This window comes from Monodelphis domestica, chromosome 5 (genome assembly GCF_027887165.1).
Source record: "Monodelphis domestica isolate mMonDom1 chromosome 5, mMonDom1.pri, whole genome shotgun sequence".
Taxonomy (NCBI): domain Eukaryota; kingdom Metazoa; phylum Chordata; class Mammalia; order Didelphimorphia; family Didelphidae; genus Monodelphis; species Monodelphis domestica.
In genome coordinates, this window is record NC_077231.1 from 312,830,833 (window position 1) to 312,945,764 (window position 114,932).

The 114,932-nt window shown below is 41.3% G+C and overlaps 2 protein-coding genes across 6 annotated transcripts; both read right to left on the bottom strand.

The window, feature by feature from the left end:
• Window positions 1-13,037: 13,037 nt before the first annotated feature.
• STK31 (serine/threonine kinase 31) lies at window positions 13,038-85,742 on the bottom strand. Of its 4 annotated transcripts, none has more exons than XM_007505355.3 (24): window positions 85,537-85,742; window positions 78,035-78,081; window positions 77,900-77,952; window positions 75,189-75,287; window positions 73,101-73,175; window positions 69,970-70,128; window positions 64,550-64,896; window positions 63,477-63,651; window positions 62,231-62,346; window positions 60,880-61,039; window positions 56,158-56,280; window positions 47,571-47,750; window positions 44,906-45,022; window positions 43,003-43,122; window positions 40,798-40,929; window positions 37,539-37,640; window positions 36,940-37,020; window positions 34,819-34,944; window positions 32,966-33,091; window positions 32,673-32,759; window positions 31,054-31,203; window positions 27,202-27,327; window positions 17,332-17,400; window positions 13,038-13,430 (listed from the first exon to the last, which is right to left on the bottom strand). In XM_007505355.3, the coding sequence occupies exons 1-24, from the start codon at window positions 85,617-85,619 to the stop codon at window positions 13,209-13,211; spliced, it is 3,075 nt and encodes a 1,024-aa protein (XP_007505417.1). In that variant the 5' UTR covers window positions 85,620-85,742; the 3' UTR covers window positions 13,038-13,208. The 4 variants fall into 4 exon arrangements, with proteins under 4 accessions (XP_007505417.1, XP_016281994.1, XP_007505418.1 ...); XM_016426508.2 differs by lacking the exon at window positions 85,537-85,742 and adding an exon at window positions 81,208-81,358; XM_007505356.3 differs by lacking the exon at window positions 85,537-85,742 and adding an exon at window positions 80,907-81,117.
• Window positions 85,743-86,922: 1,180 nt separating this feature from the next.
• On the bottom strand, window positions 86,923-108,126 carry FAM221A (family with sequence similarity 221 member A). 2 transcript variants are annotated; one of them, XM_007505360.3, is made up of 7 exons: window positions 107,828-108,126; window positions 104,148-104,321; window positions 98,759-98,949; window positions 96,776-96,982; window positions 94,683-94,775; window positions 93,996-94,075; window positions 86,923-88,803 (listed from the first exon to the last, which is right to left on the bottom strand). In XM_007505360.3, exons 1-7 carry the CDS (start codon window positions 107,890-107,892, stop codon window positions 88,723-88,725), a joined length of 891 nt encoding a protein of 296 aa, XP_007505422.1. In that variant the 5' UTR covers window positions 107,893-108,126; the 3' UTR covers window positions 86,923-88,722. The 2 variants fall into 2 exon arrangements, with proteins under 2 accessions (XP_007505422.1, XP_007505423.1); XM_007505361.3 differs by lacking the exon at window positions 96,776-96,982.
• Between the last annotated feature and the right edge of the window lie 6,806 nt (window positions 108,127-114,932).

Consider the following 114,932-nt stretch of genomic DNA (forward strand, 5'->3'; position numbering starts at 1 on the left):
TTGTGAGGATGAAATGAGATCATAATTGTAAGCTGCTTAGCATGGTGCCTGGCAAATATAATAAGTTCTATATAAAAATTATTATAATTTTCGAGTCTCTTCTTGTCCGATCCTGGCTATAATGACAATTATTATTATATAGCTTCAGTAATCCTAAAAGGCATTTTGGTCCCACATTGCACAGCCCAATAGATCAAGGATCCTTAAGACTGGATTAGGTTCAGTCCAATACTGGGACCCCTGGTGCTGAGATGTTGCTCCAAGTTCCAGTGTTCTTGATGCTCACATTCTCATTACCCAAACCTGATAGTTCCTTCCTACCTGGACTTTGTCTTCCTGCTTCTTCCTCTTCTCTTGCACCTGGCTACTGAGACCTCAGTTTTCTGAGTCTACTTTGAGCTCCTGAATGTTTTCTAACTTCTGGTGGCTGCAGGGACTTATCCCTGGTTGGCCAAACAGGGAACTGGATATCTGGTTCCATTCTTTCCTAGTCCCAGCTCCCAGTCCACCTAACCTGACCTTGTTAATTGTTTGACTGTTTGCCAGAATGACATTAAACATTAGCCATAACTAATCATATTTTCCTTCATTTCATGAGCTAAAACATACAGTTTCATCCAGAAATTAAACTGATGAAAACGGGTTGCTACAACAAGGAGACTGAAAGAGCCCAGGAAATACCATAGTAATTAAATATCTAAGAGAGGGTGGCCAAAGGCAATACCAAAAGGCAATACCAACTTAAGCTGTAAGAATATCTATACAATTTTTGAAAGGGGGGAGATGGATAATTAAGTATTTTATCCTACAGCAAAGAGAAGCAGTGAAGAGGAAAATCGGCATAAAGAAAATGTGGCACAATATCCAACTAAACAAAACTATCTCCTCTCAAGCACATTCAAGCATGTAAACAGAAAAGGACTATAAACAGGAAAAAGTAGAAAATATCGACAAAAATCATTTCAACAAGATGTTTTCTGTATCAAGTACAATTACTGTGAAAGTATTATGCTTGGAATCCTCTCTGACTGCCCAGGTTCAGAACTTAAGAGCAAGCTAACATTCAGCATCTGAGATACTGCCTAGGCAAATAGTAGTATAAGCCAACCCATACCCCTTAACATTTCAAACTTGTGTAGAATTCCAGAATCCCAGCCCAAGGCAGTCTGGGCTAAAGTGGGCTGATCTGTGTGGGCCCAGAGCAAAGTCAGGATTTCCATTCTGGGCTTGGAATAAGGATATAGTAAACAGTTTAGAGTGACTGATAGAACTAAGTACTAAGTACTGATCTTTCTGCCTAAAACTCAGGGTGGAGCTCCAAGACAGGGGATTCAAGGGTGTGCCTGATTGGATCAAATATACAGCAAGACCAAAAACTTGAGTCTAAGCCTGGGACTAGAATTTTATCAGCCCCTGACCTGATCAAGTGAGATCAAAAGCTTATACCCAAGCCTGAGGTAAGTCCTTAAGCCATCAGCATCTCAAGAATTAATTAAATCAGCAAGGGGAGAAGGGATGACAGAGCTCTCAGCCCTCAGATCCATAAAATAAGCTGAGAATAAGCAAAGACTGAAGTTTAAGAGGGTAATCCAACTTCCCAGAAAACAGAGCCTACCTATAATTCGATTGGGAAAATGAACAAACAATCAAAAAGTGCCTAACTCTAAAGAATTTTTATGGAGACAAAGAGCAAGGTATAAACACAGAAAGGGACAGTGAAAGCAAAGGAAACACATGCAAAGTTCAAAAGAAAAATATAGATTTGACACAAAGTCTCGAAGAGCTCAAAAAAAGACTTCAAAAACCAATTAAGAGAGTCAGAGGGAAAGTGGGAAAGAGAAAGGAAAGTGATGCAAGAAGAAAAAAAATGATATAGAAGAAATGGGCCAATTGAAAAAAGGAGAACCAAAATAACAGAGGAAGATCAGGTCTTAAAAATCAGAATCGGCCATCTAGAAACTAATGATTTCATGAGAAATCAAGAAACAATAAAGCAGAATCAAAGGAATGAACAAAACAGAGGAAAACATAAAATTTCTTGTTGAAAAAAAAATGGCCTAGAAAATAAGTCAAGAAGAGATAATTTGAGAATTAGTGGACTACCTGAAAGCCAGGATCAAGAAAAAAACCTGGGACATCATATTAAAAGAAAGTATCAAAGATAACTGCCCAGAGAACCTCAAACAAGAAAGTAAAATTGAAATTGAAAAAATTCACAGATCACCTCCAGAAAGAAATCCTCAAATGACAACTTCAAGGAATATAATAGCTAAATTCAAGAGCCACCAAGTTAAGGAGAAAATTCTTCAAGTAGCCAAAAAGAAACCATTCAAATACTATGGAGCTACAATCAGGATCATACAGGACCTAGCAGCTTCTACATTAAAGGATTGAAAGGCATGGGATATGATATTCAGGAAGGCAAAAGATTTGGGTTTACAGCCCAGGGTCACCTATCCAGCAATTATGGGGGGGGGGGGTGTGGGGGTATTCAATAAGATAGATTTCTAAGCATTCCTGAGGAATAAGCTAGACCCAAGCAAAAAAATTGAAATCCATGTGACACAACAGGAGCCCAAAAAGGTAAATAAGAAATAGAAATTTTAAGGGACTCATTAAGGTCAAAATGTTTATATATCTATATGGAAAGAGGATTTATGTAATTTTAAAAAATTACTCTTAGTAGATAATATAGAAGAAATTTACTCAGAAAGATGGTGAAGTAAGCTGATTATGATGTATATGATGATACATACATGATGATATGATGTGTATGTAGATGTTGTAAATATGGTGTGATGTATACATGCATGCATATGAATGATATGTTAAAAATATGATAATATGGAGCAATATGTATATGTGTATGCATATAAATGATATGTAAAAAATCAATCAAGGGCTGAAAGAGAAGGTTGCAATGAGAGAAAAGGGAGGGGAGAGATAGAATGGGATAAATTATATAACATAAAGAGGCATAAAAAATCATTAGAGAGAGAGGAGGATAAGGGTGGTGACAGGCAATGCTTAAACTGTACTCTCATCTTAACTGGTTCAGAAAAGGAAAAACAAGTATACTCAGTGGGATATAGAATTCTATCTTACCCTACCCTATAGAGAAGTAGAAGGGGAATAAGACAAGGAATGAGGATATGATTGGGGTATTGGCGTTAAAAGATCACTCTACTGCAAATATGAATAATATGGAAATCAGTTTTGAACAATAATGCATGTATAACCCAGTGGAATAGCTTGTTAGTGCTGGGAGTGAAGAGGGAAGAAAGGTGGGAAAAATCATGAATCATGTAAGCATGGAAAAATATTCTAAATAAATATTTTTTTTAAGTACTGTGCTTGAATTCTAACATTCCATAGTACTTGAGGCACTTGCAAAGGAGGTAGAAATGTCCCCCACTACCACCCAAAAAGAGAATAATGATATGGGAAAAAACTTATTCAGATCAATTATATAAGGAAGAGGTCTGTGATAAATAAAAATTGTGAAGACACTGATGAACCAATACATAAGGTCTCTAAAGGACAGAAAGACACCAGTGGTGTGGGGAAAATGTCAAATCTAATTAATACCAAAAAAGGGAAAAAAGTGACTGAGAGAACATCAACCTATTGGTCTTCTTTTCCATCTACACAATAGCTTGATGAGAGTCATTGATCTTGAAGTAAGGACATTTTCAAAAAAGGTCATTATGAAACATTAAGCAGGGCTTTTGCAAGAGATAAACAAAAAATGAATCTTATCTTTATTATCTCACATTTGACTGAAAATGTAAAGGATGTAAATTCCTACTGTGTTTATCATTTATCAATTATGAAAAAGCATTTGATTTTGTAGAACAAAATACCAACTTCAAGACTTTTTTATAAGGTATCTTCCAATGCAAATATCAGGTGATCCAGGATTCCTTGAAAGGTACAACAATGGAACTCCCTCTGTTCAGTGACCCTCTGCTCATAAACATCTGACAAAGCAGAGAACCAGGAGATGTACTCTCCCTGTAAGTATTCTCCACCGTGATGAAGGGCATCCAGCACAGAGTCCAGGAGGAGAACAGATTCCCCAGGGGCAAGGTACTTCAGATATTCCTGTTTTCAAATGACATTGTGATAACTACATGAAGCTCCAAGACACTAAAGAACCTGCTGGAAAAGATCTATAATCACTCAAAGGAATTTGCCCTGCCTATCTACACAGGAGAGACCAAGTAGATGGAAGAAAAATCTATCACCCAGATTTCCTCATGCATTTTGAGTGACACCCTATAGTTTGTCCACATACAACCCAAAAGTTTGTCCATAAGAACACATATCTGGACCAGACAGTACAGAGAAACAATGAAAATTAAACAGGATGGGGCAGAAAGGATGCTGGATTGCTTTGGGGAAATGGCAAAGCTCTTTTGCTGACTTCAATCTTCCTATGCAAGCATCTTTTCAACACTAACATTTTACAGATGTTATGGGGCAAAGAGACATAAGCATTACTGGTTCTGAAGAACCAACAATGAGTAGCACACATAGATCAATGGAGAGGTTCACGGTGGGCAATAGTAGGCTATACCAACATAACTATCAAACTCTGAAGAACAGGCAGGAGTGAAGGAAACGTAGGCTAGGAAAAGATGGACTGGTCACATGGAATTATTAAGGTGTGGCAAGTGGACAATTAGAGACAGGGAGGGGGCCTATTGCATAGGTGCTGAAGTCAGGGGTAGACTCCAGAACCCACAGTGCTAGGTTTAGAGTCAGGGAAACCTGAGTTCAGATTGACAGACCCTAGTTTCTTCAACTATAAAACTAGGATAATAATAGCACCTGCCTCCCAGGATTGTTATGAGAATTCCATTAGATAATTTTGGGAAATGTTATTAGCATATTGTAGGTGCTTAATAAAGGTTTCCTTCCTTCTTTGAAGGCTCTACTGGTACCCTCACAATATCAAAAAAAGCAAGGAAGGCCACAAAGTACCTTGGGTGGACATCCTGCAGTGAACTTAGAGAAGGATAAGACATGGGCCAGAGTGGCCCAGGCTGGGCAGGCAGTGACAGGCTGCACAATGGGAAATACTAGATGGAAATTCTGGAATGAGATTATAGATCAAGTTGAGTAGAATATTTTCAAGAAACTGCTGTGGAAAACCTCAAGTACACTGTGAAGGTTCTAATTCCCAACCTTCCCTTTTGTGATGAAGAATGAACTGGTTTGCAAAAAACTGAGAGGTGCAGATGTCAGAGTGGGTGATTGACAGGAGTATGTGACTAAGAGTCACATGGGAGCCTAAGGCTGGAGATCTGGGATAAGATTCTATGCCCCAATGGTCAGACATCTTCTCTCCTGAAGGACCATGGAAAAACAGGTATTCCACTTCTCCTAACACCAGCTAAAGAAGGAAATCTTTGAATCTAGGTGCTGACAGCTTGAGGAAAAGAAGAATGAAGACATACATCACCTCTGAAGATCCTGGCCTTTTGATTGGATCCTTGTGTGAGATTTGGCTATTGGGGGAGATTACTGCTTAGCTTAGAAAAATAGTTTTAAATAGTTTATAGACATTGGATTTTAAGATAACTAATATAATTTTCTCCTAAACCCGTTCCTTCCTCCCCTTCCCAACCAATAAATCTGAATTATTTATATGTTCCCTCTTGTTCTTTCCTCACCAAAATTCCCAACTTTATATACCCTGAATCTGAGTTTATTAATCAACCTGCCTCCACCCTGAATCTGTTCTCAACCTTCAGCAGGCATTCTCAGCTCATTCCTCTTTGAACACAATGACCTTTTATCTCAGGCATAAGGGATGTACTTATTCGCTCTGCCCAAACCGTCCTTGACCTTTTCTCCCTCTCTGCCCTTTAAGCACCTTTATCTGTCCCTGCACGTCTCTGTAGAAAAGGAGACAGAGAAACAGCCCTCCAAGCACTAAAGAAGCATCTTTTTGATGTCAGGCACTCTGATAGGGGCCACGGATACAAAGACAAAAAGTACAGTGCCTGCCCATAAAGACAGAGACCAGGTTCTTTGAAACTCTCTGTTTTAATCAAAATCCTTGAAAGGGAAGCCCTCACTATGGTCCAGCCTAACAAGCCTTGTTGCTATTCCTCACACATGGGGCCATCTCCAGTCACTGTGCCTCTGCAGGATTCCTCCTCCCTTCAGCCTCTGGTTTCATTCAAATCTCAATTCTAATTCTGCCTTCCACCTGAGGCTCTCTCAGACTTTCCCAGCGGCTGGTATCTTCAATTCCCACCCCACCCACCTTCCAAATAAAGTAAAAGAAAACAACCTCTTGTGTATTTTGCATCTATCTGTAAAAAAAACTTTGGAATCAATCTTCCTGAGAAAGCCTACGGGAATATGCCTAAAGGGAGGTGTTGAGAATAATTTGCTTAAGACACTTTGTTGAGGATTGGTGCCTCAGTTACAAGTAACCAAGTGGTATCAATCAGCAGTTACAAAGACACAATAAGGGGGGAAAGGTTACAAACATTCCTCCCAACAGCTGGGGGGGAGCCTCCCCTGTACCTCCTGGTTCCTGAGAAGAGCGGGCTCACACCAAACACAATTTCCACATCCCTCTTGAATGCAGCATGGCTAGTGGGGAAAGGAACACCCATCTCAGCAGTCGCTCATCAGCAGGCTTCCTGCAAATCTCAGCATGGATTCCACCTCCCAGGCTCACTCTACTGTCACTCCTTCTCCGAAAAGAAGAAGGAATAGACATAGCCAAAACCAAAGCAAAGCAGAGTCTTGTGCCAGCTCTAGGTGAGAATGGATCCAAGACCACCCATACCTGGAGGTCTATAGCAATTCATCTGTAAGCAATGCCAGCCAGTCTGGAAAGTATTAGATGCAAGAAACTCACCCAGGCTTTGGGTCTTTTTTTTTTTTTAATCCTTATCTTCTGTCTTAGAATCAGCACTGTGTATTAGGTCTAAGGCAGAAGAGCAGCAAGGACTAGGCAATGGGGGTTAAATGATTTGCCCAGGGTCACACAGCTAGGAAGTGTCTGAGATCATATTTAAACCCAGAACCTCTGTCTCCCTATCAGCTGAGTCACCTAGCTGCCCCCTGCTTTGGGGCTTTTGAATACAACTTAGTTTGGCTATACAATCTACACTCTAACTCCTCATCATTTGGTCCTCAAGACTAGAACCAGGGAGTGAGATACTTCCACCCCCAGTCCAAAAGTCTGTGGGGCTGGGGTAGTCTTCTCATCCTCTTCCCCTCTAAGGAGATTGATGAGTCCATCAGTCCCCTATTACCCTCCTCTATGCCCATACTGCCTCCCCAAGAAGAACATACCTCCTTTCAGAGAGTAAAGACCTTGTTTTGGTCCAGCATCAAGAAAATGCCTTTCCTAGGATACTTGCTGATCTTGGGTCATGATAGAATCTTTTTTTTAAGCGCCTGAAAATACTTGTGGCTTATTTACATCTTATTTACGGAGGGAAGAAGAGATAAAGAAATTCTTTTATAAACTCCAAGTTAAAGCCACATGTATTCCTGAAGCCCAGAAACTTCTCTGCAAAGATAGGTCCATGCAGGAATGGAGGGAATATATTAGAAAAGATATGTCGAGTAGGGAATCAGTGAAAGGCCAAAGATTTGCTGACCACCCAGAAGCCTTTGTGCCTCTACATTGTAAATGCTCCATTTGAAGAAAAAATTGGGAAGCAGTGACTACAAAGTAGGGATCGGAATTAACAGACAGGAAATAACTCACCATTGACAGGGGAGCCATTCTCAAATTGTCTATCTGTATAGACACACTACCAACTTGTTCAAGGGTCTGGTTTCTATTGGCAGAAACCAATGATGTGATGATTATATCCATGTCTACAACATAGCCCAAGCTCCTAAATGAGATAAAAAGAATTTAATGTAACAAATCACCTAAGAAAAACAAAATGGAGGCAGAATGCCTATTGTCCAAGGCTACCACAGGCAGGTAGATGGTCAAGCAATATGGTAATAATAATAACAAAGAGCTATTCTATCATTTACATAGCCCTTTAAGATTTACAAAGGGAGGGGCAGCTGGGTAGCTCTGTGGATTGAGAGCCAGGCCTAGAGATGGGAGGTCCTAGGTTCAAATCTGGCCTTAGACACTTCCCAGCTGTGTGACCCAGGGCAAGTCACTTAAACCTCATTGCTTAGCCCTTACTGCTCTTCTGCCTTGGAACCAATACACAGTATTGACTCCAAGACGGAAGGTAAGGGTTAAAAAAAAAAAGATTTACAAAACTCATTGGATGCTTACAACCACTCTGTGAAGTAGGTGCTATTATTACTAACATTTTACAGTTGAGGAATTCTGGGGGAAAAAAAAGTTAGGTGACTTGTCCACAGTCACACAACTGGTCTCTGAGGCAGGATTTTAGCTCAGGTCATCCTGACTCCAAGTTGTGTGTGTGTCTGTATGGCAATTTAAATGGTATAGTGGATAAAGCACAAGGGATGGATGGATGGATGGATGGATGGATGAATAGATAGATAGATAGATAGATAGATAGATAGATAGATAGATAGATAGATAGGATGGACAGACAGACAGACAGACAGACAGACAGACAGACAGACAGACAGACAGACAGACAGACAGACAGACAGACAGATAGATAGATAGATAGATAGATAGATAGATAGATAGATAGATAGATAGATAGATAGATAGATATAGATAGATAGATAGACATACAAATAATCTCCAAAAGACAGCAAAACATAGACAATGAACTGGATCCAGAATTGAGTAAATGATTCCCTTTCAGAAATTGCCTATTTCTTTTTTTTTTAACGTCCTTGAGCTTCTCCCTAAAACAATAGCCCAGACTTTTTTTTTTTTACATTTTTAAATCTATTTTAATTCTACATGGGCATTTCCATGAAGAGGAGGACAGGAAAAGATCATACCTAAAACTGCAGATGGTTTGCTTGCCTTTTAAAATATACAATAAACATGTAGTTTTCAAAGTTGTCCTGTTTGTTACTTTCTAGCCTTCCTTCTGCTCTCTTGTTTATGTTTTTTTAAATACTCCAATGATCCTCTTTTAATTTTTTGGCTGCTTCTCCATCCTCTACTCTACCACCACCTCCACCACTGGGAGGGAGGAATGGGAAGGAAAGAGTAGCACAAGCTATAAAATCCCACATTGACCATGTTCCAAATCTGTGTTTCATTCAGCATTTTGGGTCCACAATTGGACAGGAGGTGGACACCAAGCTCTGGCATCTGGAATCCTGGTTGGCCATTCCATTGATCAGAGGTCTCAGGTCTTTTGAATTGTTTCTTCATAATGTTGTGGCTGTCGTACAAATGATTCTCCTGGTTCTGCTCACTCCGTTGTGCATCGGTTTATAAAAGTCTTACTAGGTCTCACCTCTGGTTTAAGGGCTTGGTTCTCAGACTGGAACAATGAGTGGCACCCTTCCATTTCAGTCCAAAAATTCATCGGGGGATTTTTAATGTCCACCTGACAACCAGCTCTCACCTACAGCTGCAAAAAACTGTAGCCTGGGCAGTGGCTGCACCCTGGTAAAATGATTCTGGTAGATGGGCTACATCAGGCTGAGGGTAACAGACAGACCTCAAATCCATCAGTGACTTAGGAGGATGTCATCCCCAAGCATGTGAAGACTGCCCCCCCCCCAATGGGAGGATGAGAAAGAACAATTTGTTCCAACAGCCATGACGACAACTGAAGAAAACCCTATGGAATGCTTAGAGCTTGACAATAAAGAATCCAACGTCATCCACTGCAGCCTGAGCCATCACCAGTCATCTTGACTTTGTTTTGCCATTAGACTTCAATGACTAGAAGAGCGAGTGAGGCTGATGACTGGGCACAATTCTGTCTCACTTGAATCAAATTCCTGAACAAGACATCACCCATTGTCTGCTATTTTGTTATTTTACTTGACCTGCCTTAAAGTCCTGTGGCCGTGGCTGAGTGAGGAAGCAGCAGGTACAGTTGGACTGGGACCGGTCCCAAGCCCACACACATTAGGGCATAGAGTTGTCTTCTCAGTGATTATGTATTTGGTTAGTGTAACGAATAATTGTTCTTAGCTGAACTGCATGTCTAGGTACCTCACAGGTTAATGAGAAAGTGACCTCTAGTTAAGCATACCCTGTGACAAGTACACATATATCTTTTTTAAAGCTTTGTGTTTGTTGTTAGAATCTATGGAAATCAAAGAATATAGGATAATTATAAAACGTCAAACGATTTGTTAAAAGCAATGTATGAGCTATTCCATTACCTGTAAGGAAGCATATATGTTGAAAATGAAACTGTGTGCCAACTATATGTGTAATCATTGAGGGTATAAAAATAAAATCAGCCTGAGCCAAAGCAGAGCAGTTTCTATGATGCCAGACTACAGGTGAAACTTTAACTGTCTCTTATCTTCTTCTTTACACCAATGCTGCCATCCTACCAAGGACCCAACCCTGTGAGGGCTGGTTCCCCCACAGCACGTGAGCCTTTCTCAGAATAATATTCTGAAATGTATGAAATATGATTTATTTTTTTAAAAATTGAAATAGTTATTGAAGTATTTTTTTCAGGTGCAGCTGGGTAGCTCAGTGGGTTGAGAGTCAGGCCTGGAAATGGAGAGTTCTGGGTTCAAATCTAACCACATATACTTCCTAATCTGAATGACCCTGGACAAGTCACTTAACCCCCACTGCCTAACCTCTCCCACTCTTCTACCTTGGAACCAATACATATTAATGATTCTAAGATGGAAGATAAGATTTTCAAACACTTTTTTTTCCTCACAGTTCACTGACCCCAGATTAAGAATGCCCATTCTAAATCAGAGAAATAGGGTTAGGATGAATACAAGTTTACGATTCCCCCAAAGGACCCTTACCCATCTCCCTCACTCTGGCTTCCTTCAAATCCCAGAAAAATTCTTACATTTTGCAAGAAGCCTTTCCTGATTCCCCTTAACTCGAGTGGCTGCCTTCTGCTGCTTATCTATTCACCCTGTTTGCCTCAGTTCCTCCATCTAAAAAAGAACTGGAGAAGGAAATAGCCAACCATTCCATGACCTCGTCCAAGAAAACCCCAAATGAAGTCACAGAGTCAGACACAACTGGAAGATATTCTATCTGGTTGTTTGCATGTCGTCTCCCCCCTTAGACTGTGAGCAACTTGAGGACAGGGACTGTCATCTGGCATTCTGGGTATCCCCAGTACTTGGCACAGAGCTTATTGACCTGCCAGGGATTACAAATAGACAGTGTGTTGGGCCCAGAACTTGCCTAAAAAGAATGAGAAGCAAGATGCCCAAATTCCTTTGCATGGTCACTCAATCAATCACTAAGACAAATGCTGTCCATGACTGAGGCAAGATTATCATCTCCTGAATTACATTTGCATCCTCCCCAGCTAGTGCAATTTGCATTTCCTAATTGGCAGCTGTGATGAAGCTATTAACAGATAAAAATGAATCATGGCATTTAAGGGAAAGCAGATAAATGTCGAAAGAGTGATGCACACCATACCTCTGAGCAGTTATGGAGACTCCATAGGAATGAGCTCATTTTCTTAGCTGGCCTGAAGTTTTCCAAAGGTTTGATTCTTTCGGAATAGATTAAGCTCAACAATGTGGATCTACTAGTAACAAATCCCATTTTCTTTCCAATGGAGGACTGCAAGTGGTGGCAGTGACAAAGTATGGTAGATCAGACATTCTTTACAGCCCACAAGATTTAGAGGGAAGACACAGAGACAGAGAGATAGACAGAGTCAGAGAGACCATGGGGAGAAGGAAAGAAGGGGGGGAGGGAAGTAAGAAAGTCAAAGAATGGCCTTCCCATGTGCCAATCCACCCACTTCCTCTGCATAGACCGGCTACCTCCCATGCTTGGAATCTTCTCCTTCTCACCTGAACCTCAGAATCTCTGACTTTCCTGAAGTTCAAGACCAAATGTCACCTGCTAAAGAACATATTTCTCACAGTGAAAGAAAAAATATTTATCTAAGTATATACAGTTAAGTAAAAAAAGAATAAAAATAAATCTGAGGTAACCATAAGCAAGTAGTTAAGGAAAATTCACCTTCCTGAGTTCAAGTTCAGCCTCAGACACTTCCTAGCTATGTGACCCTAGGCAAGTCACTTCACCCTGTTTGCCTTAGTTTCTCCATCTAAAAAAGAACTGGAGAAGGAAATAGCCAACCATTCCATGACCTCGTCCAAGAAAACCCCAAATGAAGTCACAGAGTCAGACATAACTGGAAGGACACTGTTCTCCCAAATGCTAGTTCCTCCTCACCTCCCAAAATTACCTTGCATGCAGTTTGCATTAACTTACATGTGCACAGAATTGCTTTCTCATTAGAACATAAACTCCCTGAGGGCAGGGATTATTTAACTTCTGTCCTCCATGCCTTGCACAATAACTGGCACATTGGAGTCATTTGAGAGAGACTTGTAGAATAATGGACCATTCCTTCTTTTTGGATTCTCTCTCCTGATCTGTGGTGGTTCTCTTTCTCCCTAACTCTCCTCAGTCTACTTTGCAAGAAGATCATCTGTTTCTCAACCTCTTTGTTTGGGTGTCCTCCAGGGCTCTCACCTAAGCCCTTTTCTTATCTTTCTCCACACATGTTCTCATGGTAATATCTGGTCCAGTGGATTCAACTATCATCTCTATATGCAAGTGATTCCCAGGACTGTAAATCTAGCCCTTGTTTCTTTCCTGAGCCTTAATCTTCCATCTCCAACTGCCTGCTGGTCATCTCCCCTTGCCTAACCTTTGTGGTAATGCTCCAAAACTGGATGAGGAAAGCACTATAGAATGTATCATTAGTCATTACCCAAAGAAAAAGTATAATACCTTGGAGAAATTTTAAAACTTGGTCAGGATGTTTTCTCTGAAAATCCAACCCCTTTTCAATGGCTGCAAGTTCCTATTTTGATGGCTCAATTCTCAAAAGCAATAATGTAGTTTTAAATGTCTCAATTCCAAATGGAAGAAAATATCCAAATCATACAAAACAGTATTCTATTTATCCAAACATCTTTTATTTTTATATTCAAATACATGGAAAATAAGAAAACTTGTTCTACACCCTTCCAGAATGTATGTATAATAATGAACTTTTTTTAGTTCCTTTAATTCAAACTAAACAAATGAAAAAAGTAAACTCTGAGAAGCAAAAGGAAAAACTGTTTTACTGGTCAAAATTGTCTTCACTATTTCTTGACTTTTCATCATATATGTCCAAGTTCCCTTCCTCAAACACTCCCTTCTCTTCACATTCAGAATTTTTTTCTGGGTATGCAATTAATGTTATCTTGGGTAGTAAGAAGCACTCAGCATTCAAGACCTGCTCAGCAGTCATTGAATTTCTACAGTAGATTAAACTGGACAGCAGAGTCTTGACATCATCATCCTGAAAACAAGAGAGAGTAGTAAATAAGGGGAGCACCAACTAGAAGAGCCATGAAACCACACTTATCAGTGACCCACTTTTCCCCTAAATATTTTTGTAAAGCTCACAGAACTCTAGATATATTATTTACACTTATGCCACAGACACATCCATCAAGTACATTCATGATCCAAAATAAAAACAGACTTTTTAAAAGAGGTAAAAATTTGCTACTGAACAACTTGAGTCAAACAAAATTTCACATCAATTACTCCTCTCACCCTCCTCCCACCATCCCTTAAACTCCCCATATACCTTTTTCCCCTCTCCTTTAAACAAACAACAAACAAATCCTTCAAGGTGACAGATAATCTGGCATTCAAATGTTTCTATATTGATGTCTCATTTCATTTACCACTTTCCTCATCCTACTTTGGGAGTTTCTCAAAATAATCTCATGAACAGGGCAGCTGGATAGAACAGTGGGTAGAGCACCAGGGCTGGAGTCAGGGGAACCTGGGTCACACACTTTCTAGTTATGTGATTGGGCAAGTCACTAACCCCCAAGGCCCTACCTAGCCTTTGCCAGTCTTCTGCCTTGGAACCAACACACAGTATTAGATTCTATGATGGAAGATGAGGATTTTTTAAATCAAACAGTAGAATATTGTGTTCCTTGTACCTCTTAATCAACTGCAAGTCAATGAAGCCAGATTCTGCAGTATAAAATTCCCCAAACTGCTGATGGTACCTTCCTCATGCTTTCATCAAGCCCATCTCAAGTGCAGAGGGATAATCCTCCACAATTTTAAAGAAATGAAGGCATGAGCATACTCTTCATTAGTTACTGAACTCCCTAAACTGCTTTTCACTGGCAAAAATCTATGTGTTTCCTTCCAAATCATTCAGTATCTAAAAGAAGGAAAGTTACTTTGAAAATTAATCCCACAATTTCCTCAAAATTCTGTCTCCTCTAAGACATTTCGTTTGTGTTTGCCCATTCAGGCTTAGCTGTTCCTTCCATCATTTCATATGCTCTGGTTACTTCTTCATACAGTACATTGGGGACTGAGGTGTCAAGAGTCCAAACTTAATGGCTCTACTGCCAGAGACGAGGAAAAAAGTTGGTCCTAGACATAAATGTTAACGGACTTCTACTTTTCACCTTTGCTTTATTCTTTCCAGGCCCTTTGCATTTCTGCAATCCCCGGGTCTGACATAATCACTTGCATAATTGGTGAAGTGAATAAAAGAAAAAAGAATCAGCTCTAACTGCAACTGGACACTAGATTTCATCCAATTAACTCTGAATACTTTAAGCACTATGGACAAGGCACTGTCCTGGGGACCCAAATTCCTTTGCTCTCAAGAACTTACAAGTCTAGTGGGGGGAGGGGGGCAGTGATCAAGACATATAGAGACATAATTATATGAGTTAAAATACAATAAATATGTGAGGTCGTAGAGGCAAGAGAGTTTTGGAGGGTGGAGAAGGAAGGGAAGGGTACTTTCTAACTTGGAAAGAATCAGAGAGCTCCTAATTCTCCCCTCTCCAGAATCGATCTACTAGTCTCTGCCTTTCTGCTGATCCATTTCATTAACCATTTCAGAAGCCCTTATTCTATTATGAAAAAACTTCCTTCCTTGCTCAATATTCTCTCAAGTAATACCCCTGCCACACTTCCTGATGACTCTGATTATGCTACTTCTGGAGATTTCTTTTACCATCATCATTCCATCACCTCTTCCTTGGGAAGGCATGTCATCAAATGCACATCACTTTTCCCCAAACTCTTCAGAATTAACATGTTTTCCAGGACATTGCCCTACCTTCTTCAAAGATCTCCTTTCTCAACCCCATCTCCCAATGCATATATAATGTGATGGCTGGACATGGGAGATCAGGCAAGCCTCATGCAAAAGATGGCACTCAAGTGAGCCTCAAAAGCAATGAGGGGTTCTTGCAGCAGGATGAAACAAAGAAAGGATAAAGGAGTTTGGGGGGCAGTTAGGTGGCTCAGTAGGTAGAGAGCCAGGCCTGGAAATGGTTGGTCCTGAGATCCAATATGGCCTCAGACACTTCCTAGCCGTGTGACCCTGGGCAAGTTACTTAACCTCAATTGCCCAGCCCTTGCCTTTCTATCTTAAGAGTTGTTGCTAGGACAGAAAGTAAGAGGTTAAAAAAGAGGAAGGGATTTGGAGTTAGAATGCTGGTAAAATGGGTGATGATATGGATCAGTGTTGAGATGATGGCAATAAGAACAACAAAGAGTATTAGTGCCATAGCAAACAACAAACTAAGAGAATACTTTAAGAAACCAGACTCTCTATAATTCCCAATTCTCTGTCACCACAAAAAGAGCAGCTATATTTTTTTTCAGTGGTGGTATTGAGGATCAAAGGATACACAGTTTTATAGCCCTTTCAGTAAAGTTCCAGATTACCCTCCAGAGTGGTTGCATCAGTTCACAACTCCACCAACAATGCATTAATGTATCAATTTTGCCACATTCCCTCCAACATTTACCATTTTGCTTTACTGCCATATTGGCCAATCCAATAGGTATGAGGTGGTACCTCAGAGTTGTTTTAATTTGCATTTCTTTAATCAAGAGGGATTTAGAACATTTTTTCATATGATTATTGATGGCTTTGATTTCTTCTTCTGAAAATTGCTTGTTCATATCCTTTAACCATTTGTCAGTTGAGGATTGGCTTATAGTCTTATAAATTTGACTTAGTTCTTTATAGAGTTGAGAAATTAGACCTATATCAGAGATGCTTGTTATAAAAATTTTTTCCCTATTTATTGTTTCCCTTCTAATCTTGGTTAGCTCTATATAATTCTCAAAGAGTTTATCTTTATATCACCAAACTGCCAGCAGCCTCATTGCCAGTTTGGTGAGTGTAACGTAAAAGATCAGAGAGATTTTCACTCAAATTCCCCTTATTAAGGTTTTAAAGCATTTCTTCCTATGGCTGTTCAATAGCTGCAATTCTCTTGAGAACTGTTTTGTTCACATTTTTTGATCACTTATTTATTGGGAAATGGCTTTTGGTCTTATATTTTAAGAAAAATACCAAACTCTCACCTGAGAGATGGTGGGCAAATCGCCTACAGAAATATAATAAATAATTACAAGCAACTATAGTGTCAATTTACACACTGGTGAGAAAATGAAAAGTTTATGTAACCATATACACCACAATAAAGGTAGTCACTGCTTTGCAAAAGTCTCTAACACAAAGCCTTTCAGAAACTTTACTGGGGGCAGCTGGGTAGCTCAGTGGATTGAGAGCCAGGCCTAGAGACGGGAGGTCCTAGGTTCAAATCCGGCCTCAGCCACTTCCTAGCTGTGTGACCCTGGGCAAGTCACTTGACCCCCATTGCCTACCCTTACCACTCTTCTGCCTTGGAGCCAATACACAGTATTGACTCCAAGACAGAAGGTAAGGGTTTAAAAAAAAAAAAAAGAAACTTTACTGCCTATGAACTCACCAATAATATTTGATTACAGATCAATATTCTGAAAATATAACTTCTACCTATGAATAAAAAAATGCAGAAGTGACAATGGCCAATATAAACACACAAAAATTAGTAATAGAGTGTTTTCTTCAGGTATTAATTGCATAACCAAAGGGAAAAGTAAAATATGCAATATAATTCTTTAATGAGTGGTAAAAGAAAGCTCATGACAGCATTGTCTTCCCCTTCTCAAAGTGCTATCTGCCATCTCAGAAAGATGTTCCATTCCAGGTGACTAAATTGAGGCATACAGTCTGACAGATAAGTGAAGATGCTATTGCCCTTTCCAAACTCGAGGAAGCATTTAAAGGCATTAACAGCCTTCGGACATGAGCATTAGTATAAAATTAATCTCTGAATTCCCAGGCAGCCAAACACAAAAAGTTTACATACCAGATGGAGTCTATCTACTTCTGGAATTCCCTCCTCATTGATCTCAAATTCTTGATTTTGAACACAAAGCTGTAAATAAACAAAAATTTGTTATAACTTTAGTAAGTAAAAAAGTTTTATAGCAAAAACAAGCTTCAAGCACCTTTGCTTCCAAAGCTGTCAAGAGAACAAAGAGATTGCTCAGAGGAACCCAGGGGCTCTGGGCTTCAGCTATACCCTAAGTTCACCACGAAAGAGAACGATTCTTTTAAATGTATTCATCTTCCAACCAGATTCGTGCTAAAAATGATTAGCCTGTACCAAGCCAATTTCACCAATTGGCTTATAAACATTTAACCCCTTTATTTCTACAAAACTGTTAACAACACTGGGTAATTCCCACTTCATTCTCTCAGCATGACTTCCTTCCCTGTCCATCACCTTCCCAGACTTTTCATCCAATATATCCATGGACTATAAATATTTTTAGTTCAATAAAATGCAGAGATGAATATATTGTCTCCTCAAAAATCACATATTCCAAAGTTATGTGAGACTTTATAAAATATTTTCTTCTTTCCCAAAAAAATCTCTGCAGCAAGTTTCTCTAATAAAAGCCTAATATCCAACTTATATAAGGAACTAAAGCAAATATTTATGAGCAAGAGTCCATTTCTCAAATAATAAATCAAAGGACATGAAGAAATAATTCTCAAAGGAAAAAATCCATGCTATTGACAACCCTACAAAAGGTGCTACAAATTATTATAATTTGAGAAAAACAAATTAAAGCAACCCTGAAATCCCATCTCCTATTCCTCAGACTGGGAAAGGACAATAAAGGAAAAAAGACAAACAGTGACAGGCAGAAGGAGGTTGAGAGGAGGCAGCATATTAACCACCATTATTAGGGGGACTGTGAATCCAACCGGCCATCCTGGAAAGCTTTCTGCATCTCTGCCCCAAAAGTTACTCAACCAACCACACCCAGTGACCTGGCAATACCACCACTGAGCCCACAGCCCAGAGAGATCCAAGAAAGAAAAAGGATCCACATACCCACCCAACTGTACTCCTAGAAGCCCCTTTCATTTAGCAGAGGACCAGACCCTAATGGGGCACTCATCAACATGGGAATGTCTAAACAAATCATGGCATGTACATATAATGGGAAAGTTTGTGCTCTTAAGAAATTTCAAAAAGGTTGATTTGAGAGAAACTTGTACACAGCTTTATGAACTGTTGCAGAATACAATGAGCCAAACTTAAGGAATAATGTATGTGATAATAGCACAAAGGAAAACCCAATTCTGAAAGACCCTGGCCCAGATCTGCTCAGGGTCCATCGGACTGCGGACACCTTGCAAGCTGGGACTCTTGCTTCTCTGGGAGGGAGGGAGGAGGGAAAAGAACTTTGGGGTCCCATGGTAAAAAACAAAACAGAAAACATCAAGACAAACTTTCTCAAAGGGAAAAGAAGCCAATGGAAAGGTGCCTGAGGAGGCTTGATAGATAGCAAGTAGGAACCCTAGAAGACCTGGGACAAAGGCTGTCATCAGAGAACTATGGGAACTAAAGGGTAGATGAGCTGCTCCTGTGGCAAGAGCAAGGGAAGCCCCATGGGGCAGCCTCCTCTGAGCTCCCGACAAGCTCGAGCCACAGAAGGAAAATGGGCCACAAAGGAATGAGGAATGTCTGGCATCTTTCATGGTCTCCCAGGCTGCCATGGCTGAAGAATGAACCGCAGAGATGCTGGGCAGCAGAGTCAGAGCTTCTCCACTATGGTTGGACCTGTCACTCCACAGCTAAAGCTGCCAGGAGAGGTGGGGAATGAGTGTTCTGTGCCAATCAGTGGGCAGTTCTCTCTACCTACATACAAGCCAAGAGGAAAGGACACTGCTATAACACATCAATGAAGTCACGCCATGCACAAGAACAAAATCTAGCATCATGTCATGGGCTTATGTGGAAGAATCCCAACGACATCCACACATATTTTAGCAATAACCTCTTGAAAGGACAGGTCTTGTGTCCAACTTGGAAGCCTGCTGCCTCTCCTTAACCTTTCATTCCTCCCTTTTGTTTCAGAGGTGTTACTAGGTATTGATTCCAAGGCAGAAGAACGGTAAGGGCTATGCAATGGGAGTTAAAGGACTTGCCCAGGGTCACACAACTAGGTGGTGTCAGAGGCCCCATTTGATAAGGCCTGGCTCTCAGTCCAGCTAGTTGCCCCACTCTCCTTAACTTTTAATGACCTCCTTTTAAAGATTCGTATTCCTGCCTCATCTTATGCCCTGCGGGTGGCCTTGGGCTAAGTCCACCATTTAAGACTTAGCTCAGACAGGATTCATGAAACCAAGAAAGGCTTTTTTTGATAACAGGCTGCATCAGGGCTGCATGTAGACTGTGTCTGACACTCAAGACCGATCCTATGTCTGGAAAGGCTCATCCCTGAGTTCCCCTGCAGGATGACCACAGCAGCTCTGAAACAGTCTTTACTCAGTCATTAGATACCATCCTTACCTGCATAGGGAGGACATATACTGATAAAAATCACAGATTCTTGAAGTTAAATATTTCTTTCAAAACTGTTAGCAGGGAATCCTGTACTTAAAATTGAATAACGGCTCACATTTATTTCCTCCCTTCTCTAAAGACAGAACAACTGTGGCAGAAAAAGAAAATACCAGAACTCCCTATTTGAAAAACATTTGAAAAACATTGAAAAACAAAGCAACAAATAGCCTACGAGAACTCGGCTTGGGCTTATTTCTAGGGCTTGGGAAATTATCTCTATCCAGATGTGGCGCTTTCTAGACAAATGGGCAAAAGCAGCCTCTTACGCAGAGCTCACACTAGCATACGTGCATTATCTGCAGGGAATGGGAGCTGGGGTTTGGCTTAGCATGTTTTAGGTTACTTTCTTTTTAAAGGAATGCTGTCTCTATTCATTTAAGAGTATCATAAGGAAAAGGAGCAAGTTCCTAACAAAGTGGCTGTCACTCCCACAGGTGCCAAGTGCTTTCGAATCTCTGCTTCTGGAAGCACTGGTCCAATGAACCTCCAAACACAGGGAATGCCAACTAAGGATGGCCTCTCTGGGACATTCCTATTATGCTTCATCAAACTGCAGAAGCCAATTCCTCCTTCTGGGGGAAAAGAAGCAAATAAGCCAAAGGGCAGAAGCCAAGAGAAAAAGAACTAAATTGATAAGCAAGTACCGCCATCACCTCTCAGACTCAGACACTGATTAGAACATGGGCCCAAAGGGAAACTGTGATGTGCACATTAATCAGACCAAGGGGCCCAAAAGAGGAATGCTGAATCAGCTCTCAGATGAGTGGCTCTAACAAGCACTTTTTAAATGAAGGGCCGCCTCCCCCTGAAGAATGGCTTCACTCTGGGGAATAGCTGTCCTCTGAGGAGGGCACACACAAGGTGACATACAGATGTCCCACCCCCAGACTGACCGCACCAAGCCTATGCACCCTCAGAGGGCCCAGGCCCAGGACTAGAACGTCCCTTTGTCTCCTCTCTCTCAAGACAATTTGCTGACCAGGTGGCAGTCCATAGGAGGCCTCTCCTGGAGCGTCCATGGTTCAAGGCAGTCTCCTTAGGGACCCCCTGCTGTCAATCACAGAGCTCTTTCTCACACTGGCTCACTGGAGAAGGGGATCCCCCATCACTCCATGATACATTCTAACACTTGCCTCCTCCTGATCTGGGCAGCAACTGCAACTTGTGAGGAAGAAATAAGGAAAATTATTCCAATATAGTTATTCCTGCAGGAGCAGGAAGGAAACCATAAAAACAAACCTGGTAAGCTCAATTGGAACGGGGATTCCAAGAAGCCCTGGCAGATGGGCAGCATCCATGGCTCCATGCGAAATGAGGGAATGGGCTTCAATTCTGATCAGGGGTCAAATACAACCAGAGTAACTACATTATGTGTAGAAAGCTTCAACAGAGAAAAATAAATAGGGATAAAAAGGAATACACCTTCTTCTCAGCACCACATGGTACATTCACAAAGATTGACCATACATTAGGTCACAGAAACATGGCACAGAAATGCAGAAAAGCAGAAATAATAAATCAGATCACAAGGCAATAAAAATAATGATCAGTAAAGGTACATGGAAAACCAAATCAAAAACTAATTGGAAACTAAGCAATATGATACTCCAAAATCGTTTAGTTAGAGAAGAAATCATAGAAACAATTAATAATTTCATCGAGGAAAATGACAATGGCGAGACATCCTTTCAAACCTTTTGGGATGCAGCCAAAGCGGTAATCGGAGGTAAATTCATATCCCTGAATGCTTATATTAACAAACTAGGGAGAGCAGAGATCAATCAATTGGAAATGCAAATAAAAAAAACTCGAAAGTGACCAAATTAAAAACCCCCAGCAGAAAACCAAACTAGAAATCCTAAAAATTAAGGGAGAAATTAATAAAATCGAAAGTGATAGAACTATTGATTTAATAAATAAGACAAGAAGCTGGTACTTTGAAAAAACAAACAAAATAGACAAAGTACTGGTCAATCTAATTTAAAAAAGGAAGGAAGAAAAGCAAATGAACAGCATCAAAGATGAAAAGGGGGACATCACCTCTGATGAAGAGGAAATTAAGGTAATCATTAAAAATTACTTTGCCCAATTATATGGCAATAAATATACCAATTTAAGTGATATGGATGAATATATACAAAAATACAAACTGCCTAGACTAACAGAAGAAGAAATAGAATTCTTAAATAATCCCATATCAGAAAATGAAATCCAACAGGCCATCAAAGAACTTCCTAAGAAAAAATCCCCAGGGCCTGATGGATTCACCAGTGAATTCTATCAAACATTCAGAGAACAGTTAATCCCAATACTATACAAACTTTTTGACATAATAAGCAAAGAGGGAGTTCCTTTTATGACACAAACATGGTACTGATTCCAAAACCAGGCAGGTCAAAAACAGAGAAAAAAAACTATAGACCAATCTCCCTAATGAATATAGATGCAAAAATCTTAAATAGGATACTAGCAAAAAGACTCCAGCAAATGATCAGAAGGGTCATTCACCATGATCAAGTAGGATTCATACCAGGGATGCAGGGCTGGTTCAACATTAGGAAAACCATCCACATAATTGACCACATCAACAAGCAAACCAGCAAGAACCACATGATTATCTCAATAGATGCAGAAAAAGCCTTTGATAAAATACAACACCCATTCCTACTAAAAACACTAGAAAGCATAGGAATAGAAGGGTCATTCCTAAAAATAATAAACAGTATCTATCTAAAACCATCAGCAAACATCATCTGCAATGGGGATAAACTAGACGCATTCCCAATAAGATCAGGAGTGAAACAAGGATGCCCATTATCACCTCTGCTATTTGACATTGTACTAGAAACACTATCAGTAGCAATTAGAGAAGAAAAAGGAATTGAAGGCATCAAAATAGGCAAGGAGGAGACCAAGTTATCACTCTTTGCGGATGACATGATGCTCTACTTAAAGAATCCTAGAGATTCAACCAAAAAGCTAATTGAAATAATCAACAACTTTAGCAAAGTTGCAGGATACAAAATAAACCCACATAAATCATCAGCTTTTCTATATATCTCCAACACAGCTCATCAGCAAAAACTAGAAAGAGAAATCCCATTCAAAATCACCTTAGGCAAAATAAAATACCTAGGAATCTACCTCCCTAGACAAACACAGGAACTATATGAACACAACTACAAAACACTCGCCACACAACTAAAACTAGACTTGAACAAATGGAAAAACATTAACTGCTCATGGATAGGACGAGCCAATATAATAAAAATGACCATCCTACCCAAACTTATTTATCTATTTAGTGCCATACCCATTGAACTACCAAAATACTTCTTCACTGATTTAGAAAAAACCATAACAAAGTTCATTTGGAAGAACAAAAGATCAAGGATATCCAGGGAAATAATGAAAAAAAACACATATGATGGGGGCCTTGCAGTCCCTGACCTAAAACTATATTACAAAGCAGCAGTCATCAAAACAATTTGGTACTGGCTAAGAAATAGAAAGGAAGATCAGTGGAATAGACTGGGGGAAAGCGACCTCAGCAAGACAGTATACGATAAACCCAAAGATCCCAGCTTTTGGGACAAAAATCCACTATTCGATAAAAACTGCTGGGAAAATTGGAAGACAGTGTGGGAGAGACTAGGAATTGATCAACACCTCACACCCTACACCAAGATGAATTCAAAATGGGTGAGTGACTTAAACATAAAGAAGGAAACCATAAGTAAATTGGGTAAACACAGAATAGTATACATGTCAGATCTTTGGGAGGGGAAAGGCTTTAAAACCAAGCAAGACATAGAAAGAATCACAAAATGTAAAATAAATAATTTCAACTACATCAAATTAAAAGGCTTTTGTACAAACAAAACCAACATAACTAAAATCAGAAGGAAAACAACAAATTGGGGAAAAATATTCATAAAAACCTCTGACAAAGGTTTAATTACTCAAATTTCTAAAGAGCTAAATCAATTGTACAAAAAATCAAGCCATTCTCCAATTGATAAATGGGCAAGGGACATGGATAGGCAGTTCTCAGATAAAGAAATCAAAACTATTAACAAGCACATGAAGAAGTGCTCTAAATCTCTTATAATCAGAGAGATGCAAATAAAAACAACTCTGAGGTATCACCTCACACCTAGTAGATTGGCCAACATAACAGCAAAGGAAAGTAATGAATGCTGGAGGGGATGTGGCCAAGTAGGGACATTAATTCATTGCTGGTGGAGTTGTGAACTGATCCAACCATTCTGGAGGGCAATTTGGAACTATGCCCAAAGGGCGACAAAAGAATATCTACCCTTTGATCCAGCCATAGCACTGCTGGGTCTGTACACCAAAGAGATAATGGACACAAAGACTTGTACAAAAATATTCATAGCTGCGCTCTTTGTGGTGGCCCAAAACTGGAAAACGAGGGGATGCCCATCAATTGGGGAATGGCTGAACAAACTGTGGTATATGTTGGTGATGGAATACTATTGTGCTAAAAGGAATAATAAAGTGGAGAAGTTCCATGGAGACTGGAACAACCTCCAGGAAGTGATGCAGAGCGAGAGGAGCAGAACTAGGAGAACATTGTACACAGAGACTAATACACTGTGGTATAATCGAACGTAATGGACTTCTCCATTAGTGGCGGTGTAATGTCCCTGAACAACTTGCAGGGATCCAGGAGAAAAAAACACCATTCATAAGCAAAGGATAAACTATGGGAGTGGAAACACCGAGAAAAAGCAACTGCCTGAATACAGAGGTTGAGGGGACATGACAGAGGATAGACTCTAAATGAACACTCTAATGCAAATACTATCAACAAAGCAATGGGTTCAAATCAAGAAAACATCTAATGCCCAGTGGACTTACACGTCGGCTATGGGGGGTGGGGGGGGGGGGGAGGAAAAGAAAATGATCTATGTCTTTAACGAATAATGCTTGGAAATGATCAAATAAAATATATTTAAAAAAAAAAAAAAGAATTGGACAAGAAAAAAAAACACTAGAAAGCATAGGAATAGAAGGGTCATTCCTAAAAATAATAAACAGTATCTATCTAAAACCATCAGCTAATATCATCTGCAATGGGGATAAACTAGAAGCCTTCCCAATAAGATCAGGAGTGAAACAAGGATGCCCATTATCACCTCTACTATTTGACATTGTACTAGAAACACTAGCAGTAGCAATTAGAGAAGAAAAAGGAATTGAAGGCATCAAAATAGGCAAGGAGGAGACCAAGTTATCACTCTTTGCAGATGACATGATGCTCTACTTAAAGAATCCTAGAGATTCAACCAAAAAGCTAATTGAAATAATCAACAACTTTAGCAAAGTTGCAGGATACAAAATAAACTCACATAAGTCATCAGCTTTTCTATATATCTCCAACACAGCTCATCAGCAAAAACTAGAAAGAGAAATCCCATTCAAAATCACCTTAGGCAAAATAAAATACCTAGGAATCTACCTCCCTAGACAAACACAGGAACTATATGAACACAACTACAAAACACTCACCACACAACTAAAACTAGACTTGAGCAATTGGAAAAACATTAACTGCTCATGGGTAGGATGATCCAATATAATAAAAATGACCATCCTACCCAAACTTATTTATCTATTTAGTGCCATACCCATGGAACTCCCAAAAAATTTCTTTACTGATTTGGAAAAAACCATAACAAAGTTCATTTGGAATAACAAAAGATCAAGGATATCCAGGGAAATAATGAAAAAAAAAACACAAATGAGGGGGGCCTTGCAGTCCCAGACCTCAAACTATATTACAAAGCAGCAGTCATCAAAACAATTTGGTACTAAGAGACAGAAAGGAGGATCAGTGGAATAGACTGGGGGCAAGCGACCTCAGCCAGACAGTATACGATAAACCCAAAGATCCCAGGTTTTGGGACAAAAATCCACTATTTGATAAAAAGTGCTGGGAAAATTGGAAGACAGTGTGGGAGAGATTAGGAATTGATCAACACCTCACACCCTACACCAAGATAAATTCCAAATGAATCAAGCCATTCCCCAATTGATAAATGGGCAAGGGACATGGATAGGCAGTTCTCAGATAAAGAAATCAAAACTATTAATAAGCACATGAAGAAGTGCTCTAAATCTCTTTTAATCAGAGAGATGCAAATAAAAACAACTCTGAGGTATCACCTCACACCTAGTAGATTGGCCAACATAACAGCAAAGGAAAGTAATGAATGCTGGAGGGGATGTGGCCAAGTAGGGACATTAATTCATTGCTGGTGGAGTTGTGAACTGATCCAGCCATTCTGGAGGGCAATTTGGAACTATGCACAAAGGGCAATAAAAGAATATCTACCCTTTGATCCAGCCATAGCACTGCTGTACTTGTACCCCAAAGAGATAATGGACACAAAGACTTGTACAAGACTATTCATAGCTGTGCTCTTTGTGGTGGCCAAAAATTGGAAAACGAGGGGATGCCCATCAATTGGGGAATGGCTGAGCAAATTTTGGTATATGTTGGTGATGGAATACTATTGTGCTGAAAGGAATAATAAAGTGGAGGAATTCCATGGAGACTGGAACAACCTCCAGGAAGTGATGCAGAGCGAGAGGAGCAGAACCAGGAGAACATTGTACACAGAGACAAACACACTGTGGTATAATTGAACGTAATGGACTTCTCTATTAGTGGCGGTGTAATGTCCCTGAACAATCTGCAGGGATCTAGGAGAAAAAACACTATCCATAAGCAGTGGACAAACTGTGGGAGTAGAAACATGGAGGAAAAGCAACTGCCTGACTACAGCAGTTGAGGGGACATGACAGAGGAGAGACTCTAAACGAACACTCTAATGCAAATATTAACAACATGGCAATGGGTTCGAATCAAGAACACATGTGATACCCAGTGGAATCATGCGTCGGCAGCTACAGGGGGTGGGGGGGAGGAAAAGAAAATGATCTTTGTCTTTAATGAATAATGCATGGAAATGATCAAATAAAATACTATAAAATTTAAAAAAAAAGAAAGAAAGCTTCAACAGACTTTTCTGGGAAGGAAATATGTCCCAGGATGAGGAAGACAACAGGAAGAGAGGGAATGAGGCAAGGGACAAAGAAACACTTCTAAAAAAAAAGAAAGAAAGGCTTCATTTTCTAATAGAAACTCCAATGTTTTATACCTAGAGGAAAAAAGTTTACAGCAGAACCAGCTTGGAAGAAAAACTGGTTTTTAAAAGAAAGCCCATTCTTGGTCACTGCTAAACCTTCACATTTGGAAAACCATGTCAGTAAGAAACAACATACCCACAGCAAAAGACAGCCATAAGCATACAAGTCTGAAGATGGAGAAGCTGGCTGACCCACTTTCAATTCTGGAGACATCAGGTTCAAGCCACCAATTGACATGGAATTCATAGCGGTTCGCTGGCTCTGCACAGAAGAGAAGGCACACATTCTTTAAGTGGTATAAAGTTTAGTCACTTTTTATTCCATGCTTTTCACTCCTCTAAGATGTATTTTACAAGCTCCTTGCAGACTTCTTTACATTCCTTCTTCCTGAACTCAAAAATGATAAGATTTAATTTTATGCCCTGAAAAATCCCTTTTCCTTAGTTCATCTTTAAATCATTCCCACAAAATTTAAAATACTCACCACTGACTCCAAGTTTAAACAAAGTTTCAGTTACATAGTTACTATTAACATTACTTGTTGACTCACTTCATCATTTAATTTGACATTTTATTTTCTAGTAGACTTCTGGGAGACATTATGCATTAATGGATAGAATGACCTTTGGAGTTATAAATCGAGTTATGCCACTTTCCTACACCTGTTACCACAACCCTAGCCAAATGACTCCCCTTCCAAGGATGAAATGACAACGACCCACCAAAATCAAGCAAACCAACAGACCCTCAAAGGTCTAAGAGGGGTTCTGAGTTCTAAAGAAAGTCACTTTTCACAGGAATCTCTAAAATCCCTCAGTCAATAGTGGTTGTACATGTGAGCTCTTCTTCTAGAGGCAACAATGCATTACTTTATGATTCCTATTGGGGCCAAACCTTGAAATCAGAGAGCCAAGATTACAGGACACCATCATTGGGCACTTAATGGTAAATGCTGACGCCATCCAAGCTCCACTTCCACTAAATGGATCTATTATTTTTCACTGAAATTATTGACTAATTTTAAATTTTCTCCTAATTTGAACACAATGTAGATCAAAGTTTTTTTGCTGTGATCTAAGGAGTTGATAAGGAAATCTAAATGGAAACAGTATCATAGAAGGAATATTTGACAGGATCTCAAGCTATTTTTTAATCTATTTAGAGCAGCCAAATTTCATGCAATTGCTACCACTACTAATAGCTGCCATTATTTGGTACTGTAAGATTTTAAGTGTGTTGCTTTGTTTGATTAATGAATTAAGGACAGAATCTATTAGTTTACCACCATGTGTGCTTGGAAAATGAAATGTCATCTTTGCAAAATAACAGACATAATGCAGATTCCTGGTGCCACTGATTCTGCCTGGCCTGACACTGGTCATTATTTCGTGACTACTATATCGATATACTGCTCTCATGCTAGGGGCCCTTCCTCCAATCTTCCACTCCCCAGAGTACATTCTATCAACAATATTGAAAGCACTTCTAGACTCCTAGTCTTCAGTGAGATGCAAGAGCAGAAAAAGTCATTTTTCTTTCAAATATCTGAGGTTTTCAATGAGAACCAAAATGAAGGTAGAATATCTCTTCCATCAAGTTAACTTCAATTAGCTAAAAAGTCAGTTACTTTTAAAAGTTATTTCCCGAATGTTTACTATGTATGCAGCACTGAAAACAGAAGTAAAAATTTCCCCCCTGGCAAGGCAGATAATGGAGTGAAAAGAGCCAGATTCCAGAAGAGCAGCAAGTTCTAAGGTCCCTGGATGTTAACCCACTCTGCCAGGCCTCATTTCAAGGGCTGTATTACACTCTAGGCTGTCTGAGAAGGAGCCACCCTTCCTGAGAAAGTGTTAAGCAGGCTCTAGGTGACCACCTGTCCCAGGTGTTAGAGAGATTCTTTTGGGTGTGAGTTGCTACAGTCCCTTCCAACTCTACATTTCTATAATTCTGGGAAATGGGGCAGCAAAGTAGCACAGTGGAGAGAGTTCCAAGTCTGGAATCAAGAAGACCTAAGTTCACATCTGGCCTCAGACATGAGCTGTGTGACCCTGGGCAAGTCACTTAACCCTGTCTGTCTCAGTTTCCTCATTCATAAAATGTGCTTGAAAAGGAAAAAGACAACCCATCCAAGATCTTTGTTAAGAAAACTCCCAATGGGATCATGAAGTTGGACTCAAATAATCAACTAGATAACAATAATTCTGGCTCAAACTGATTGGTTGGATGACCATCCTGGATTCCATAAGTAAAATGTAGTCAGCAGCACCCATATATACTGCCTACCTTGCAAACCCTTGAGTACTCTCCAAGGGAAGTGTCATAAAAGTAACCCGATTATTGGAAAAGATCAGAAATGTGGATGATGTCAGTCATTATAGAGACACAGATGATCCCCCTCCTCTGCCACCCAAATCCCTCCCCCTTCTCCTACAGCTCTACGGCCAAAACGACCTTCACTCCCTGCCTGGTCTGATCAACAGAGGGAAATGGCTCTAAGTAGAGAATATGAAAAATTTCAGGCATCTCTGTGAAAGGGTCCATAAGAAGCAGCCTTTGGGGTCTATCATTAATTTAGGCTTTTTTTCCCAAGCATTTAACATAGCAATGTTAGGACCATCCTCCCAACAGCAAGCCAACCTCGAGTGGCCTCTTGGCATCTTCTTCCCATTCTACTGTTCTGCCCTGGGGGGCCAGTTTTGGAACAAGGCTCAAAACCCCTCCATATAAGATCCCTTTAAATACTTGGACAGAGCTATCATGAGTTGAGCCTGCATCTTTTTTTCTCTCCAGGCTACACATGTCTAATTGTCTTTATCTGATCCTAAGATGCATTTTTATTTCAAATTCATGACTCCACTTGAGAGTAACCTTGGATTTCTGTCAGACTGGCTTTTGATCAGAAAACCGGACAACGACTTTCATTTGTCTGTTCGTTGGGGGGAACACAGTAAAAATCATCCCAGCTTTGCACAGATGGTATCACTTTATGATCCGAAGGTGACCACGTGAAAGTCAGCCACCATTCCATCCAGAATGGACAAATGGAAATACTTTCCTTCGGCTTCTTGTAAATGAGCCCTTTTACAAAACCCTGGCAGTGCTCGGGAAGCCCCGCAGCCAAAATGCTATCAGCTGGATCTCTACAGAGGCAAGCCAAGCCATCACTTTCTCCTACTGGAAAGCCACCCTCCTTAACTCAGGATCTATTGTGATGGAGTCACTTCAGGAAAGCCCAAGGCAGCTCCTGCCAGTCAAACAATGCCAATCTGTGCCCCAGCCTGGCGTGTAGAGCACCTCCATGAGGCCCTCTCCGAAGCCCCCCAGGAGGCTGACACTCTGTGGCCCTCCTTAAAATCGGCAGCGCCTTCGGCTGGCTTTTGCTCTCCCCTTCTTCACTCCCTACATGGGATCTGACTTGGATATGTGTTATCACAGCCCTGAAAGAGGCCGAGGGCTTCTGGAGGGAAGGAGCCACCTCATTTCTCGCCTGGTATTCCGCAGTGGAGCAGAGTGCTTTGTACGAGCATCGTCTGAAAAATGGATTGTGCATTCTGTCCCGAGCTTCCAAGGGGCTGGTCCAGCCCAGCTCTGCAGGTGATTAGACTTTCCAAGAAAATGCCTTGATTGTGGCAAGACTCCACAAACACACTTGAATAGGAGCTCTTGGAGAACAGGGAGTTTCATTCTCTGTGTTTGTACCCTGAGCCTAGGACAGTGTCTGACACGTAGCAGGCTCTGAATGTTTGCTAGCTGAACGACATCAAAAGTGCCCAAGCATTCTCACTAGCTCTACACTTAAGGCTCCACTTGGACCACTCCTAACTCAGAAGCAGGAAGCCCCTAAGAGCGAGACAGAGAAGTGAGTGAGGCTGGACATATCCATCCCTGAGCCTCTGCTCTAAGTGCACAGCCAACTTCAAGGCTCCCTGAGAAGAGTCTCCCATTTACAGTAATTCAGAGAAATAAACCCCGACACTAGACTTTTACCACAGATTTGGTGAAGTCAAAATCTCCCACAATTCCTCGTTCTCGGTTCAAGACAAAGATGTTGTTATGATGCAGAGAGCCGTGGATGATGTTAGCTTTATGCAGTGTGTGAAGTCCGTGTGCCACACCCTTCATGACCTTCAGAGCTTCCTAGAGTTTAACAAAGAAAAATTTTTTTTAAGTCAACTTGTCTACTCTCTGCCCTCTAATCCTATCAGGGGCTCTGAATTCCATAAAGAAGCCCTCCTCAAAAAAACCAGGGTGAATTCTCAAATAGGAACTATTCAGAGGTAAAGAAAAGTAGCTCAACCAGGGCCAGATGAAGCTCTAGGTTTAAAATTGAAGAGACAGGAACATTTTTCCATTTTTCCAAGACAGCAACACATCCAAATCCCATTTAGTCATTATTTTAATGAGGATTATTTAAGAAAAGAAGATCAAGTTTACACTGATATAATGAGAAAAGAGAAATGGAAAATACTAAATAAGACTCAAGCCAGACTTCATACTATATGTTAAAATCCAATTGCATTAATTAACTTGATGTTTTAAAGTCAGGAAAAGGTAGAAAGAAAGGAAGACTTTCTCTGTGATCGATAAAAATATTGTAAAATAGAAGGAATTATGAGGGGGGGAAGATTGCTATAACAACCAAAAAAAAAAGGATTTTCTAGGCTGAAAAGTAATGTTTAAAAAAAAAGAACAAGTCAGGGAAAAAATTGGGATAAATCCTGTGAGATAAACATCTGGCATCCAGAATCAAAAGGAAATGGATACAAATCCCTAAGAATAATGACCATTCCCCAGTGGGGAAATAGTTAAAAATAGACAAAGCAGGTGATTTTCAAAGGAAAACACACGAATTATGAACAAGTAAAAAAATGTTTAAATTCTAACCGACTGAAAAATGCATATTAAAAACTTTAAGGCACCAACAAGCACCTAGCAAATTGGTGATGAAAACAATTACATTCAATATGTACAGAAGCCAAGAGGGAAAAGGCATTCCATTACTTTGTTGGTGAGATTATAAATTAGGGTCAGATTTTGAGAGCAAGATGGTAATACAGTTAGCTACAATAACTGCTAGTACCTTTGACTCATATTTCACTACCAGAACTACATACAGCTCAAAGATATTATTAAAAATGAATAAATAGGCTTATATGTAAAAGACAGAAATATTTGCCACTGCCTTGTTTTGGAGTGGTAGAAAGTACCCATATCCTGAACAATTCAAATAAGTGATAGTCTACTAAGGCAGTCAAATTCTATTGCATAACCAAAAAAATGCACTCTGAAAAGCCAAACAAAGTGAGGCAAAGGAAGATACCAGAATCAGAATATATTAATTGCCTGAAACGATGGAAAACAACACAACACTTTCTCAGAAAACAGAGACTGGAAATGGATAGAGTGTAATTATGCTCCATTCCCCAGTATTAATTGTGTGTGTGTGTGTGTGTGTATGCATATCACACACACACACACACACACACACACACACACTTGAGGTACTTGAAAATTGAGAAGTTTTGAGAAATAGAGCATTTGTTAGGAAAGCAAGGTTTGGTAAGCTCTGGGGTTAACACATCAGGGCCCGCTGTTCCACTACTTACTTCTGTAGACAAAGGTGTGCTGGCCTGGACAGTCCCCAGACTTGCCCTAGGGTAATAGGGGACCATCAGATAAGCCAAAGGATCAGACTAAGAGCAAAAAGAAGAGACTGTGTGAGTCATGAGCAACAATGGAACCAACAAATTTTTAAAGTAAAGAATTGATGTCTAGCATGTTACAAGGAGTAACTTTTTCTCATGGAACCCGTAACAGTCATTTATATAAATGAAAATCTTTCCCAGGTCTCAGAAAGTAAAAACATTCCCGAAGTCAACTTGAAAAGTCTGTCTTTTACCTTACACAAAAAGAGGAACATCAAGGGCAACAATCCTGACTCTTCTTTGGTCTCTCTCCAAGCCTTGTGGTAACGGGCTGCTCTCTGGATCACTGTGGCCTCTGTGTCCGTATCGACAGAATAGCCCTAGAGCCAAGAGATGAGGCTAACTGGTACAGCAAGAAGAACAATGGCCAAGGAGCCCCAAAACTGACATCTGCACCCCTCTGCTACTTACTACATAGAAGGGCTCACAGTGCAGGGCAGTGGGGGACCCATGGCCAGGTCATTCCAACACCCAAGTTGCCAATTACTTAGCAATAAAATCTGTATACCAGTATTAGCATTACAAATGGGTTTCTGTAGGTGTGGCATCCAAGATATCTAAGTGTTTAACAAAAATATCTAAGACCAAAAGCCATTCATTCCCCAAAGAACATGCATAATTCGGGGGGGGGGGGGGGGGGGGGGGGCAAGGGGGAGTTAAACTATTGTGGACCATCAGAAAGAATTTTCCAAATCACTAATGAGAAGAGAGGCTGGAGTCCCAACAACCCTGAGGCTTCACCTCAAGTTCTGAAAATTAGACAAGATGCCAAAGATGGGAATGGCCAATGCTGGAGGGGCTACAGGAAGGCAGGTCTGCTAGGGCAATTGGTAGAGCTGTGAAGTGGTACAATCATTCTGGAAAGCAATTTGGAATCATACAAATAAAGGAACTAAAATGTTCATACCCTGTGATCCAAAGATGCCATTACTAGGCTAATTCCCCAAGTAAGCCAATAATGAAAAGAAAGCCTACACACACAACCAAATATTTGTAGCAGCACTTTTTGTGAGAGCAAAGAACTGGAAGTCAAACAGATGGCCATCAACTAGAGAATCCTAGCTAAACATACTGCACTGCAGTCCATGAATGTAATGAAATGTGACCAGGATGTAAGAAATGGTGTGTGTGATGAAGACTGAGAAACAGAAAGATCCACATAAACTGATGCAAAATGAATTCAGCAGAGCCAAGAAAACAACAGGCACAAATGACCATAATAATGAAATGGAAAGAAAAATAAAAGTCAAAAGTGAATGTTGCAAAATTATACAGAATCAGCACAGCTCAAAAGAATATATGAGATGGCATTCCCAGCCCACCCTCCACAGGGATGAGAGGTCCACATTGCACAATTGCCACATTTTTTCTTTTTTCTTTTTTTTCAAAAAAATACTATTTATTGTATGGGATGGCTTTCTGGGAGGGGAAGAAAAAAAGAAAATCAATAATAACCATTTTTTAAGAAATTAACTAGCACTACTAACCTCATGGGAATTGTTATGAGGATGACATAGCAAAGCATAGAATCAATGCTTAATAAATGCTCACTGACTGACACATAAACCGTTTAATAACTAGTATCATACTAAAATGCAATATGGAATATCACACTAAAGACTGTAGGCTCCCATTTTAGTGATATTGCAAAGCCCTCTTTTCAAATGTTCAACTATTTCACTACAATTTCTTTAAAACCTTTCATTTTATCTGATCATCAGGTCAACAGCTTCCTGTACAATGTACTTCCAGGAACAGAAGGGCAAGTACATCTCTGCAATGTGTTAACCAAAGATCTCAGCTTATCCTCACCGTAAGAAAAGCAGGAACTTTGATTCTAAAGAGCTACCAAGAGTTCAACATCCCCCAAAATTTGATTGCCTAAGTGAAAAAAATCACATCAGTGGCTGTCCCTTGAGAGAATGTAGAAGGAAAGGAGAGATATTTGGACTGTAAACGTACTCTTGCATGGAGAACCCTCCTTACTTTGGGGTTTTCTAAAAGGTATTCCCCTCCACCTCCATCAGCCACAAGAACCAGGACTGACCTTCAGAAGAACCTTCTGCCCATCCACCTCCGAGCACACCAGTGGGCGTTTGCTGCTAAGCTCTTTCATGGGCTCAGCATCCAAAAGGTCCCGTTCCAGGCTAACAGTCAAAATTCCTCCAGAGTTCTGAGAAACACACATGGTTTTGTTATCATAAACCAAGGGCAAATATGCAAAGCACCACACAGAGCAAAGCTTTCCTACACCATAAAGTATTTGGGTTGGATTCTAGTCATTGCTGGGACAGTGTTGTTCTATAGCCCACAGCCCTGCTGCAGGGGTTGGTAAGAAGACCATGTTCTCCAGAACTCTGCTGGGCCCAGAACCCTGCATAAATGGAGATTTTGAGCCTTTGGACTTCATCCCCCAGAAGTCCCTTAATATTTCCCAAAATTCCATTTTCCTATGTCCCCTCATTTGCATGATTGCATTTAAATGGCTATAACTCCTCCCTCTTTCTCTCTTGGATCTGCGACCGGGTTGAAGTCAGACATTTCTTTTGTTTTGGTTATTATTAATAAAACTTTATAAAATATAGTATTTAGTTATTGACTATTAATTTTGAAACCCACAACCCCCTGTGCATACAGAAGGTGCCTCCCTTCTCCCAGAGCTCCCAAAGTGCCTTTCCTCGAATACAAGACTGACCATTGTAAGGACAGCTAGAGGCCTTCCATTGGAGCAAAGCTCTGGAAAAGCCTAAACTCCATCCAGCCCAGCTGTGGAGAGAGTAGCCCCCCATCATGAGAGTGGACCCCAATAAAATCAAAGCCAGAGTCTAGCTAGACTCAGGCACGTAGCCCCATGATCTCACCTGAATTTTCAAACCCCTCCCTGTTGTACCTTGCTGTACTTTGTAGAAACTGGATGTTCTTACAAAACCCACTGAGGTAAACCATTTTCTCTGGAAACATGGGCTACATGGTCACCCAGTGACACTGATTTATTAGCCTGCAGAAAACTCTGTCTAGATTCTATGAGGTAAACCAAGTCTTTGTAAGAGGATGATAAATCATTGACATTCATTGGGTGTATGTATGGCACTTTCTCAACAAAACTGTGATCAGTAAACCTCACCCCTGACTGTTTCCAGCTTCAGTGCCCTTCTGACCCCCCAAAGTGTCTGCATCATTCTCCTTTCGGCCTTTTGGGGACCCTCAATGATTTTGTCAAGCTGGCCCAGGCTAGACTTGACAGACCACGTTCCTCCTCTACCCCTGAAACTTCTGGGACAACTCACTGCTTCTAGGATTAACCACACACTACTCCCCTCCAGTCTGAGTACACATCGCTGCCCCTCGAGCCTTCTACTATCCAGTCAAAATAACCTGGCTCTTCTTCCAACATGAATGTCCGTCTCTAGACCTTTGCCCAAGCTGTGCTCCACTCCTGCAATGTTCTTCCTATGCATTTCTACCCTGAAGAATTCTAATCTTCCTTCAAAGTTCAGGTCAACATTGCTTCCTGCAGGAGACCTTCCTGGACAGACAGCTTTCTTGGTTTAAAGTGGCTTCTTCCTAACCGATAAAATGTTAAGTTTCTTTATCAAAGGAATGGCTTTGTCTTGCGATCCTCTAACATCTAACAGCCCCTCTGCACATAGTGGGTGTCTGGCTAGTGCTTGATGAAAGAATGAACAATGAAAATCAAACATGCCTACTATGACTATGATCACTACCCAGATACCCCAAGTAGAAGAGTGAGGCCAAGCTAGAAAGCCCCATAGCTATTGGCACCCAACAGTGCCAGCCTCCACTTCCCTCAAAGATACAATAGTGCCTCCCTCCATGGCTATGTCAAAGATAGCAGATCTCCCCTAGGCCTCCCCAGCCCTCTGCAGGGGGAATCCAGGCTGCTGCTGGTCCTGGCCCCTTCCAATAAGCCCAGCAACACGGCCAATCCTGACAAATACCTCTCAGGCCTCAATCCCTGTGAGTCAGTCAGGGAACAAGGGCAGGAGAATAGCCATCACACTGTTACTTCATTCAAGAAGCTTAAGTAGAAACACAACCCAACAACTGCTGCCTGAGACTTTTCTTTTTTTGCAGTGAAAAATCAAGACACTGAAAAACTTCATTTTTCTAAACATTTTCCTCAGATTTCTCAGTCACCAAAACTTACCATGTATTTAAGTATTCCTGCTTCTGGATGAAGAAGAGGTAGCTCAGGGAACCACTTCTGCACCAAACTAGTTAGCTTCTCCTGAAAGTGAAACAACTCATCATTATTTGAAAAAATATACATATTTAATTTATTCATTATTTTTCTTCAAAAATACCAATTGTACTGTTTGCCTTCATTTAAAAAGTTTTAGAGCATGATTCTAATCATGTATGTGTGTGTATATATATATATATATGTATATATATATATATCTCCATTAAAGATTTTCAATAATTCACATCACACTTTTATTTAAAGAAAGATCAGAACAGGATCTAAAAATAAATAGCCCTTCCCTGTCTAAACTTAACAAGTAGAAAACATTTCCTCTGCTTTTTGGGGGGCAGACTCTATGTAACATATCATAGCATCAGAGTGGCACAAGAAAAGGGATGGCCACTCTCACTCTAAGTGGGAGCCATTCCAGGTGCCAGTGGGGCGACTGAGGGCTGGGACTCAGGCCTCTGAGCCTCCTTGTGACACAAGGCACTGCCCAGCAATCTGGGATCCAGTTCTTGGAAGCAAAACTCTTAACACAGGCCTTGCCCAGAACTTACATATTCCTCCTGCTCATGGTAAATTTTCTCAAAAACACGATGACGCAACTGAGTAATTTCTTCTTTTATTTTTTCGATTTCAGATTCATCACAGTCATCAGCCTTTAATCAGGAAAAAAATCAAAGCTATTCTACATGTTTTTTTAGAGAAAACTGAGCTAATTTTCTGGGATGCTAACACAAAACCAGCATATTTATTGTCAGTCAATTCATTTTGGCACAACTTCCCAGAAGATTTTTCCCAAGAAAGGGTAGCGATCTTTTTCATCTTAAAGATTAAAGATTTTCTTCAGCAGAAACAAAACTAATTGCTGTCATCAACAATAAGTAAGAATGAGATTTTTAAATGGTTCATTTTCTAGTTGCATTCTTATGTGATTAGATTAAAAACTCAACCCAAAGAGTAAGTACTCAGCATTGTGGCAATAGAAAAGATTCTCTAATCAGTTACTGAGATCCCTCAATGATTCCTTCTTGTCTCCTCCAAGAATCCCTTGAGAAGCAAGAATAGTATAATGGATAGAGTGCTGGACCCAAAGTCAAGCAAACTTGAGTTTGAATCCCACATCAAACCTGGATTTGCCAATTGACCCTGGGGCTGTTAAAGCAAGGGCTTGAGCCAGATCACTGGCCACTAGCCCAAGCTCATCTGGCCCTCCATTGAAGATCCTTCCTCTCCATTCCCAATGACTTAATTCAAAACTAATCTCTTCCATCTTATGGATCTGCTGATTTCACTGACTTTTTTTGGTCTGTAGACCCTCTTGGCTGGTTCTCCTTCATTCCCATTTCTCTCCTCTAATAGCTCTGCGAGGCTAATATTCCTAAATCATCACTTCCAAAGGCATTACTTACTCTCCTGCTTAAAAATCTTGAATGACTTGTCTCTCCCAGGCATTCACAACCTGTTTTCAAGCAATTTTTGCAATCTTACCTTCATTTGCTCCCCAAAGGTCAATAATTGTTGGCTCCACTTAAGGAGACCCCATTCACATCATGCCTAGCTCATCACTGTCTCCCTTATGCAAGACTTCCCTGATTCCTCTGCAGCACCCTAAATTCCACCTAACTACTAATGACAACCACAAGTTCCAGACCTTCCCTAAAACATCTCTGTCCAGATCTCTCCCTGGCACTTGGGCTCCCTTGCCCTATCAGTGAACATTTCCTGAGTATGTGTCTCATTTCCTCCACTAGATAGTAAGCTTCACGATACCTATTGCTTTGCTAAACAGCTTTTGAAGAAGTAATTCCACCTCAGTCTAGGTAGGGAAACATTATTAACACAGTAGACATGTTAACATGGAGATAGTAGGAACTGAGGAAGGGAAGGGATGCTTGTCATTTGGCTTATCAGTTAAGTTCTTCCATCATTACAAAGACAACTCTTTTCTTCTACACCCCTTTCACTGATATAGCAATCCAGTCTCTCCGTATAAATAATACAACGGAATTATAACTTTTAAAATCATCCAGTATTAACCCAATTATTAACTCATGTGATAGATATGTACATTATTCCTTAAAATTTTTAAAGATAAAATAATTTGCCTTAAAAGAAGTATTAAAAATCAATGATCAAAATCCACAATTTACTGGCCACCTGTTACACAGGACGACACCATGAGAAATCTCGCCCCAGAGCCAGGCTGATTGGCATTGCCCAGTAAGAACAAGGCATTCTTTTAGTCTTCAAAGTTCTCCCCTAGCCCTGCACTGTTTTGCCATGAACAAATAAGAACCAAACAACTCTTCCCTCAAGATTCCACAACTTCCAAGCACACGTTAGTCCCTGAACTGGTGTCAGCAACATTCAACCTGACATTTGTGGCATGATACGATTTCCAACCAAGCCTTCCCAAGAAGGCTCTCACAGGTTAATGGCCTTAGATCAATGTGTAACTACTAGTATCTTCACTTCTAAAGCAATAGCATAATGCTCATTTCTTTTCCCTCTGAATTTCCCATACATTTAAATGGATCTCGAATATTTACAAAGCAGTAGAGTCTCTCTCCCAAAGCTCAACCAATAAACCCTTTTCCTACAGACAGGCTTGGCCTAGGGAAGAACTGGGAGGCCCAAACTGGATGTGGGCAGATGAGTTCTTAAATCTTCCGTAAGAGTCCAAGTGCTGCAGGAAAAAAAAAAAGTAAGTTCGAGTGAGGCCTGGACCCCTCCAGATCTTCCTAACCACCCCCAGTCCAAATCTTCAGGAGAAGGGCGGGACGGAAGGGGAAATACCATCCTCCAAAGGAGAGGCCTAATCCCAGCATCCCAATCAGGGTGCTTTTAAGTGCTATTGTTCCATAGAGAGGGTAATAAAGTAGCATGCTTAAAGGCAAAAAAGTAGTGCCCCAGTCCACAGAACATGGGCACTGGCTTTGGGAGGACCCGAATTCAGGTCCAGCCTCGGACGTTTACTGTGTATAACTGCCACTTAGCCTCTGTCTTCCTCAGGTCCTCACTTGAGTATAACAACAGTCCCTACCTCAAGAGGTTGTGTGGATCCAATGAGATCCTATTTGTAAAGCACCCAGCACAGAAGAGACATTGGTTCATCCTATTCTAGCCGTCACCTGCACCTAGTCTTTCTGGCAGTAAAAAAATAAATTTCTGGTTTAAGACTTCCCGTTTCCACAAACTGACAAGATAAACTAAGCACTGGGCAGCAAACAAAGGAAAGAGAAGGAAATGAACTTGCAGAACCAAGACTTGGAAAATGAGCATCAAATGATGAATGAGCAGTTCCCAGGAAGAACTTTTCAATAAAAGATGACTAGAGAGATACTTTGGTGATATAAAACCACATTTTTTCTTTCTTTAGGCTTTCTGGAGAAACTTGATTTTTCAAAACTACTTATAGCCTTTTAGCAACATGGTCCATATTATTTATGATCAAACATCATAAAAATGAATGAAAATGTCTTTGAAAGCACAAGCCATAAGAAAACCTTCCCCCAGTTTTCAAATTGATAAAGACATTCTGGGAAACTAAAAAGTTGTTTGGGGTATGAAAACCCCAAAACCAAACTTTTAAACATAGCAATTTTAACTCCACTTTTTTTGTAAACCAAATAAATGAAAATTGTGAGGTGAAAAACCATTTTCAGCAGTGATTATCAACTGCATTATAAAAGACTCATCCTTAGATTTCTTTAAAAAGCAAGCTGTCCTAATGGAAGCCAATTTGCCCACAACCACTATGAGAATATTTGCTGGATAACCACAGATTCCAAATGCAGGCAAGGGTTTCCATACCTCCTCCAAGTTGTTTTTTTCAACTAGTTTCCATCTCAGTTGAGCTTTTAAGCCTTTGAGAGTCTTCTTAATAGAAAGCAAATCATCCACATTGGGGCTTTTATTTAACCATTCCATAATCTGCTTCTTAAACTATGAATAAAAAAGAAAACAGTTACAACACTGTTCAATAATTCAATCCATCAACAATACTGGTTAAGAACAGTATTAGGCACTGTGTTACATTTAATTTTTGAAAGGCACCTAGATGCTACCTTTGTGAACAATGATCACTAGATTTTATTGGGCACAAAAATTGAGTAAATAAAATTTTGAAACTATCATATATGTGCAAAACAGTGTGAAAATAAGAACTATCTCAAATCATTGTCAACACAAAAGTTTAAAAACTTGTTTTTTCCTATAGTAAAAGATATTAAAGGAGAACTGTTTGAGTTTTTGTTGTTGTTTTTCCCCCCCAACAGACACCCCCTACTAGTAGTTAATCTGGTTATTAAGAAGAACCTGGTTTGGTAAAGTTTTCTTTTAAACAAAGTTACTTAGTTACTAGATTTGTGAGTTACAAGGTCTTATCTAGTTCAACCAGTTTCTCCAATTAGCTGATTCTAAATTTCAAATGAATTAAGAAAATCTAAGTTTTTTAGTTTATTAATCTAAAAGATATTTAGTATCTTTTTTTAAAAGAGTAGAATTTCAGTTGAAGGTCATTTCTATAGAAGATTTATCTCAAAACTCAGTAGAGCAAACAATTGTTAGCAAGTAGTATTTTTTATTTTTATTATTTTATTTGCTTGTTGGTACATTAAAATTCCCAGGTATTTCATCCCCTCCTGTAGTCCCTGTACCACAAAAGGCATCAACTAACCAAAAATATCTATGTACAAATTATGTCTTTCATGTTTCTAAATCAGTTCTTTTTCTGGAGTTGGACACTCACAAATCATTCTTCAAATATTAAATCTGTAGCTGTATATATAATGTTCTCTTGGTGCTACTCATTTTCCTCTTCATAATTTCATTGAGTTCTTTCCAAGTTCTTTTAAAATTAATCTGCTCATGGGGGCAGGTGGGTAGCTCAGTGGATTGAGAACCAGATCTAGAGACAGGAGGTCCTAGGTTCAAATTTGGCCTCAGCCACTTCCTAGCTGTGTGACTCTGAGCAAGTCACTTGACCCCCATTGCCTAGCCCTTACCATTCTTCTGCCTTGGAGCCAATACATAGTATTGACTCCAAGACGGAAGGTAAGGTTTAAAAAACATTAATCTGCTCATCATTTCTTATGGCACAACAATATTCCATCACAATCATATACCACATATAGCCATTCCACAATTGATGAACAGCCCCTTGATTTCACAGTTCTTTGCCACCACAAAGAGAACTTCTACAAATATTTTGGAACATATAGATTATTTTCCCTTTTTTCCCTGATGTCCTCGAGAAACAGACCCAATTATGGCATTGCTTGGACTAAATGCATACATAATTTTATAACTCTCTGGGTATCATTCCAAACTGCTCTTCAAAATGGTTGGATCAGTTCACAGTTCCACCAACAGTGTGTTAGTGTCCCCACTTTTCCATATCCCCTCCAACATTTGTCCTTGTAGCCAATCTGAAAGATATGAGATATCTCATAATTGTTTTTATTTGCATTTCTCTAACCAGCAGTGATTTAGAGCATTTTTCATATGCCTACATATGGCTTTGATTTCTTCAACCAAAAATTGTTCATATCTTTTAACCATTTATCAATTGTAGAATGGTTCATATTCTTATAAAGTTGTCTACATATTTTAACTGTTGAGACTATCCACCTGAAAAACTGTCCATATTTTCCCCATTTTCTACGTTCCTTCCAATTTTAGCTATATCCATTTTATTTGTACAAAACCTTTTAAATTTGAAGTAATCAAAATTATCCATTTTACATCTCACAATGCTCTCTTCCCCCCTCCATCCATAAATCTGATAGCTAGCATGTTCTCTGTTCTTCTAATTTGCCCATGGTCTCCTTTTATGTCTAGATCATGTATTCATTTTGATCTTATCTTAGTGAATGGTGTAAGATACTGGTCTATACCCAGTTTCTGCCAAACCGCTTCCCTAAAAAAGACATAAAATATTCTTATGAGAAAAAGAAACCTGAGAAAATTAAATACTGGAAAGTGTTATCCAAATATTCCAAGTCTAAGTAAACTAACCTCAATACTGGCCTTGTATTTTGCTTGTACTATAGTAATGAGTCTTTCCTCTGACCGAATCTTCTGTAGAACTTCATTATATGTATTTAAGATGATCTCCTTGTCAGTATCACCTTGCTCCTAAGTACACAAAAATACCAAAAGTCTTGAGTTAAAATAGAAGAAGTCAGTGGTAATACCACAGGTTCATAATTGCAGAGCTGGAGAGGTGAAGGGGTCCAACTTCCCATTTTAGAGAGAGAGGAAAAGAAACTCCCCAAAGACCACACAGCCAGAAAGTATTTCACATAGTCAGGTCTGCTGACTCCATGTTCTAGACCTTATCTACTATACCCCAAGAAGTCACTAAGGTAATAAGTTTATTCCTATTAAAAAAAAAAGGTTTTTAAAAATACCCTTTAATTTCTACTTAAAATAGAACACTAACTCTTAATCTAAAAAAGTGTTTTTCAAATCTTATATATTTCACTACTATCATTTAGTGATCCAGAGCTAAGAGAAGGAAGAAATAAAAGCAAAAGAAATGAATTGATGAAAATGCAAATTAAGACGGCAAAAATAATCTGAGGGTACAAAACAACTTGAATGGGTAGTTCTTCATAAGCTTGTCTACAAACCAGTCTGTTGGTTTCTTATATACATATGTATATATAATGACTAGCATACTATCTGTATACAGTCAGCACCTGATAATGAATACCCCTTAGGAGCAGCTATGTAACACAGTGGATAGTGCACCAGGCCTAGAGTTGAGAAGACACGAATTCAAATTTGTCCTTAGACATTTCCTAGCTACATGATCTTGGACAAGACACTCAGCCCCAAATGCCTAGTCCTTAGCATGCTCTCTCTTGGAACCCATATGTAGTATCAATTCTAAGATAGAAGGTAAGAGTTCAAAATGCAAAAATTTTTTAAATAATGCATGCTGGTTATCTAAGATAATACCTAAGTAGACTCATCAGGAATAGGTGTCAAAAGGAAAAAGTTTTCCTGATCTGATGTAAACTGGTTCCGACAAAACAGAGAAAACATGTCAGGCAAGGTGTTCTAATTCTATGAGAATGGATGGTGTCCCAAAGAGGTGATCTTTATGACTGGAGAAAGTTAAACCAAGAAATGCTCCAAGTATTTGAACATAGAAATGCCAAGAATGAAAAAGCTGCTTGGACTTAAAACCAATAAGTGCACAACCACCAATGACTATGAAAGACTTTGGAAAACCATCTATTGACACCCAGAAAATCACTCCAACTCTGAGGATGAGATTATAAAGAGTCTAACAAATGACACTTAATTCTAAAAGAGGAGAACAATGGGGCAGGGATGGAGACAGCAGAGCACAATGACTGCATGGCCATGGAGTCCCACATGGCAACTGAGTTCCAACACCACCTCTGAGATTCCCTCCCTCTTTGGCTCTAGTGTCCTCTTCTGTAAAATGATGGGTTTTGGCTAGATGACCTCTGAGATCCTTACCTGCTCTAAATGTATTATTCTATGACATTTCCAAAGGAGGGATAGTGAAAAGGACACTACTAAACCCTCTCCATTTCAGTTCTCTCCCAGATGTCATTTCCATGTCAGGTTTCCAAGTAATCCATAAGGAATTCCATCAAACCAAAAGGTTGACTGGACTGAGTCATTTATTGGTATAGAAATTTTACCCATTTAAAACGATTAGCATTAGTATTCTTCTATTTAAAAAGAAACCTCAAAATTCCAGCTTAGAAATTAACAGACCTTGCAAGGTACCTGAAACCTCTCCATCATCAGACATTGAATAAAATTATTTTTAAACTCATAAGTCACTTTACTTCCTTTCAGCTGTTTATGTGTCATCTGACATTCTATATATATGTATATATATATATATATGTATACTTTAATGACAGTAACTCACAACAAGAGAGATCTCCAGTTCTTTGCAAACATCAGACTCAATCTTCTCCAATATTTCATCAACGTTGCCAATTACTTCTTCCGAACTCAGAGATTCTTCATCATTTAGATCAAAAAACTTAGTTGAAAAAATTGAAAGAATAATTATGCATAAAGTCAATATTAATTTGTTGGGTTTCTTTATATTTTAAATCCTTCTAAATTCAACTAATAGTTGAGAGAATTAACAAGTAAAAAACTCAAGATAAGTAGGAAGTGAGTAAAAATACACTCAAGTCATTCAGGCAAGACAAACTATACATTAGGGCAAGGTGAAAAACTCTCAAATGTGATGACTAAGCAACTATAATCTTTTAAAGCTAACAAAGAATGAGAAAGGAGCTAAAGGACCAGAAACAAATATGGTCCAGATTTACAATGAAGGGAAGAGAATTAAATCTGCAAACTAAAGGCCAGTGAGTTTCAACTCAGTCTTTGCAAAAGTTATAAAACATTATTTTAAAAGATTGTGAATGTCTAGAAAATGGAGAAGTAACCATAATGACACATCCCTCCCTCCATTCATTGCAAAGATGGGGGGAATGATGAGTTTCAAACACTAAGATTCAACTGAAGTATCACTTAGTTTTGCTATTTATTTTTCTTTCCTTTTTATTTTTTGTAAACAAAAGATTGTTCTCTTGGGTGTATGAGGGAGAAGAGATATTTGGAGATGAAAGCAAAAGAACTACATGAAAACACTGTAAATCCCTAATAAAAAGATAAATGCAAATTCAGAATTGAACTCTCACTCCCACAATGCAAAGTAGCACAAATTGCAAAAGAGGAGATTATTGTTCACTCCAGGAAGAGAGATTGCCATGCTGCTGGTTTTTCTGGGAAATGGTTCAACCATTTAGGATTTCAGAACTTGGAATGTACAAGAAAAGTAACTAAAACATACTCATCATTTAGCCTAATCCCCCTTCTATCAGGGTGTGCCCCAAGAAGGTCAAAAAAAGAGAACAAAGATACAATGTGTATGGAGAATATTTCTGACCACCCACTCTGTGTAGCTAAGAACTGGAAACAAAGTGGATGAAACATATTGGAAACAAAGGCTATATGAATGTACCAGTACAAAAGTCATTGAATATGAACACTCTTGGGAACCTCCACAGGTCCCAAGGAGTTTATCTATCGTCTCTATGTAGAACACTCACATATGTATACAGATAGTTTGATAGATGAAAGGAAGAGACACATGCAGAAAGAGACAGAGATGGAGACAGAAAGATGGTCACTAAAAGCAAGTCAAAATCTGAATAAATGGAAAACCAAAGATGGCGCCAAAAAACAGGCAATGAAACAGAGCTCCCTCTTCAAAGGGGAATTTTGTCTCCTCCAAGGACAAGCTATTAACTACAGTGCTAGATGTTCTCTCTTTCTTGATCAGATGTTTGGCTTAAATGTTTTCCTTTATCACAGAGGATGGCTCAGTCTCAAAAGGGAATGTGAAATGACTATTAAATAGAGACAAAAGCCATCAATTTAATGCTTTTAAAGTTTAAAAGCAAACAAGTCATGGAAAATTATTTTTTTTTCTTTCAACTGGATTACAAGACAGATGGTAAATTGGATAGATCTGTAGTTTACCTAGATTTTTACAAACTTTTGCCAGAAACTCTCATGCTATCCTGTCTGTGAACAAGAAATGAAGAGATATGGGCTAGACAGCAGTATACCTAGTCAAATTTAAAACCAGTTGAATGTTTAGATCTCAAGACTAGCCATTAATGAACTGATGTGAGTTTGGAGCAAAATCTCCAATAGAATGCTCTAGAAATCAGTTCTTGGCCTGTTATTGTTTAATTTTTTTTATTTTTCTTTATATCTTTTAACATCATCTTTTTAAGAAATCCATCATCCTTTTTCTGTCCATGGGGCCTTTCCTTGGGAAAAGATTAAGGAGAAAAAGTTCAGTAAATCCAAGCTAATACATCAACTTTTCAATATTTTCATCCGTTACTTTTATGATGGTATATTTATGAAAGATGCAAGTGATAAAAAAGAGCTTGTTATTATTAAAGAAAAATACCTTCCACATAATTAATGCATAATTATTGTATGTTACTTTAAGTAACACGATTTAATCATTAAAACACATTAAGTCATGCTGAAAAATACAGAAATGAAAAGAAAAACCTAAAGCCATAAAGTACCCATATATACATTTGTACTTAAATGAGGAAAATCCCAAATGCTGAGAGCCTCATTCTGCCCAAAGGGTTATTCAATTGTATGGTCCCTGTGACCCAACAATCCCACCTCTAGGTCTATACCTTAAGGGGATCAAAGAAAGGAGAAGGACCCACATGTACAAGACTTTGTGGATGCTCTTTTTGTGGTGGCAAAAACTGGAAAGTGAGAGGAGGCAACCAAAACTTGAGAAATAGCTAAGCATCCCACTGGTAAAGCATACAGTGCAGGGCTGAGTACACAATAGGTGCCACATGGATGCTTTCTTTTCCCTTCTCCCCTCACAAGATTGTGCTAGAAACCCTCAAGAGCCAAGAAAATGATGAACCCACATATATGGAGTCAAATTGTTTAAACGTTTGAAAAAGAGGACAAGACAGAAAGGGCAGGAATCCTCTATGGTCCCCTGAGGGAAAGAGCTACTTTACCTTTATAGTGGAATTAAACCACTCAGCAAGAAGCTGCAGGGAAGCATCTGTCTCTGTTCGGACTCGGTTGAATTCCTCTCGTTTGCCCTGTTTCCACTCATAAAACTTCTGCAGAATTTCTTCAGCATTTGTCACTTCCCTGGTTTGCCCATACACCGCTTCTAAGGAGGCAGACAATTCCTAGGAAGGTATCAAAAACAAATTTTCAACAAGAATTTAACGGATATCCACAATACTATAAATCAAAATATGGTTAAGGATTATTGTTTATTTTATATATATTGTTCATTGCACTTGCAGTTGTCCTACATATTTAAAGTTATATTTTTAAAATATATTACAGTTATCCCTCACTATATTGTAGTTCACTTATCAAGGCTTCATTGTATCACAGGTTTGTTTGCTTTTTTAAACCCTTACCCCTTCCATCCTGGAATCAATACTGTTTATTGTTTCTAAGGCAGAAGAGTGGTAAGGGCTAGGCAATCCACGGTCAAGTGACTTGCCCAGGGTCACACAGCTAGGAAATGTATGAGGCCACATTTGAACCCAGGACCTCCCATCTATGGACCTGGCTCTCAATCCACTGAGCCACCCAGCTACCCCTGGTGTATCACAGGTTTTTAAAATATATATATATATATATATATATATATATATATATATATATATATATAATTCTGTATCATGGAGTTTTCGCTATATCATAGGATTTTGCGGTTGAATACCATACTGTACACAAAGGAAATGCAGCATGTATGCCACTACTATTTGTATAAGTTCACCAACATGAGATTGTACATGGCACGCTACTGAGTGATGGAAAGAAAAGTAACCAATCACAGCCCAGTGTTCTGTATCCTGGGCACTGATTGGCTCAGTGATTGCTAATGGAAGAAATGAATTGACACAACCTTTACATTTTTTATATAAATTGTTTTTTAAAAACCATAAGATATATAGAAGCCATTATAAATAAAATAAGTACATACATAAATAAAATAAGTACAAATAAGTATAAATAAAATAAAATAAGTACAACAGATAGCTCACAATAGTTAGACATTTCTATTTGATAAAAATTTCTGGGAAAAGGTTCTCCTTGGATCCAGTTGTGGAATAATACTTCACTGGTGAGTACCCATTTTGAATTTTATATGTTGTTAAAAGTATGTAGGTTTAAGTGTGTAGAGAGTGTTTAAGAGGGCCGTCTGAGAATGGTTGAACAAATTGAGGTATCTGATGGTGATGGAATGCTATTGGGCTGTAAGGAATGATAAACTGGAGGAATTCCTCATAAACAGGAATGACCTCCAGGAAGTGATGCAGAGTAAAAGGAGCAGAACCAGGAGAACATTGTACACAGAGACTGATACACTATGGCACAACTGAATGTAATGAACTTTTCTTCTAGCAGCAATGCAATGACCCAGGACAATACAGAAGAACTTAGGAGAAAGAACACTCTCCACATCCAGAGAAAGAACAGAAAAAAAAGCATAGGATCAATTACGTGGTTCAATGGGGATATGATTGGGGTTTGAGCATTAAAAGATCACTCTATTGAAAATATGAATAACATGGAAATAGGTTTTGAACAATGATACATGTATAACCCAGTGGAATTGCTCATCAGCCATGGAAAAATACTCTTAATTTTTTAAAAAGATGATGAACAAAGAAATATTAATATTTGATACATGGTTCTCTGTGAGCATAGTGTCATTAAAATGACTTTACACTTTCAAAAAAAAGCATATGAAGTGTTTATAAGTATGGAAAAGATTTCTGGAAAGTGAGAAGGGTTTATAAAGCCTTAATATAATAAAATAAATATAACGCCACTACTTTGTGGATTTTCACCTAGCACAGGGGTCTCTGGAACATAACTCTAGGTGAGGGATCACTGTTTTCTGAAAAAGGTTCCAGAGGCTCACAAGACTGCCAAAGGGGTCCATGACACAGAAAAGGTTAAGAACCTCTGCAATAAACAGATCTTAAAAATATATCACTTGTTGCCTCTGCAAAAACAGAACTCTCCAAATTAGAGTAGTTATGTTTTAAAATTGGAAATCACCATTCTTCTCACTCTAACTCTGCATCTTCACAAAAATATAGTACATTCCCAAAGGCATGATCAGAAGGTCCTGCTGTGTATGAGAATGAGTTTGCCCAGTAACTCAGTGTGTGCCAAAGGGCATTCATTCCTGGACTTGTAAAAGCTGATTTTGGCCTCTCCCTGGCCAATATTAAAAGGCTCTCTTAAAAAAGTTACTTCCACATATAATTCAGCCCAAATTCTACTAGTTCCCCTCTTTGCTCTTTCCCTTCCCATTTCCAGCTGTAGGATAACCTACAGGAGCACCTACTACTTACCATGGCTGGGCCCAACACTATTCTCAAGTTTCCTGTTACTCATTTTCTTTCACTCTATGTAAATCCAAATGACTCCTCCCTACAGAAAAGATGCCACCCCTTTCTGCGAACACTGCTAATTGCTTTCTCTCTTGATTCTCCCAAGATCTAGATGTTTCTTCTGTGCTCTCCTGAGCTTCCAGTACAGTCCAAGAAATGGATCATATAAGCCAGCAGCTGGCACAGTAATTTGGTGGATGTTCAATAAATGTTGGCTGAATTGGATTGAGCAGCCCAGCTACTTATCCTCATCAGCATTCGATGACAAACAAAGCATTTTTTAGTTAATTGACTACATCACCAACAGAACAGGGTGGCTCACATGTAGAAAGCCACAGAACCTCTAATGATCCCCAAGCTGCTCCCTGACACAAAAACCCATTTTCCTAAATGACAATTCTTAGCTTGGAGTCACAGAACTGCTCAGCTGAGAAGAATCAAAACTGCAGATGAAATACAATGCGTCTCTATCTAGCATTCTATATTCTAATCCGCCACCCTCATAACCCTGGCAAAAAAAAAAAGGAAAGGAAAGGAAACAGACCTGACATGTTGGACCCTGTACACTTAGAACTCAGCATAGATGTGGATTCTCTCTCGTGATATCATTGTGAACAAGCTGGAGAGCTATGGGGCGGGGCACGTTCAGAAGATTCATAACCGGTTCAATGATCAGAAGCAAAAAAGTAATCCCTAACGGACCCCTCGTCCCCTGGATGAAAGGTACCTGATGATTAGCCCCAGTGATTGGCTTGAGGTGTTCAGAATTCTTCATCAATGTCTTGGAATAAAGGCATAGGCAGGATGCTCAATGAATTTGCAGGAAAGAAATAGCAAGCAGGAGCAGTTTGAGATCATGACCATACCCAATACAATCTTCACAAACCAGAACAAGAGGGTGAATATAGGAGCTGATGATCAATAGGGACAAATAGAAGCTCTTATAGCCCAAGTTTAAAAAGTCAGCTTTCGTACTTACTTCATGAAAGGAAGAGACATGGCTGGACAGCAATCCATGTGTAGAAGATCTAGGGACATCTCTCTCCCTCCTTTTTTTAAATGTCAATACAATTTTTAATTACTCCATTTCGGGCATTTTGTGATTCATGTTCTCTCCCTCCCATCCCTTGCACCTTCCAAAACATCAGGTAATATGACATAGGTTATTCACATGTTATCATACAATATATTTTTCCACATTCATCATATTGTGAAAGAAAGCATATATTGCACCACCCTCCCTTTTTGGCAAAGGTGGAGCTGAATGTTGCATACCCTTTCAAGCTTGGTTCATTGTTCCATGATTTTGCTAAACTTCTCTTTTTTCCCCTTTCTTTTTTATTCTTAGCAATAAGAGATGGCTCTCTCAATGAGGAACAAGAAGCAACATAATGGAAAATTAAAGTGATATGAAAACAAAAGATAGCAATCAAAAAGTATGATGTGGAAGGCAAGTGTTCAAAAGATACATTTTTTAAAAATGTAAACTCTTACGCATTACATGAAAGATGGCTCCACAGCGCCAGAACACTGTATATGTTGGCAATGATAGATCATGAAAGACTTGGCTATTCTGTTCAATTCAGGGTGCCAAGACAATTCTAAAGGCCTCATGACAAAAATGCTCCCACCTCCAGAGAGGAGCAACGGGCTCCGAGTGCCTGCTGAAGCAGACCTTTTTCACGTTCTTTGTGTCTTCCAGCTCGGCCAATGTGGAAATCTATTTTGCACAACTCTGTAGATATAATTGCTATCGCTTTGCTTGCCTTCTCAAGGGCGCAAGAGGGAAGGTAAGAACTTGGGTTTTTTTAGAGTATGTTAAAAATGAATAAATTGAAGCAATAATTCCAAAAGGAAAAGGTTACTCCACATCAACAATAAGAGAAATGAAAATTAAAACTGAGCTTCAGTAAACCGACAAAGACAACAAAATGTGGAAACGGTTATTATGTTCGACACCCTGCAAGAAGGCGGGATGCTTGTAACAGCCGCCAGGTGGATCTGTAGACTGAATCCCAGAAAGTGATTTGTAGCTGTGGGAAGAGTTAGCTGAATGATCCCTCCCTTGGCACACCCTGAAAGAGTCAAACACAGGAAGAGCCCATCAAGGCCAAGTATTCCTATTTGTGAGGACAAAAAGGCAGAAAAACTGGGTGGCCATTGCCTGGGGAATGAAGTGTAACCCATGAATGTAACAAGAAATGATAAATACAAAGGATTCCGATAACTAGAGGAGGGTGTGCTGAGGGAGGTACAGAGGGAGAGACAAGAATACGAAGTGTGACTACAAAGTAGAAGTTAAAAGAGCATTAATACCGAGGCGCACGCGTAACTAATACCTCAGGCAGTCCCAGATAAGACAAAACACCCTCCCACCCTCTCTCAGTAGGGAAGGAAGCAATGAGGACAGAATCTTGCCTGCACAGTCGGATGCACTACCAGCTGGTTTCAATTAATTGTTTTTCTTTATTGTAACGGAAAGCTCATGGGGTGGATGGTCAGAGTGGGAGGAAGAATTTAGTTTGAGAAAAGTGACACAAGCGAGTAACACATGAAAAAATGCTCAAAAGCATCCTAGCTCGAGAAATGCAAATTAAAGCAGCTTTCAGGTTCCACTTCATCCCTATGAGAGATGGCCAAAAAAGAAGAATGCCCAGTGGTGGAGGGATTGTGAAAACAGCCACTGACCCAGCCATTCTGGAGAGCCATTTGGGATGCTGCCCTAAAAGCAACTAACAGGTGCATGTCCTTTAGCTCAGCTAGACCCCTCCACGGCCTCTACGCCAAAGACCTCAGAGACAAAGAAGGATCATCGTGCACCCCAAATTCCAAAGCAGCTCTTCACAGTAGCCAAAAGCTGGCAACAAAGTAGATATGTGCCCATCAATCGCAGGAGGGCTATTGGAAATTACTGTGCCCTGAGAAATGACAAAAAAGACAGTTCCAGAGAAAACCAAAGAGATTTCTATCTCTGAAGTGATTCAGAGAGAGCAGGACCAGAGAACAATTTATACAGTGAAGACATGATAGAGGAAAATAAAACTTTGAACAACCTGACAGCTCCAATCAGTACAGTGATTAACCCTAAAAAAGGTGCAACGAATGAAAAGGAAGCTGAGTTCATCTTCCGGCAGTGGTGACAGGTTTCAAGCGAGCAAAGGGATAATTGTTCAGACACAGCCCGGGCAGGAGGCCCATAGAGCAGGGGCCAAATTGCTGGGGGTTCTGAGAAGGGCTTCTTGGCTCAGTGGAGTGGAGGAGATGGTCAGAGGGATGGGAGAGGCGATCCCAGGGCAAACTGTTAAGCTGTTATGAAATACAATTGTGACTGACAGGTAAAAATGGCATCCACAGCACTGCTTTAGTGCAACAGGTGCGTGACAATACTCCACACAAGACTAACCCAACCTCAGGCTGGGAAACAGGTGGTAATGGGCCTGCTGCACCACATTCGCCATGGTCAGCCATTCTTGGGACTCTGCACAGTGCTGGGAGCTCTGTGCCGCCTTGAGGCCAAAGGCTCAACTCTCTGAGCAGCCTCCCAGGGGTCTCTCAGCCACATGTCTCTGCCCACCTTCCCAGCCCCCAAACACCAGGGCTCTCCATCAGCTCCCTCCAGGCTCAGACCTTGCCCCCATCCCCTCGGGCTGCTATTTTTGCCCAGACACACACCCCTCAATCAAATGACACCAGCTTCCTGGCTGTTCCAGGAGCAAGATGCTCCTTCTCTTAGCTCAGGGCATTCTCCCTGGCTGTCTCCCAAGCCTGGAACATTCTCCCTCTTCAGCTCTGCTTCCTGTATTCTCTGGTTTCCTTCAAGTGTCAGCTAAAGGCCTTTTCTGATCCCTCTTAATTCTCTGCCTTCCCTCTGGTCATTATTTATATAGAGATCTTATTTGGCATTTACACAAGGTCCCCTCCCTTAAGACTGTGGGCTCCAGAGCAAGGGCTATCTTCTACCTTTCTTGGAGTCCTTAGTGCCTGGTACATAGTAGGTACTTAATAATTATCTAACAACTGCTAAGAATTTAGCTGTTTTTTAATTTTATTTCACTTTTTAAGAAAAATACTCCCTGCCTGTACAGAACTTGCATGCCAATGGGAGGCAGCATGTAAATAACCAGATACAGTCCAGATTATTTATAGAGTGGGGAGAAGATAATTTCAGACAGGAAGGCACTATCAGCTGGAAGTACCACAAGAGACTAAGTATTATTATTTATTATTATTATGCCCATGTTCTATTCAGTACTTCAGAATGTCAAAGTTGTGTGACATCCATTAACTTACTGGAACTTCTTCACAGCCCTGGGAAGCAGATTTTTTTTTATTTTATTTTACAGATTTCTTTTTTTTTTTAACAGATAAGGCAAAGAACTCAAGAGAATTGCCCAGGATTACACAAATCACTAATTCTACCACCTCCCTTACTTACTGAAAAAGAAAGAAAAACTAACTCCTTAGAATATGCATAGTCAAGCCAAATAAATTCCTACATTGGCCATGTCCAGAAAAGAGAACTTGGCCTGCACTGAAGTCCATCACCTTTCTCTGTGAGGTGATAATGTTAGAGTGAATATTTCATTGGCCATCATGTTGATGAAAAAATACTTAAATTTTCAATGAGGAGATGCCCCTCAATTGAGGAATGACTGAACAAATTGTGGTATCTGTTGGTGATGGAATACTATTGTGCTAAAAGGAATTATGAACTGGAGGGATTCCATGTGAACTGGGACAACCTCCAGGAATTGATGCAGAGTGAGAGGAGCAGAACCAGGAGAGCAATGTACACAGAGACTGATACATTGTAACACAATCGATTGTAACTGACTTCTCTACTAGCAGCAATGCAATGATCCAGGACAATTCTTAGGGACTTAGGAGAAAGATGCTATCCACTTCCAGAGGAAGAACTGTGGGAGCAGAAACACAGAAGAAAAACAACTACGTGATCACATGGGTTGATGGGGATATGATTGGGGACGTAGACTCTAAACGATCACCCTGGTACAAATATCAATAATATGGAAGTGGGGCTTGATCAATGACACATGTAAAACCCCAAGGAATTGTGCATGGGCTATGGGAGGGGGCTTGGGGGAAGGCAAGGAAAGAACATGAATCTTGTAACCATGGAAAAATATTCTTGATTAAAGGTTGTTTTTTTTTTTAAGTCCAGTATCCACTGTGACATCTAGGTAGCAACCGTTAAATGGAGATAATAAATAGTACCTATTTCACAAGGTTTTTGTGAAGACCGAATCAGATAATATTTTTAAAACTCTTAGCATAGTGTCTAGTACATAGCAGATGCTTATAAGAATGCTTGTTCCTTTCCTGTCTTATCAATTCAGTAATTCTAGGATTATTTTAAATCAGGGTTCCTAAAGTGAAGTCTGTGAATGCAGGTATGGTTATAACTGCATTTCAATATAATTGATTTTCTTTAAAAAAAATTTTTTTTCAGAGATGTTTATCTTTACAATTTTTTTATTATAGAAGTTGTTTTTCTGGTTCTGCTGACTTCACTATGCAACAGTTCATAAAAATCCTTCCAGGTTTCTCTGAAAGTCTTATTTACTTAGCACAATGCTCACCCAGAGTAGGCACTTAATAAATGCTTATTGTCTGGCTGTCCTCTTCATCATTTCTCACATCAAGATAGGAATCATTTCATTACATTTCTTCTTTCTTTGATCTCTTTGAGGTACAGACCTCAGAGCAGTATAGCTGGGTCAAAAAGGTTATGTGCACCTTAATAATTATTGGGGCATAAATCTAAATTACTTTCCAGAATAGCTAGACCAATTCACAGCTCCACCAAGAGAGCATTAATATACTTGTTTACCCACAGCCCTTCCAACATTTATCATTTTTCTTTTTTATGAATTTTATTCATCTGAGAAGCATTCAAGTTAGAACCGGAGAACTGCTTTAATTTACATTTCTAGAACTATTGTTATCATGAAACATTTTTCATATAGCATAGTTAATTTTATTTTAAATGCATAAGATTACTTTTAAAACTAAAAATGAAAGAGTAACAACCAAAAGAGTCAAAGTCCTATTAATTCAAAAAGAAAAAATAGATGTGGAGTTTCTAAGAAACAAAATCTTATCCTCATTCAATTTATGCTTAAGTTTGAAAATAACAAATTATATTTCTAACCTGCAAAATTTTCAAGCGCTTATTAAGGGATAATTCATCCACTTCAACAATGAAAACTTCAACAGCTGTATATAGCTTCTGTCGGACCTCATTTCTCTTGGCTATCAAGATATCACCTTCATTCTGTGAGAGAAAAAGTAACATCAATGGACCATCAGAACTCCATATATCAAACTACTCTAAGAGCAAAAATTTCATTCTTCAATTATAGATGTATATATGTATATATATATTTCAACATTGTGTTCTCAGATCAAAGACATAAGAGATTTTTTAAAACGGCTCTTTCCCTGGGTCACCAAATAAACACCAAAACATAAATATATACTAATTATTTTAATTAATCTAAAATTAAAAATGGGAATAATTACATCCAATACCCTATTATTGCTGTTAAGACATTTGAGTTGCATCTAATTCTTTGTGACCCCTTTTGGAGTTTTCTTGGCAAAGATAGTTGGTTTGCCACTACCTTCTCCAACTCATTTTGCAGATGAGGAAACAGAAATAAACAGAGTTAAGTGACTTGCCCTAGGTCACCCAATGAATGTTGGAGGCCAGATTTGAGCTCCAGAAGATGAGTCCTACTTCTGGCCAGACACTCTATCCACTATTCCCCCTAGCAGCCCCCTAGTAACCTACCTCTCACTGGTGTTTTTTCTAGTTCTTTCCCTAACAACACATTTTTTTTCATTTATTTAAAAAAAGATTGTACAGTAGTAGTTACATTCATTTACTCATCAATCTGGTATGGAGAAGGTTAACCTTTAATCTGTCTTTTTTACCCAAGGTCTATCTAATCAATACCTCATAGACCCCTTTCAAATCTAAAACAATGATGAAAGTTCTTATAACTTTTTTCTTCATCAGGAAAACCATTACAAGACTGAGGAATCCTGAGATGAGCTCTAAGGCTCTCTGTTTGACGGCCCTGAGATCGCAGTCCCCACCAGTCAGTGGTGATCAATGACCCCTGAGAGGTGCCTGAACATGGAGGAGGGCCGCAGAGTCAACTCAAGAGTCAGAAAAGGGGGCTCTCTTGGCCCTAGACAGTAACAGGAAGTCACGCACTCCCAACTGAATGGAACGGATAGCCTGAACGCCCATTCCCAGCCTGCTCCACTCTCCTTCAGCTTCATTAGCCCAAAGGAAAGGTACAGAAGAAACCCCAGGGGAGGAGGAAAGAGAGAAGGAACAAATGAGGCTGCCAGAGAAAACCAGTGCCAGGAGAAGTCCCTCAGGGTGAAACACTCCATCACAAGGTCTCCTGTTGCTCTCCAACTGCTAGAGGAAAGTTGAAATGTGCAAACTCACACTGGATTGTCGCGTGAAGGATTTTATGGTAAGTAGCAACAAGAGAGAATTAACAACAAACATGCTCTTTTATCAAAAATAGATTATGAGTGAGAAGGAAATGACACTGGAAAACTGTTAGCTGGGAAAAACTATCCCCAGATTTGAAAAATCTATTCTGAAAAGGCTGATAGCAAAAACTACTGAAATCCATTGAGGCATGTTCTATAGTGCAGAACATACAGTAGCATCTATATATATATATATATCTTCTTGTGCACTTACATCCATGTGTATGTAAAAAATAGAAACCCAGCTTACACTAGATCCTCACTTAACAGTCAAACTATATCCACTGAGTTCTGAGGTCACCATTTCAAAACTTCTCTCTACCTGCTTCCTTGGGACATACTCATCCATCAGACAGAGGAACACTTGGAAGATCTATTCCTAAACAAAACTGGGATTAGGTTGAGAGAAGTTAGAGGGCCTCAAAGTAGAACTCTTCACCAATTTCCTTTTGGGGGGAACTAATGCTGAATCCGTGACAGAATGAGCATCCGAGGGCACAGAAACAGGGACCTTCGTATCTTCAAGTGAACCAGCCCAACGCTCCCCATTTTTTTCCTATGGATAGTCAAGAGATGATAGGAGGAGAAAAGGAAGGGAGGGAATCCAAAACGAAGAACTCAAACGAGCTTCCCAAGCAGAGGGAGCTCCTTCTAGTTTCCTTGTGAACACTGGCCACCAGCTTAACAAACAGTGCACGAAGCTCTTTAAGGCTTGGAAAGCGTTCTCCATATGCTCCCTCATTTGGTCCTCACAGAGTCCTGGATAGCGGGATCCCTGGAGGCCACATTTTCCCTTTTGCTCTCACCTACGAGATGGGCTGAGGGTATGCTGAGCTTTAGATTCAGGCAGGATATCCTGGAGGTGGCTGGGCTAAGCCAGGCTATTGAATGCACTTTGACAAACCTTAAAGGGCTACATGAATGTTGGTTGGTGCTGCTGCTCTAGAAATGTGCTCTGCCTCGGGCTCAGTTAGATGGCTCCATCATCTCTCCAGACAGAAGATCACAGACCTGGGTTATCAGGCTCTCATCTCTCCCAACCTCCAACCCCACATCACCAGCTTCCTGATGGACATTTCAGACTGCATTTCCCAAAGACACATCACACTCAATTTGTCCCAAACAGATGCCTCTCTCTTTGCCCTCCCGTGACCCATCCCTCTTCTGAATTTCCCATCTCTTATGTCAAGGGCACTCGAGTTCCTCCCAGCCCGCAGGTGCCCCCTTCAGAACTTCACCTAACTCTGAAATCCATCCCCTTCTCTAGTCACAGAGCAGCCTCCTAAGTTTGGGCCCTAATCCTCTGACCTGAAATATCACACTTGGTCTACCCCACCTCTAGTCCCTTTCCCTTCCAATCCATCCTGCACAGTGGCCATTGTGATATTTTCCATAAAGTTCAGTTCTGACTCCATTAAGTAACCAATACAAATCAATCTCAATCTCTCTCTCTCTCTCTCTCTCTCTCAATGTTCCACAACAGCTTCCCAACCCATCTTTCTGGCTTCATTTTACACCCCTTCCTCCTGTGCTCTAGGAGCCTCCAAAACTAGCTTTTCACATAGGATGCAGTAGAGGATTTCCCCTAGACCTGAGTTGCCAAACCCAAGGGACGTGTGCTGGAGATCCTTGCCCCCTCCCCACTGTGCCTGAGGACATTTCTCCCACTTCCTGCCCCTCTTCCCAGCAGCCCAATAGGAGCGCTTCCTCCTTCCCCGGTCTGGGGTAAGGCAGAGAGCTCCCTTGTGATGTGAGGGTTGCAGTTTGGGCACTCAACCTCTAAAAGGTTCCCAATCACTGCCCAAGACCATAAATGCATTGCCTCACCCACCCCCATTGCTTACAGTCCCTAGTCTCCCTCCAAAGTGAGTTCTACTGGAGGAATTCCTCGTGAACTAGAACAACCTTAAGGAATTGATGCAGAGTGAGAGGAGCAGAACCAGGAGAACATTATACACAGAGATGGATATACCGTGGCACAATTGAATATAGTGGACTTCTCTACTAATAGCTATGCAGTGACCCAGGACAATTCTGAGGGACTTAAGAGAAAGAACGCTCTCTCCACATTCAGAGAAAAAAACTGTGGGAGCAGAAACACAAAAGAAAAACAACTGCTTGATCACATGGGTCCCTGGGGACATGATCGGGGATGTAGACACTAAACTAGCACCCCAATGTAATTATCAATAATATGGAAATGGGTCTTGATCAATGACACAAGTAAAACCTAGTGGAATTATGCATTAGATGGGGGTAGGGGAGAGGGAAATAAAATGAATCATGGAATCATGGAAAAATATTCTAAATTAATTAAATAAAATTTTTCAAAGTCAGTTCTAGCATTGCCTTATTATGGGCTGACCCCCTAAACTATTTGTGATCTATCTCCCCCCAAAAAAATGCCTTTACTTTTATTTTATCAGTCTTTTTAAATGCCATCTCCCCTAACAGAATGCAAGTTCATTGATATTAAGGTCAAATTCATTCTTGTCTTCAATATCTCCAGGATCTGGTTCAAAGTGGGCACTTGATGCTGGTAGACTGAATAATCAGTAATGACCGTCAAGATTCGTCCTAAAGTGTCAAGCATTTCTTCTAACAGAAAAGGGTCAAGGGTAGACATTAGGACTAGAAACCTCTCTCCAGTCTGAGCCTGGTCCTAATTCACATCCCAAGCCAGCCCCAACTCCAGTTGACACCTAGCCTACAATTTTCCCAGGTTGTCTCTAAGGGTACTGAGATATTTTGTCAAAAGCTCTGGTGAGGGGGCAGCTGGGTAGCTGAGCTGAGTCAGGCCTAGAGACAGAAGATCCTAGGTTCAAATCTGGCCTCAGATACTTCCCAGCTATGTGACCCTAGGCAAGTCACTTAACCCCCATTGCCTATCCCTCACCGCTCTTCTGCCTTGGAGCCAATACACAGTATTGACTCCAAGAGGGAAGGTAAGGGTTCTAAAAAAAAAAAGGAAGGAAAGGGTTCTAAAAAAAAGGAAGGTAAAGGTTCTTAAAAAAAAAAAACTCTGGTGAAACCTAGTCACATGGTAACTGAAGGTATTCCCCAATCTACCAAAATAAGTCTCTTTTTACCCTGAAAGGGTTTTTAACCCTATAGTAGTGATGGGGTAAGACACGAAGTTAGCCACTGCCCTGAAGAGGACATTCCTCACATGGAAGATGGCAGCATGTCTACTGCTCCTACCACACAGGCTTGGTTATGGTGACCAGATGATCCAATCACCCACTCTCTCTCTCTTCAAAGTTGCCACACAAATATAAGGTAGACCCAGAGTGGACACAACAACGCCACTAACTCATTCCTATGCCTAGAAACAAAGCAACAAAACTGTCCACTTTACCACATTTTGACAAATCTGAATCTTCTCTTGAGCCAAGTTGTACTCCTCCCAGATCTTCTCCAGATTGTCTAAGGAAGATGGAGTGACCAAGTGACCTTCGGCCACCACTTTGACAGCATCAGAAAGGTCGTCTCCACAACGAACGTTGATGTTCACTCGCCTGTTAACATTAACCCAGTGGAGATGGGGGAAGATAAAAAATCAAATTTTTAGAAAACAAAAGTTTTAAGATAAAAAACACAACTACCATTTGAAATCAATGAGCTGAAAAAATTTTAACCCCCCACCAGGCCTAAATAATGCAAACAAAAAATGAATTTCCTCCCAAGAGCACTTCTAGGAGCTAAAACATACTCAATGATTCACTTATTAGGTCCTCTAGGTTCTTCCTGGCATGTCACCACATGACAGTATTTGTTTTCTATCTTTCCTCTCTCTGACTAGCTACTGATACCTTTCTACACTTAATTTATTACTTCACAAAAATAAAAACTCGAATTCTGCTAGGAAATCCAACACTCTCTCTCTTTACCCAGTCCATACTTGTTCCTGCAGGTATCATCTGTCTTAAAATCACAGTCACAGCACCAACCTGGCTTAGTTCAGCTTCCAAAGAGCAAAGACTGGAAAGAAGCTTAGGGAGGTATGTTTGCTACAAGTTAAAAACAATAGCTTTTTCTTTCTGTTAGAACCTTTAAAGAACTGAGGTTCTCAAATAAACAAGCAATCCTCTTTTTTATATTGAATGCAAAAAGAACCTTTAATTTTGTCAGCTGAGAGAGAACAATCCATGACTTCATCTTCATGAGGAACTCTCACAGCCAATGCCAATCCATCTAGAACTTTACAGCTATGCTGCTATAGAGCTGTTTAACCCATAAAGAAGTTTGTCCATTTGTCCAGATTACACAGAGACTGCTTCAGAACCCAGGTTTTCCTGTCTAAAAACCCAATTTCTTACTATTTATGAAACAATACTTTGATTTTTTTGGTAATTTTAAAAATCATTTTTAAAAATCCAATCAACCAAGAATTTAAGTACCTACTTCATGCAAGGCAATGTGCTAGGTACCAGGGATACAAAGAAAACAAATCCCTTTCCTCTATCCTAGAATCGACCTTGTTCATTGTGCTTAGAAAGAGGGGCTACTCTATGAGCCAATCCACCATAAGGGTGCTGCTGCTGGATTACACTAAACTCTCTTTGGTGGTCAAAATATAAATCTTGGGGGGAAAGAGCTTGGTTAGTTTTTAATGAGCAAGAGAAAGCAAAAGACACACAAATAAAACCAAGCCTGAAAATGTAATAAAAGTCATCATCTTTGATTTCATTTAAGAGAGATTTCCCTACCTCACTTCTTTTAATATCTCAACTTTTGCAGCAAGACTCTTCATTCTTGTCCCTACGTGTGTATGCAGAGTGTTTTCCAAATGTTTAGTCAGTTCCATGGAAGTCGCTTTTGCTCGCTACAAACAGGAAAAATGCATGTCAGTGTGGTGATGGGATAACTCAATTCTAAAACTGAAATGACTGGGGTTTTCCTTTAAAAAAATAAAACATGTCTAGTGTTGGCTGAGACAGAGCCCTGTGTCAGGAGAACAGCACCATCTTCATTTCATATTCACGGCAACTTGAGGGAGGAGGCAGATCATTTTGCTCTTCATACTGAAATCTGCCCTCACACCAAACTAAAGTTTTGCTTTCCCCATGAATCCGAGGTCAGTTTATACAACCAAAGGAATGGAAAGATTTCCCTGATTCAGAGCAGGCACAATTTAATTTCCCTGTTTTTCTGTCATTCCAATTTATTGTTCCCACCAGGTTTTCTAGAATTAAGAAAGCAGTGGCATTAAGAATACTGAATTATTTCTTTTTAGCTCTGGAATGTGATTTTTCTCAGAAACTTATTCTTGATATTAAAATGGAGTTTGCAAACACCATTTATTTGCCAGCTAATAGAAGGTAGCCCAGAAGCAGGCCTGAGTAGCTTATGTAAGATTGCACACTTAGAGCAGATAATCCAAATTTCTCTCTAGTCTCCTATTGGAGGGTTCAAGACATGCTACCTGTAACCAAGTCCCACCACAAAAGCTTAGAGTGAGTTCTTTAAGAGAGTTTTTATGGAACCCACTCAATAAATCGTTGGTGTGGAAGTTTTTCTTTCTTTCCTTTCAACTCTTGTTCAACCCAACTAATTAGAATTAGTATCAATTCTAAGACAAAAGAGTGGCAAGGACTGGCAATGGAGGTGAAGTGACTTACCTAGGGTCCCACAGCTAGGGAGAGGATTCCTTCTACCTAAACTCCTGCATGGCCTGCATCATTGGGAAATTCCAGTATATACTTTCTGGAGTAAGAAGACTTCTTTTCCCAAATAGTACTTTTGACTCTAGAATTCTGTCACCTGTCTCCTTTCAAGGCGAGAAAGGTAAGAGTGCAAGTAGCATCTGGGTTGGCCATATCCTCCTAAGAAATCCAGCCCCCAAAATCAGGTGTCCAGGAGGTCTGGAGTGACTCCCAGCCCACAGCCTGGGAAGGGAACAAGGAGCAAGAGTGGGATGGGGAGGGCAGGCCAGAGAGATGCCCCATGCTGTACCTGCAGCTCCAAGGAAGCCTGCTCCACCTTCATTTCCAGCTCTTTGTAATTCTCAAGGAGAACCTCTTTCTCAGCTTTAAGCTTTTCATTCTCTTCAATCAGTTTCTGGTCCTGTTTAATCTTCTCCAGGCTAACATTGGATCCCAAATTAAAGTCTCCAACAGCTAACCTTTCCCTAATAAAACAAGTAAGAAACAAGAGCATGAAAGGAAATTCACTCAAGTTTTCAAACAGCTACCTGGGAGGAGAGGTCCAACCCCCCCCCCCCCCACACACACACACACACACAGCCCACAGTAACACTTGTGACTTTGCCAAGGCAGGCTTTAGAACTGACCCATCCTGACCATTAACTAGACAGACGTGGAGACTTCTGGGAAGAGAATGCAGACTAAATTCTAGGGTTAAAATCATACTTTAAAACAAGCCACAGCAGCTCCTATCCATGGAAACGTAGATGGGAACCTCACAATAACAAAGCTAACCACACCGGGCAGAAAGGAGCTCTTCCATCAATGGAGCTGGATACCAAAGGCCCGAAAGGTGGCAAACCTTGGCCCAAAGGTCCAGGGCAGCCTCTACTGAGGTGCCAAGTCAAGCCAGGCTTTCTGGTTTGGGAGTCACGACTTCAGAAACCTAAGCATCTTTCAAGAGTATTTCATCTCCTCACACTAAGCTATTAACTGATCCAGAATTTGTCACTGTTTCATGAAAAAACAAGCAAGTGAGTATAAAAAAGAACCTGTCGTTTTCAAAGAAAAGAAAAAAATTCCAAGATCTTCTCTACCTCTGTCTGCAATGGAAGCTTTAACTGAAGTAAATGAGGGCTCTGACTGAACCCGAGAACTGTAAGGACGCCCTCACCACCCCCAGGAAGAAGGGGGCCTTCACTCCAGGAGCCTCCCACAACAAAACTCATCCTGTCCCTGAGGAGGTCCACACATATGAAATTGGAAATAGACACCGAGTCCAGGGTCAGACCAAAGTCAGCCCCTACAAGGACTTGGCTCAGGGTCATCCCATCTAGGGGAGCTGCTTGGAAGCAAAGCCCATCCCACCCCCCAGAGTCTTACTTTGGGAACGTGACCAGAGTTTTCGTCTTGAGGTCCGGAACCATTCGCCCATTGAAGCGGCCCTTTGGCCTGGTGAATGCAGATGGGTTGGGCCTATGTCCCCAGAGGGGAATAGGGCTCTTGAGATTGCCCAGGCCCAGCTGGCCAGGGTCCGTTTTCTTCTCCTCAGGAATGTTATTGTTGGAAGGCAGTTTGCATTTCTCTGCAAATCCTTTCTTGGCCACTTCTTCCCCAATGTCCACATTACCGTACTCAGCCTGAGCAACAATTGTACCATCTTGGTACGTCGCTTTATGTCGCATTTTTATTTCCTTTTCAAAAATCAAGCTCCCCAAAAATGATCTGCCCTAGGAAAGCCAGGAAAGAGGAAGGCCATTAAATTCTGCCCAAATCTGCCTTCTTGAGATCAGTCACAGACCGCGAAAGTAGGACCTGAGAGATCACCCACTGCACGCTACATTTTACACAGGGAGGGACTGTGGGAAGCTGAGGTGCCCCATCAAGTCCAGGATCCAAACCCAGATCCTTCACAGTCATCTCCATGCAAAGGCTCCTTGAGGAATGTACAGAATCAGTGCCCATTAAGAGTGGTGGGAACATCATGGATAATGTAACCAAACCCTCTCAGTTTATAGATGAGGAAGCTGAAGCCCAGAGACAAATAACTTGCCTGGAGCCACATGGTAATAAAGAAAAAACACAAAACTCTGACCCCCAAGCAATTAGGAAACCCAGCGAACAGAACAAACAGAACGTTGCATTTGGAATCAGGAAGTCCCACATTCTAATTCTGCCCTAATAGCTCTCTGACCTTGAGCAAGTGATTTAAATTTTCGCAGTCTCAATTTCTGCATCTGTAAAATGAGAACAGCATCTGTTATGTGGTTACTTAGATATCAAATAAGATCTGAAAAATACCTTGTAAGCCTGAAAACACTCCATAAAACTGGGAGTTAGTCTCCTTCCACTATGCCTTGTTGGAGCTCAGGAGTTTTCAGTCGTGTCCAATTCTCAGTGACCTCATTGACGTGTTCTTACCAAAGATGCTGGCATGGCTGCCCATTTCCTTCTCCAACTCGCTTTACAGATGAGGAACCCAGGGCAAACAAGGTTAAGTGACTTGCTCAGGGTCCCACAGCCAGGAAGTATCTGAGGCTGGACTGAAGCTCAGGTTTTTCTGATTCTATTTCCTGCATTCTATCCACTGAGCCCTATCAAGGTGCCCCCTATAATGAATGCTACATAGCATATCAAAGATCATGACTTCTCTATTCGGAAAGTTGTATTAAAATAATCACTTCTCCTTGCTGTTAATTATATAGAAATAACTACCTCTACACTGCTGGGTCTGAACCCCAAAGAGATAATGGACACAAAGACTTGTACAAAAATATTCATAGCTGCACTCTTTGTGGTGGCCAAAAACTGGAAAACGAGGGGATGCCCATCAATTGGGGAATGGCTGAACAAACTGTGGTATATGTTGGTGATGGAATACTATTGTGCTAAAAGGAATAATAAAGTAGAGAAGTTCCATGGAGACTGGAACAACCTCCAGGAAGTGATGCAGAGCGAGAGGAGCAGAACCAGGGGAACATTGTACACAGAGACTGATACACTGTGGCACAATCAATTGTAATGGACTTCTCCATTAGTGGCGGTGTAATGTCCCTGAACAATCTGCAGGGATCCAGGAGAAAAAAACACCATTCATAAGCAGAGGATAAACTGTGGGAGTAGAAACATGGAGGAAAAGCAACTGCCTGAATACAGCGGTTGAGGGGACATGACAGAGGAGAGACTCTAAATGAACACTCTAATGCAAATATAATCAACATAGCAATGGGTTCAAATCAAGAAAACATGTAATGCCCAGTGGATTTACGTGTCGGCTATGGGGGGTGGGGGGAGGAAAAGAAAATGATCTATGTCTTTAATGAATAATGCTTGGAAATGATCAAATAAAATATAAAAAAAAAAAAGAAATAACCACCTCTAGAACATCAAAATAATAATTCTTAAGGATGATTTTCAGTTTTGCTGCTAGGGGAACCACTAACAAAGGAAAAGCAGGGGAACACTCCAGGTCTAGGATTCAGGAGTCATCCTCTGGGAGAGCCACTCATGCCTTCCCAGGACAGCTAAGTAACCATCCTGGACCACGAGGGAGTGCTCCCAACTCCCTCAGCATCTTCTTCAAGCCCAGGATCAACCATGTCACTCCCCTTCTTAAGCAGGGCCAACATCTCATTATTCTATGCAAGGTTTGGCTTATGCACCAGCTCTAGTCAGACTTTCTTTAAAAGAAAAAAAAAATCTACCTTCTGTCTTAGAATCAAATTTTTGTATTGGTTCTAAGGCTTTTGCCTTAGACCAGGCAATGGGAGTTAAGTGACTTGCTCAGGGTCACACAGCAAGGAAATGTTTGGGGTCACATCTGAACCTAGGACCTCCCAACTCTAGGCTTGGCTCTCCTAGCTGCCCTCTCCCAAGGAATTTCTAAATTCATTTTAATGTTCTGGGAAGCCTTCCCCTATGATTGGAGTTTGCTGCTAATAATAGTTTGCCCAGGTTAAATTGTCCATCCTAAGTCGTGTGGCTGCCAGTAGTCTAACTTACACCCAGGTTCTCTGTCTTTCAATCCAATACCCCTGCCACCACAGAAAGTCCTACACTTCTAATTCACCATCACCCACTAAAGAACTTCAATGATTCCCCCATTGGACATTAGTATAAGAATGCACAAGGCATTTAAGGAAGGATTGAACTCTTTCTCATGTAAACAACTGTTGAAGTCTCTCACTTTCTAGAAAATTCAAACAAGTATATATATATATATATATACACACACACACACACATATATATATATATATATATATATATATATATATATAATTTTATAAGGCAATTCAGTTACATTTAAATGTCTCATTTCCATCAACTCTAATAAAGGGATTTTCCCTTGATCCAAAAACAATTCCAGGGACAAAAGTTATATGAGGATCTGGGAAAGAACAGATGTTAAGACCTCCCACAACATAAGGGAAAGCTTCTTAACAATGATGGTTGTCCAAAAGGGCTGCCTCACAAAACAAAATCTTCCTCACTTACAAGAAGTCTGTCAAAACCTAGATGCTCACGCGCCATAATTTTTACAGATGATCACTGAGGGTTAATTAGATGAGATCTGAAATTCTTCTGGATGGATGGCCTCTGCCCATGCCAGTCTCATCTTCAAACCTTCCTCCTGAAATGACCTGATCTGAGTTACAAGATGGGAAAGCTGTCAAAGAATCCCAGGCAGCCCAACTTTGTTCTCTGGCATGCAAAGGAAGTCCAAATGATTGATCCTAGGCAAAGACTTTGAGACTGAAGACAGCCGATATCCTCCCCTTTCTTCTTCTTCTTTTTCCTCTACTAACACTGCTTTTTCCCCAGCTCTACTTCCCCACTAGTGGCTATATTTTTGATAGTTTGGGGTGTCAAAAAGTCATAACAAAGGAAACTTGACTTCCTGACATTTGGTCTTTAAACTGTAGCTACTGTCAAATCTCATTACCCATATGGTCTCCTGTGCTGTCTAGTTTAGAAGGGAAGCTCTTTAAGATGGGGGGTGCCTCATCCTCCATAAAGATGAGTTCTCATCTGCCATTGCTCATTTTAAAAAAGAAAAAGCTTAAACAGCAGTTTTCCATGATGCAAATTCAAAGTTGTTGCTGTCTTATATGGGGGGGGGGGGGGTACTGCTTCAGCCAGTTTCCTCATGTAAAATCAATAAAATGAGAGGATTTAGCTAGATCATCTATGAAGTCCCTTTGCAGCTCTGTAACTGTTTGATCCCAAATATATGGGGTTACAAATAAGTTTCTATCTTAGTACAGTCAGACTTTAAAGGTACTGAAGGCTTGACTCTTCAACCCCTCAAAGTCAAAGCTTTTAAATCTCAAATCAATCACATAACTACATTTGCCTCAATTCAGCATAGAGAAATGTTTCTTTTCTTCTTTAACAAGGTTGAGAAGCCACTTTACACAAAACACCTGCAAGATTCTTAGAGAAAAAACAGGTAATTACAGGTACCAGGAGGAATTTTAATTTTGTGTATTATAATCTCAATTAAATCACTTTTCATAAAAAACACTTTGCTAAGTAAAATGGAATCTCAGAGCAAATAAGTGTGTAATTTAATATCCCTGAAAAAAAGTATAACAATCACTGCAAAACAGAGAGCTGGGGTGAGGTTAGTATGAGAACAGGCTCTGTAATTATTGTCTCCTTCCTTGGGTCATATGTCATTACAACAAAATCCTAAAGAAAGGAATAAGCTGGAATGTAGTTAAGTACGACACACTGTGTTCTCAGCTGCAGCTTGACAATGTGAGAGTCTGCCAATCCCCAAACTAATTCCGGTTCTACTAACTTGGAATTTGAGATCCTGAAGAGTGGCAAGTTTGTCGCCTTTGTTCAGACAGCAGAAAGCAATAATAAAAACGAGGTTATAGAGAGAATGCTTGAAATGTTTTAGAGGATACATTGTCAGCTTTGCAAATCAGAATCATTGATTTATATATAGATGTATCAATTGCAAACTCATTTCTATATTTATTTAAACAAGTGTATTCAAGACCTTTTTACAAGAAAATGGTTACATTTATTTCAAAATCTTATAACTTCCTCCAATGAGATCATTCCTGGCACTGTGAGTTATGCTACCCATCTCCTGATAAAGAGGTGATGGGCTCGAGGTGCAAACTGAAACACCCTTTTTTAATATAGTCATTAGAGAAATTTCTTTTGCTTGACTGTAAATGTTTCTAATGGGCTCTGTTTTTCTTGGCTTTCTCAAATGGGAAAAGGGAGGGAGGGAGGAAGGAGAATGTAAACCTGAAAACAAAATAGAATTGAATTTTAAAAAGCAACTCTGACTCAGCAAATAAACTTTATGACATGGCAAATTGGTCTTATCCAATGTCACAAAGCTAGAAAGAGTCGAGGAGAAATTGGAACTAAATCTTCCAATACACCATACCACCCTTCATAGCACATCTTCCTCTTTTTTATGGTTTTGTCTAACCTGAAAAATAAGGATGTCCGGTTAAGGGCGATTGCCTCTATGGGATACGAGTATTGGTTCTGAAGACCTCCTAGAATGCTGCACACTATTGCTATCTGATGGTCAAACTGCTAGGGTCTCAGTGCTTTAACATCATTTTTTGCTTAGATTCACTTATAAGTCATAGTTTTAAATAATTTGTAGTTCAAACATTCAGACTCTAAATTAGTGAGATTTAATATACTCTTATTTCACTGAGGTTTACCAAATATCTCTCATGCCCCCTTTCCAAGGAAAGGGCCTCAACAACACCTACAATTCAAGTGTTCAATTAAATACAATCTTAACAATTAAGAATGACTTGCCTGGTCAAACTGAGTAACTTCTTGTCCAGAAGGAATCTGTAGTCCCCAGAGTCTATATTTTTTGGCTACATCAGGAAACTGTAGATTCAAGGGAATCTCAACGATTTCAGAGCGATTTAGAATCTCTGTATTTCCATAGTCAATGTACCTTACCAGACACTGAGAGAAACACAAAGGAACAATAGCAACAGCACAGAGCCAAAATCCAAGTCATTTAGCTCCAGTCCCAAGAGAAAAACTGACTTATTACTTAGACACATATTTATGTTTCCACTCTATCAACTATCTATAAGCTTCATAATAAATCATGTTGCCATATTCTCTCAAAATTGTCAGATCAGTAGAGAAGCATTTACTAATAAGCACTCACTATATGCCAGGCACCAAATGCTTTTTGAAATGAAGCTAAAATAGCTAAAAAGTTCTGTTCTAACCTCAAAATGAATGCAATCCAAGGCCCAAGAAATCTGTGATACTTCAGACAATATTTGTTTGACTTTTTCAATAGTATTTTTCTTAGTTTGGCATCCTTTAAAAGGGGGTTGCAATGCAGGATTACAGTTCGACAATGAACAGGCCTAAGAATTTCCCATCTACCTCCCACTTCTAATATCAAGTCAATGTAATAATTCTACTTTCTTTACTTCAAGGTGGAACAAGTGTAACCCTCTAAAGGGAGAAGGAAAGATGAAAGAAAACTCAACCAGTATTTATTGAACATCTACAGTGTGCAAAACACTGAGCTAGATGCCTGGGATACAAAGAGGAAAAGAAAAGAAACATCCTACCCTCAGAGATACACCAAAACATGAAGCCTATACAAAGTACTTTCAAAAATAAGAGTATGCTGGAGGAAAAGAGAAGAGATCATGAGCACTTCTGGCAGAAAGCCATGCCTTCAAAGCTCCAGATTCTAAAAGATGGAAGGAAGAAAAGTACACTTGTGCCACAAGAGACTACTTGTGCCAAGGACAAAGAAACTTCATGTGGAGAACCAGAAGGCCAATTTGACTGGAAAGAAAGTGGTAATAATCTAAAGTAAAACTGGAAAGGTAGTTGGAAGCGAAACTACAAAAAGGTTTTCAATGCCAAACAGGGAGGCTAAGTTTTGTGCTACAGGCAAGGGGAAGTCAAGGAAGATTCTTGAGTAAGACAAGTATGACATGGCTGAAGTCATGTTTAAGGAATATTTATTGGGCAGTGGTATAGAAGTGGTCTATGGTACTGCATGGAAGTAGACAGACAAATAAGAAACTACTGCAATAGTCTAGACAATAAAGAAGAGCCTGAAGAAACCTAGAGAAGGGCATGTATAAAAGTGGTCGGGGAGGAAGACTGACAAGACTTGCAACTGAGATAATAAAGACGATATGGGAGAATAAAGCTTTGAGGACATAAGCTACAAATCTCAGCAACTACAAATATTTTTTAACAAAAACAGGGAAACAGTGGGGGAAGGGAGGGAGGAACATTTATTTAAATATCTACTATTTGCCACTAAGTGCTTTGTATATATTAACTCATTTTATCACCCCTTGGGGTGCCTTATACAAAGCTGTGAAAGAAATATAAAGAAACAACACAAACAGCAATGAGTCAAAACCACGTCACAAAAAAAAAAGAAAGAAGGATGCAAGTGAGAGTAAACAGGAATTCCATTTTGAAATACACTATTTTAGATTCTATGAGATCACCTATTCAGCCTACAACCAAAGCTGGCAAAGCAGCAGTGGAGCTATGGAGAGATGAGGGCATCATCTCTAGATTGGGGAGTCATCTACATAGAGCTGATATTTGAACCTCAAAGGAGCTAATGAGTGGACCACAGAAAAGAATGCAAGAAGAGGGAGTAGGATATACTGATGGGGCAAAACATAGATGATTCATTAACAAAGAACCCCAAGAAAGAACGGCACAGAACTGGGAAAATCAGGAGACAGTGTTGAAGCCGTGTTGAAGAAGTCAACAGAGGCCACAGCAGCCAGAGGGAGGGAGTCAATATTATCAGATGATGCACAGATACTACATAGAATGAGGAAAGGGGGAGAGAGGGAACAAAAAATAAGAGCAGCATTTCCTTCCTAGTCCCAGTTATGATTCGTTCTACTCTGGGCCCTAAATGGGGCTGGTATGTAATTTTCTATAGTCGTTTCAGAAACTTGGCCAAATCACTAATATTTCAAAATACATTTTTATTTATGTGCTACAAAAGTCAATTCCTCAGGTTAATTATATGAACTGACTCCTTTCAATATTTTTTTTCAGTCCCACCTAGGCATGAAGTTCTGAGGAACCAATAATATGGAAAACCAAAGAGGAGAACAACTCACAAATTTAATCAATGGATAGTAAAGGACCAGGTCTGAGGACATAAAGCCAGGCATTAAGAAGGCCCACTACCATCTGGTTCCATCCCACCGTTTCTACTCTTGCTTCCTATGACTCTTCTTCCCATGTGACAGCTCAGCCAAATTTGACAGCTGGCTGTTCCCTGAAAGCAGCATAGAAGGTGCCATACATTCACATCAGAGAGATCCCAAACCCCAAACTCGCTCCCCCCCATTTCTGCTCCTCAGGAAGCTGTTCTCCCAAGTCACTTACTCACTGCTCAGCTTAGGCTTGGCTCCAGAAAGCTTTGCCACCTTTCTGGCTGCTATTAAATCCCTTTTGCCCTCCCAATCACCTTGTAATGACTAATCCGTGTATTCTTTCTATGTCTCTAATAAAATGCAAGCTCTCTGAGGGCAGAGTCTCCTTTATGTTCCCAGCACTAGTTTCATTAGTGTTTGCTAAACTGACTGTTAGCCAGAGAGCCTCTTTCTGCTGGTCAAAAACCACTGTGAATGAGGATCTCAATGAGACCTGGTCTTAATATCTTCATTTTAGAGAAGATGAGGAAACTGAGGCCGAGTTTAAATGTTTGACTCAAAGCCCTATTTCTTCTCTCTCCCCACCATTAACCATCCACATCCAAGAGACACAAAGTGATTCCTACTAGGTAACTTTAAAAATTGAAACACAGAAACATTCTCCAATGTGTAGACCTCACTGGCTGTTTCTCTAAAACCTTTGATTTTGCAGCCCAGAGTTCATACATAATCAAAGCAAAGAGTGAAACATTTGTTTCCTGCCTTTTCATCGCTGATGACTTTCTGAACTTTACATCTGTACCAGCATTTATCTTCAGAAAACAACCCAGCATAAATCTGCATAAGAAAAAATAAAGCAAGATTATCAATCAGGCTATAAGCATTAAGTAGGCAACATGCTAGATGCTGAGGATACAAAGTGGAAAAAATGAAACAAGCCCCATTTTCAATGAGCTCACCTTCTTCCAAGAGTCAGTGAACAAAAAGTCTCAGGGCTGTATTGAACTTTAAAGAGTACTAAGACTTCTGGGACACCTTGAATATGCTATTATTTATTGAGTAGCTTTAAACAGACTACATTAAGCAGAACAACAATTGAGGCATGAATGATTATAGTTTGGGAATTTTTTTTAACCCAGAAGATGTCAACAAGTCTAATTCTAGAACTTTAGTTAGGTCCAAGAAAGATTTCCATACTTCACTGATGTATTAAATTATCCACAGTAAACCATGTTAAAAGGCTCTTAAATTATAATCGGCTATGTCCTTTAGTCAGCTCTTTCACAATAAACATTTCTCATTAAATTATATACTTTAAGCTACAAAGGCAAAAAGAAATCACGGCAGGATGCAGCTATCCTTGTGGTGGTTTGAGGTAAAGTGGTTATCTTTAATATATCTTTACTGTTCTGATTAAATCAATGATCAAAAATCCAAACTGGGGGGGGGGAGGGCATTTCCTGCCCCCTTGAGACTTCTCTGGGTCAAGAGAGTGACCACATAAAGGAGGAACCGCACTGGAAATACGGCATGTAACAAAGCAAACAAAACATGTTGGAAGGAGTTCAGAAACAGATGCTCATGGTTCTACCCCAACTTTTTCCTCACCCCCACACCCTACCACTGGTGGTCAGGGATCAAAAATACACAGCATTTGTTCTGTAACTCTATCATGCATTTAAGTAATGCTGTCTATTATAGCTATGCTGGCTTCTGACCCTTCTCCACTGCACTGTTAAAGGTCCTTATGGAAGGAGGAGGTTTTATCTAAAATCTGTAACTCCCCCTCTCACCCTAGCAAGCTAATCTGTACACCACAGGAATAATGTTTAATGAATTGGACCACCTGGAAGGGAGAAAATGACAGTGTTAATTAAGGCTCCACAAAGAAGACAACAAATCCATAAAAATCCTCAATAGTTAGGGCACAATTTCTAATCCAAAGTACAAAAGGTTATTAAACCTTCCTTCCTTTAATCAGCCTAGATTGAATATAATTTGGATGTTCTCAAAGCAGAAAAATTCAATTTAACTTAAATACTTATTAAGTGACTATTATATTAAAGGTAAAAATGGTCCATTTTGGCTAGAAGAAGAAAGGTAATATGAAATGAGATAAAAGGCAGTTTGGAGTCAGACTGTCAGAGCCCTAAATACCAAATGAGGTATCTGTATTTTATCCTAAAGGTAGCAAGGGGCCAGGAAAGGTTTATTAGCAGAACAGTGACCCCATCAGACCTGTGCCTCAGTGGTCTAAAGCCTGAATTGGAGGCCAAGAAGAAGGTCAATCAATTAGAAGGCTATTAGAATGGTCCAATCTTATGGTGAGGAGGAATTTAGCAAAGGAAAAGAAAAACAGGTCAGTTAAGGTGAACACAGCCCCAGCTGCAAAGCCAGACTCAGTGTCCTCTTTCATAACATCAGCGACTAGGAAGCAGTCTCTGTGTTTTCTGTTTTGTTTTCAGTGGGCATGGCAATGGAGCTAGATTTAGCCAACTTGAAATTCCTTTCCTTTGGCCCCATTTCTATATCCATAAGGCTTCCTCTCTGTATTGTCAGGAAGGACTACATAGTCCTGAGATCAGACCCAACAAAACATAGACTTGGCAAGAGTTCTGAGGTACACCATGCCTCGATCATGTCCTTTCCTTTGACTATGTAAGATGTGACTTTTAGAGTGGTTCAAATTTACTAGAATTCCAGTTCATACAGATTCTAAACCTAGATTTCTTACCAAATATCAAAAATATACTATAATCTAGGAATTAAGAAAATGTGATCTCACATCCAGGTTTAAAAAAATAAGAGGATAAAGAATGAAGGGAATAATTACCCTTAAAAATGACTCACCTTGTTCAGGTCAGGATTCCCAAAAACTGAATTGGACTGGGGACAAACTTCAGCCAGAGCACAACCTATCTTCACAATATCACGATTTCTATTGATACTCTAAGAAAGGATAAATGGCATGGAATCAAGGAGGAGGGGGAAGCAAGAAATAAATGTGTCAACTATAATCCAGCAGGCTTATATGTTCATTTTCTGCCACATTAAGCACTATTTTTCTCTAGGATGCACCATTTCATTGGCATGGGTACTCTCTACACTGCCACAGATTGCTTCTACATCTTGGTAAATGGTCTTCATGAGTCGATGTGGCCCTAAAATTTCTCCACCCCTGTAGGGAACCTAGTGACCAGCCCTTCTGAAATGAGAGTCTCTAGCTCTCCAACCACAAGTGGTTGGTGCCAGGCTCTGTGCCCCTTGAAGCCTGACTCTGAAAAGTGAGGATCCTCTCCAGGATCACTTCCATACCACAAAGAGATATGACAAGGGAACTATTACCAAAAATAAGTCAAAGTCAAACAAAAACCACTTGGTCTTTGAAGACCTGGGAGTTTCAAAATCACACTAGATGTCTTTACACAGAAGTTTCCCCCAAACTCCTCATCAGGACCCTCCAAATAGGATGGAGATGACAAGGCTACTTCTCCAGAATTCCTCAACTCACATGGGATGAAGCTCTATTAATGTCCTATTCATTGGGCTCTTGGAAGACATTAATTTTAAGATCAAAATTCTGTGGATAAGAAATCTCCTCACTGCCCCCTAGGGATGCCTGGAGTCCCACTGGTAAAGAAACACTACCAGAACTGTGCACTCCCTTGCTGCTCAGCCTAGAAGAACAAAATCCCAGATCTCACCAGCTCCAGGCCAATAGGAACTTCAAGGCTTCCAGTTCTGCAAACAAGAATCCTCTTATCAAAAATACACTGAACAACACTTCAAGCCTTTGCTTGAAGATAAAGAGGAGCCCACTCCATCCAACTACACTTTGGAACATCTCTAATAGTAATTTAAGCCCTGACTTTGGGCACTCCATCCATACATTACTCCAGGTTGTCTTCAGAGAACTCGAGTGGTGATCCCGGGTTCTCAAGAGTCAGAGCCGGAAGGTATGGGGCCTGGCAGGTCTTACAAAGGGTCATACAAAGGCTTTTTAAAAGTGTGTGATTCGGGCAGCCAAAGCCCTGGGGTCTGAGCTGGAGGAGCTGATTGCTGAAGGGCTTGTCACTTGGACTCCCTACAGGAATGGAAAGTTTGGGGGCCACAACAACCCACGAAGACCTTGTGGCAGTGTAGAAAGGAAAACACAAGCCTGATGTCTCTTGTACATGACCACCCATCAGACACTGAAGCCAGTTTCTAGGTCCTAACCCTTCCTGCCCCATGTCCTTTCTTCTCCAGGTGAAACACTCCTATCATCCAAAGTGGTATGAATGAGTTCAACATAACTGGACAAGCTCCTCCCTGGTCCCAGACACCAAGGCTCTCTCCATTTAGTCACCTCCTAGGCTGTGTAAACCTTAAAATTTCCCAGACCCTACTTTATAAGATTGGATTAAGACCATTCCCCATTTGGGCAGTGAACTCTACTTAAAGCAGGAATGTGAGAATTCTACTTTACCTACTTGGGTCTGCCCTAGGGGAAGATAAAGTTGTAAACTCTTTTCTGAACAATGAAAAGTACTTAAACCCATACTTTTCTTAAGCTAAGTACCTATAGAGGTCAAGCAACTTGTGAATTTACAAGGAACAAAGAACTGGAAAACTTACTCAGAGCTTTCCTTGTGTGAATTACTCAAATATCCACACCTTCTTAGGTGTGGACTAAGAATGTGCGGTCCTTTAGAAACATCTACAGTGATTGGTAGATGTAAGGACTTAGGGGAGGTGACAAAGGAGATTTTGCCCTTAAAAATAAGAGCTCAGGGAAGAGCTGGGAAGTCATTCTGAAACATTCAGATTGGAGAGACTCATTCTGAGGAGACTGATTCTGAAATATTCAGATGGAGGAGGGAGCTGGTGAAAGCAGCTGAGATGCTGCTGGCCTGGTGTCATTAGAAATCCTTACTTAGACAGATCTTATGGTGAGCTATAAAAAACTGACTGATTTCTCTCTTAAGGCTCAGGTCTAGGCCATATTGGCTTGAGGCCCTTCATACTTATTCCTTTCTTACTCTCTCTTTCTTTGATTACTCATTGTATTGTTAATTAAAACCCAGTTGACTTGGGTATTTGAATAATTGGGAATATTTCCCTGGCGACCACCTTATATTTGATTTTAAAACCCAAGACACTGTAGTGAAACATATTTCTGCGGTCAAATTTACTCACCCTCTCTTATATCTATCACAATTTATATCTTCCACTATTTAATCACTACAGTTTAAGACCTCAACCATTTTAAATCTCACAGCTGCTTCATCACATGCTACCTCATATTGAATTTATGGCCCCCTGACGCCTCCAGATCTTTTTCAAACTCTCCCTAGCCCCACACTGTAATCAGAAAGCCTACTTTTTTTAGGCCAAACTAAGATTTTGTGGTTTTCCCTGTGGAATTTCATCTCCAGGGAATCTGCAGTAAATTTCACGTGAATTGTGTTCTTTAACACAGCCTTATTCAATAAAGATTGGAGGTTGAGGAGAATGGCTGATCTGAGCCTCAAATTTTGCTTACACAAAATAAGCCTTCCACATCCAGATGGTAATTTTACCTGGGCCCAAAATGTGACTGCATCTTCTACATGACTTCCAACCACATCCTCAACTGAAATCAAAATGACAAGGAAAAATGAGAATTGATTCAACATTAAGTCGCTCTTAAGCACAAGAATTTGTAGTGTCAGTACCTTTATTATAGGTTACGTCTTCATCCATGTTGGCAGCCCCTGAAAAACTAAAATCATTCAATACCTTGAATAGAGTCATGATCATTGGCACAGAGACTGAAACCCTCAAGGGTCACCTCAGTTAGTTACCCATGAAAAAAAGGAGACCCAGAAAAGGCAGGGAAAGGTTTGCCCCATATTTCCCAGGGAATAAATAAGACAGCCAGATTCAAACCCACGATCTGAGCTGACTAAACCTGCCCCCCTTTAACTCCTTGGGGCACTACAGAGCCTAGCATTTGTAATCCCTCCCTGGGCTTTTAGAGACAGGTGTTGTTTGGGAGGAGCACCGCCAAACTAGCAAGGCAGAGCTCTGCCCTTGCAGTGCAGGCCAAAGACGGCGGCTCCGGGCTGGTTTCTGCGTGGACAGTGGCCTCACAGAGTGGACAGGACAACGTTTGGTGCTCCTCCACCACAGACACCCTCTGCTAGTCAAATCCTCCTTCCTTTGCCCAGCATCCCCTCCAGTTCCCAAGAGAAGCAGAGCTCTGGTCAATTGCACTCCCTGACGGATACTGACATCGTGTTCCTCCACAAGAAACAGTGATGAGCAGTGAGGCTCGGCTACTGACTAGCTCTGGGACCAGGAGAAGCTCCCCCAATTTCTTCAAGCCTCAATTGCCTCACCTCGAATGGGGGATGCTAGTATTTCCACTACCTAACTCCGGGTTGTAGCCTGCTGTGTAAATAGGCAATCTTACTGACACTTTGGCTAGCTGGTACAGGCATCGGGGTTCACAAAAGAACAATTAGAGCCTTGAAAAAAACAATGGAAAGGTCAGGAGGATGGGGCAATGGATAGAGACCCAGGCCTGGAGTTGGGAGGTCCTGGGTTCAATCTGACCTCAGACACTTCCTAGCTGTGTGACCCTGGGCAAGTCACTTAGCCTCATTTGCCTAGCTCTTGCCTTTCTGCCTTAGAGTTGTTACTAGGACAGAAGATATGGATTAAAAAAAAAAATCTTGAAGGGCAACTTTGAAAGTGTTTTGAAGGGAAACACTAAAAAACTGCTGTGGTTTGGGCCTTTTTCATAAAAACCTTTGAAATCACTACAGAAGGGATCAAATAGCCCCAATTTTGCCTCAAATGTAATTGTTCCTCTTATGTACTGGATGCTAGGCTAAGGGTAGACCAACTACTTTATTAGAAAACAGAAAGAAACCGAAACCAGCATTATTAGTTTCTCCTTATCAAATTGAAAGGCTGTACTGTCCATTCAAGACTCAAAGGTCTTAGCAATTCTTCAGAGGAAGCTAAAAACAGGGCACTTTTAATATATACAACTTCAGAGGAATTCTCTCACATTAAGCCTCTAAGATGGCCAAAGAAATGGCCACAAAGCTCCCAGTCCTTTTTCCTAGTGTCCAATAAGGAGAGAGAGGAAAACTAGCTTAACTTTCTTTCATTTTTCCCAAATGAAGGACAAAAGGCTGCCCAAACTTTGAAACACCATCCCTTTCACAGACAGTTGATAAGGCCAGCCTTTGAATGAAGTGCTTTACTTCAAAGCCTCTCGCAAACACCAATTACTACACTTGCACCACCAGGGCATGGGAATAGTTTAAATCTTTAAACAAAATTGGGCAAAAATGTGGTAGGATCTTGTTTAAGACCACCAGTCAGGAAATCAGACTAGAGCAAAGGTTCTTAACACTGCATCCCAGAACTTCTTGGGAAAAAAAATGTTTTCCTAACAGTATTTGGATATAAATGAATAGAGGACTGGAACTGGAGTCAGGAATACCTAAAGCACTTGCAACTGCGACTCTGGGCAAATCACTTAACCTGAGACCAAGTTTCCTCCTCTGTAAAAGGAGGATAAATAGCCCTTTCCTCCCAGGGCTGGAGGGTAAAAGGAGATGGAAAGAAAGCAAAGCACTACGTAAATTCTAGCCAGTAACCATCCATATCCTTTCCTACTCTTACATAGTTTATCTTGTGCTTTTCAAAGCATTGCTCTGGGAAGAGGTTTAAAGCCTTTCCACCAGATCCAAGACAAAAGAAGGTGAAGAACTGGACTAGATGCTCCACACCTGTGTCTGGCAGACAATTCTGCAAGTATCTCAAGACCTGAAAGCAGAAAAGCCCCTCAAAACCATGGTGGAAATTTGGTTTTGTCAGCTTCTACAAAGGACTTTTTCATAAAACAATCCAAAGGTAAACCAAAAAGTCCATTGGGGTAAAAAAATCATAGGATGATAGAAAGAAAGCTGGAGGGACCTTCCCAGTGCTGCTCCATCACCCTGACTAGGCTGGGAGATGGATCACAGCAAGGTAAACTAAGGGCTAGAAGGACCTTATCAGTGTTGATAATCCACTCCATTCACTATACACCTAAGGAAACCTAGGCTGGGAAAAGGATGTACCACAGCATAATGGGCTGGACCTGGAGAGGCTTTACCAGTGTACCCTGTCAACCCCTTCACTGTATACAGGGGCAAACTGAGGTCAGGAAGAAGGATAACCCACAATAGAATGAACTGGTAACTAGAAGGGCCTTACCAGTGTACCCCATCCACCCCCTACTGTACAGATGGGTAAACTGAGGCCGAGGAGGGGTCCCTGGGGAACCTCTAGCCCCTCCCCCGGGGACAGAAAGGTAAACTGAGGCTGGGAAAGGAAATAACTCACTACACGACGGACTGGGGGCAGATGGGGCCTTCCCAGTGCATCCTGCCAACCCTTCCCCACTGTACAGACGGGTAAACTGAGGCCTGGAGGGGCGGTGTGGCACTAGAGGGGGACTCGGGCTGAGCCCCCCTACGGTACAGACGAGTAAACTGAGGCCGGGAGAGGTGGGCCCACGGTCGCGGCCCCTGCCTGGCCACGAACCTCTGGGCCCTTAGCTGGGCTGGTCCTTGGTCAGCAGACCCAGGGTCCATCTTGGGCCACTCCAGGCTGCGACGGCCCAGCCCGGGCTCCTCGCCCACTCCCGCGGAAACTCCCGCGGACACTCCCACGGACACTCCCACGGATACGACACCACAGGCGGCCCCTCTGCCTCGGCCGCCCGCCCGCTGCTCACGCGCCCGCCCGCCCGCTCCCCGCAGGCCCCTCGCGCCGCTCCCCCCACCGCGAGCGCTCGCGCTCCGCCCACGTGACCGCCCCCTGCCCCCTGCCCCCGCCCTCGCACCTCTCGCGCCGCCACCACAGCCAGTTCACCTGGCAGCGGGCTCCGAGCTTGCGCCTGCGCGCTTCGTCCCAGCTTTTGGAACGCGGGAATGGCACGCGCTTCAGCCACAGCAGCCGCTGCTTCTGGCGCCAGCTGCGCGAGGTCAATTCAGGCGTTGTCAAGGGGACCGCAGGCGGGGCGGGGCCCTTGGGCGGCTTTTATTAGGGCCAGGCTGGGGCTGGCGTGCGCCACGTGGACCCCTACCGCGCACCTTCGGGTGGGCCGCGGAGGGTGCTAGGAGCGTGGAACACCAGGGGCAAGCGCAGGCAAAATACGGCGCCACCCCCAACACCTCCCCATCCCAGATTGGCCTCAGATTCCATGTTGACAACCCCCACACACCATTCCTGATTGGGAGGAGCCTAGGACACAGGTTCTTCCCTCCCCCACAAACTTTTCATCCGCGATGAAAAGGAACGCTGATCAGCACCCACACGTAAAAGTACTGGGGGGAGAGGGAGAGATTAACGCCCCCGCATACCATCCCTGATGGGGAGGAGTCTAACACAGACCTCCCACCTCGACACTTCATCCGGGATGGAGAGGAGGGCATCAGCACCCCTTCCCCCGCCCACACACAAACGTGCTGGGGGACCGAGAGATCAGCGATCCGGACCCTTCAATGGGGAGAGGGAAGGACCACAGTCACTTGATGGAGAGCTCCCTAGCACCCCACCTCCTCCTCCACACCCACGCAGCCTCGGTTCGTTGGATCGTTGGTTCTTCCTCCTGACCCAAGGAGCAACAGGCTCGCCATCCCCATACCCGCCCGGCTTTTTCCGTGGCGGAGGGCGCTTGGACTTGGTTCGCCACCACCCGGACCTCATCTCCGGGCAGCAGTTGCCACCCCACACGGAACCCAACGCACCCACCCTAGCCTGTGGAATTGAAATAATCCCCCTGCGATCACTTTGCCCAGTCCGATGCCTGTCCTGCACGTTCACTTTTGTTTCTCCCTTGTTACACAGAAAGTGAGCCCGAGAGGCCAACCCTGGCCATCAAGCCGTGCCTCCAGCCTTTAGAGGCCAAGTGAAGCTCAGCCAGCCAGCCCAGGGCCCCAGGTGAGTCTAATCCTGGCAGAATTTATCTCCAGAGGTGGGTGCAAGGAGTGGCCTCCCTCGGGCTGCCAGTACTAATGGAATCCTGGCCAGAGTTACGCTCTTCCTTATTGCTTCGGAAATGGCAAAGGGTTGCGATTCCACTTTAGACTTCGCACACTGAGGTCTTATGCAATCGTCCCAATGGGTAGATGGAAACCTGGCCTAGTGGCAAGAGTTTGAGAGCCTGGATTTATGAAGCCCGGAGTGCAATGAATGCCCCGGGGATAAAAACAGCCCCAAAGACCTTAAGTCCATGCCTCGAGCCCCGAGTTCACCTAAACCACTTTAAATCAGTGTCCACTTTTTAAAAAAAAAAATTAAACATGCCTAGGTCACCAGACAGTGGCATTTAAATGAGATAATGCATTCAAAGGGCTTTGAAGCACAATAGACTGAGCTTTTCTTCTGATCTCTTGTTGCTGATTTTAAAAGTTGTCTCTTTTTTAACTAAATGGAAAGATAGTTTTGTTACTGATGTTTAAAAAGGGGGTGGGGGGAGGGCGGAATGAGAAAGCAATCAATGATTTGATTAAATTGGATTCCAGCTGGCTAGTTCTTTTAAGAACCTGCAGGTGATCTGACTTCTGGTGGCTCTTCTAATTCAATTCATTTACTAAAAGATTTGATAAAGGTTAAATGCCTGTTGAATGAGCTCATAACTAAAATGAAGTACTATATATAGATTATCTTTGGGCTTATGCTGGGACCAAATGAAGTCTTTAATGCCCCCTGAAAATTAAAATGTACCTTTCCACACTGAAGATAGTTTATTTTTCATTTAACTTTTCACAAAAATAAGAAAATGTAAATAACTCAAAAATGAAAAGAAAGCCTTAAAACATTATGTAGGGGCAGCTAGGTAGCACACTGGATAGAGTGCCAGACCTAGAGTTCAGAGGAGCTGGGTTCAAATGTAGCATCAGACACTTAATTACCCCTGCCACCCTGGGCAAGTCTGACTACTTAACCCCAATTGCTTCTCTGCTCTTGTTTTAGAATTCATACTAAGAAGATAAGTTTTATTTTTTTTTCATTAATTAAAAAAATATGACATGGTTATCTTGAGATGCTATGGGAAGCCATATTTCAGCTCCTAAACAAACCAATGAATGGTCTGTTCCAGAGTTGGCAAACCTTTTCCCAGTAGGAGTGCCCAGAGGACAAATTCAAATTGTCTTCAAGTCCCCATTACTTGAGTTGAGGGAGAAAGTGCTTGCTTTGGGCTGCCAGACAGAGGGCTGGGGCATGCAAAAAAATGTCTGTGGTCCCTGGGAAGAGGGGGAGTGCCAGCTGTGCAGAGGGCCACAGCTTCACCGATAAGGAGGTTCTGATCAAAGGTAAAATCTTGAAAAAGAAAAGAAAAAAACTATAGGCCACAAAAATATTAAATTCTATTTCAATTTGAAGGGTTCTCAGAAGTAGGAGAAAAATATATCCCATGTCAAAAAAACATTTTTTTTGTTTACTCTGTCAACATGAAGTCTAGGAATCCCAAACGTGTGGCCTAGTGAGGTCTGATGAACCCCAAGTTTCAGAACTAGCTTATAGGTTGGAGACCCCAAAGCTTGTACTTGTTCCCTTTTCCCGTGGGATCCTTTAGTATCCACTGTAAGTAGCCCCTTCTCTTATACCCTAGCTTCTGGCTATGATTCTTTTCCCTAGCTTGATTGTATCCTGTCAGTGTAGTTTGAACACTACCATTTTCTTTGTAGCTATAGTGATATCAATCATCTTTCCTTGTCCCTGGATCCCCCAAATGGTATAGAGGTTCCCCAAATTCTTTGGTTCCCTGGAGTCGTCATCTAGCATTGTAGCACTCCCAGGGATAATATCCCCAGAGTCCAGGGTTTATACCCTGAAAAAGTTGTGGCACCTGACTGAGTAAAGGGCCAAATATTGGACTTATCCCTATCCTGATTAAAGACTTGGTTTTTCAGACTATTTAATAGTTCTGTGTTATTTCCAAGTTAACAACTCCTAGTTTCATCTATCATATATTCAGCACAGGACATTGACCCTCATTTATTTTGCAGGTGGAGGGGAGATGAGTTGTGTTTTAATGCCAATAAAATTATTTTCCTATTGGATTTGTGTCTGTCATTTTCACAATTTTTTACATGTGCTGTATTTTTCTCAATTTACAGATAAAGAAAATCTAGCATTCATTTTTTAAAATTTTGAGTTCCAAATTCTCTCCCTCCCCTCTGCTTTAGATGGCAAGCTACAAGGTAATCCAAATTCTACAGACTTTGCACTCATTAAAAAAGGTGATTTTGTGTAAGAAAACATTTGCATTTAAAACTTTAAACTAATATTTGATGATGAAAGTGCAAGATCAGATAATCTGCAAGGTCTTGTTAAATGAAAACCAGTTTTTAAAGACTGTTAAAATAAGAACACTAGTAAAGGCTTCCACTTATTAGTGAATATTATTTATTTATTATTTATTTGCTTCCTATCCAAGTTCCCAGCCCCCTGAAATCTACTCCACCCCACTCCCCATTGGATTAAGAAACTAGGAAGATGATCCTCTTTTCAGATGTGAGTCTCTTTCTAAGTCGAACTCACTACATTTAATCCTAGTACAAAAGTTATTGGCCCATTCTACCCCCCAGCAAAGGCTTCATGGAAGCTTTGAATGGTTCATTCTCATAAGGGCAGCAGAGCCTCTGAAGTCAACACAGATGTTTAAGGGCATCCATCCCCTCCCCTGGCAACAAGCATTTGGTGAGTACTTAGTGTCAGGGCATGGCCACTTATTATATGGGCCAACGGGAGAACCTTAGAATTTAAAAAATAAACAGCAGGGAAACACTAAAGCCCAGAGCCACAGTTCACAAGCTCCTGCCCTTCTGATAATGATCCCAGGTGATTAAACAACAAATCGCCATTGCTTAGTTATGTAGTCTAGCCTGTAGAGGAAGATTTGGAGAGCGTTTTCTATCGCGTCAAAGTCCTTCTAAGATCTTCCCATGAGGACCTAACTCCCTCATATCCTTCCTTCCTGGGAACTGAGATCGTGAGGGAGCCAGTCTTGCATTAACAAAGATTCTCCTTGTTCGGAAAGAGCAGAGTAACAACTCCAGCTAGAGGAGCCTCTGTCTGCCTATTAGGAGCCAAATCCCCGGGGGCCCATAGCAGTGACCTCCAATGCCATCAGAAGTACCCATGCCCATGATGAGTAACCAACCTGTCCAAAATGAGCACCCAGTGGTGCACTTCCTGTAGTCTCCCCGGTGTTACAGTTGCCTTGACCACATGGGGTCCCTCCATATGAGCCACTCACCCTCATGGCCATAGGTGGAGGGGAGTGGGGAAATTCTGCTCTTGATACCAAGATGTGTGTGAATGCCTTTGCTAAAAATCATTGAGTCTACCAGCTGATTGGGAATGGTTATCACAACAGCCAGAGTTCCTGAACTGCAGTTTTGGAAGGGGAGTGCCAGCAAGTGCCCTTGATAAGTAACTCTCTGGTGACCCAGCCCTTGAGGGTTAGTGTAAGGAGGAGTAGACCAAAGAGGAACACTACAAAAGTTTTTGTTGCATTTTTTAGGAGGTAACTTCTCTGTATACCCTGTCAAAGAATCCTAGTAGGGGCAACTAGATGGCTCAGTGAATTGAGATCCAGGCCCAGAGAGATGGGAAATCCTGGGTTCAAATGTGGCCTCTGACACTTCCCATCTATGTAATCTTGAGCAAGTCACTTACCCCCATTTCCTAGCCCTCACCACTCTGCTGCCTTGAAATAAATACACAACATTGCCTCTAAAGCATAAGTTAAGGGTTTAAAAAAAATTTTTTTTTCTGGGGCCATTCTTTCCCAGCATGGTGAAGCCTGCCACTGGTCTACTTTTCTATTACTAGAGATGAATCGCCTCCAGACCACCAGGGGGGAACTATGTAAAAGCAAATATTGAATTTCTTTCCACTTCTCTCATGCCATAATTTACAAAAGGGCTTATTTCTTCCAGCCTCAGACAATTCGTAGCTATGTGACCCTGGACCAAATTGCTTAATCTGTTTATCTCAGTTTCCTTATTTGTAAAATGGAAATAATAACACAGCATCAGCTTCCCAGGGTGGTTGTGGAGATTAAGTGAGATAAACTTGTAAAGGCACAAATCCTGACAACAGTAAACAGTATGTAAGTTAGATGCTCTATAGTAGTAGTAGTAGTAGTCGTCAAATTCCTTCTTTTTCTCTTGATTTCTCCCTAAGAAGAAAGGAATCCAGGAACACAGAATATAACTTCTGCAGAAACCTTTCCAGGCAATAAGCTAAATATAGAGATGGGTGCTAGCCAGAAACAGAAAGAAAGGAAAAAAAAGAGAGAGAAAGAAAAGCCTTTGGCAGCCAGCTTTAGTTATTGGTTTGAAACATCTTGAAGTTGAATTGTTTCACATGGGCTGAAGATGCTCAAGGCTGACTACCCATTGTTATTAATGACTCATTTGTTTCCCTTAACAAAAAACTACCCTGTATCAAAAAGATATTTCAATTAATAGAAGGGGAAATTTTAGCTGAACCTATGAAAATGAGCATTTTACCATACTAAACAAATTCTTTACTATTTAAATTAGTAACCAAATCATAATTTTTATTTGAAAAAGTTTTAGTCAAAAATACTTTCATTTTTACAGTAATTGAGCATGTGAAAAAATGTCTTTGTAACAAACTCTTCAACATCAATGTTTAACTAACCATGTTATACATTATTACTTCTCCAGGGCTACTTTTTTTACTTTTTCATAGTGCTTTCTTGCCAAAGTGGAGGAGGAAAGACTGCTTGATTTAGGGTGGAAGAAACCAAGGTTAAAAACTTGGAGTCAATTTCTACTTGTCTAACTGAACCTTTTGTCCCATAAAGTTGTCAAGAGAAAAGTGTTCTTTGAACTTCAAAGTTCAGGATAAATGTGAGTTGTTATTATCATCTCATTTTCTCAAAGCTAAAAGTAAGATGTCCTGATGAATGTTCAACTAAGACTTTCTACATCAAATCTAAAAAGCCCTAAAAGCTTAAAACAAAACAAAACAAAAAACCCTACTAAATTATTTCCAGTAATTGAAGTCCTTGGGGGGCCAGAGGGCCAGAATTTGACAAGCCTAAATAACATCTCAGCATGTTACTGACAACACATTTTAGAGACAACTTCTTGTTCTATTCAGCCAATCTAAGTATCAAGATGTACTTTTAATTCATTATTTTCCCAACTTGAAAGTTGATTAACTCAGTTTTGCCATTTCCCTCATTCTTGAACCCTACATATTTGATGCCAACTTATTGCAGAAGGATTGTGTTGACAACCCCAGGAATGAGGCAAAAGGCTTTCCACTGGCTCCCCTGCTATCTTAGCAATCAAAATGTACCTCCTGAGCCCTGTGTGGTTCTGAAAGATGTCTAAGATGCTCCTAAATTTAGACAGCAACCCTAGAGCTTATAGTTTAAAAAAAAAAAAAAGACCGTCAAAATCAGATGAGCACATAATGGGGAACAATCAAAGGGCACATTTAAGGCATCACCGGATTCTAAATCAATAAAGAACATTTTTTTTTGTTTCACCTTACTGGTTGCAGCTGTTTTCATTCCTAATTTCTCAGCTATAATAACAAAAATTGGAATTTAAACTCAGCTGCCTGAAAACTTTGATTTTCAGCACAAACTCTTAGCTTCAGAGAAAGAGCAAACATGTATAATAAAATATAATGCATCAATGAATTAAAGACTAATTCAATAAAGATGCTGCAGAGGGGAAATTATGCATTTTACAAAATGTTTGGAAGTTTTTTAAATTCTGAATGTGAAACCTGTCTTTTTTGTTCAGTCGTTCCAGTCGTATCCAACTCTTCCCAACCCCATCTGAGGTTTTCTCTGCAAAGATCCTGGAGTGCTTTGCCATTTCTTCTCCAGCTCATTTTACAGATGAGGAAACTGAGGCCAACAGGGTCACTTGGCTAGTGAAACTGGATTTGAACTCAGGAAGATGAATGAGTCTTCCTGAGTCCAGGCCTGCCACTCGATGCACTGTGCCACCCTGCTGCCTTTACGTACTCTTAAAATACTCACATTGCCGCCTCAACAATTGTTCTCCTGAGAGATGAAAGGATTAGACCAAAGATGTAGGATAGAAACCTTTTGCTGTTTTTAAGCACCTAAACTCTTTAATATGAATATAAGCTAAAGAGAAAGAGATGCGGGGGGATGGGGGGAGTCGGTCTAGGATGGGTACAAACCACATGTTAATTTTGGCAAAGGGAACCTAAGCCTCACAAATGAGCCCAAAGAAAGGCTGAAAATGGCTTTAAATGCAGTATGAGTATTCCACAGTGCAGGGAAACGCATCTATATATTGCACCAATGGATTTCAGCTACATTTATTCATTTCTTTTCATCCTTCTGCTTCATCTTTGATGGCAAGGCCCCTGCTGTTTTCTTCTTTGCAGCCTTTTCCATTTTCAGCTGAAAATAAAATATTGACCCATTAAAACTGTGGAGAGATCAATCAAAGATCAACTGGCATTTTGCTTTCATTCGTTTCTGATTTCATAAACATTTAGAGGCATTTGTTGGCCTTGACTGCTTACAAACCCCCAACTTTCCAAAAGTCAGAAGTTATTGGGGAGAGCTGATGTGGGGCAGTTGCATATTAATAAGCCCATGGGAAGGCTGAAATCTCTCTTTTTAAATGGGGAAATGATATGGATTAAAGACATTCATTTTATTTGCCACAAACATTTTAAAAATCTCTTCTCTGATAATCAGCTCTATCACTCTTCATCCCCACCCTCAGCAGAGAACTCTTACCAAGAAAGCTGAGGGCTCCATCCCTGGCAGCTCCCTCTTCACCCCAAAGCTATACTTCCAGCCCCACCCCACATCCTTCCCTGGCTTCTAAGCAACATGGACGTGTACAATGCCTCCACTGTGCTAGCCACGTTAGAAACTAGACAGAAGACCCAGCCAAAGCTTCTGAGAGGTTTTAACCTTCTTATCAAGGCCACCCTCTACTTCTGTCTTGTTGCTCTGGGATTCTGTCTCCTTGTTCATTGTCTCTTTCCTGATTTTCTGTGTCACCTCACGCTGGCACATCCTTCCATCCTTCTCCCATTAGGAAACTCCTTCCAGGGACTGCCCTAGGGACAGGCCCAAGGTGGGCATGCTTCATCCCTGTCCCATTTGGGCTTCCAACTTGACTCTGGACTTGGCCACCATGCAGGCCCTGCCTCTGCTTCCCTCCACTCCACCATCAACATTTGCTGTATTCTCTGGGATCTCTTCCCTTCCCCTCTTAGGGTGTAAGCTCCTTGAAGGCACAAACAAACTGTCTTTCTTTTTGTTTGTATTTGTATCATGAACCAGAACAATTCTGAACAAGGATGGCTATCTACCCTCCAGAGCAAGAACCGAGAGGAGTCTAAATGCCACTTTATTTTGTGTACATTTTTATTTGGGGGTTGGGTTTTACAGGAACATTCTCTCAGATGACCAACATGAAAATGTTCTACATGATCATATCTGTATAACCCAGGTCAAATCGCTTTATCATCTTGGGAGAAGGGACAGGAAAGAGAGGAAGGGAAACCACTTGGATCTTATAATTTCAGAAAAACTATGTTAAAATTGTTATGACATATAATTGGGAAAATAAAATATTACAATAAATAAATTAAAAGATTTGTATTTATATCCCCAGAGCTGGGCACAGTAGGGCACACAGTAAATGCTTACTCTTCCTGCCTGCCCTCTCCCTTTGACAGTCTACTGGACCGCTTCTTGGCTGACTCCATCCTTCACTCTCTCAAGGCCACTCTCCATGCCGGTGCCAGTTTGACATCTTTCAACCCCAGATCTGACTGTTCTAGCCCCAGGATCAATGACTCTTCCTCTGGAGGAGGCATAGCCTTTTGGGAATGGCCACATCCTTCCTCATCACCCACTCTAGGTCCCACTCCAGGCTTGGAATCCCTCAAAGCCCAGCTGGAGTCACTTCCTATACAATTAATCAAGTTGGTAATCCTAGCTACCATCTGCCAAGGTCTGCACTGAAGATACAAAGACAAGAAGGGAAAACAATTCCTCCTCGGGGGGTGGGGGGGGCTTCCTTCTAACAGGGCTTTCCTGGAAACCCCAAGTGGTTGATGGGCTCCCTTTCCCCCAACCCCCAAAGAATTTTAATTAACTTTTGACTTCTTTTCAGTAGACTTATCTGTATTTATGTGTCTCCCTTCCATACTATCCCCTTAGAACAGAAGCTTCCTGAGGACAGGAGTGTGCTATTCCTATATCCCCAGGGCCTGGCCCAGAATAGGTCATTAATGTTTGGAATTGAACTGAATTATAGAATCTCTATTTTTCCAAGTGAATCACATGTTTGTTCCTATGGCTAAAACAGGCCTGTTTCTGGTGGAGCTTCTATAATTCAATTGTGAAGATGAAGGTTTGTTCTCTCAACTGCTGTTCCCTCTGCTAAATTTCTGGTTCTCATTCCCTTCTGCCATCTTCCTCAGATATCCTCTCTCTTGTGCTCCCCTGCCATCTTCCTCAGATATCCTCTCTCTTGTGCTCCCGGCCATACAAGGAGTTCAAATCCAGACTCAGACACATCCAAGCTATGTGAAGCTAGGCAAGTCAATTAACCCTGTCAGTCTCCCTTTTTTCACCCATAAAGTGAGCTGGAAAAGGATACAGAAAACCCCTCCAGTATCTTCACTAAGAAAGCACCAAAGGGGGCAGCTCGGTAGCTCAGTGGACTGAGAGCCAGGCCTAGAGACGGGAAGTCCTAGGTTCAAATCTGACCTTAGACACTTCCTAGCTGTGTGACCCTGGGCAAGTCACTTGACCCTCATTGCCTAGGCCTTACCACTCTTCTGCCTTGGAACCAATACACAGTATTGACTCCAAGACAGAAGGTAAGGGTTTAAAAAAAAAAAGAAAGCACCAAAAGGGGTCATGAAGAACTGGACACAACCAAAACAACTCAGCAATTAGATTGGAAACTCCTAGAGGGAGAAGGCTCTTCTGAACTTGTACTTGTTCCCCATCATTTTGTACAGTGCCGGGCCTACAGGGATTTGTCTGTCTGTTTCCCTCTCGTGGAAACCCTCTCATCAAGGCAACCCTTACTTCTTCCACTCCCTAGCCTACCACTCTCCGAAGTCACCTCTGTAAGGTACCAGACCTTTTATACCTTCCAGGACCTTCTATAGCTTCATTCATTCAACAGACACCTTCAGGGTTGGAGACCATGCATGCAAAAGGAGGAAAAGAAATAATCTCTCTTCCAAAAAGAGATTATGTTGGGTTGATCTCCAAAAAAAAGATTGTAAAGGTGAAAAAGAGGGATTGTCTGATGGAAAAGATAGAAGGGGACAAACTTTCTCACATAAAGGAAAAGTTTGTAGCCAAAGGGAAAATGACTGGGAGGGGGAGGTAGGGAGGATAATGAAGGGCAATGCTTGAACCTCACTATCATCAAAATTGTCTCAAAAATGGAATACACACACACACATATACAATGCTTGTCTGGATATAAAAATTTATCTTACCCAAGAGGGAGATGGGAAAAAAAGAAGATAAAAGAGTTATTTGGTGGGGTGAGAAAGGAGAGAATGGATTCAAAAAGGCAGTCAAAAGCAAGACAGATTTTTGAAGAGGAACAGGCTAAAAAGAAAAAGAAAGATAGAGAAATAAAGGAATATGCATAATTAGTTATCATAACTGTAAATGGGAGTTCACCCATAAAATGGAAGAAGATAGAAGAATGGATCTGAAACCAGAATCCAACGTACTATGTACAAGAGACACACATGGGACAGAAAGAAATGCTGAAATAAAGGACTGAAGCAGTCTGCTTTGCTTCAGCTGCAGTGAAGAGAAGAGGGGTGGCTATCATGACCTTAGACAAAAGAAAAGTAAAATTAGACCTAATTGAAGGACTTGATCAAGGAAACTACTTTTGCTAAAAGATCATAGACAATGAAGTAATATCAAAAAGTTCACAGTAAGTTTCCCTGATAAAGTTTGGCCTCATTTCTCAAACATATAGGGAACTGAGTCAAATTCATAAAAATAGCCATTCCCCAGTTGATAAAAATATGAACAGGCAGTTTTTAGAAGAATCAAAGTTATCTATAATCATATAAAAATCCTGTAAATCACTATTTTTACAGAAAGGTAAATTAAAACAACACTGAGATACCACTTTACACCTAACAGAGATGACAAATGCTGATGGGATAAGGGAACGTAGGTACATTGATGCACTTATGTTGGAATTGTGATCTGGTTCAACCATTCTGGAGAATAATCTAGAACTATGACCAGAGGGGTATCAAATTGTGCACACCCTTGGAGCCAGCAATACCAATGCTAGGTCTCTATCCCAAAGAGATCAGATAAAAAAAGGGAAAGAACCTTACCTATATGTACAAAAATGTTCAGAGCAGCTCTTTTCATGGTAGCAAGAACTGGAAAATGAAAGAATGCCCATCGACTGGGGAATGGCTGAACAGCTTATGGTACATGATGGTGATGAAATACTATTGTGCTATGAGGAAAGATGAGGATGGTGGTTTCAGAAAAATATGGAAGGACCTACATGAACTGATGTAAAGTGAAGTAAGAAGAACCCGGCAGATATCATCATGCATAGCAATAGCAATGTTGTAATGATGCTCAATTGTGAAAGCCTTGGCTACTTCCATCAGAACAAGGTCCAAGACTATCCCAAAGGGTTCATGAGGAAAAAACGCTCTCCACCTCCCAAGAGAGAATGGAGGAATGCTGAGCGCTCACTGAGCTCGCGTTTTCTCCCTTTTTGGTGACATGGCTCACATGGAAAGTAGTTTTCCATAATTTCACACATAAGGTTGATTTCCTATTTTTTTGCCTTCTCAGCAGGTGGGGGATGGATGGGAAGGAGGAAGTGAATTGGGAACTCAAAATTGAAAAAAGGGGGGAAGGAAAGGTTTGTGAATAGGCTGGGAAGGCAAGGCCAGTGAGTCTTTTACCTTGTACAGTAATCCTGGGATACCTCAAGACTTGTCCCAAAAGGCCACTCTCCTCTATCAAGCAAAAAGATTTGGGTGACTGTGAGAAATAGTCTCTCTTCCAAAAAGAGATTATGACCAACAGTATGTTGGGTTGATCTCCAAAAAAAAGATTGTAAAGGTGAAAAAGAGGGATTGTCTGATGGAAAAGGTCTAGCTTGCCCAAGGCCAGCTCTCCTGAGAAATGGCCCTCTCACAAACCAACAGGTCTCTTACAAACATGTAAAACAGCCATTCAGGATCAGCAAATTCCTCAGGTAGGTCTATGTTAACACTAAAGTTCTCAACCTGTAAAAGTTACACTGATAAAGGCTTTCTTGATCAAAATTCTAAGCACCCACATAATTGATGTTTACTGAGGCTGACAAAATAGCCCATGGGGGCTTTGGTTCTGCATTTGCAAATCGTCCACAATGTGCTACAGTTTGGTTTTCTACACGCTGTGCTTTCTGATTCGCCCTCTTATGATGCTTAGTGGCACATGGTTTTGTTTCTTTTTTTTTTATGATAACCCTGTAAATACAGAAGTGCATAAATAGTTCCAGCGACAAGTAAACGCTTAACAAAAGCAGATTTGAAAGGGGAAAAAAGCTTATTATTTACCCTTTCTTGGTAACGCCGTTCAAAGTAAGCCATGTCATCCTCATCGGGTCTCCTTAAGGAAGAGTCTTGATTACTTGTACCTAAAAGTGTTTATGAAAAGGATTCGTCTAAACATGTAAAATGTATTTATACGTTTTGAAGATTGTTTTTAGTTATGAAAACTCTCTAGAAAGCTTCCATTTCCTTTATCTCATCTTAGGTAAAAGATTAGAATGCAAAGTCTACTGCCCTGATGGCATGTGCAGGTTGCGCGGGATTTCTCTTGTCTAATTTTGATTTCTAAATCATGGGGTGTTGTGAAACCCCATATAACCATTGGGTAATTGACTATGACTGTGTTCCATTCCCTATGGAAGGGCACGAAGGATTCCGGTTCTCCATCTGGCCAATTCCTCTTTTAGAAAACCACCAGGTATTAGCGCTGCCTCTCCCAATTCGGCTACCTGAGATTCAGAATCAGCCATCCCTGAAGATGGCTGCTTTTAACTCTATCCTTTTGACAGCTAGTGAAACTTCTTCATTTTCCCTGTGGCCAAACTAGAATGAATGAATCAAATCTTACTGCAAAGCCAAAACATAGAAATTCTAGAAGTGGAAAGTGGACGTGAATCCTGACACCCTTCTGTAGGCTTGAAATTGGGGAAAAACTCCCTCTGTGGGTGCCAATATCGCCCCTCACTTGCCTACCTTGAAGAGAACTAGATGGCCCTTGATGTGCTCGTAGGAAAGGGTGGTCCATGGCAATCACTGGAGATCCTAAAGCTTCAAGTGAAGGTGCACCTAAGTAGAAAAAATGTGTGGAAAAATAGAATTGCCTTTTTAAGGATACAAACCAGGTGTGTGTGTGTGTGTGTGTGTGTGTGTGTGTGTGTGTGTGTGTGTGTGTGTGAAGACCACAAGATGATAGCATCTCAACAATGGAAGGAAACTCAAAGGTAATCTTGACCAAAGCCCAAGTCTCCAGTAGAATATCGCCATCCTCTAGTTAAGCATCTCCAGGAATTGGAAGCCTACCACCCCCTTCCCAGACTCAGAGTCCATTCTACTGCTGGACAGCTCTAATTATTAGGAAGTTCTTCCTTACATTGGAAAAGGAAATGGTGAACTACTTCAGTATCTTTGCCAAGAAGACCCCCAAATGGAGAAGCTAAGTGGCTCAGTGGATAGAGAGCCAGGCATGGAGGTGAAAGGTCCTACGTTCAAATGTAGTCTCAGACAATTCCTAGATGTGTGACCTTGGGCAAGTCACTTAACTCCCATTTTCTAGCCCTTACTGCTCTTCTGCCTTAGAACCAATACAAAGTAATTCACACACACAAAGTGATACAAAGGATTTTAAATGAATGAATGAATGAATGAATGAACAAACAAATAAATGAATGAATGAGTTAATGAATAAATAAAAGAAGATATGGCCCCCTGCCCCCACAATGGGGTCACAATATGTCAGACACAATTGAAAAAACAATAGAACAATCAATTCCCTTTACATAGACCTAAATTTATCTCTGGAGCCAAATGAGTTTCATCCCTCTTTTATGACAATCCTTCAAAGACCTGAAGGTAGCTCTCATATCCACCCCTGAGTTTTATCTTCTCCAAGATAAATACCCCCAGTTCCTTTGCCCAATCCTTCTCTGACATAATTTCCAGTCTCCTCACCAGTGCTGGAACTCACATCAAGCAATTCCATTAAAAAGGTATTTAATAAAATAATGACCAAAACTCTCTTTACTAAAAAATTTAAAAGCATTCCCTTCATCAGAGGGAGCATCCATCTTGCGAAACTGGAAATCTATTTAGGATGAATGGCAGGTTAAGGAGCGTAACTCAGAAAAAATAAAAGTCACGGGGGTGTCCAGGCATTCCAAAGAGACAAGCTCCAACAGAAGGGAAGGAATGATACTCTTGACCTCTTATCTATCCAAACTTGCCCTGAGTATGGCTAATAAACAAAGTGAACTATGGTGATATTAAGGTAAGGAGATAAATACTGAAATGATATCCCAACTTGGAAAGAAGGCGCTGTGTTTGCATCACCTGAAAGTCTGAAAGCACATGGCATATGCTTCTTCTTTAGATCCTCTCAGAAGCACCCCTGCCAGAGGTATTCCTTGCCCCGTTTCACCTAGAAACTGAGGCCCTAAGAAAGAAGCTAGGTGGCCCACACTCACATCCAAAGCATGGCAGACAAGATTTGAAACTAATTTTCTCCTATTCCTAGTTCCAGTGAGGGAAAGAGGAGGAAGAGGAATGGATCAGAACTACCACTTATGGGTTCAGCAAGCTGGAGCCAGACCTAGAGGAAAGTCCTGGGTTCAAATGTGACCTCAGGTATTTCCTAGCTGTGTGACCCTGGGAAAGTCACTTCGTTCCAATTGCTTGGCCCTTCATGTTTGTCTGCCATGAGTATCAAAAGTCATGTGATAATCAAATGAAAGTTAAAAGTATGGAAAGGTTTATTATGTGAACTGACATAGTAAAGCCAGTTGAGTCAGGAAAACATGCCAGGTCACAACCCAAGAGAACAGTGAAGCGAGGTGGCCAAATGGATGAGGGGTCAGTAGCAGGGACCCGCTGTGGGTCAGAAGCATGCTGGAAAAACACCCTCCCTGCCCTTCTGGGCAGCACCAGGGGCTCTCTCCGTTATCGACCAGCTCCCTGGGAAGAAGCTCCAAAATAAAGGTGATGTAAAAGCCACAGATGGCAACCAGAACGGTCCTCCATCAAGGAGCATGACAGCTGGTCAGAGCCAGGAGGCACCAGAATGGGCCACCTACCTATTCCGCTGTCATCAAGTCTCATGTAGCCTTCTACTAATGAACTAAATCCTGTTAATCCTCCCATTGCAGCATAAGGAACATCCTGTCCCACTGGCTTTCCTAGGGCAAGCCTCTCCTCCTTTGTTTCCACTATGGTCTCGTGTGTATATGTGGGATGGCCACAACCACAAGTGAAGTAACTATGAAATCCTGGGCATTTGGTACCTGCATAAAATCAAAGAAAAAAATAAGGTTGGTTCACATCAGTCATTTGTAACTTAAAGACGGTCAAGCAGGCCAAGGGTGTAGCTTTTTGCTGTTCCATTTACAGGTCTTCCCAACTGTAGACTCTCAGCCACTCCCAGCGCCACTTAATACTTCTAGAAACTCCAAGAGTGTCTGATCCCAGAGCAGCCACAAACATCTGGGGGACAAGGGCTGAAAGAGTACTAAATGGGAAAGGATGCCGTCGAACCCAGGAGAGGAGCATTAAGGCACAGGGGACAAATTGCTGGGCTTGGAATCAGGAGGACCTCAGTTCTAAAAAGTGCTTAGGGTACTTTCTCAGCTTCAGTCTCTTCATCTGTTAAATGGGGACAACTGTGCTTGCTGTATCTTTCAAACAAAATTGTTGTCATAGAATATGCTTTTACAACTTTAAAGCCCTCCATATGTATGTCACCTGTGATTATTAAACTGCTGGGAGTTAGAAGGAGATGGGAAAAGAATGGCCAGGGACGGAAGAAATGAAAAAAGAGTAATATACTTTCATTTTCCCCTGAAGACCCAACTGAGAGTATGCCAAAAGTCTTAGCACAGCTTTAAGCTTTAAGCCCAGGGATCAGATTTGCTTAATGAAAACTCAGCTGCCCATACTTAAATGTGGAACATAAAGGGTACAGCCAGGATTTGCCTATTTATAAATGGAGCACTGATTCACCCTTTGAAATAATCAAAGTATCATTCTATTCAAAATCCCATTCTAAAATGCTTTACTACACCAGATTTCAACTCAAAAAATAGCTTAATCTATGTGTATAATGTAGAAAATGAATAGGCTGCTTTCATTTTAAAATTCACATCGATCTAAATGATCATTTCCCCAAAAGGATGAGTTTAATTCAAGATAATGTATACTATCTGTCACATAACGTATTCTACTAGCAGATATAATTACCTCAAATTCTTTTGAGAGCATGGATGGAATGTATACAAACAGGTTCCAAAATACCAAGGCTTATACATACCTTTCATGATATATATATATGTGTGTGTGTGTGTGTGTGTGTGTGTGTGTGTGTGTGTGTACACACATACATATACAACTTTCGTGGTGCTGTGAATCTTAAAAATTCTCAGACCCTACTTCAGAAGATTTGGTTAAGACCATTCCCCATTTTAAACAATGAAGGTACTTTTCATTGTTCAGTAAAGAGTTTACAACTTTATCTTCCCCTAAAGTATGCTTAAGTATGGGTGGAGTAGAGTTCTCACATTCCTGACTAAGTCCCTTCATTGTTTAAAATGGGGAATGGTCTTAACCAAGTGTTCTGAAGTAGGGTCTGAGAATTTTTAAGATTCACAATCCCCCCTGGTGATCATTGGGAAACTAGTCTCCGTAAAAAATGTCTACAAATGTACTACTAGTAAAAAAAAAATTAATCCCCCAAATATGTATTATTGATGGATAATTTCATTGATTAAACCCTCACTATTCTTAAATTTTTTTCAATAAAGTCAGAAAAATTACAATGTAAATTCTGTGGCCCTTGGTAAAGTTATTGATTTACACCACATAAAGTTGCTGCCTATTATGACAGCACAGAATATAATTAGAGCATTTCCTTCAAATAGAGAATTTGGTACCAACATTCATTGTTCATCATAATTTCTTCTTTGCTAAATAACCCAGTAAATGGTTCAGATCCTTGCAAAGGAAAGACGCTTGCCAGGTTCTGATTAATCCAGAAATGCCCCCCAGTGAAGCCTCCCCTCACTTACATGCCCTGCAAGCCCGTTCTGGATCTGCACTGTGTTGGTCAGCAAAATGTTTACACCTGCACCGAATGGGTTGAGTTCCATTTAAAGGTACATAGTAAAAGGCACTGCAAGGGCATTGGCTCACTTTGCAAGGCAAGGAAATTGGGCGTTCTGGTGGAATGACTTCAAAATCCGTTTTATGTTGTTTATACCTGAAAAGAAGATTGAAATAAATTAAAGTAGAAAGTGAATAAGCACAAAACATCCCGAATTTACCAGGATTTCCATCTTTACAATCCTTCAAAAATATTTTGCCAACTGAATGTCAGCAGAAAGTAAAAGCAGACATCAGTTGAAGAACGACTAAACGTAGTGTGGTGTGTGACTGTAATGGGACAGTATTGTGCTAAGCGCTTACAGGAAGAGCTTTATGAACTGATTCAGAGAGAAGAAAGGAGAGCCAAGAAAATAATAAAGATATAATGACTCTAACAGTTTGAATGGAAAGAATAAATACATAACAATCATGAATGTAACAAAATTATCAAGAGCAAGCACAGCTCAAAAGAAGAGATAAAAGGAGACCCCTTTGCACATATTTTTCAACTTTTTCAATGTATTGATCAATTGCACTGATTTTTTTTCTTTTTAAAAAATTTTGTATTTTGCTATGTGGGATGTTCTCTGGGATGCGGAAGCGGAAGCATATTAGGGAAAACTAAAATGATGTAAGAAACTTAAAACATCAATAAAACTTATTTTTTAAGTTTATTTCAATCCTTGTTCTTTGGTAGAAGAATGAAATAAGTGTTGTTCCTGTAAACCTTAAAATTTCTTAGACTTATAAATGTTGGAAATTTCACCATTGGAAAATTTCATACTTGAAAAATTTCCTATTGATAGTGGGAACTCTATTGGAATGTGAACCCCATTGGCATGGGAGGTTCCTCCTCCTCCCTTCTTAAGATTACTTTAGGACAGAAACCTTTTGCTGAACAATGGAAAGGGCTTTGACCTATGCTTAAGCATAGAACAGGAAGTTCTTTGAGTCATGATTGATTTTAGAATTGATACAATAGAGATACTTGGAATGACAGAACCAGGTCTTGGAAAATACAATTTCCACCCCACTCAGTCCTAACAGGATTTAGGAAGGGCTGCAGCAAAGGATCAAGATTTAATTATTTGAGAATATGACCCTCAACAGACATGTGCAAAGCCACAGACCTCTGGGCGGTCCTGGGTTAAGCTAGAGCCACCATTGGCACAGGGAAGACATGGACAGTGATTGGTAGATGTGAGAACTGAGGGGAGGGAACTTGGATGGTTTCCTTAAAGATAGAGGGGTCTGAGGACTGAGGGGTGGTTGGTTGGAGAGGTTTTTGCTCTGAGAGGTGGTGCTTTGAGAAGTTTTGCTCTGAAGGAAGCTGGAGGTGGAGGCCCCTGAGACTGTTTCTCCATTTGGTCACGGGAGTGATAGGGACTGATCTCTTTTCTTTGCCTCAGCTATCTAAGGGCTTGGGCCTTTTGGCCCAGCCTAAACAGAAAGGGTATTTAAGCCCTATTCCCTTCTCTCCCCTTTCTTTCTCTCTCTCTCTCTCTCCCTCTCTCTATCTCTAATACCTTTCTTTCTCCTGTTTGTAATTAAACTCCATAAAAGGTTGACTGCTGACTTGAGTTTTCATTTAGGAATTACATAGCTGAATTCCTTGGCGACCTTAAATTAATATATATCAGTCTTTTAAAGTGATTTCCTTGTCACATTCCATACTTTGAGAGTAACCTTTAAAGCAGTACCCAAGTACAATGTTGTACTTTATAGCAGTACCCAAGAATAAGATCATGCAATGAAATTCCCACAGAACAAAAACATCCTTCGTTGGAACTGCAAACTCCCAGTTAGAAATGTTAAAAAAAAAAATACAAATGCCTCCCCTCCTTAACTATACCAACCTACACAGTGTGGATGAAAGAGATACAAAATATGTTGCAAAGACTGGATTTTACCATGAAACTCTTCAGATCAATGAGGGATTTCTAGCTGGATAAGATCAGTGAGATTTGCTCCTTTCCCTCTCAGTTCAGAAAGACAAGAAAAAGAAGTATATTCCCAACTGTTCACCTGCTTTTCTTAGCTGGAGATTCCAGTCCCACCCCCTGTTGGCAGCCAAAGTTTTATCTACTTCTTGCATGAGATTTCATTTTAAAATCCAGTCTTTGCAATATATTTTGTATCTCTCTCATCTACAATAGTAGAATAAAGAGGGATTCTTTCCTTAAAAGGAGCCTTTCTTTTCTTTTGTTTTTTTTTTCTTTAAATACTCTTCCCCTCCATGTTAGAATCAATAATGTATTGGTTCCATGCAGAAGAATGGTGAGGGCTAGGCAAAGGGGTTAAGTGACTTGCCTAGGGTCACACAGCTGGGAAGTGTCTGAGACCAGATTTGAACCCAGGACCTCCCATCTCTAGACCTGGCTCTCAATCCACTGAGCCACCTAGCTGTCCCCTTTTCCTCCCTTTTAAAACATGCCTATTTTACAGTGTTAGTTTTGCTACTTCAAAAGTCAAAAGAAGCCAATGTTCATTAGATGACACAGTCTATTGAAAATGACTCTAGGGAGAGAATATGGTCAGAGATCTCCCATTAGCCCACATCAAGAGTGTCATATGTTTTGATCTAGGTGATCCATTTTAGGAAGCTAGAACCAATGTTAATGAAGCCATTCCAAAAGACAAAAAGGCTCTAAATCCTGACATGGTGGGGCATGAGCACAGGCGCCACTGAAGAAGTCAAGATTCAGACAGGACAGAGTGGCTGCCCCGCAGTATTTGGAAATCCATTAAGGAGAGGAAAGACAGACCCCAGAGGCTATAACAAAAGCGGTATCATCCATGGGAGCTTCCAAGCTAACCTTGGCTCAACATCAAAGCTATATCTGAAGGTAAATCTTCCAAAGCATGATGTAAACAAATAACTCCTGACAATGACAGGGACCTGGTGATGGAAGAGGTAGCCTCAGAAGAGAGTAGGATCCCCTTCAGTGATGGCGTACAAGGCTGAATAGTCAACCATTTGTTGGAAATGCCAATGAAGAAGGCACTCTTGCTTCCATACAGAAGGACTGGACAAAATGGTCTCCAAAATCCCACTGTGTGATAATCTCATCAATGCTGTTATTCTCATCAGTGGAAAGAAAGGTCAGATAACCCTCCTAACTAAAGTTAAGTCACAAATGGTCAGGCTGACCCTTCCCAAAACACAAGGAATTATCTCAGAAGGAAGCCAAGGTCAAATGGGTGAGGGTGAGACTCCTGAAAATCCCCAAGGAGGGAAGCAGCCACTAAAAGGAAGAGCATCATGGAAGTCGAATACCTTAGAGCTTTCCAAATGACTGGCCAAAGAGTAGAGTGACTTTCCATTTTTTAAGCTGGGGTTATAGCCACTCAAATGTTTTGTTGTTCTTTTAATCAAGGGAATGTGGCTACCAAATCTGCTCACTGAAATACATCCAGAAAAACTCAAATTTCATTACCAGAAATTTTTGACTTCAACAATACCATGTCTAAACAAACTGGGCCCAGGCCACCATTCATAAATATATTTCCCATTCGGTATTTATCAAGTAACAGGGCCTAAAGCATTACTTTGGGGAAATTTTCATCCAAACACAAACAAGGCTTCCTTGCATGGCAAGTTTGTTGCTAACAAAGTCATAAATTCACCTACAGGACGTTGGACATCCAAAGAGAGGAGACAAAACAGATGGCGCCACCACATTTGTTAAGTACCTACTATGTACCAGGTGTAAAAATGGACTTGAATCCAGGACTTCAATCCCCAGAAATCCTTGCTCCACTTCCCCAGAGTGCTTTGTAATCTCACTGGGTTCTCACCTAGGCCGAGAGCAAAATCATTTTTTAGAGGGTCTCCGCCCATGGCGGGCTCTTCTCTTCCTGGCTCCGCTGGTAAACAGACGCATCTCATGATGTGAGTGAAATTTGGGTGGGCCTCATGGCCCACCTAGCATGTGCTTCTCTTGCTTGTATTTTCTTTAACCCTTGACCTTTAATAAATCTCATAAAATAATACTCCTTGCAGAGAGAAACTAATTTCTACCTGCCTCAGTATCCCTAAATTTTAATCTTTACACAGGTAATGGGCTAGGTGATGTAGATATAATTATAAAAAAATTAAAATGAAACTGTGCCTGCCCTCAAGAAGCTTACAGTCTACACTGGGAGGAACAACCTGTGCACAGCTGCACAGGTCCACAACATTTCCTATGTAAATACAAAGCAATTTTGGCTGGGGGTGGGGGTAGGTCCAGGAAGGCTAAGCCCTGCTTTAGCTGAGCCTTAAAACAAACTGGGGATTCCAAGAAATCATTCTAGTTAAGCTTATGGGTAATGGAATATTCTGCTTAGGGAATAGGAAATAAGCCAGTCCAGGCAGACAGCAGAATTTAACTGCTTTCAGGCTCTCCTCCCAGATCTCTACCCTTTTTCACAGCCAAATGCTTAGATAAGGACAGGGACCACCCGCTCCATTTTGACTCCCCGAAATCTCTTCTCAATCCTTTATAATCTGGCTTCTGATCCCACCACTTCGCTGAAATGATTTAGAGGCCAACGTGCCAGGGCTCTTTTCTCAGTCATTCTACATGACCTTTCTGAACTCTCCCCTCCAGGGAACTATTCCCCCCTCCCACTACCACCGCCCCACTTCTATGACATTCCTCTCTTGATTGACTTTCTACTGTCTACTAATCCCTTCTCAGTCTTCGTAGCTTCAATCCTCCTCCTCCCATGGAATAAATGTGAGCACGACCCCAGCATTCTCTCCTCCTCTGTCTACACTCTCCCCCTGGGAGATTCCATCAGCTCATATGAATTCAATTACAATCTCTGTTGCAAGCTCCTCAGTGTCCTATTAGTGACTCAAATTCAACATGTTCCAAACAGAACTCACTGTATTTCTCCCCAAAAGTCATTTCTCTTCCAGATGTGGCCATTTCTTTTGAGGAAACGCCCCTCTTCCTATGCCTCACCTAGGTTTAGAAGCTTGCCATCATCCCTGGCTCTTTCCTCTCCATCACTCTGACCGAAGAGATTCAGCTCACGAGGCCCTAAGCTCTGTACCCCAAGTCTCCCTCCCCCTTCCTGCCTGTCACTGCCCTGGATAAAACCAAACCATGGGCAACAAGCTGGGCAAGGAGAGTCAGGTCATGTCGAGATGCTGAGCCGGTAAAAGTGATCTTTAAAAAAATGATCTTAAACCTTTTTCACCCTGTAACCAGCATTCCAGAGCATGTTCCTCCCTCTATATCAGTCAGGGCTCCACTAGTGGATTCTTTTACTATCGTTTCCCATTTTAGAATCATCGCCGGGAAGCCCAACATCACATCTTACCTGTGTGTACAGAAACATAAAGTTTCCGGGCCGACAAGTTTGCAGTCCATGCCTGTTGGTGATCGCCAGCTCACGTACAATCTGTTTCGTAACCGCATGGGAAGGACTTTCGTTTTATATTCTTCATACTCTTCAGGAGTAAAGAGGATCCCTCCGTCATCTTCACCAACCACTCTATGGACAAGATCGTTTTTGAAAATAAGTTTGGGGTGCTTGTTTTTGAGAGAAATTCACATTCAAACCTAAAATGAAGCACCCCTGAAAATCGATTACACAGTCAGCTTCCGTTGTTCATGTTCCTCAAGGAGAGCACTTATTAAGCCGCCATACATGTCCAACCCCATGACAGGAGTAAATATGCAACAGATCAGGCAAAGAATGGCTCGCCAAATCCCTGGTTCATATGAAAAGCCTGGAAATGAGGTCAATGATTGAGTAAATGCAAGGCAATGGGACTGAAATGAACATGTTCCACAAGACAATAGCACAGTTTATAATATATTCATTCCCCTAGATTTTCCCCTGTTTCTGAGGCCTGCGAATGTACATTTTGTATCCTTCTTTGCACTTTTAGGATTAGCCAAAAGGTGCAGGTCCAAAATGCCAATGCATTTAGCATTCCAAAAAAAACCTTACTTATTAGAGTGCACAAATGGCTCCAGCCCAAGAAAATGCCTGCTTCCAGCCACCGAGAGAGGCAGCAAGTGGTGTGCTAGGCTTGGAGTTAGGAAGACCTAAATTCAAATCCCACTTCTAACCCTGACTAGCTATGTGATCCTGAGCAAGTCAAGTCAACTGAGCCTCAGTTTCCCCATCTGCAAAATTAGGGATAAAAATTCCTATAGCACTTACTTCTCAGGATTGCTGCTCATGAGGCTCACAGGAGATCATGCATGTTAGAAAAATAATCTGTCATTGCCAATTATTATTGGGTTTAGTTTACTCAAGCCCCCAATTCTATGGATCAAAACCAGGCTTACTTACTATTTTAAAAGCAATGATAAAAAATGCAAAAGTCAGATCAACCTCCAAATTGTTATATAAAAACTGGAGGAGGGAAAAGGAAATGATTAGTCAAGATTTAAAGGTTTTTTCCACTTTGAATGTATGTCTCTAAAATGACATTTGCAATTGGCTACATCATTATATATCCCCTTCTTTCTCTATCTTTTTAGTCTCTGGCTTCCAAATCAATCAATGGTTGGTAAGAGGTGAAAGAGGGGCACACATTCATTTCAGAAACCAATAAATCATGCTAAGGCTCCTTATTGGCCTCTTAAATGACATGTAAAAATATCATTTTTTAAATCAGGGTTTTGTATAATTAAAAATGTTTCTAAGCCCTTTTTAAAATCAATTCAATGTCATCAATATGACAATCAATTGTCTTATTATTCCAAAGAATTAATAGATGTATTTCAAGATGGAGGAAGAAGAGGGAGGGAGGGAGGGAAGGAAGGAAGGAAGGAAGGAAGGAAGGAAGGAAGGAAGGAAGGAAGGAAGGAAGGAAGGAAGGAAGGAAGGAAGGAAGGAAGGAAGGAAGGAAGGAAGGAAGGAAGGAAGGAAGGAAGGAAGGAAGGAAGGAAGGAAGGAAGGAAGGAAGGGAGGGAGGGAGGGAGGAAGGAAGGAAGGAAGAGAAGGAAGGAAGGAAGGAAGGAAGGAAGGAAGGAAGGAAGGAAGGAAGGAAGGAAGGAAGGAAGGAAGGAAGGAAAGATGGAAGGAAGGAAGGAAGGAAGGAAGGAAGGAAGGAAGGAAGGAAGGAAGGAAGGAAGGAAGGAAGGAAGGAAGGAAGGAAGGAAGGAAGGAAGGAAGGAAGGAAGGAAGGAAGGAAGGAAGGAAGGAAAGAAGACAAAGGGGGGAGGGAGGAGGGAAATAAATATTTATTAAATGCCTACTATGTGCCAGACATTGAACTAAAGGTTTTTACAAATTTTATCTCATTTGATCATCACAATCATTTGATGTAAGTGCTATTATTATCCCCATTTTACAGATGAAGAAACTGAGTCAAACAGGTTAAATGGCTTCCTCACAGTTAGGATATACCTGAGGTTGGATTTGAACTCATGTCTTCAAGACTGCAGGCACAGTGTTTTAGTCATTGTTCTACCTGGCTGTCCAAGTAGCAGAGGAATGAATATGACAGCAGAATGTCACTCTTCAGAGATGAGAATTATTATACATGATGGGGACTGTCATTAACAATAAAATCATAACAGTCAGTGGCCAGAGCCCAGCTCCAGCCAAAGGCTGCTGCAATAGTCTAATCAAAGCAATGGGTAAGAATCGATGATTCAAGTTCACGGTTTGGGTTGCTTCTTTTTTTTTTTTGAGAATTTTTTAAATTTTATTTTTTATACTATTTTCCCATAGTTCCATGATTCATGCTCTCTCCCTCCCCCCTCAATTGCCCCCTCCCAGAACTGACAAGCAATTCCACTGGTTTATACATGTCTCATTACTCAAAACCTATTTCCATATTATTCCTATTTATAATGGAGTCACTGTTTAAAAATCACAACCCCAAGTCATATAACAAGGTTGGGGGGGGGGGGGTTGGGGGGGGCGGGTGCCCTCTGCCTGATCCTGCAGGGACTACTTTTCTACCAAATTCCATGAGGGCAGACCTAATCCATACCTAAACTATCCTCCTGGGACATTTTCCCAAAGTAGCTGCAGGAAGGGGTATAACGAGCCATTTGTTCAGACGTGTCTGACTCTTTGGACTCCACTTGGGATTTTCCTGACAAAGATACTGGTTTGCCACTTTCTTCTCCATCTCACTTTACAGGGAAGGACACTGAGGCAGACAGGGTTAAGTGACTTGCCCAGGATCACACAGCTAGAGACTTGAACTCGGGAAGATGCATCTTTCTGACCACAAACCTAGAACTCTATCCACTGTACTACCCAGCGGCCCCAGTGTGAGCCAGAGTGGAAGAAAAAACACTAAATCTGCTTTCTTTTTGGGGGAAAGGGTCGAACCCCACTTGCCACAAGTCCTGCGGGAGAGCAAGAGAATGGGCTGGCCTACTGCTCTTTCCTTGCTGAGGCACCCGAGTGGGCAGCCTTGCCTGCCTCAGCTGGCCTTTAGCAACCGGGACGGGACGTGTGAGGGGAGGGCACTGGGGTGGGCGCGCAGGCGTGTACACGGTGTGTGGTGCTTGTGAGTGTACACACGTGTTCACATGTGTCGTGTGTGCAGGCGCACCTGCTCAGAACCTTTACTTCAAGCCCCAGGCGCCCCCCAGCCCCCGGAGTTTCCTTACAGTCCCCTCGTCCCATCAGACCCACAGGGGTTTCCCCAACTGTAAAATGAAGGGGGGGAGGGACAGTGCCAGATTCAGGGCTTTCTCCCTGGGTGACTCCGGGCGTGCCGTGGCCCAGCCTTGGGCTGTTTCAGTTTCCCCAGCAGTAAAATTCGGAGTTATCTCGGAGGGCTTCAGCTTGAGGTGTCAGATTCGCGTCTTCCTCTTTGAAAGGACTTGGGCCACGCCGGTGCTTGGGCTCTAGGCTACTTCAGTTTCCCAGGCTGTAAAATGAAGGGTCAGGTCCTAAGGTCCCACCCAGCTCGGACCTGCCTCAGTTTCTCCAGTTGTAAAGTGGAAGGGAGGAACCTCTGAGGACCCGCCCAGTTCTGGCCTGCCTACCAGCTGCTGCCTCAGTTCCCCGCACCTCACCTTCTGTACTCCAAGTACTCGTCCACGGCAGCGGCGGCTCCCGGGGATATGCTCAGCCGCTCCATGGCGACCGCGGTGTCCCGGCTCTCTAGGAACGATCGTGGAGAACGGCCTGTTACCCCGGCGATGCGGGAGACTCGCCCCGCCACGGGCCCAGGGTTACCATGGGTTGTCAGGTGCTGTATAGGGCCGCGCGCGCGCGCGCGCTGCCAGTCACGGCCACGCGGACGCTCCCGGGGCGCTTCCTCGCTGCCCCCTGCGCCGTCCCGCCTCCTCCTGGCTGCAGTCCCTGACTCCGCGGACTGGGAGCACCTAGACGGTTCCCTTCCTATCTTAGAATCCCCCAGTGTTGAAAAGGGCGTGGCGCCTAACCCTAAATGGAATTGACGACCCCCTCCCCCAACACACTCACACCTTCTAGCTTCTTTGTTTCTGCCCCCTCCACCGCCCAGTTCTGCACTACACAAGCACTCCCTCTTGTGTCTCCCTTAAGTCAATAACCCTTTCTGAAGCACCTACTCTGTGCCAGGCGCTGGCACTGGGGACACAGAAGCAAAAGACGGTCATTTTCCTCTGGGAGATTCGCCAAACAAACACGCTCTAAAGGGGATGAGTAAAGAGTTCCGAAGAGCCAGGAGGTGTTGGAACGAAGAGGGCTGGGGAAGGCTTCCTGTAGAAGGTGGGCTTTTATTCGGGTCCTCAAGGAAGTCAGGGAGGTCAGTCAGAAGGCGGAGGTGAGGAGGGAGAACATTCTGCATGTGGGGAACAGCCAGGGAAAATGACCAGGCTTGAAAGACTGCTTTATTCTGGAACTCCAAGCCTCGTGTTTAGGGATTGGGGAGTTTTTGTCCGGGAGTGAGGGGTAAGAACCCTGGAAAGGGGTGGAGAGCCGAAGGCTAAGCTAGAAAGGGCTTTGAATGCCAAACAGATTTTTATATTTGATCCGGGGGGCGATAGGGAGCCGTTATAGTTTACAGAGTAGGGGATCGGATATGGACTTATGGAAGCTGAACTGACGGTAGTGAGAGAATTGCGGCAGGCTGACCCGCGGGCAGTGGTTGCAATAGCCTAGCTAGAGTGGGATGATGAGGGATTGCACTAGAGTGAGGAGGCCCATTGAAGACTTGGAGTGAAATAGATGAGAAATGTGCAGAAGTGAAATAGATGAGAAATGTGCAGAAGTGAAATAGATGAGAAATGTGCAGAAGTGAAATAGACAGACCTTGGCAACAATTCTAGACCGTGAGAGAGAAGGAGGAAAGGAGGATTCCGCTAGGTTCCGAGCCCGGGGAACTGAGAAGATGGTGTTTTGTAGACTAAATATAGCCCCAGTTCCTTCCTTCCATCCTTCCACTATGATTAATGAATCATCGCATGACATGATCTCCAGGTCCCTTAGCAGCCTCATCACTCTCATCAGGACACTGTCCGGGCTGTCAACATTTATCCAGAAACGCGCGCGTATGCCCTAGACGTGCTAGCATGGGCAGGCTACAGTGCAAAGGCTCTAGTGCCTCGCTGCTCCTCCCCTCTGACTTTCAGTGCAATCGAAGATCCAGTTCACTTTTCTGGCTGTTGACTCATTTGAATTTGAAATCCGCTAAGACCCCTGGGTATTTTTCATATTAACTGTGGTCCCCATAACCCATACACACATGCTGGATATGTGAAGCCATTACCTGTTCCATTCCAGCTCATTCTTTTGGGTTCGTTGTTCTAAGCAGTGACTCTGTCGTCCCTCACGGCTTCCTGCTATTGCCTTCTATGCCTTCATCAAAGTCACTGAGAAACAGCTTTAAACGGCACAGACTGAAACATTCCTGGGACCCTGCACTGGTGAGCTTCACTTCAAACTTGGGGCAGATCAACTTAAAACAGAAACGCAGAAACCCCACTTCTCTGCAGTAAATACACTGCCAAAACTCCCCAAAGAGGCAGAAGTTAGCATGGCCCTTTTGTGAACACAGAACTGTTACTGGGGCGTTGTGTACATTTGAGACACTTTACAATTATGTGTGGGTTGACTTTGATAACTGGATGAATGTCAAAGAGAACGCAGGAGATGGGGGGACGGGGTGGGGGGGAGTGACTTGCTACAATGTGTCTCTTAGTTCTTCCAGAGATTTTGTAGTTAATTGCAAGTTCATCTCTGTATCTCAGTTTCTCCAACAGGAGGGTATGAATAATGTCTACTACCATTATCTTCCCGGGTGGAGGCTTGATGCCTTAATCATTTCCTTTGTGTAAAGCCGGATCCATGTAAATTCTAGGTATCATCATCATTATCAGCACTCATTCAGTGCGTTTTATTTATGTAGGGAACCCGGGCTTGTTACTGGGCTTACGAAGAGACACTAAACACCCTCCTTCCGCCCTGAGGCTCCCCCCCCCCCCCCATTTAAAAAGACCGCCCAGATACACAAAAAGAGAGGCAATGCCGGGAGATGGCTGCTTCAGCCCATACAAAAGGAGGCTTTTTTTTTTTGCTTTCCTCCTCCGGAGAGAAAGAATGAACGAAAATGAATGCTCCAAGATGCAGAGGAAAATGGAAATGAGATGAAAGAAAAACTATCAAAGGACAGAACATTTTCCTGGTCCTAGCCTGGGAAATTATTTTTTAATAATAATATTTTCCACTCAGAGGCAACAGTCTTAATAGATAAAGAGGCTGGGCTTGGAGACAAGAAGGCCTGAGTTCAAATCCCATCTCTGTCCTTGGAGGGTGTTCGAGTGAGAGCCCTGGGCTAATCTGCAGAAGTTCCTGATCTTCGCCAAGGAGAAAGTTCCCCAAACCTTCTAACTCCAGGACTCCCAAAAGGGTTTTGTCTTCTCCCTCTTGTCTGTCAACTGAGGCACCACAATTCCCGATTTATCATCCTCTTGGTTAGCACAGACGATGTTTTTTAAAAGCCCTTTTTGAATCCCATTGACTGGCCCTGAGTGGAGCGTCTGGATTAGCTGGCATGTTTGAAACAGCCTCTGGGAGCTCCACTTTGGCTAATCTGTCCCCACCCCACCCCGCCTCGGCTTTTGCAATGAAACAGTTTATGGAGGGCTGAGCTGGTGTGACTTCTCCAGCCCAGGGAGAAGGTGGAAGAGAGCCGCGTATTACCAAAAGGGAGGGAGCCCTCTACGGTCCCTGCTAGCTCCAATTCCCACAGGCCTGCAGTGCACTCTACCTTGCATTCCCCTGCTCTCCAGGCCCATCACCGGGGTACAGGATTTGTGTTAGCCATCCTGGAGATAGCAAACTCCCTACCCATAGAGCTAATCACAGAGCCTAACAAGCCGGGACTTAGTGTTTGTTGAATGGAGTTTTTTGAATTGCTCTTCCCAGACAGACCTTAGCTGGCCCAGGAGTGCTGCTGAGAGGACAGGGTCTTGTAGACTGTGAAGTCTTCTCTGTGTAAGAAAAGTATTGGGCGAGGGGGAGAAGGGAGGAAAAGAAGAGGGGGCCAGAGAGAGAGACAAGAGGAGGAAGAGAGAGAGCATGAGAGAAAAGAGAGAGGACAGAAACACAGAGAAGACAGACAGAGAGAGAGAGAGAGAGAGGAGGGAGAGAGAGAGAGGAGAAAGGAGAGAGGAGAGAGAGAGGGAGAGAGGAGAGAGACAGACATAGAGGGGAGAGAGAGAGGAGAGTGAGAGAGAGAGAGAGAGGAGGGAGAGAGAGAGAGGAGAAAGGAGAGAGGAGAGAGAGAGAGGGAGAGAGGAGAGAGACAGACACAGAGGGGAGAGAGAGAAAGACACAGAGAGACAGATAGAAAGAGGGAGAGAGACAGAGACAGAATGAGTAAGACCAAGACAGAGAGAGAGAGAGAGAGAGAAGTAGGATCTGGAACTTGTGGGTGCAGTATTGTATCCACAGCACTTGGGACAAAAGGGAGAGGGGAGGGGAAGGGAGACAGATAGATACATACACATACAGAGAGAGAGACAAAATGAGTAAGAACAAGACAGAGAGAGAGAGACAGAGACAGAGACAGAGACAGAGAGACAGAGACAGAGAGAGACAGAGAGACAGAGACAGAGACAGAGAGAGACAGAGACAGAGAGAGACAGAGAGACAGAGACAGAGAGAGACAGAGAGAGAGACAGAGAGGCAGAGAGAGAGAGAGAGAGAGAGAGAGAGAGAGAGAGATCATCAAAATCGATGGGACCACCTAGACCAGAGCTGCCAAACATGTAGCTCCCCATTGCAAATGAACCAGAGTAAAATGTAACTAGGAAATGTTTAACAAAATGAATAAAATACAGTAAATCATAGGCAATTCTACATTTTCAATCCAAGTCACTGTGAGACTGCAGGGATCTTTCTGTCTGGATTAGGGGCCTCCTTTCTATTTGAGTTTGACACCACTGAACTAGACCAATCCCCTAATTTTACAATGGAGGGATCTGAAGCTTAGGGAGGGAGGTGACTTCATTTCTCCCAAGGTCACACAGTAAGTAAGAAGAGCCCAGAGTCAATCACAAGTTTTCTCCCTCTTTCTAGTTTACCCTACTATGGGCTCTTCAGAACTTTGAGGAGGGAGGAGGATTGTGTGGGGATGGGAAGGATCAAGGTCAAGGAAAAGGTGGCCCCAAGCCTGATGTTGGCCTCTGGGGTGAAAACTTGCAGGATATTTGGGGAGGACCAAGAAGAGTCCAGTCTAGCTGAAGCAAATCAGTAAAGGGATTAAAATAAGACTCGAAAAATCTGGGAGATTGGGACTAGGTTGGAGAGGGCTTGAAATGCCAAATGTGGTAGGGAGAGTGCTGAACTTGGATTCAGGAAAGTCTGAATTAGAATCCTGTTTCAGGCACTTATTGGTGATAAGTCATTTCCCCTCCCTACCACCCACCTATCTAGCAGGCAGACAGACAACAACTTGTAGAAAACTGGTTTGATGTCTTCATCCAAGGGTTGGCATTTCATTGGCACTTGTCAATTTCCCTCTGGAAATTTTTTAAAAGTTTATTGTTGCTTTTAAACAATATGATTATCACTTCCCAGTGCTCCTTCCTAACACTCTCCCCTTGTAATGCAGAAATACAGTAAAAAAAAATTTATATCACTACATATTGGCCACATGTGGCAATGTATGCTTTATTCTGCACCTGTAGTCCACCACTTCTCAGTTGAATGAAAGGAAGCACCGTCATGCACAGAGCACTGGGCTTGGAGTCAGGAAGGCCTGAGTTCAAATCTAGCTTCAAACACTTACTAGCTATGTGACTTAAACCCTGTTTGCCTCAGTTTCCTCATCTGTAAAAAAGATAATAATAGACCCTACCTCCCAGGATTGTTGTGAAGATCAAATGACCTGATAATTGTGACTAGCTTAACACAATGTCTGGCCCATAATAAGCACTATATGGATGTTAACTATCATTATTAAAACCCAAGTCCAAAGAAATAAAGATGGGTCTCTACCTAGATGGGAGTTCAGATGTCTTTTGGTCCTGTTTGCTTTTTATATTATTGTAAATTGCTTCCTCCATCCTCCTAACTTTTGCTCTACATCAGTTCGGATGAGTTTTCCCAAGTTTTTCTGAATTCTTCAGATTTGTTGTAACTTCTAACACAATAAAACACTATTATAGCCACATGGCACAATTGTCAGTCACTTTCCATCAGTGAGTGTCCACTTGGCTGCTAGTTCCTCACACACACACACACACACACACACACACACTGTTATAATTAAAATAGTTGATGTCATAAAATGTGGTGATTAAAAGAGTTGGGGTCTTAAATTGTAAGAATTAAAATGGTTGATGTTGTAAACTGTAGTGAGTTAAAATGGTGGAAGATATAAATTGTGATAGATATAAGAGAGGGTGAGTAAATTTGACCGCAGAAATATGTTTCACTACAGTGTTTTGGTTTTAAATCAAATATAAGTTGGTCGCCAGGGAATATATTCCCAAATTATGAATATGCCCAAGTCAACTGGGTTTTATAGAGAATTTAATTAATAATACAATGAGGTATTAAAGAAAAGGAGAAGGAGAGAGAAAGGGAATTAATGAGAAAAGAATAGGTCGGCCCAGGGCAGGCCTAGCCAACCCAGGCCTAAGCCTTAAGAGAGCAACTAATCAGTTATCACTCACCACAAGATTTGTCTTAAGCAAGGATGTCTGGGGAACAGAGTCTCCCCAGAGGGAGTTCCAGCCAGAGTCAGCCTCCCAAGGGACTTCTTCTCAAGAGATCTTCAAAGGGCCTCCTCCAAAAGGATCTATCTCCAAGGATTCAAGGATCTATCTCCAAGGAATCTCTCTCCAAGGATCCAAGGATCTCCAAGTCTCTCTTGCTCAAGAGATACCTTTTCTTATATAGGGGGTTTTTTCCTATGTCACCTCCCCTAAGTTCTTCCATCTACCAATCACCATAGATGTTTCCTAAAGGACAGCCCATCTGAATTCCTGCTAAGTCGACTAATCTCCTCAGTAAATCTGAACCAGAGAAAATTCTGCTGTGTTGACTAATCTCATTAAGAGAAAACTTGCCCGACCCTTTTAGGTACCTAGCATCCCATTGTATCAATTCTAAAAAACAGGCATGACTCAAAGAACTCCTTGCCTTATTATAAGCATGGGTCCAAGTACTTTCATTGTTTAGCAAAGAGTTTTCTCCCCTAAAGCAGTCTTAAGTATGGGTGGAGTAGAGGTCCTCCCATAGCAAGGAGTTTTCTCCCCTAAAACAGTCTTAAGTACAGGTGGGGTAGAGGTCCTCCCATTTCTGATCCTGGCGAGTTCTCACATCAAAATGGGGAATGTTCCTGGTAGGAAATTTGTTCCAATGGAGGATTCCTCAATGTAGAAATTTTTAACATTCACAAATCTGAGAAATTTCAAGACTTACATGACTCACATTCGACTGCATTTTAGCTGATTTTGTTAAATATTTCCCAGCAGCATTTTAATCTGAGGCCCCAAGTCATATGTGTGACCCCCCTGCAAGGGAGTCATGAAGGGGGGCCCCTTTGTTACTGACAAGGTCTGGCCTATGCTTCATGGATGGAGCACCATTTGAGTACCTCTGAAGGATGGGTAGGAATTCATCAGGTGCTGAATCACTCCAGGTATTTTGAAAAATGCTATGAATTTATTTTCCTCTTGTTTT

What these genes read in the sequence shown, in the direction of transcription:
- STK31 (XM_007505355.3), bottom strand. Translation starts at nt 85,619, where the DNA reads ATGGAGGGACCCCATGTGGTCAAGGCAACTGTAACACCGGGGAGACTA. An exon ending in AATACAAGGCCAGTATTGAG is followed by an intron (nt 40,930 to 43,002) that starts GTTAGTTTACTT and finishes TTTTATTCATAG; the next exon opens with TTTAAGAAGCAGATTATGGA. An exon ending in TTGACTTCACCAAATCTGTG is followed by an intron (nt 27,328 to 31,053) that starts GTAAAAGTCTAG and finishes TCTTCTGTGCAG; the next exon opens with AGCCAGCGAACCGCTATGAA.
- FAM221A (XM_007505360.3), bottom strand. Translation starts at nt 107,892, where the DNA reads ATGGAGCGGCTGAGCATATCCCCGGGAGCCGCCGCTGCCGTGGACGAG. An exon ending in GAGTACTTGGAGTACAGAAG is followed by an intron (nt 104,322 to 107,827) that starts GTGAGGTGCGGG and finishes TCTTGTCCATAG; the next exon opens with AGTGGTTGGTGAAGATGACG. An exon ending in AACGGCGTTACCAAGAAAGG is followed by an intron (nt 88,804 to 93,995) that starts GTAAATAATAAG and finishes TTTTATTTTCAG; the next exon opens with CTGAAAATGGAAAAGGCTGC.